Genomic DNA, 121,742 nt, shown 5'->3' on the forward strand with positions numbered 1-121,742 from the left:
CTCTACTTTCATTTTTCATTGTTCAGCCTACCACACTACATGCTTAGTTTCTGAAGTGATAAAAAAAAAAAGCTTGTTAATTCATTTTTAATTCAAACATTGCAAGTAAATGTTAAGGGGAGCAGTTTCTGTAATCCCATGCAGTTAGGTTTCATGCAGGAATGTGATAATTATAGTGAGTCAAGTTAAACTACATTGTGTCAGCAGCTACAAGTGCAATATGAAGTAAAAAGTCAATATTAACAAAGAAATGATATAATTAAACTATGACGTAAAAAGACTATCGGGAAAAATTAAGCTTTGCTGCATTATAAAATGTAGACCTTGACAGTCTTGTGTCAAAAACACAAGGTTGAGAAAGTAACTGAGATAAAATTAACAGATGGATCAATGAAATTACATAAATTGTTTATGGGGGGGTAACAACTATTTCAGAGGCCTAATGTTAAACACATTTTAAGACTTTGTCATCTTGAAAAATGCAGTAAAATAATGCATTGTTTTAAGGCATGAAAAATGACCACATTTAAATGCCTTTCATATATGTTGCATGTGTCCATTGTTGAAGATACTGGGAGCTGTAAACACAAATATTTTCCTCCAGCACCGTTTCACTAAAAGGCTTTTTTTCAGTTAGAGATAAATATGATAGCATCTTGGCTTTTTACAGTTACTAAAATCTTTAAAACTAATACTTGACAGAAGCTAAATCTGATACATGTGGTTATTTTAAAACGAGTCAAACTGATTCTACTTGTAGAAGATAGAGTAGAATTATCATATGCACCTTAATAAATCTACCCAAAATATCAACTCCTACCACCAAATACACACTTGTGGACATATCCATACATATACCTACACTTCTAACATTTCACCAAGTACTAGAGATTATTGTTGTGATGAAATCCTTTTTATGATGGTGCAACTTTTTTAAACATAGATATTATTTCTAAAAGTACAACATAGACACATTCACAGTCTATGCAGATTCATATTCAGTTTATTCAGACAGGTTTACACTTCTGGTCAGAGGATTATTGAATTTCTGGAGTCCAAGGAAAATGATCATACCTGGTAAAAACAGATGGATTTAGTGGACAGGTCAGAGGTGAGGGAGCTGCGGTGCATGTACTCTTAATACTCTGTATATTTGATCCTCTCACTCACTTTGAATATGCTAAAGATTATTCAAGCATATTTTACTGAGATTTGTACAAAACAGCAGAATGCACTTAACGTCCTGATCTGATACCATTTACAGTCTGGGTGACATACGGATTAAAATATCTCCTAACAGTCACACAAGTAGAATGCAGCAAATATGATCATAAAGTGTAAGAAATACAAAAGAAAGGACAACCCATTTGTCATTGTTTATCATTCAACCACATAACCGAGACGAGACCATTTCCCTTTGACAAACCAACGCTGATAAAACACACTGATCACCACAGTGAGGTTAAGTCCCTGTGCAGACTCCTGCAGAGATGTTTAGAGCAGGGGAGGTCAGAGGTCGTGCCTTTTAGACAGAGGTGCCCTCTGTGGGCGCTGATGTCTTATTGTCATCAGGCTTCATGGCAGGGAACAGCAGCACCTCCTGTAAGAAATAAAAAATAAAAATACACTACTGTCAGTGGAGGCTATTTTCTTTTTTTTCTTCTGAAACTATACATGTTTTATTTTCATGTTATATCGCACCTGTAATATTTCAGTCCACACCTGAAGTTCTGAGACGAACCATAACCTGTTACTTTTCTTTCTCCTGAATACTGAACATTCAACTTTAACTATTTCACTTAAAGCTGTTGTTTTGTCATTTGTAACTTCTAAGTATTTTCAAAGGTAAACCTCAGACCTGCTTGCATCCATGGCAGTAATAATCATGCAGCATTTTCTAGCAGAAGGGGCATAGATCTAGGAGCCATTTTCAACTAATGCTTGTGTTTGCACCTCCGACACCATGTGGTGCATTTGTGTTTTGCTTTACCAATGAAGTGTAGAAGTAAAACTAAAGCAGGTACAGGTGCTAAAGGCTGCTGCATATAAGAAACTTTTATGATGTCGATTTGCCACTGTATAGTATGCTGCTTTTGTGTATGTGAAGGTTAATTTGTTCTGTTTTCACATGTATTTTGTTTGATGGACACTGACAATCTGTATTGGTGAGATAAAATAAATGAAGGGATAAATAAGCTTTAAAAAAAAAAAAAAAACAACTCAAAAATTATGTTATCGATAACGCTGAAATGTTTTGTTGCCATGATTGCATTAATAACATAGATTTGATCATAAGATGCCTATACGTTTGTGATTTATCAGACTTGTAGCTCTGCAATATGTCTTGCTTGTCTCCTCAGGATTATATTAAAGGCCATGGGATATTATGAAAAAGCTCTTACAATGATCAAGAATGTAAATTTTAACACAAATTCACTTCTTTATAGATTTACAAAGCGAGTCGAGACGGTTTGTCATAAAAAAAAAAAAAAAAAAAAAGTATGAAAATTTGGGAAACAATGGGTAAAATAGTCGCTACAGGGTGCAACTGAAATAGTGTAAATTGACAGAAATAATGGAACTATGACGTTTCTGCAGGTTTCACCCAGCTGTTTTCATACAGATAAATGGAGATGATTAGCATGATAATGGAAAATAATTGTCATTCACTCAAGTACTTGTAATGAGGTGGTTGTGTAATAGCTGTGAGAGGCCTATTGGCATTGTGATCTCAGTGATGGCTTTACCTTGATGTTATTGGAATCTGTGAGGAACATGGTGAGACGATCAATGCCCATCCCCCATCCAGCTGTTGGTGGGAGTCCATATTCGAGTGCGTTGCAGAAGGTCTCATCAACGAACATGGCTTCATCATCACCCTCGGCTTTGGCCTGAAAGAAGTTCAATTACATATATCAACTCACATCATCATCCAAAAAAAGGGTCAGAATACACCAGAGGACAGGTCAGTAGTCAAGTTAAATCACTTCAGTCTTTCATACAAACCTTGGCTTGTTGTTCGAAAAGCTCCCTCTGTCTAATCGGATCGTTCAACTCAGTGTATGCATTGCAGATTTCCTTCTTCATCACAAAGAGCTCAAAACGCTCTGTGAGTCCTTTCTGTGATCGGTGCCTGAAACACATGAGTTCTGTGTCAGGATGAACCTGGGTATCACATTGGAAATCATTATTTTAAGCCTGAAAACTGTTCTCACCATTTTGCCAGAGGGCTCATGATTTGAGGATGGTCACAGATGTAGGTGGGGTTGATACAGGTGACCTCGAGGAAATCTCCAACCAGCTGAGAGAAAAAATAACCAAGTTATGACCTTAGATTAAATAACTACAACCATTTAAACATGAAGGTGAAGGTGATCAAAAGAAAACCTTGTCAAGGAGTCGGGCTGTGGTTCTGGGTGGAGGACATTCAACTCCTTTTTGGGTACAAAGATCATCAAAGAATTTCCGTGTCTCTGAAGATAAAATAAAGAAAAAGAAAAGGTCAGAGTTAAATTTCCATTACATGATCAAATCTAAACTGCTTTGGTAAGAAGGTGCATTATTTTTACTTTGAAAAGGGAAACGGTGAGGTTTTAGGAAGTATAATCATGCAGATTCAGTTAGGATTCTCACCATCAGAGTCGTAGGAGTCAGTTGGAGGGAATTTAACCCCCATGATCTTCTCCAGGTCATGGGTCATGCTCACTCTCCTGAAGGGTGGAGTGAAGTCGATCTCGTAGGCTTGTCCTTCAGGACCATCAGGATGATATGTGACTTTGTATCCTCCGGTGATGTGCTTCACCATTCCTGAAACCATATAAACGCTGAGTTAAAATAAAAGGATCTAAAATTCCATCATACATTTTTCACTGAGAACACACTGAAAAAAATAGAGCTGTGACGAACTTATGTTTTGAATAAATATATTATTAGAAGAACTGCTATGGTCTCTTAAAGCAATAAACCACTTTGAACAGACAGGCTTCAACCACAAGAAAATGTCCTCCAAGGTCTTTTACCATCTGAACAGGCTGTATCACACAAAACAGTCATGAAGTGTTTTTACAGATTGGGAACAAAGCAGAGTGTAAATCTGTCCAAGACTGAAGCACAATTTAAGACTTGAGATTATCTGACTGATTGCTACAGGTCTAGGATGGTTCTCTGATAAAAGGTTTAGAAAGACACTTAAGACTGAGAAACACTCCGAAAACCCTGAATATGAGCTGTTCAAAACACTACGGCTGGTTTCAGGTGTTTTATCCTGTGTCCTGATACTGTTCAGCTCTGCTGTCGATCTCACATCAACCACATCAGAGCCACCTGGTGGTGGGACTCACCTGTCTGAATCAGACCAAGTACTAGAAGTCTCACTTCACAAGTCAAATGTCACTTTCCAACCGTTCAGTTGCTTTTAATATTAGAGCATCACTGGTAAGACATCAAATGACTGCTTATTCTAAAAGTTGTTGTGGAACAACTTATATTTTATATATATATATATATATATATATATATATATATATATATGTAAAAAACAAATATTATGTGCACAAAATATGACTGATACGCCAGTGGACATTAAAAAAAGCTTGGTGATGTATCAAGAAAAAAAAGAATAATTTAGTAAATCACATTTGGTGGAACTGATAAACTTAGCAACACCAAATTACTGTGAGCCTTAACTTTCTGAAACAGTTCTTTTCACAGAGAACGTTTATTGAGAATATGAACTTGGAGTAAAGGTTCCTCATACAGAGGATTGATGAGTCTTTAATTTAATACCATAAATATACCTATAGCCTGATGTAATGAATGATTACCAGCAAAACCTCTGTTACTTTTTCACCACAGAATGTGGCCACATCCTTTACAGCCCAGACATTAACATGGCATTCATTTGAGCCAGTTCATATCTCACGGATACTGAAACCGGTTCATCCACCGTACCCACATACACATTTTCTTTGTCCAATCTTCACACTTCACAGACTGTTGCACTCTGAGCCTGTCTGACCTTCCTGAAAACAATCCTCACTTAGTCTTTATTTCAGAATCCCACTGACAGCTCTATGCCTAACATTGTGTCAGAAGTAGGATCCTTGTCTGATTGGATCTGGGGCCAGTGATGGACGGTGACTGATTGTCCAGATCATCCCAGCCTCTACCTAACTGGACCTTGGAAATGAAGACTGACCAGTGTGGCCCCTGACTATCACCACTGGGATCCAAACAGAATTGGACCATGTCATGTCAAACAGCAAGAAATCAAATAAACTGCCTTAAATTCAATAAAAATAAAACAAATAAAAAAAAAAAAAATTGGAATTTTGTTTCCCTATTGTCTGTTTTGGTCACCAAATTAGTCAATCAGGATTGAGTGAAAACAGCGTGAGGGGAACACACTTAGTTTAAGATGTGGGCGTACCTGGTACTTTTTAATGCTATTTACTTTAATGGGGTTGGAGTGGAAACGACCTGGATTGACGGCGCCAAATTGTGTCTGAAATGACACTGTACATCAGAATACATGGGACACAAAACGAATAAATCAAATCTGGGTGAAACATACTTCTCCAAATATTTTTTGGCTTTTTTTCCTTTTTTTTTTTTAATAAAAAGAAAGTATTAATGATAAGTAAGCTATAAAAGACCTTAATGATTTGAGGAGGTACATTTAGCATGAGAAAACTGATGTACTTACAAGAGAAGAAAGAAGCAAAAGAAAATGTTAAATTATCTAACATACATTTCTAAAAAAAATTATAAAATAAAAGACAATATGTTGATGTTTTGGTAAACCACAAAAATCCAGTGACACCGACAGATGAGCTCACACAGAAGTCATACAGGAAGATACACTGTCATACAGATTCATGTCAACAGCTGAATGTATGGATGAAAGAGCCTTGCTTTCCTGAAAGAACTAAGCATAAGACCACTGAAAGTAGACGTAAGAAAACTAGAAGAGAGAAAAGGGGAAAAAAAGGGGAAAAGTAGGTTCAGAACAAATCGGAAGGCACTGAATTAATACATGTCTGTATCATTGATCAAGGAAAGAAGCAATTTAAGGTTTTGCTGGTAATTTTCCATTATGTTATTAATAAGCCATTCTTATGAAAAACAGCAGCAGTCATGTTCCTCAAGGTGACAGAAGTGGATAGTTTGGGTAAAATATCTGACGCCAACCTTGGTCTGGAGACTTTATATCTCTTAAGGACAGAGGGGAGAGTAGAGTGACTTCTGCTCCAACCCGATAAGAGTCCACAATATTAAAAGGCAAATGAGTCTGACAAAAGGTAGAGAGCGTTAATTTGGCAACTGGATGATAAACTATTACTGTCCCACAGGGGGTTGTGCTTTTGGTAATAGTGGTATAAATTATTGTAATTTGTGTTTTATCAAAGTCAGGGGATTTCTGTTCATAGTCTGTGCACTATGGCGGAGTGATAACCCCCCCCCCCCCCCCCCCCCCCCCAAAAAAAAAAAAAAAAAATCAATCTGGATTTTTCTCTGTGTCATGGACAATTCATGATTTTAATCAATTCTGTTCCATCCCTATGAACTCCAAGACAAAACATTTATAACTGTTATTTACTAAATGTATACGTGATATATATGCAATATTGACAATAAAAACAAAGAAACTATTAATGCAGTGTTAAAAAAAAATCAACCAAACAAAAAAACTGAAATAAAGCACTACTATAGCCAATTCACACTAAATGTATTACAGCAGGTGGTACTTTGGTATTTCTGTTAAACATTAAAGGTCTTCTCTAACCTTAAAAGGACAGAGAGATCTTGATTTTAATTGTACAAATTTTTCAAGATTTTCAGAAAGAAAAATGTGGCTGATGAAACTAATTTAATATACTGCTCTAGTTTGTGCAAAAAGTGTTTGTATGCAGTTCTGTCTGGATAAATGTGAAAAAAGTGAGTGGCTGAGATGGATGTGTACTTGAGTAAAGCACAGGAACATATTAACTTTGCAGGACGAACCTTTGAAAAGTTCTGAAGGGTGTTGTTTGGTCAAAGTAAACAGTTTCTTGGGACTCACTTTTAATTTTACTACTTTTCTAAGTGACCATGCAGTTTTAAAGTCATGATTTCATTGCAAACATTTTACTGAATGCACATACATTCATGAGAAGTTACCTGAGAGGAGTTTCTCTGTAATTTCCATCAAGTCGTGGTAATCTGCATATGCCATATAGAATTCACAGGTGGTGAACTCTGGATTATGAGTAAGGTCGATGCCTTCATTTCTAAACTGACGCCCAATCTCGTACACTCTGTCTATCCCACCGACCACAAGCATCTGTGCAAAAAAGCAAGATGTTGAAGTGAAATGTTCACAGGTCAGACTGCAAACTGACAACTATAACTCTTGAATGAAAATCACCTTGTGGTAGAGCTCAGGAGCGATCCTCATGTAGAGGTTCATGTCAAGCTCGTTGTGGTAAGTAACAAATGGACGGGCCACAGCTCCACCAGGAATGAGGTTCATCATCGGTGTCTCAATCTAAAGAAGCAATAAAATGCAAAATTTGTAGAGCTGTGCTTTTGTATATAATGTGTGGTCTACACAGATTTACAAACTGTAAATCTGTGTAGACCACACTTTTCCATAAGATGTATAATTAATCTCATCAGTTGTGTGACCTCATTAAAATAAAGACACCTATTCCTACCTCCAAAAATCCCAGCTGGTCCAAAAAGCTGCGCAGGTATGTGATAATTTTGGAGCGTGTTACAAACTTCTGCCTCACATAGTCATTGAGAATCAGATCCAAATAGCGCTGACGGAATCGTGTTTCCTTTGAAAGAAAGATTTCACAGTGGTTAAGAAAATAGAGTAAAAATCTGTCAAGAGATGTAGCACGTAGAAAGTCTGGTGATCATCAGTTTGGGTGATTGTGGCTAAGCTAACAGTGACAAAATCTATGTGGAACCTGGAGAAAAATGGGCCATTAGAAATAAGTTTGAGTTTTTTGATATGAAATAAAATTTTAATTTCACAATATGCATGTGTGGCTTTAAAGAAAAGAAATGAAAACAATAGCTACACAGCAATGGTTCATATCTGATAAGAGCACCAGTTAAGCTGGTATGTGTTGCATGATGTTGCATGATCCTGCAATTATGACCTATCATGGCAGGTAAAGCAGAAAACTGAATGACATTAATGCTACTATTTGTTATAGGTGTGTCACTAAGCCAGGGTACACTGTCAATCCCTTTTGAGCAGTAAATATGCTATCATGTATTGACAAAGAAAAGTACATAATAAACTGATGTAACAGTCCTGTAATTTACAAAATACACAGCTCTGTGTACTGTGTTTCCTTATACAGCTGAAGAACAAAATGACTTTTTACTTGATGCAGTTTTGCACTAGAGTCAAGGTCAAGTTTATTTATATAGCACATTTAAAACCATGCAAAGTGCCCAAAGTGCTGTACAAATCTGCAGATTCAAATGCAAGATATACTAAAACTACTAAAATAAGAATAAATACAAGCTATACTAAAACAGATAAAAATGGATACACAGTTATAGGATAAATAGCACTTTTTATTTTTGTTCCTTTTCTTTCATCAAGTAAACAGAAATGGTCATGTTTAAGTATGAAATTTTATTTTACTATTATGTGCTCTCATAAAACACACTACCTTAAACATAACTAAACTAAGACAACTTGTATTTTTGTTGAGAGAATACAAGTAATTTTGTATTATTTTTACACATTGTCTAGGAGAGAGAAAAGAGCAATTACACTTTCTATATTGTTATTCTTTAGATGTTACAGTTGATTTCTTTCTAAAAAGCACCCTGTTGGTTAATTTTGCTGCTAATTGATGGAGATGAAGTGGTTTCACTAAAGTGTGAGAAATGCAGACTACACCCCTGGCATTAATAAAAGTAAACAATGTGTAAGCATCCATGGTGTTACCTTGTCTTTCAGGCCAAAGTGAAGATGGGGCAACATGTGCAAACAAGGTGAGAGGAGGGTCATCTCAATGGGAATGATGCTCAACTCCCCTTTTTTTGTCTTCCCTGGGTTACCACGAACCCCGATAATGTCTCCACGACGCAGCTTGTTATTGATGGCGACAAAGGCCTCCTCAGATTTATAGTTTCTGCCATACAAAGATAAAAGTACAATTCCAAAAATTTCAAGTATCCACAAGGAGAAAGAGAATACTGTTCTAAATCACACAATCTGTCATGAGCTTATCATTTTTAATCCACCACGCAAAGTGAATGGTCTATTTTCTGATCCAGTCCAACTTTATTTTTACAACACTGAAAAAAACAACAGTTAGCCAAAGTGTTGTACACAAGCATGAAGGCAAATAAAACTCATAAAGGAGTTATAGACACATACAACCAAGTGTAAAAACTAAAGTAAAACAATAAAAGCCAACATCTCAAACTGAGCTAAAAGCCAAAGAGAAAAGAAAATGTTTTAAAGAAAGGATTTAAAAACAGGAAGTGAGTCAGACTGATTGATCTGCTCACCTGAGAGAGTGTAAAGGAGCATACGGCTGGAACAGGTCAGACAGATACTGTGGCTGAAACTATTTTGTCTATTATGGTCTGTCGTGTTTAGATGCAACATGAGATAAACTCACTTTGTCTCGTTGTACTACTATATAATCATGTCTGTGAACACATTTGCAAATAAATTTGCCCTGTCACCTGTTTATATTAACTTTTTTTTGCTCTTGTATTTACAGCAACTCCACAAAGTATAGAAATCAGTGACAACTCTAAAAGGAGTTTCCAGTTTGTACCTTGAATTTGCCATAACTTGCAGTTTGACACCTTCCCCTCGGAGGTCGTAGAAAAGCAGCTTAGCACCTGAAGCCCTTTTAGCATGGACACGACCTGCCAGAAAGACAAAAGTTAAAGAATGAGGTACAATCACAACATCCTGTTCAATGACAGGGTTTTCCAAGACAAACTGAGCATCGCCTAAACTAAAGTAAGACAAAATAAATGTGGAGAGATTAAAGTTGGCTAAACAACTGAATTATGGTGATTATTTAATAAATGTGAATGGTACAGACTTTGACAGATCTAAGAATGCTGTTGCTCCTGAGTGGACTTACTCTGTTGTTTATTATCTACTCTAGCCTTTCCGAATTTCTACACAGATATTTAAATTATAACTGTAAAGAATGACGTTACTATAAGGACCAGTGAAAATAATTCTTCCATAAAGTTAGGGAAAATGCTGGAAACTGTAACTTCTTCTAACCCCCTGAAATCCTGGGCTGAACTCAGTAAAGCATCAGGAACTTGTACACCATTCAATTTCCACAGCAAAAAGTACCGTCACTGTAGTAACACTATCATCTTCAATATGATGCAAAACATTGTTAAAACATCTGCATCTCCGCATGTGACTATGGTGTGGTACGATACATAAAAAATTATGCAGCGATAGTAATGATTCACTATAACCAATACGCAGTCTATACTGTTTTAACACCTGAGCTGATATGGAACCTCAATGATGGTACCACGTAATATCCACAACTTCTGCATGATATGGAAAAAAAAGGGCGAGTTGATCTGGTACCATGTAGTGGAAAAGGGCAAAGCCACCTATGCAAATCAGCACACATTAAAATATTCTTGGTACCTGTCACATTGAGAACAACATCTGATAGGTGGTCTCCTGGCTGTAGATGGTTGTATTTCTCAATGAACTCTGTGAGTGACAGGTCTACATGGTACTTGTGAGGGTACGGGTCCTCCGTTGTGCCCTTCAGCTCTTGGATAGCTTGGGTTCGGATCTTAAAGTATTGCTAAATGAAAGAGAAGTAGAACACCATAATTATACACCATCAAATGCTTTAATAAATACAGTATAGAGCAAAAACATATTCTTACATTTGGGTCAAGTGTCTCCTCATCAAGCCCACAGACATTCGCTGTTTCCTTGTCATTAGATTCCTTCTTTTGCTCAGCCATATCCTTAACTTTTGCTTCCTTCTCAGCTGCCTTCTTCTCAGCTTTCATTCGTCTCTTCAGCTCACTGACAAGAACAGAGAATCAGAGATGAAGATGAAGTCCAAAAGTCCAATTTTATGGTTAACTAATAACATATGCCATGAGGAGTGTCCATATAAAATTAACAACTGCATGCAATTATATGATTTCAAGTAACTCTATTCTGTCACAGATGTGTAACGACAAATAAAAAGTCTTTCTACTTATGGCAGTGAAGTACAACACTCAAACAGGGGGAGGGGAGACCACATGTGCACTGATGACAAAAGGTTGGTGGTTTTTCTCACTGTAATGGAAAAGCTACCAACCTTTTGCCACCTTTCCAACGGTTCCCGTAAATTTGAGCTGGGACTGCAACTGTACTCGGAGGGGCATATTTTAACCACTGCCCACTGACCCCAAAGGCCTGGCACAGCTGCTGCCTGGCTGCCCTGACCAGACACAGCATGCTGAGCTACCAGTCAGCAGAAAGACCTGAGAAAATAGATATACAAGCACAGTGTACAGCTGTCTTTGAGGCACACAACACTGTCAAGAGAAGAAAAAAGGAGCCTGCACTAAGACAGTAGGAACATTGTGTAAATTAGGGCTGCAACTAACAACAATTCTATTGTCCATTATGTCCTGACTAATGTGGTCTATAAAATGTCAACTAGTGTTTCCAAAAGCCCAAGATGATGTTGTCAAATGTCTTGTTTGGACCATAAGCCAAAGATACTCCTTTTAATGTCAGGAGTGCAGAAATCTGAAAATACTCAAATTGAAAAAGGTGTGAAACAGAAACTTCTGACTTTTTTTCTTGAGATCAATCATTTTATAATTATAATTATAATTGCTACTTGTCAAAATAGTTAAGTTAATCGTTGCAGCTCTAAACTACATGATGACAAAACAGTCAATGTACATTAAACACAAAAGTAAACCGAAGAAATGGTTTCAGTTTTAATTTTGACGAGCAGGCTAGTGTGTCAGAGTAAACATTAATGTGACATTGTTTCTTTATAATGTACCACTTTGAAAACAACATAAAACCACAAGAGAGAGAGAAAACCGAAACCAGGGAGCGTGGGCGAGAACATCTCACTTCAATAATAAATGCAACAAATCCGGAAATCATACGATTCACAAAAGCTCAACGAAACAGAAACTAACACCAACAATTAAAAAAACAAAATCAAATGACACAGAAACTTTGCAAAGGCTGATGGATCGTAGACCGAATGAACTTATAATATTCTTCACATAGCCAAAACAAACGTGATACACAGACAAAAGTTAATTCTCTGCAAAAATAAAATAGCACTGACTGACATATAATGTAAAACCGAGGGAAGGAAACCAAATGAGCGCTCTAACACTATGCAGAGGACATTTCTTAAAATGCTTCCTGGACCTTGTAGTTTAAAACATTTCTAAAATAAATGACGGAGACCGGCGACGACTGTGTCTAAAACTACAACTACCAAGATCACAACCGAACTGACTTTTGGGATATGTAGGCTTAAAATGTGCCTCCATATGGGTCCCTCGCTTCGGTCCCATCCTCTAACCTGATGTAACATTTAGCAACATCGCGTAGCCAAATAAAACCTCCCATATAGATTGCATACTTTAAACTGTGAGGAAAGCAACAACGCTTAAAGGCCAGGGATTGATAGGAATGCGGGTAACGATGTAAATAACCTCACTTTTTGCTGAGTTTCTCTCCGTCCACCGCTGTAACGTCAGCCATGTTGTCGCTGCTGCGTTCAGAAAGATCAATGTGATGCGCACGCACCGCAAAAACGCGAGAAGTTCATGGTGCATTAAAGGAACTATCGGAAATCCAAGTACCGGAAATACGCAAAGGAGTACGACGAAGTCAAAGAAATTGTTTATTAGTTATCATTGCAAATGGATTGAAACATTCAAAAGTTATGTTTTCTCAAGTCATTTATCTGTGTGTATTAGAATGGGTAAAATGTGGAAATCTTATATCCCTACGAGGATAATAAAGTGAGTTCACCTTCAACCTCTAGCATGTTTGTTGACATTATTTCTCCACTCCAGAGGCGTTCGAGTGCCTCCATCTGGCCCATTTTATGATCGGATAAAAGTGGGTGATGAAAAGATGTGATATACTTAAATTTCTTTCTAATCAAAGAAAACATTTCTTTATTTTAGTTTGAGTGCTTTTTTGTCAACATTTCATCTGAGAACTTACAATAGATCAGATTAAACTTCACACTTGTTGAATGTAGTTCAATCCTTTGTCTCTAATTTATACTTTATGTGTAATTTATTCTATTATTTCAGTTGCAGCAAGAGATATTGATATTTTTTCTCTGGACCCATATCTGTCTGTACTTTGTGTTTTCTTGTGTTTTCTTTTTTTTTGTAATCTGTCAAAAGAGTGTTTCCAGTACCTAGTGTAAAGAGTGTAAAGGCCTCCTAATTATTTCAATAAGTTGATATAAAGCCACATAATGCAAAAAATTACAGAGGTCCAGCTGTAGAAGAAGAGGGTGCAGATCCTGACTTTGGTTTTGTTTGATGAAAGAGCAGGACAAAATTACACCTGAAATTCTTCATCACTTCGTGCCTTCAGTCCCTAAATATCTTTTATATTGTAGAATGAAATGGCAATACTATAAAGTGGTCAGAGTCAAGACTTATAGTGTTTATGGAAAGCAACACATTTCATGAGATGAAACTTTAAGTAGAGTTCTGTTGTATTGTTTCTAGTGTAATACAGGTAAAAGATAATACACTCATGACATATATGTAATGTGACTCAGGGTTGTTTTTCAGGGTAAGCTGTACAATATATTTTTTATTGTTTTGTGGTTTTGCTACCACTAGAAGGCACAAAGAAATGTTGACGTAGTTGAAAAAACTGAAGCATAAGGTACCGGGTTCTAAGACGTTTTATATCAATGTGAATCCTCAACCCAATGTGTTTTTTTACAATAGGTTTTTCTGCATAAAATAATTAAACAAAAACTCAAAAATTTAAAGTATATATGTATGTTTAATATAGATAGCAGCAAGTGTACAGAGTTTAATTGCAAGAATGTAGCCAAATATAAAGACAGCTTCTTTTTCAACAGGTGATTATTTGACAGTTGTTCACATGGTTAGAAACTGGTTATTTCCAGGTTGTTTTACTCATGAGTGGTTCATTTATGTTGGGAGTTAAAAGTAAGAATATGAGACTCCGATTAGGAATTTTTTCTTCATATGTTGCAACATTGGGGAAACTGATATTGTTCTTAAATTACACAGCAAAACAAATGGGAATTTCGATGTACCGACTTCCTAGTAACTGAACCACTGCACCAGTAAATAAAGAGCCTGAATGTTCACACGAACCTCGACGTAATCACAATGAGCGGAAGATGAACACACACACAAAAAATGTAAATTGATGTTTGCTGAAAAGAGAAATTTGCACCATATAGACAAAAAGATTGAAAATTAAATTTGGCGGCACTTTGAAGCATCAGAAAATATTTTAACAAGCAACATAAATAATAGAAAGAACATCTATTTTGGTTTCTCCTTTGTGTTGAAAATGGGAGATGCTATATAGAAAAATATATATTCAAAAACTAACAGATCTACATTTACAGTATATTAGCTGCATAGCAGTTTCAGAAAAAATGTCTGCATCTACGTTACATAACATAAATGCAATGGATACTTCAGTACAAACAAGTCAGATGCATGAAAGAAATTGCACAACACATTCATCATCTACAACACATTTCTCTGGTCGCTGTTGTAGATCATCTGAAGCACACGTCGTTTTATGGCTTGCAATGTTCTAGTTATAGAGGGCTGTTATAAAATGGTAAAACACAAGTCAGTCTCTGTCAAGGCACATGTACGTTGTCTACTCTAACCGTCTGTCATTTACCTGTGATAGCAGTCTACATTTGTTAATATTAAATGAATGGTAGCAACGAAAGAAAACCATGTCTTGTTCTATTGGAAGAAACAGAAAAGCAGTAAAGTGCAGTGGATTCACTAAAGACAAAATTAGACACCTGATGTTGTAATTATGAGAAAAAAGTTATATCTAATTACCAATCACTGTTGTAAAAAAGTTGATTTCTTCTTGTAAAACAGAATAAAATCCAATAAAACGTGCTGTGTCTTATTTATCCAGTGTAGTGCGTAGTCACTGGGTCATATTACATGGAAAGTACAGGAAAAAAAACGTACATTTTCTATTTAAACAAGCACTACAATCTAATGCGAATAGATGTCTAACATAGAGATGGACTTTTTACAAACTATCACTATCAGATGGACTCGTCTTTGAGTCAATATCAGGGTAAAACTCACACAGTGAATCATCTAGAGTTCTGATGTTTGGTTTGATGTTCACTTCCGCATCAATTTATCGACTGAGTTATCTATTTAGGCATTCACTACTTTTAAAGGAGTTTCTAATAAAGTAAAATACAGTAACTTTCCAACAATCTGACATTGTTGAAATCAGGGATCAATGACCTGGTTTTTCCTGTCTGTGTCTATATCTGCCTTTAACAACCCACAATAAATTTTATCTGATATATCTAATCAAAAGGTTCGATTGCTATTACGCATTTTATTTATTTAACGATATTTTGGGGGAAAAAAAGAACAGAAGATTTTTTTTTTATGTTTTCATGTGACTCTAGATCATATATTATCACTACACTGGATGAATAAGAAAACGCCTCACATTATAGGATTTTTTTTTCTCTTTTACATTCACAAATTAATGTAAAAATAAGTGTGTAGTAAATAAGTAAATTCCATATGATGTGATGATAACTCTTAATTTTTCTTATAATTACAAAATCTTTTCTTTGAGATGCCTTATTTTTCCTTTTGGGAATGCAGTGCTTTTATAATGATCTGTAGCATCTGAAGAGGAACACAGTATAAGAACTTTTATGAACAGTCTCCCACGGTTAGTGGTGACAAATCAAGAATCAGAATGTTATTTCAGATCCATAGTTACAAATGAAGGAACTGTAATGCAAACAGGAATTACCTCCTCAGTTTGTATTAAAAATATATGAATCTGGGAGATATTTACAGCCATGCTGCGTCACATTCATTGTTATTTTTATGGTGAAAATACTGTAATTTATTGGCCTTCTTTTTCTTTTTTTTCTTTTTTTTTTTTTTTACTTTGACAGTTAAAAAGTGAAGTTTGGTCAATAAAAAAAAGGCATCAGGGCCGAATAGTCCAATTATATACACGCATAGAAAACATAATATCAAATCATTAACACTCCCCACAATCACAAGGAGCCACTGTGCACTGGAATGTTCACGCTATTCACATTGTACACTGCATTTTTTAACATCTCATTTTAAGGCATCGCCTCTATTTCCAGTATAATCAGGGCCAAATCACATTTCTGTCATGAATACAGTTAAAAAGATCTGAGTTTATGATTACAGGAGGGATAATATGCAACACACAAATAAATTAGATATGTTTCTCTTAAAAGAAGTACTACACCAATAAAAAAAAAAAAAGACATATGACATCTTTCTATCTCTTGTAAAACAAACAAAACAAATAAATCATAAATACTCAACACTGGAAATATTAGTTCTATTTTACAAGTTGAAGAAAGCCAGTCACAGATAGCTCTTTTCTCCTAAGTCAGGTTTCCTTCAGGAGTATGGTCCCTTTAAAAAACACTCTGCTCAAACTAAAGCGTGGGCGATGCGGACATACCGCAGCTCCACAAATCACATTAGTTTACACAGTCTCCATCATAAAATGACTGCTTCTTTTTTCAATGTGTATAAAATGTAACGGTGTGCAGAAGTATGTATTTCTAACAAACTGTACATAGAAAACAAGACAACAACTGAGGCATTAAACGGAGCTATTTTTGTCATCGTCAGAGACCAGCCCCTTGTTCATGCATACAGCGAAACAAAATGTGACAAAACAAAACAACAAACAGAAAAAGAAAAGTATGCCAGCAGGATTTTGCACCTAAAGAAACACGAGGCAAAAACAAAAAAAAAAAAAAAGCCTTGCCGTTTGCTGTAAGATATGTTATCCTTAACATAAAATGTCAAGTCAGAAACAGAGAAAATAAAAGGTCACGAGCCATAAAACTGGCCTGTCATCAGGACTCACACATAGCGAGATTTGAGTCAAATGTCCTGATGTGAACGCCACTGGCTAACTGCAGACGAAAGAGCAGAAAAACTGTAAAACCTGAACCTTTTGCATGTAAAATACACCCTATTACTGCCTGTTAATACCAACCTGGATGAGACGCAAAATGTAAAGATGTAGCCATGTAATTACTGCTTGTCGACATTCACTAAATCCATCACATTAATGAACAAAAATGCTGAAAAAGGCTCTTTAAATGGTCTAACAACACTATTCCAGTTCATGCGTGCCTGACGCACTACAATGCCATCAAAATGACACTTTAACACAATCATCTAAATAATAATAGTATATACTATATTACATCTACTCTCACTACTATAGGTGCATGAATTTAAATAAAGCTTTAAAGTGAAGTTAAATTATTTAAAGTATGTGTTCACAAATATCTTGATCCACATTTTTCTTTTGTAACCTCAAAAAGAAATTATTATATTACATTTTGGGGAGTAATAACAGTAATAGAAACTTTGGTAGTAAATGGCTACATAGAAAATTGAGACCACTAAATTTTTATTTTACCCAAAAGGCAAAAGGTGGGATTCAGTTCCCATCCAGTAGAAATATTTTACCAGTTTCTCTGTGCAACCACAGACTGAGAATGCATCGATGTCTTATCTGTGTATTCTGCTCCTCTCAGCTCCATCTTTCAATGTCAAATTCTTTATCATTTCACTGTAAACAACGAGGAAGAGAAAGCTGAGAAATACATCGCCCCTTCAGGACCTGCAATGAATAAAGTGGTCACAACAACACCATTGTAAAGTGCCCAATATATAAAGATATATGTGAAAAATTACATCTCAGCCAAATGTGTCTTATTTTAAATATATAGATTTATCTTTAACTCTCTTGGTAAAATAAGAATCTAAACATTCGGTTGCTAACTAAAGGATTTGGTTTGGAATGGAGACCAAATGTTAGCATGTAGACAAAGTGCTTTTTGTACACTGTGTGGAGGGCAAAGAATCTGATATGAAGCCACGATGCCTTTTCTGTGCTGACATCTGCTGGGGAAATGACAAATAACCTCATGTGTTACTGTACCATCAAGACCCACCGTAAAGTATCTCCTCAACACAAAACACCAACAATAAACCAGAGTTACACACAACATAGCTTCCTCTTGTGTTACATTAACAATATTGAAAACCAACACCACTTTGTGGGTTAACACACATATCTAAACCGATTTAATTCATATTACCAGACTAAAACTAGCTGCTATAATGAATCCCACAACTGTGACACTTAACGACAACACATCACATTAGTCAAAATCACATTCCTATTCACATCTGTCTTCTCGTTCTTCCTACCTTACGCACTCTAAAAACACTTTCCACACTGTTGTTTCACATGAAAATAACACGTCAACAGCTGCCACCTACAGTACAACATCCACGATGCCTTCGATCACACGCTCAAACTCAGCGAGTCAACACATTGCTACCATAATATGAACTCCTCTCCCTATATCATACAGTAAAAACACTACAGGAAATATAAGACAAAGCTTTAAAGAGAACATTATTCACGGAAACCACTCAACACTTTGGAGAACTCACTAGAAAAACAACATCAGGACCAAAAGATGCTATAGACAACGACACAAATAAACTAACGTACAACATGGCTGCTAACGCTACAGCCACTTCTCTCACAAATATCGATATAATTTTTCCTCATATTGTTCTCATCTGGACTCATTATGCACACATTTTAACAGGGATTCAGTTTCAGTCAGTCAATATGAGACACATTCAGTTTCCTTGGCTTTTTCCTGATCAGAATCCTGGCTCAATGTCTGATCACTAATTGGTCCAGTTTGTCCTTATAATACTTATTAATGAGTATCACCATGAGGAGAGACCTGCTCAACAAGGCCAGTATTACGTTAAGATCATTTTACTATGACTGTGCTGTCCTAAAAAGTCCTGAAGGAGACCACGATTATGTGTTAGCGGGACAACTACAGATTTAGAGACGTTTTAGCTTTTACGATGTAAGTCTAATGCACAAATGTTTATCTACATGTAATCGTCCAATGACTATTTGGTCTACTTAATACAGTTATTTAAAATATTATCAGTAAAAAAAGCATCAACACGTGTAAAGGTTAAAAAGACCGCGTTAAGTTGCTTCCAGACTCTTGTAAGCTGACGAGCAGGTCATCAATCTTCTCCATGTTCTGCGAGGCGGCCATGCTGTTCTGCACAGATCCAGTCTGTGACAGGGACTGGCTCAGCAGAGACTGGATACGTGCGTCACTCTCTCTTTGGTTCTGACCAGATTGGCTGATGGCAATGATCTGATCTGACAGCGTGTTTCCAGGAGTGTTCATCAGCTGGCCGCAGTCTGCAAGTACAAACGGAAAGACAGGTCAGTAAAAAATGTAAAACCTCTCAATGAAAGCATTATTTTACAATGTCAGAGCCATGATAATAGTACTGATGGGCCTCGTTAGATGAAGAGATTCTAATCTGAAGGTGTCAACATTTAAAAGCTCTGGCAGTGATCTCCTCTTACTGGATGGACATTATGACCGCAATCAGATCCATCATCAGAACAAAGATCAATTTTACTTTTGGTGTTATATATTTAGGAAATATACCAGGTGAGCTCAAGAAAGAGGAGAGATATTTATTGCTCACATTACTAGTTTGTAGTAAAAAAGCCATAATGAAAAAATGGCTGAATAAAGAACCTCCACCAATCATCAAATAAATAAAAAAAAAATCAGGAAATTCATAGAATGGAACAATTGACATTTTCTCTAAGATACACCGTCAAAAAAGGAGAAGAATATTGGAAAAACTGGATGTCATATTTCAACCTGGAGCAATGTTGATATTTTTGTTTTGGTTTATCTTAATTAAATTGTGCTTAGAAAGACTTCGCATTTATTCATTTATTTTTGGACTATCTATTTTTGTGTCCCATGTCATTTTCTGTTTATATATTGTTTGGTACTTCTGCAAGTTTAACTTTACATACCTCCTGATTCTTATGATTACCCTGTCTGTTTTTAAATGTTCTTTTTTTGTTTTTTTTGTTGTAATAATATAAAAATTAAAAAAAAGCTCTGGCAATGGTTCTGTAACTTGAAAAAACTCACTGTAACAGCCAAATTATTATACTAAAATTGTAGATGTTGAGCAGACATATAACATCCTTGTTAGAGACCTAAAAAAGTGAAACAAAATTTTTGGTTGTATAAGAAAATTGAAATTACAATGGACAAAAAGCTTACTTTTTAATGATGGAAATTAAGTGTAAACAATGGATCTATCAAAGTTTCATCAAAAACATATTCCTTAGATATATTTATGCAATATGAGTAAAATATCTTAATTACTTGTAAAATGAATGGCTTAATTAATTAATTAATTAATTAGTTTATTTTTTTACCCTCTACACTCTTATTTCATGATTTCATAACAATCTGAAAATGCCTGTTATGATCTCAAACATTTTATCTACAGACCAGCAAATAATGACCTGTTAAAATCAAAAATGAATAACTTGTTTTGTGAGTCAAGTGACAGTTGGAGAGGTTACAGCCGCTGGACATTACACTGAAGTAAATGTCATTTCTCCAGTTCTTTAAAGAATCTCTACCACTATTTTCTGAAAGCTAAACAACGTGTTCTGCTGTACCATAAGACAACTGTTATTGGCACTGACTGTCCTACGTATTAGGGGAACTTGGGTGATGCTGGATGACTAATACCACTGGTTTTCAGGGATGCACACAATGCTATTTAAGGATAGTTACCGTTCTGGATCCCAAAAAGGAACAGTCCAGGTTGTTGAGTTTGGTTGGGCTGGCTGATGGTCCCACTGACAGCGGTTTGAAACAGGGTCCCAGGCTGCTGAACAGGAGATGATGTGGTTGTCTGGAGGTTTGCAACACCATTCTGTGAAGCAAACAAGGCTGACTGTGCGAGCTCCTGAGCAGAAAGCCCCTCCTGCAGTGACGCCATGTTGGACTGAGGCATGAAGAGACCCACCGGTGGCTCCTGACGGCTATTTGAGCTGCTTCCAAGCTGCATCGGCTGCTGCTCCTGAAACAGGACTTGCTGACGAGGATCAGCGGGGTTCCCCAAGGCCATAGGTTCAGAGCGGTCCTGCTGGTTTACGGTCAGTGGAGGCATCTGGTTCTGGCTGCTGAACAGGAGGCTGGAGGCCTGGTCCTGGGTGGACAGGGGGTTGTTGCAGAACAGCAGGCCAGCCTGCTGTTGCTGCTGCTGCTGGTTCGGAGAAAGCGTGTTTGCAGATGGATGTGGAGAGATGTTGGGGAACAGGGAGGCCTGCTGAGCTGGTTGTGTGTGCGGCTGAGGCTGCGAGGGCTGCTGCTCCAGGGGGCTTCTCTGCTGGATGGGGGACAGCTGGGTCTGAGCCTGAAATACTGACTGTGGTTCTGGGGCAGGGGTTTGGAGAGCACTGAGGAATGCCAGCTGCTGCTGCTGTTGCTGCTGCTGTTGAGTCGTGCTGGTTGTAAGCTGAGAAGGCAGGGACGTTTGTGGGAGGAAAAGTCCAGGGGTCGAAGGTTGTTGCTCTGGAGATTGCAGGACTGTCATGGTGTTTTGAAAAAGAGCCGCCTGGACCTGCTCCTGTGTCCGAGATGCTTTTTGAAACAGAGCCCCCTGTGGGTCCTGTGTTTCAGCCATGGAGGTGGGATTGTGGAACATGGGTGGTGACGGGTGAGAGGGTGTCTGCTGCAGGAAGTTGGTCTGAATAGAGAGCAGATCACCGGCCTGAAACAGAGCTACCTGTTGCTGCTGTTGCTGCTGCTGCTGTGGGGTCTGCTGGAAAAGAGACCCTTGATTTGGCACAACGCCAGGAGATGAGCCCTGCTGTTCTGCACTCTTTCCTTGGGGGGTGTCCTGAAACATGCCACACTGCATCTGGATCTGTGACTGAAACAGTTGCTGCTGCAGATTCTCCAAAACCTGCTGCTGCTGCTGTTGTTGCTGCTGCTGTTGAAGTTGTTGCTGAATTTGTTGCTGCTGTTGTTGTTGAATTTGCTGTTTTTGGATCTGCTGTTGATGCTGCATGTGCTGTTGCTGCTGTTTGGCCATGGAGTTGTCAGGCTGAAGTGGTAAATTACAAAACCCTTTGGCTTTCAGCTGTCTGACTGCCTCCTCCAACTGGGCCACTTCATCCGGGGGAAACATCTGGGGAGCAGGTTCTCCACAGATTCTGCCCACAGCTCCAGACCCGCTGCCAGGCCTCTCCTGCCCAAGGCCTTCTCTGGGCTCCAGGAGAAACTGCTGTGAACTCTGCTGGAGCAGAGAGTCTGTCGACACAGAGAAGGAACTGGGGGAAGCAATGTCTTGCTTTTGGATGGTGCTTAGGGGCTCTGTGTTGGTAAAAACAGAAGCCTGGCCTTTGTCAGGGTCACCTGCAGGCTGAGGGAGGCTGCTGGAGAAGGGTCTGTTCTTATTTAGATGGCCTGTGGTCATGTCTGGGCTCTGCTGTTGTGAACACAGGTCACCAGTCTGCTGTCAATACAAACCAGAAGATAAAAGATTACTCCTCTTACAGATAAAGAACAAATAAATAAAAAGATATCTACTGATTACTTCCATAACTTGTCTTCTATGTATGTATGTATGTAAATCTAGTTATAGTCTTTAAGAATGCCACATGGGTTGATGGATCACCTTAAATACTCCCGAGTTTTGAAGGTTGCTTGTGACCTCCATTGGAGTGACTTCTTCTGTCTTTACTAAAGGCAATATCGAGGGCATCAAGGCACTGTCTAAAGCTGCAGAGGCAAACAAATATTTGATGATTTTTTTCTGTTGTTTCTGATGTTTAAATAACAGTCATATCCTTTACCTACAAACCCCCCAAAAATAACAGAACTAGTGGATGCAAAGTGTATAAATAATAACAGAAAGTCATGGACAAACCATTGATTTGTTCATCAAAAGAACAAGACTTCCCTGGAGAGGGCATCTCTTTCTTCACAGAAACATCTGTTTTTGCTGTAAGATAAAATGTGAATCAGTATGAGTCCATAAAGTGAGAAGATCTGAGTAAATGTACACAGATAATAACCACAACAACCATCCTAACATTGTTATTATGGTCACATTTTTGTTAAAGTTCTGTGCAAAGGTACCCACATGGCCTTTCAAGAAACAATAAAGAATGATAAATAATAGGCCTAAATCAGGATTTTTAAGTCGAGTAAAGAGAACGTGTGGGTTGATGTAAACACTTGCTGAGAGCGTACAGAACAGCAGGGAGTGGTGTTGAGTAAATATGGAGCAAATAAACATATTAATACTCACACCGGTGACGGTAACAGTAAAGAAGATAACACCATTATCTGAAATAAGACCTGACCGCATTTTAAGACCATATTTAAATGACTCTTAGAAGACAAGGATGAAAAGAAACTGTACTGAATTTCCAATGAACACACCTGGATCTGGAGTGTAAGTGAATGGCTGCACATCATGTGATCTACCAGCGTTCGTCACCACGTAAATCCCTACACAAACTGCAGAGCTGATGGCCTGGTTCTGGTATGGAGGAACCTTGACTATCAAGTGGTTCTTGGAGATAATGATAGAAAACATACAGATAATGTTATTAAATACTACACAACATACAGGAAGTACACACAGTATGTACAAAAAGAAGAAAAACACAACAAAGACTATAAATGGCTAGTTATGAAAGATAATCAAACTTAAAAGATAAACAATATATTTTCTGTTTCAGTCAGAGACACTGAAGGTAAACATATCTGTGTGTTTACATTACTAACCCATAAGATATCTAAAACCATATACACAACACTTCTCTAATGGCTGCGCATTCATCCATTTCTGACCATTTTGTTTACAAGACCAAAGGTTTTAATGGCCTGTTGAGACACACTCCCAGAGCCTCAAAGACGGTGTGTAATTAGGTCAGAACACAATGAGACTACTCAAACCTTTGAACCAGCAGCCATTTAAGATGATTACATCTCATGCCCCATACAAATCTATCTAATCAGCAAATTAGTGATTGGCATGAATCACTTTTAGACCAAAATAACACAAGCACAATCATGATTTACCTGGTGAAACAGCTCCATGTCGATTTCAGCCTCTGCTTTCCATGATGTTTCATCTGAAGAACAGACACCAACATTTACTATCGACAGAAAATGCACCTGTAATGTCCTTTACAAGGAAATGTAAAAGGTCTGATCACTTACCAGAAACATTCTCTTGAAATATGACTTTAGTGTCTTTAAGGAAGTTTTTGCCAATGATGAAAACCTCTTCTCCACCTCGAACTGAACAACTGTGTAGTGACTTCTTCAGGATTTCAGGCACTCCTGCAGGTTGGGCTGTAAGAGTTTACAAAAGCACTCATGAGGAAAAATATTAAGATTCATCAACAACCAGTAAAAGAAGACAGTTTTAGAAGTGAGGTTTTATATGAGTTTAATATTATTATGACTATGGTTATTATTAACTATGTATAAGTACACAAACAGGTAAGGTCCTTGCATTGGATAATTACTGCAGTGCTTAAGGTATTTCATCTGCATCAAGTTACTGAACCTTAAAGGTCATATGGTCTGATGAGTCCAGATTGATCCTGTTCCAGAGTGACGGGTGTATCAGGGTGAGAAGAAAGGCAGAAGAAGTGATTACCCATCATGCCGAGTGCCTACAGTACAAGCCTGTGGGGGCAGTGTTATGATCTGGGATTGATTCAATTGGTCAGCTTTAGGTTTAGCAATGCTATGTGTCCATATAATGAAGAAATGTTGTCACACAGCATGAACTTACTGACACAATGCCATGATGACTGTGTGCCATGATCAAACCCGCATGAGTGGCTGCGGGTTCCAGGGAGTTGCAGCAGTTCTCTCTTGTGATTTCCTTTCTTTTGTATTTTTTAGTATTTATCTGTACTTTTCTAGTTCTTTCTTCATTCTCACTAAATCCCCTAGGAGTTGTGCACATAGGGGTACACGTGTTGATTTGTGGATTTTTTTCTTTGATATTTTTCATTTTCACTCGTGTGGTTTTTCTACCTGTCTTTTCTCTCAGCGATTGCTTGTTGTTTGTTGCTGCTGTTAACTGTGAAATTTCCCATGGTGGGATGAATAAAGTCTTATCCTATGACAGACTGACAAAATATTAGACTATGGGACATCTTTTTGTCCAGGCAGGTTTTCACATATTTTCTAATACAGGGAATACAAGTACCACCTATCAGGGGAGGATTTTTTCTTTATTCACTGGAACAAAGCTCTGAACAGATTATAAAAGATGTATTACAAAACATATCATAGCAATCACGCCTATGATTTAACAACATATCTCTTCACACACACCATATTTCTTCATCTGACTCATATCAATAAGCAAAAACTAAGCAACAACAGAAATGGTTTCCTGCATTCTGAGAGAAGTGACAGATTAACATGATGTGTTTACTGAAATTCCTATTGGTCAAAGCTAATGTGGATACAATATGCTTTTCTATCGGTGCTAATAGTCTCCATCTGTAGATATATGCTTAAAAATGAGCACTTGTTAAAAAAAAAAATTTATAACCAGTGATTTTGCAGATTCCCTGGCTGTTCCTTGTAGACCCCCAGGGGTCTCCGGACTCCACTTTGAGAACCACTGTGGGTCACACAGACAGATTATTGTATATGTTAAATAATGCACCTAATGTTAAATGAACGGTGAGATGGAGGAAGGATACAGTTAACAGTTAACATACTGAATACAACTCACAGGCCCAAAAGGGCTTTAAAAAGCTCAAAATCCCCCCCACCCCCACCCCTCGCCATTTCACACCCCTTTCACGATTCTCCAACACACACATACAAACACATGCCAAGGGGGATTACTATTTTTTTTTTTTTTTTTGTGGAAAGATATTTCCCTGGATTGCATGCTGGCTCTGTGTAAACAATAGAGGTCCACACACCTCTATTGTTTCGTCCTTTCCTTCTCTTTCTCCCCTGTCTCTCTCAAAGCATTTCTTCCAAATCCACTTACAAAGAAACTTTCTTATGGCCCTAAGCGTCTTTCCTGTTTTTGAAACCAACCACACCCTCATAGTTTGCGTATACAACACTTGAATATAAAGGAATCTTTACACATTGTGTCCAAATGCCAACATCAAAAGACAAGAGTCTCGTGACCTCAGGCTATATTTAACTATGGAAATAAGACCTCTCCTGTTAAAAAGAAGAAAATAGCTCAGTGCACACTGGTAATTATTAACCTACTAGGTTACAGGTCATTTGACTGTTTTCATGCCTTCTGAAGTGTTCTTATGATTGGAATTGATTTAATGTAGGGAGAGAATAATGTGCAAATATCTTCACAAAGTATCCACAACTTGCAGTACATTTGAGACTCTACATCAGCATATTTAGACAAACTAGGTTCAATCATGAGGACAGTCACTTACTGCACAGGATTGGAGATGATGGAGCTTGTAATGTGAGTACTGATCCATCTGGACGGGGGATGTTGACTCGAAACACCAGCCGTGCACGTGTACTTTTCTTTTTTGATCCAGCCACACCAATGCGAGCCTCCACATCCGCATTACGAAGCTTCAAGATCCCAACACAATCCACACTGCACGAAAAGAAAGGGTTTATTGGGAGATGGAAAACTAATCAAAAATGGATTTTACTCATCTAGTAACTCTTTAGAATCATGTCTTGTTTAATAATAATGAGTGTCAATACAGTATTCAGCTGCTGATGAACACAGGCAAAAAAAGACTTTATAATCTAGCCCATTAAAGCCCTGTTGCATATTTTCAGTGTTAAAAAAACAACATACGCCAGTGTCATGTTGGTGCTTGGATCTAGGGACACTTCAATGACAATTGTCCCATCAATTTCCACCTCCTTGCAGGCTGTGGTGTTGCGTCCAGTCACCCTGCAGGCCTGATAAAACCCATGAGGCTTCACACGTCCAGTATCATTACCCACAAACACCTGCAGGACCACCGGCTCATTCACCCCCTCCAGCTGTGACAGAATTAAAAGACAAGGATCGAGACACAATAAATGGATTACAGTGACAGGAAGATTTGGTACAATATACAAATAGTCAAATTCAGTCATAGGCATAATCAGATGCCCTGCATTGAAAGGTTTGTCCAAAAATGTTTGATATCAATTGACATTTTTCACCATCATTAAGACTGAAAATATGTAATATAAATGAAGTATTCTCTGTTTTATCTGCTGGGCTCTATTTGTTGTATATTGTAAACCTAATGGCTTCACTCTTTCATTTCACACAAAAACCAAAGTTGTAGAATAGCTGATGACTGCTGTAAAACTTGTCTTAATATTACAAATACTGCTGGTTGGGTCTATTAAAGTCAGCTTTTGGTGGGTACAAACACTCACCTTTAGCAGTTGGATGTGAGAGAACTGTCAAATGTTCACACTAAACAAACATTGACAAATACTTCTTTTGAGCGGAGAGGAGATGGAATAGATATTAAAAAACTTCACCAGCCACAGATGAAGATTTCTTTGTCTCTTGTGTTTTCTTTTAATTGACTGTTACATAGTGCTTTACTCTACCTGTCCAGCAGATGCTCTCAGTGTGTTCTGCAAACTTTGTTTTGACATCTTCTCTTTAAACGTTCACGCCTCTTGTATCCTGCTCATTTACAGTATCTCGTCATTATCTCACACTTTCACTGTGGTTTTGTAATGTTGCTGCTCTATTATATTCTACATGTGGGAACACCTGCTGCTCCTGACAGTGTAAACAAAGGCTCATCCAATACTGCTCACCCTGATACGTTCCTGTCATGAACAAACTGATTAATGACTAAGTGACAGACAGAGGTTGCCTGTCATTTTTGTTATTTCAGGTGTCCTTATACCTTAGGTGTCATGATACTATAATGTCGTTACCACTTAAGACTGGGCAAACATATATGAGCTTGTCTGCAAATAATTAGAGGATTAGAGTTGGATAAGCAGATAATGAGCATTAACATACAAACAAATGTAACTGGACATCTCTATTTGGACAATCATTTCATTCCAGTTGGACACCCAAGATGAAATTATTTTGCTTCTTTTAGCTCTACTGCTTTTGAGTCCAGCTGTCACTATAAAGGATTATAGTTGTGTGGTGGAAAATTTACTTCTTTACCTTCTATACTGCTGTCATGGCCTGGTTCATCTTCTTTACTGCTGTTCATTATTCATGCCATATGTTCTTTGTGTGTGACATTTACAACTGCATGACACCCTGACCCAGGAAGGGAGTTCTTGACTTGATTTAAAACCAAAACACCTAAATGTCTGGATGTGTAGATAGATGATGGCGTTTATACAATAAACAATATAACTGTCACTTCCTTCATGACTAGTACATTAAAGATGGACACAACGACAGCTCCTAAGAAGTAAAGCCAGCATGTCTTGAAGTCCCCCTGGTGGTCGAATCCAGTACAGGTCATAAATCCCACCCCCTCCATAGCCTAAACGGAACTTCAGGAACATTAAAAATGTCAAGTACACATCTAATAAATGGCAATTCAGTCTTCTAAGGTACAATCGTTCAGACTCATTTGTGTTCAGCGTCATCTTTCTAATGAGTTTTTTTTATTGACGTCATAGAAATGTGTGATTAACAACCACAGTGACCTACTGGGGTCCAGAATCTGTCAAACACATCAAATCAGTCAGCAGGCGCCCAGTGGGATGAGGTGACAGGCTTTGGCTCCAAATTGTGTCAAACAAGCAACATACGACACCTTCAGTCTGTGGTACAAAGCTAACAATAGTTTGTCTATTTCGTTTTAGCCTTTCTGAACAAAAATTGCACACAGCCAATTTAACATTTATAGTAACATACAAATAACATAGACGACAGATATTAACAGAAGCTGAAGAATGTGACATAAGTCATCAAAACAGAGCAACTGAAATCAAAAACAGAGGAAAGAGATGGACATTTTAGGTAGATTACTCCAGGTGTTTTTATATAGGTGAATGGAGATCATCACAATCATGCAAAATATTTGTGGTTAGTTCCAATTACTGCAGAAAGGGGATTGCATATTAACCCATAAAACCCCAAACATCCACTGTCAACCAAAAGCATCTACTGATGTAAACTGCTGATCCGCTAATCCTATTAATCCATGTAAATAATTGGTGTAAAATACAGTTTGTCATCTTTACATGGTCATCAGATATGACCCATTTGGACGTTCAGAGGCTCCGTAGTGAACGTGGAAACACCGTCATCTTCTACAACGCTGATTCACCAGTAAAACCTATGGAGTTGGATCAATGACAGCTGATGGAGACGCTTGTTTTGTGTTCAGTTAATGATATATTTTACTGTAAAAGTCATTTTTCTTCATTTTTTTCTGTTTTGAAATAACCTTTGAATTTACTCTGAGCTTTTGTAAACATCTACATGATCAGTTTATTAAACACAGGGAAATAGATGATTTTACTGAAAAAAAAGCAAAATTCAGAGGATAATATATGTTGATAAATCACTTAGGAAAGGTTAAATAGAGAGAAAGATTCATATGGAAACTGACACAAAAGTCAAACTGGGTCTTTATGGGTTAAATGCAACACTCTTACTCATAAGGTTAAAAAAGTACAAGTAATTGCAGCAGACATGTGTTGAATTACAGAGCCATATCTCAGTCCTTAACTTAAGCTGTAATTTATTGAGCTGTTTTGGCCAAGAGCCTCATGTGGCTTCATTAGCTGGAGAAAAAAATTAATCCTGACTAAGTGCAGTGAATGTTTGAGGGGTCTAACAGGTACCTTCACAGTGGGGAAGCCCTGCTGAGTGCGGTCCTTCACCGACCCTCTGCTGCCTTCAGTCAGATAGCGAGCTCTGTGCTGAGTTTCGGGCTGGACCAGGATCTTCAGCTCCTTCCCCTCACTCTTCTGCGGGTACTGCGTTGAAAGAGTTCCCCCTTTCTGAAGAGGTATCTGAGGATCATCTTGAGAACTGTAACACAGACAGTTTAGACTGAGGGTTGACAAAGCAAATAATTCTCTCTACATTATTAATTCTTAGAGATGGGAAGCAAATAAGATGAGTTTTTATGTTTGTGTACTTTGCATTTCATTTGTTTTCTGTCAAATTTTTACTTTTGGTGCCCATCATTTAACACAAATACCTGTATTTTCAATTTCATAAGTTTCCAAAACAGACTAACTGCTGTTGTAATGCATTTGAGATGTGTTCTATACTATATACATATACATTTAAGAGCCTATCACTCTAAAAAACAAATTGTATCAGCGGTTCTACTTTTAAGTCTTTTCACACAACTATCGGTACTTCAACCTGAATAAGGAATGGATGTAAGTTTTGTTCCTATAAATGTTAAATAATTTACATACTCCCCAAAATTCTATTACTTAAAATATGAAAATACTCCAAATTTGATACCCATCATATGAACAGCATGTAATATTCCATCTTTATTTTATTTTATTTTTATCTTTTTTTTCTAAATGGAGAAATTTCCAATTGTCCCACTTCTATGGCACATTCTTTTGACATGTACAGACCACATTAAAAATTGGGAAGAATTGGGATTTATACCACAGTAACCAACATATGGCCTGTTGCCTGTTTGCAGTCAGTGCTGTATGTTGTACACAAACCCAATAACTGATAGTTCCCATGTATGGGCTAGAGATGTAAAAGAGAAGCCCACCGTTTTGGTCAGAGCAAGAAACACACCTATATTTTTATATTATAAAAGACTTGAACATCAACAGGTATTTGGTTATGAGCAAATATTATATCCTTTTTCTGCACAGTCAAACAAGTTTCCACCAAAGGACGAAATATTGAAAAGAAAAGCAAAATGGCACAAGCAGATCCACCCATTTTTCCAAATTAAGACATGATAATCGCATATTAGGGCATCTTTAATCAAAGCATATAAACAGGAATTATAAGGAATATTCATTCACATCAGTCATGTTAACTGCTTACTATGTTTTTTTCCCCAAGAATAACAGCACAGGCTAATGTTTTGTCTATGTACAGGGTGGGGAAGCAAAATTTACAATGAACATTTAGTTGTTTTTTCTCAGCAGGCACTACGTCAGTTGTTTTGAAACCAAACATATATTGATGTCATAATCATACCTAACACTATTATCCATACCTTTTCAGAAACTTTTGCCCATATGAGTAATCAGGAAAGCAAACGTCAAAGAGTGTGTGATTTGCTGAATGCACTCGTCACACCAAAGGAGATTTCAAAAATAGTTGGAGTGTCCATAAAGACTGTTTATAATGGAAAGAAGAGAATGACTATGAGCAAAACTATTACGAGAAAGTCTGGAAGATACTATTAAAGAAGAATGGGAGAAGTTGTCACCTGAATATATGAGGAACACTTGCACAAGTTTCAGGAAGCGTGTGAAGGCAGTTATTGAGAAAGAAGGAGGACACATAGAATAAAAACATTTTCTATTATGTCAATTTTCTTGTGGCAAATAAATTCTCATGACTTTCAATAAACTAATTGGTCATACACTGTCTTTCAATCCCTGCCTCAAAATATTGTAAATTTTGCTTCCCCACCCTGTAAACATAGTCAGTGGTGTATGCTGCTGCTGGTGCAAGATTGTATACAGCTCCTATTTACTAACATGATATAGTATATGTCCATATATACCTCTGCAGCCGAATCGGTCCAGTAGTTGCCATGGTGCACTGTGCAATGCTGAGTTAAGAGGCCCTCTGTCAACCAAGCATATTCTATCCCCGGCTCTTAAAGCGTTCAGAGTTATCTGTTTATTTAATCTGCTCTGCTTATCCTGGGTCTTTGAGAGAGGCTCTGTGATTCACTGTGGCTGACCATTGTTTGTACTTCAGTATCCTGCCCCTCCCTCTGCTCTGATCTAACCGCTCTGCATCAGTCAATGTGCGGTGGGAAATTAGGAGCCAGAGTAGTTTGTTGAGGATTTCCATCTGTTGTGCAATGTGTGATTTCCTAATAGTTATCCAGACAATTGAAATGAGTTTAGTGATACTACTTACTAAAGTACCTAAAGGTACATGTAGCAAGTGTATTAATATAAAGGGTGTAAAAGGAGCTATTTGTAATATTTTATAATATTCAAAAATGGCCTCAAATTATCTTCATTGCTTTAACTTTTTTCCAAAGATGTCAATATAGCACAGACATGAACTGTATCTGTAATCTGTAATACCACCTTAGTGAGTGGTGGGCCACTGTAACCTTGACCACAACAAATAGAAAGTAGCCTGTCAATACCAACCAGGCAAATTCTGACCTGTTTTCATGCATTTAGGAGGAGGGAGTGAACCGTAAACCCAACAGTTAAAACAACATCGACTGAAGCTTTTTATAAATGACCATTATCAGCACCACCTGCTGCTGTAAGAAAAAAAACACTGAGTCGAAGAAAAGATGTGATTGTATATAAAGATGCAAAATGAGAGTCAACAATACCACTGTTTTACCCTCAGTAAGAAAATGAAACTGTGAGGGGGTGATGCAGCCATTCTTATAAAGCTGGCGACTTAGTTACAATGTTTGTTCAGACCAGTTCTCTACCAAACTGTGGGAGTTCTAACCTTGGGCGAATAATTCAACACATATCTTTTGTGCAGCCACTGAAAACACAATCTTTATGGAATAACAAGACAAATGCAAGTGATTTTTCTGTGGGTGTATCTACAGTCTTTTTTAAGGTGGTTAGTCTATTTAGTTAGTTCTTTTAGTTAACATGACAAAAAAAATAACACCATAACCAAATCAGAGGTGAGCATTAAACACAGGCATATAATAAGAGGTGTTACAAATATATTTCAGGCTTTTCAGGCTTTTGTATGTTGTGATTAAAGCTAAATACAATCATTTTGACTTTCTGAAGGAAGAGAGTTCTTATTTTTGAGGTGCGGCTCAAAGAAGTTGACCTTCATATTGAAAAGCTTCTGTCTCAAAACAAAGAGTAGCAGTACAATATGATCTAGATGCTCCTCGTGTGTTACCTAAGAAACAACCATTGGTGGAAAATACTTGTGTATTTGACTCGACTGTCCTTCACCACTTCTCCAACAACTTCTCCTTTTGTCTGGTTTTAATTATTTTTCTTTGCAACCTTTATGCCACATGGTGTGCACAGAGTATACTTAAAGAGCCTCTTCTTTTGAGAGTGCATACTAGTATTTGTTGGTTAATACTTGCTGTATTTTCCTATTTTGTTTTTCTCACATGAAGATGTAGGCTACATGTTTGGTTCCTACATTTTTAAATCTTCTATAATAAAACACACTTGACAAAATAAACTTGAAAGTAACAAAATCTAAGTTACACAGACCTTCCTTTTGGTCCAGTTTTGTCGGGGCCGAGCTGTGAGAGGACAAAGTGTGGCCCTTTGGCGCTGTCTGCATCAAACACGTCCATGCTGGCTTCCTGTGCCGACACAGACTTCGGACCAGGCCTCTGGCGCGGGGTGCGTTTACGGGACTTTCGAGGCACCTCTGTGTTGTCGTTATAAGAGGCGGCGCTTAAGATGCTGAAGTTGGACAGAGAGTCATCCATCCAGATGCTGTTGCTATGCTCTGAGTCCAGCGACGCCTCATCCTGACAGGACATACGGCTATCGTCAAACAGGTCTTCAGGAGGTGGAGAGATGTTCAGCACCGTACGACGTTTAGACGGGGTCATCTGGTGATGTGGCTCCTGCGACGTGACCCCCCTTCCTCCTCCTCCTACCTCACCGCCAGCCCTGCAGTTACCACCACCACCGCTGCCATTGGCGTTACTGCCACCGCCCTCCGCTCCAACAGCATCGGGTCCGGTTCTGCTGCTCCTGCCGTCCTCAGGGTCCACATTGCCACTGTGAACCAGGTTCTGCTCACTGCCTGAAGAACTGGAATGCATGTTGGAACTGGAAGAGGTGGAAAAAGCACTGCGGGGGCCTTCCATGGTCATAGAGGAGGACATGGTATCTACAGTGCAAATAATCACACAGTTAATGAATGCATCTCAATCACTGTTGGCTAGCAGTCCCATTTAAGCAGCAAATTTTGTTCATGATTGTTTATTTCTCTGTTTTTTATTTATTTATTAGTCCAATTAAAAAGTCCCCCTTTTCACTGGAGCTTATATATGAGACAATTTTTGATACTGAATTTGTAAATATAAACAATAGAGATAAGGTTAAGTTTTTTACTTTGAGGTAAATCTTGTACGATGGCATATTAGAGCCCATTTAGATTACAAAATACAGGGAATGGAGTAGGAGTAAAGTCTTGTAAATTAATGACTTTCCTCCAATATTCAGGACTTTATAAGAATTTAATCTGTGACTTCAATCTTTGGAGTTTTTTCTCTGAATATTACCTCCTATCCTCCCATGTAACCTAAACTGGCTCTAATACACCATCTTAGATTTGTAATGGTGATGAATACTTAAAATTGCCATTTAAAAAAGTATATTAATAGTAGCATTTCGCTGATGTGTAATTGCCTGAAAAAACTGCCAAAATATTGAAATGAAGAGGGAAGTTCAATACAGTAACATGCTTAAGTTGATGGATGCCAAATATTGGAGCTTTTAAGTTTTTTTTTTTTTTTTTTTTTCAAGTTTAGATAATTTCGCTGGGACTGAACGTAGCCACAGAGACAAAATAAACAAGCTTCTGACCTATGAAGCAGAGAACTGCAGACCATTTTATATGCAGACACTCCCTGCTTCAGAGGGAACTTCCTGGAATAAAAATGAGACAGCGAATGAGCAATAAGAGCTGAACAGTAAAACTGTATTCAGATTTTTTTTAAAAAGAAGAAAAACAACAGTAATTTCTTTGTTTTTTTAATTAAAAAAAAAAAAAAAAAAAAGCTGTTGCTCCAGCATGCTGACGTGAACTGTAATGTCAAAAGCATGTAAGTAGTTAGACTGAACTGGATGGAAAGTGGGGAAAAATGTGGTTAAGCTGCAGATGGCAAAAGGAGTTAGGCTGCTGTTGACATTCTGGGTTGTTTGGTGACTCATTAGTTTGCAAAACACACAGTTGGATAGAAAGAGAGGCACAGAAAATAAATGGAGGCACTTTTTTCTTACTTTGAACAAGTGTAAAACACAAGGACATATATAATCACAGTCTCAACACATAAAATTGTTACTCAGTCATTGCTTTAGTGTATTTTATTGCAGAGAGGGTTTGGTTATTTGTATGTCTACCAGTGTGTGGGAGCTGGGTTAGAGTTAATTCATGCTCATTTGGGTTGAACAAAGCTAGGATTTGCAGAATTAAAAAAAAATGTTAAAGTAGGTCATGTTCCTTTCCCATCCATTGTAGCAATGCTGCAAATGAACAAAAAAACATTAAAAATCACTGTCCTGCTAACCACTGCAATTAAAAGTCAGGGTGAAGGCTTTAAAGATGTTGGACACAAAAAAAAAAAAAACACAGTTGTTACTTCAGATCTGAAGTTGAGTACCAAAATGTGGGGTTAGAGTCATTTTTCAGCTTGACAGGGTCCATCTATTTTGCTGTCTAATAGAATATAATTGATGCTTCAGTGGGTTTAACTGCTCTTCTATGGATGGTTTTCAACATGAAGATAAACTTAATGAAATATGAAGCAGCTTTATTTGAAAAAGAAAATACCGAGATCTTTAAGATTCTTAAATGATGCATATAACTTGAATGTCTTTGTTAAAAGTATATACGGTTTAATGTCAATATCAAAAAACAAAACAAAACAGACAGCCCTTTTGTTCATTTTAACAAAACACAAATGTTTCCAGTGAAAATAAACCCTCACTAATCATTATGCAATGTTTAATCCTAAATCAGCAGACCAAATTACTTTACAAATAACCCTTGGACATCTTTCCTCACCACAAGCAGCATGATCAAGATGTCATTAATTTCCTACAGAGCTAAATAAAACAGGCTAAGTTTATACATTAAAAGCTTTTAGACCACAAAAACCAGCCTGAGCTGAACATCTGATAGTAATTAGCTATCATATATATATATATATATATATATATATATATATATATATATATATATATATATATATATATATATATATATATATATATCCCAACCTCTGTGCTTCTGTGCTAATGCAATGGAGAAGAATAAACAGAGGACTGAATTCACATACTCAGGTCTTCACTGTTATCTATAACATTAAAAATAAAACCGATGAAACAATTTTTTTGTGGCGAATGTAACAAAATATTGGATTAGTCAGATATATGGATCTATTAATTAATCTTAAACTGTCACTATTTCCACACTAATATGGTTTTGTTGTAACATTCACTATATGTTTACACCTAACATCCAAACTACTGATTTTTTGGGACTCTTGGGGACATAAGTGGCCCTATTTTAGTTCAGAAGCTGTGCCATAATGTGAATGGACAAAAAGAGAAACTTTTGGAAATGATGATGTACGCGCCTGCGTTTGCTGCCCCCTGATTGGTCACACCCCTGTCACATGATCCTTTCAGGAAGTAAAAGAGACATTAGTTCCAACTTTCAGCTAATTAACTAAGATATCATGTTATAGACGTATCTCTTGTTGTCACCTATACTAACAGCTCAAGTTGCACAGTTAAATTCTGCAGTTTATCAGGGTACTACTGACTACATTCAGTGCAGGTGAGCTCTTGTTTAAGGAAACTGTGACGATCCCGCGTCCAGCAGGTTTTCCCCCAGTTATATGATATGCAGGTTAGAATGGATGGAGATTAATTCTGAACCTGTGTTGAAATGGAGACGCAGATGGAAATTGTTCTCATTATAAAATGTGAAATGTATTATTGTGGCTATAGCCTGAATCTGTGTGTGCACAGTAAAGATGTGTGAATGCTTCTTAACCTGCCGTACGAGCACTACATGACCTAATGATTCAAAACTTTGTTGCTGGTGCTAAGATTACAACACAGTTGTTATTGTAGGCGCCTTGCCTGAAGTCAGTAAAATCAGCTACATTATTCACATGTAAAAGCAGGCACAGATAGCGGGCTAGTTCAGACTGAACTTAAATGACATGACTTTTTTGTACAGAGATGTGAGGATCGCACAGCAGGAGACTGGCTGTCTGACTGGTTTTCTTTCTGCAGGTGTGCATTCGCCTGCAGCTACACGCCGTTACATAGGGTTGTGTTTGTCCTCACAGAGGGGAAGTAAGGAGAAGATGAGCAGGATCCTACCTGACGTTAGAGGAGCTGAAGGGGGAGACCCTGCCTCTCCGCCGCTCTTTTGACTCATGGCTTCTGGGTTCTGCCGAGCGGGGGAAGGAAACTGCAGCTCTCTGGGAAGAAGATCATACACTGACTCTGGAAAGAACAGGAGGGGAGGGGACAAACAAGAGGAATATGATTATGATGACATACGACTGGGATATTGACGATTTATTTGAGACAATGAATCATACAATGCTTAAAGACTTTCATTGGGGTTCATATAGATCATTGATTCTCCAAGGACAGGTTTGCAGCCCACAGACGGCTCATAGAAGACTTTGTTTGGATTGATTTCCAATATTTTGTACAATCTTCAACAAGAAACAGCAGGAGTTTTACTAATGAGAGAAAATGAAAACAATGTGATCCCATGTTAAATGTATTTATTTTCTCTCACAAACTGTCAAACATCTGTTTTCAGTAACACGTGCATCAAACAAAGCTGTGATACAAACTACGGCTTCAAAACGGCAGGTTTACCTGTTCAAGGTACTAATAAGGTGATGCAGAAATGGTAGTTAATAATCCAGAATGTTCATTTATATACTCCTCTCATAATTTATAGATAAGCCTTGTTGGGAACTGGCTTGCAGTCATTCATTTTGAGTGGATTCCAAGAAAAAAGTCTGGGAAGCACTTTCAAATCACAACGGTCGTTCAACTGCAAGGCGATATCTATGACCTGGTTGACAAGGCATCTGATGACAAATATACACAAACAGAGCTATGACTATGTGAACAATGAATGATAATTACAGCCTCAGTTCCGAAGCCAAATGGGTTTCGACTTCTAAAGTATTCCTGAGTATGAACTCCTACCATCTGGTAGGCGATACAGAGTCCCCAAATGTAAACTGAACCGCTTTAAAAACTCATTCGTGCCCATCTCAGTCAGGGTTTTGAATAATGTTTCATGAAGAAGTAGCCGGATTGCTCAATAATGTCATGGTGTTATCTCTTATCTTTTACCTTATCTTATCTGCTGTATTTTATTCTTTGTCATTGTTACTTATTGCTAGCATGTTTCTTTAAACTATCTATGAGTCTTGTGCAATATGGGTATGTGCAATATGTGTGGGTTATGTGATTGCATCTTTGTTCTAGTCTTTGTTCTTCTGTCATTAAATGGCAGCTTCACCTGTGCAGCTATTAAAACCCAAGACAAATTTCCCTAAGGGGACAATAAAGTGTATCGTATCGTATCATACTGTATTGCATCGCGTCACATCGTATTGTATCATATGTCAAACTTTGTATTTCGTCTCTAAGAAGGTGACAGTTTTTTTTACAGATACAGAAGACAAATTATTGTCAACATTTGTTTAGTTTGGAAAACGAGTATGAAAGCCAAGAGACACTGATAAAGTGACACAAAGAAGCTATTCATGATTATGTGACACTTTTGTTCTGCAAAAAACCCTCACCAAAACTGGAAGGCTCGAAACTTTCTGCAACATCATGGTCTTCTGACTTGTGATGCTATTTACACCATCTTTGTTTATCCAGGCCTGATGTTAAGTCATACACGAAGGTGGGAACTCACATGGATGCTCCATCTTTTCTGTATCAGTGGCTTCAGTATCAGTCTCACTATCAGCCTTATTCCTCAATTCAGAGAACTATGCAAAAGAACCACAGAAGTAAACATGAAGCCACTGAAAGTCAGCGTTTCCTTTCCAAAGTGATGCTTGTGCAGTGGATGAGCAAATGAGCAGAAGATGATGAAAGTAAGGATGAAGACAGAGACAATTGAGAGAGTTATGTAAAAGTTGTATGGATTCCAGTTCGACTGTAGAGACTGGTTGCATTTCAAAGAAAAAAAAACCCAGAAATGTCTCTGATTCAGGACTACACATCAGAATTTAAAATATCAGATTTCATGCAATTTGTGCTGTTTGCACTGTCCAAAAAACAATCTGACATGCATATCAGCAGAAAAAAAAACAAACAAAAAAAACAAAAAACGCAGATCTGGGACACTTTCAATGTTTATCTGTGTTAATACTGTACAGTTTATTAAAATTGAGTTGGTAAATCTTGTCTTTTAACAGACCTATAGAAGGACAAAACCTCATGGAATGAAGTGCAAAATGAGGCATTTAGTAAAGTTTAAGTAAAAGCTGTGGTAGTAAATAGCAAACTTTATTAAAAACAGGTAAGTCGGCTCGCACAAAGCCTTTCTCTCTCTTCTCTTTGCCCCTTCCTGAATGAGAGCCGGGGGGGGTGGGGGGCTTGGGTCAACAGCATGACAACACATTTACTAGAAGCCTGATTCATCATCCAAATATTATGGTATGAACTTAGAGCGGCCATTACAGTCGCCTGACTCTCTTCTCTGCCAACTGCCAGCTTTAATTACTTGCAGCTGAGTCCCAGGGTTTGGTGTGTATATCAGATACTTAACCCTCCCATTGTTACCACTCACTGTGTACAATAGACAAACCTGGGATGTACTGAAACCAGCCCATGCCTCTTCATTCCCAAAGCCCTCCAGTCTCTTACAGCTCGGTTTAAAAGAGCAGGGAATGTTGGTTCCCAGAAAGGGAGCTTAAATCTGGACTCAGCAAACTCATACGGCTCATAGTGAACCACACATACACACAGGACTCTAGTGTGGTTTTGTTGGTTATTTACTAAGTTCTCCAAACAAAATCACAGACACACATACATGCATATGCACTCATGTGCACACACCCCCTCCATCTCAACAAAAACACTTTCTCCGAATGTGCATCTACACTTAAACTCTTCTTGAGGCTAACTCGCCGACTGCACATGTAGCAACATGTGCTCTGAGTGAGCACTGCTTCCAGTAAACAGATTGCCAACCGCACAGACAGAAAATATGTACTCTTCTCTCAGAGCAGTGGTCTCGAATCACTGGCTGGCCTGTTCAAACTGTTTCCATAGACATTAAAGAGTGAAAAGTCTTATTTCACTGCCTATTTGTTTCCTTTTTTCGCAGACAGGGAGTAATTCTTCACTTAAGCATGACAAAACACTGTCTGTTTCACACAGGAAAAGGTTTAAAACAATAAAAACCGTCAACATTGTTCGCTGGGAAGTGAACCGTACTGACTCATGTACCACGTGATGTTTTGATCTTAACTTAAGGCTGCACTCATGTTGTGCAGACCACTGACCACTGCGGAAAAAGTCATTTTCTGTCCTTCTGTGATCGTAATAATAACAGATTTAAACCAACCCAAACATTCACACTCACAGATACTCTGTCCATGTGGCTAGCTTTGATCAGGTCTGTGTTTTCTCTTACCACATGAGCGAAAAACTAAACAGTAGCCATCTTCATGAAGTGTCTCTACACTTTCAAAGATTCCAGTCAGCTTCAGGGTAACCAGGAAAATAAGCAACAAACACATAAAATCCAACATCCACATTAACTCTACTGCATAAAGTTAGATATTTCTAGAGCCATCTGTTACACATCTTTGTTTTTCATATCTGTACCATACCTTGTGCTGTGTTTATATGGTAAGTAGTGCAGGCTAAAGGTGAAAAAAGAAGCACTCACCATGTGAATGGCAGGACTTACACTCCCATTCATTTCCCTCACATTCCTGCTGCTTGCTCTTACTAGCCTTGGCACCTGGGGCGTGGCACTGGTTTTTGGCTGAGTGACTGATTTAACTCCCCTTCTGTCCCCCTTCTCCACTCCACCTACCTCTCTCCCTTGGCCCGTTTTGTTTACTGTGCTCGCAGACCCTTTTTCTGCAGGCCTACTTCAACTTGCTCAACAGGTTAGTGGTATTGTCATGTGGAATCCTGTCAAGCAGAAATGAAGTAACAGAATAACCTACTTATGCTAAAAAAAATGCAGGTTTGAGAATACATGAGGTTGATTCAGCAGAAGTAAAAAAAAAAAAAAAAAAAAAGTGATCAGGAATGTAAAATTAGCACAGACTGAGAACATTTAGAGTTTATTTAAAACAGACTACAAAAAAAACACAGTGCAAAGGGGCTGGCACCTGCAGCAAAGCATGTACAACAACCCTGAAATGTTTACAGCCAAGCTTACATGAAGGCTGCCAAGGACTCCATAGCAACACAGATCAGGGGACAAGACTTGGAAGCGTTTGCATCTCCCATGAGATAATGTTGAGAAAATGAAAAAAAAAAAAAAAAAAAAAAGCATACTACCTTCAACTGTAATCAAGTAAAGAACTAGCAGGATATTACACGATTGACGACATTACAATCTTACAACACAAATCCATGACTCACCTACAGTGTGCAGTTTTTTATTGAGTAAAAGCAGCGTGTAAAGGCAGAGGTTAAATACACAGAATGTCCTTTACAATATGAATAAACAGGAATAAACTTGTGCATAAGTAATCCAAGTATTAATGAAGTGAACGAGTATTAATCACAGTCTAGCCACAAATGATCTGACACTCACAGGATATCAGCAGATTTGTGAATCCATTCACATCTAAGTGGTTTTTATTAGTTTATTATCAGGCAGCTCAGAGGGAACAAAGAAGTAAGAAAGAGAGAGTCTGAACCAGCTGCAGTCAAACATGGAGTTGGGATTTATGACGGCGCAGTTTACTCATATGAAGATTTAAGGGCACCAAATATTTAGCTGCATTACAGGACACTTAAAATAACATCAATATCAGGACAAGTAGGAAATAGGAATTTAATCACTTTAAAATAATTATTATAACTTATATTTGATTTCAGAAATGTCTGACTTAAAGGTCCAGCATGTAACTGGGAGGAACTAACTGCATAAATAGAATATAATAATCATAATTATGTAATCATGTGAGGCTTGTTTTGTTTTCATTACATTGGAATGAGCTGTTTATACAAAAGGAGCTGATTGCCTTCAACAAAGCGCATATGTGGGTATCATCACGTATCTACAGTAGCTCAGAGCAGACTTCCTCTTCTTATTTCTGTTTTACAGCAGGTGGCATCCAATATTACTGTCACATACTATGTTTACGTTAATATTTTTTATCATTATTATTATTATCGTTATTATTATTATTATTTGATCATTTGTTTTAAAGCCTAGAAGAGGCAAAACAGACACCGACTCTAATGAGCACCTTCCATGTTTTTTGCAGCCATCGTTGGTGACGATGGAGTGTTAAACATCACACACAATCCAAAACATCAGAACAAATACAGCATTTTGTATGGTGTTATGAGGACAATGTGCCAAAAAATACTGTCATACTTGACTTTGCCAGTAGAGACACCAACAGTATGAATTTACAAAGAGGACTAACTTGTTCAAGAGGAATGATGGGATATCAGCATTTATCATTTGGAAGTGGAATTCTTCTATTGGAGACTTTATGTGTTCAAACAGACTATATTCACAAAAGTCAAAAACACACTTAATAAAAAGCCTGTAGATACAGAAAAAGCTGTGTCCATTAACTCATTTACAGGCAAACTGATGAGATGTTCATTAATGCATGATCTGTCAGCATCGCAGTGTTGAAGACACAAATCTGAAGTCTGAAAACTCCCATGTTTCCTCCCAGTCGACCTCAGAATGATTCACAGGACCAGGAGGACATACAGTGTATATGTGTATGTGTTACAGGATACCTTTACTAAACCAAGAGTCTATTTAGTCATTTCAGATGAGTTTCAGATTAGCTAATTATGTGACTAAAAAAAGAACTGACGGTGATTTGAGCCAAATTAAGCTTAAACTCTTTGTCATGGACAGATTTTTATTTTGATTATAAAAACCTGTTGTCATAAATGTATGAGTCTGAAATCAGATGATCTGCGTCACCATAAAGAACATGCGAGTTTAATGCAGGTCAACATCAATGGCGGCAGGAGGATTTTGATTAATAAGGATGGGATCATTTTTACAGATTGTATCTATATACATTATCTATATTTTTACATACTGAGATTGAATATTTGACAAGTGTATTTATTTTTTATACTGTGTACAAAAGTCATGAAATAAAACTTCATTCAAGTGCACTGTTATTTTGCATGTGTCCTGGAATGACAATAAAGTGATCTATCTATAGAGCATCTATGCTTTGATCTGCAGACAAACCTAAAAAGTCAAATAAACTAATACACTGTTGAACATAAAGTTGGAGTAAAATATTTCTATATCTTCTCATGAAATGATTGTGACAATGTGATTTATTGTTGATGGATAAAGTGTAACTGGGACTAAGTATGTAATCATTGTACTTGGTCAAAGGTGATTACTGATGTGTATAAATAGGAATAAAGAGGGATGTGTCTAAAAACAAAATTATTACATCTTTATGGGAAATAGTGCACTATAACATTATCATAAACCCCCTGTTTGCTTACAGTTTATGAGATGGTTCTATTTGTGTTTTTTCATCTTTTGTATCAGATAGATTTTATTTGGAACATAAGAAATTATCAATTAAACAGGACACTCCAATATATGGAAATAAATCAACCAAAGAAGAAAGACAAATGTCACATAAATTTAACTATTTCTGAGGCTCTTTAACGATATTTTATGTCTGAAAAGGAGTAGGAAGAAGCCAAAGTTATATCCTCGTACCCCAATTTTACATGACTTGGCTAATCAGTTAATGTATACAATCCATAACAAACAGAATACAGAATACTGAGTTTAGGTGGACCGAATAAGGCAGGGGTGTCGAACTCATTTTAGTTCAGGGGTCACATACAGCCCAATATGATCTGAAGTGGGCCGGACCAGTAAAATAATCACCTATAAATAATGCCAACTCTGAAGTTTTCTCTATGTTTTTGGTGAAAAATGTAAAATTACATCATGAAAACTATCCTTTAATAAATTGTGAATAACATGAACAACCATGAGAAACTGAAATTTCTTAAGAAAAAAAGGGCAATTTAAAAAATTAGACTATGTCGCAGCTTCTCATTTACACATGCACATGACAACTAACAGGTGAGTGAATTTACAAATACACAAAACATTTAGTAACAGGCAGAATATTGGTAAAATTACACTTATTTCTCTTAAGACATTTCAGGTTGTTCATATTTGTTTAGGTTATTCACATTGTTATTAAAAGATAGTTAGTAAATGTAAAGACTTTTATCTAATTTTGATTTTTTACACTAAAACAAAGACAAACTAAACCAAATTTGTCTGTATGTGGGCCCTGAATGAAAACGATTTTAACATCCTTGATTGTTAATATCTTCAGTGTAATTTTCATATTTCACTAACTTATCCTGCAGGCTGGATTGGAGCCTTTGGCGGGTCAGTTTTGACCCACAGGACGCATGTTTGACACCTGTGGAATAAGGTAAAATGAATGACAATACAGGCCTAATAAAAAAAAACAAACAATTATCACTTCTTATGTTTGAAAACTTTTATATCCACTACATTAAGACAATTTAAAATAGGACCAAGGATCCTGTAATCCAACGGCATATTAAAGACATTAATTGACATTCGTTAGGCCTTTCAAGGTCACTCAAGGTCAAAGGTCATGGCACCAAATGCCAACAGTAATCCTATCAATATCTATCAATGCCTTCAATTGTTTTGAAGTTACAGCACTTTGAAATTGTTCCCGATATAAACCAATGAAGGTTTTTCAAATTTCGAAAATTTATAAAACATTCAAAAATCAATATTTCTCAATTCGTTAAACAAACTTTGTAGACGTTGCTCCCAGGGAATGTCTACTATGAATTTCAATTGATTCTGACAAACGGTTTTGTAGAAGATGTTTCAAGAAATCTGGACACAGATGACCTTGAGTTTGACCTTTCAGTGTCAGTCAAGGTCAAAGGTCATGACACCAAATGAGAGCCCAAAGGTGACTTTCTCTCTATTGCCAATTGTAATTATATGAATATCTTCAACTGTTTTGAAGTTATAGCACTTTGAAATTTGTTCCATTATAAACCAATGAGGATTTGTAAAATATTTAAAATTCATAAAAAAATCAAAAATCGATGTTTCCTAATTCTTTGAACAACCTCGATAGATCTTCCCCCAGAGATATTCCACAACAAATATCAAGTCATTCTCATCAATGGTTTCTGAGAAGAAGATTCTTGAAAAATTGTTTATGGACAGACAGAAGGACGGACGATGGACGACAACTGATACCAACAGTCTATCGGAACCTTTGGGCCATTAGACTAAAAAGTATTTTTCTCTGGCAACACCTGCATCAAAACGTATTATAAATCTGTTAGTTATTACACGGTAGAATGTGACAGCGATGAGGGCATAGTAACAGACAAAAGTTTCATTTTGACTGCCGGGCCTGTCACAAAAAATGCTGAATGATTACGTCAGATGTGATGACTCAAATGTGTTGAGAGAAAAAAAAAAAAAAAGGCAGACTGTGGTTACAACTCAGCCGTCATTGCTGGAGACATTGTCCTTGCATTTAACTCGTTGCTGTGTTCCGGAAGTATGATGACACCTTCATTGTGCTACTAAACAAGAATTACCACAGAAGAACAACGGTGGGGAAATAAGAAACATTTTGTGGCAATAGAATCATTACCAGGCAGCTTAACATCACACAAATGCCTCTGATCGTTTAACAATAACACACATGAGCTTAAACCTTTATGAATTAACTTCCTTTACTTACATGTCATTTTGGTGCCTCACATTTAGGAAAATAAAGTGATTAAAAAAAAGATATTAGATTTACGGTAAGCCAGTAGTTCTAGTCTTAATCCCTTTCTAATAGGCTTAATATGCAAACAATGCTGCTGTGGCCTGTAATAACCTCAGCAGCGTATTACAAAAAGCTCAGTGCCCAGGTTCACAAAGGACACAACAAAGCACATAACACTGCATAAAACATCATTCATCCTCCTTGACCTACATTTTCAACAGATTAAAGTTATGTGGAGGGTCAGTTTACATTGGAGCTGGCCCAAGACTATCAACAAAGACAATTTTTAAGAAAGACCAAAGTATTACAGCCTATGATTAATGTGTTAAGAATAAATGAGCCATTACATTGGATGAAAAGCAGTTTTTCCACATACATTTACATCTTTCGTGCTTTGAAATCTGTGCATGAAACATCAATGGGATAAGTTATTTGGCTGCAGCTTCTTAAGGCCTATGTACACTGACAAAAAGGGAGGGGTTTTTACTTTTGCCACCAAAGCAACCTTTTTTTTTTTTTCTGTCTCCCTGTGGTGCATGGACAGCTCTGGTGTTGAACTGGTGAGTTTAGATGTTATGTTATTTCTAATTTTTTTGTAAAAGTGAAATTGAGCCAGGTCTCAGATCAAGCTAACAGCAGTCATCTGTGTATCACCAGGCTCAGAGTTTGTGGCATGTCGCTCTTTCAGTCCAACTAATCCTAAAGTGACCAGGAACGACCTCCAGGCCTCAGTTTTTCGCTTTCAACAAACACCCACCACTATCCTGACTTTACAAAACAGCCCACCGAGCCTGCTATCAGCACCCTACTACAAGTCACTTGGCAAAACAAACCAGGATGTTAGTGTTTCGAATACACTCAAACACACAGTTAATGTCTGTGATGCTTATTTGTGCAACAATGTACCAGTTATGTCAAAGTTTATGCAAATTGCACAACTGTTGTTCATTTACCAACAGGGCTGAAAAAAAATCTCATGTTGATGTTTTTGTCTGCAATCCAGGATCTCACAAGAGCACACATCAGTAAAACATGCAACACAACTCCTGCAAGAGAACTAAATGAACACTTTCAGCGCTGGCAGAGGGGTGGGCAGCGTATCAGGGCTTGTTCTCTGTTCGATGAAGTAAGCGACTAAGTTACCTAATTTTTTTAAACTGCCAGCATGAGACTTACTTTGGCATTTTGCTTTGCTCGCCCTCCGTTATTGTTCTGTTTCTCACAGACACACATGGAGTTTAAATGGGTCAAGTCACAGAGGAGAGAACTGCATCATGGGTTGGATGTAACATTAATGTCAGAGTATATTTACAACATCAGTGTCTGTCAGCATTAAAAGTTCGTCCGCTTTAACCTGCAATTTGTGTAACATGTTGCGTTAATGTTGTAAAATCATGACAACTGCAAAAGACTGTCTGAGTTTGTTACTGCAGAAATAAACACAGACTGATGATGAGATTTTGAAAAACATCAGCACATTTCAACCAAAATTACCTGGATAAAAAAAAAACAAAAAACTTCCCCTAAATAAAGTTCGTAGTACAGGGGGTTGGACTGTCAGGTTCCTCTGAATACTTGGGGGCGGGGCTATTTGCTAAAGAACACTGATTGGTGGAACACACTTGCAGCATTCCACACTTACAGGGGTTGGACAAAGTAATGGAAACACCTTAAAAAATCAACAAAATATAATTTAATATGGTGTAGGTCCGCCTTTTGCGGCAATTACAGCCTCAATTCTCCAAGGTATTGATTCATACAACTTGTGAATTGTTTCCAAAGGAATTTTAAGCCATTCTTCAGTTAGAATACCCTCCAACTCTTTTAGAGACGATGGCGGTGGAAATCGACGTCTTACTTGAATCTCTAAAACTGACCATAAATGCTCAATAATGTTGAGGTCTGGGGACTGTGCCGGCCATACGAGATGTTTAACTTCATTAGAATGTTCCTCATGCCATTCTTTAACAATTCTAGCTGTATGGATTGGGGCATTATCATCTCGAGGGGAAGGTGTTTCCATTATTTTGTCCAACCCCTGTACGTTCCCCCATTCTAGCCAGTGCATATCTGCAAACTTGTTTATTCCATTTCTTCAAGCTTCACTTCATTTGAGTTTTGATCGTTTGCAAAATGGAGCAAAAAAAAGAGACGCTACAAGAATTGGACAGATGATGAGGTCTATTTGCTGAATATGCTCTTCTGTGTGTTAAAAGTTACTCATTTGAATGTATTCGCTCTCTCCTACAAGTGCATTCTGATCATCTGTGTCCATCCAAACAAAAGAGCCTGGACCTCGTCAAATGTATTTGCTGAATACACTCAAAAGAATTTCAGTGAGACTTTGAGTCGGTAACTCAATACGATGAGCCTGATTTGAATACAATTCCTGGAACTTTGTGGTGCTGTAGAAATGCAAATCACACAGATTACCAGGAATTCTTTACCCAGGTCAATAAATTCCTAGTGATAAAACTTCTTGGGAATGTTGATGGAAATGCACTGCACTGGTCTAAATAGACTCTTTTACTGACTTACTCACAGATACTGGTTGGTAAATTGTTTATAATCGGCTATATGCCTGTCATGCAACTTCTCTTTGACCTGTGTAGGTTTGGTTTTGGTTTATAGCTTATATTTTTACCCACTTGTGTAAAATGAGTGATATATCATATATTGCCATTCAGATAAAGTACTGAGATAAGTTTTTTTCATCCATGTCCTTTAGCTGTGTGCTGTCACAAACACCACAAAGTGACTTAAATACATATCAAACTCCTGGAACAATTGTCCCTTTCACTCATTTACAACATTGTTTTTGTACCTAATTAAATGCACCAAAACCTTTTACAAAACTGCCTTTTTGTAAATATCAATGGTAATCTGCCCAAACTGACATTAACCTCAATGACAATTGAAAGTCAGGGCAATCATTATTAGTGCGATAAATGTTTTATATTCGCTTCGAGTATGAAAAATGTGAATGATCTACAAGTTACTGCAAGAAAAAGAGGCAAGCCAAACTACTGAATAAAATTTGCTTTAGGCACCATAATTTAAGTAAATATCCTGCTTATAAGCTTACGAAGGACATAACCATGAATACACTGACAAAAATGTAGTCAAATCTGTGTGAATGTCGCTCCGCCACACACATACCTTTAGTTCAATGCAACAGACACATGAGCTTATCAAAGAGAGTGACTATAGAAAGCAGAGGAATTCAAAGTATTTACAGAGGACTCACACACAGAAGCACTCACATGCACGCTCACCAAAAAGTGTCATGTTTACACACACGTACTGGAATGTACTCAGCCTCAACACTTCAGTGAAGTCAGGCTGATCTGATGATCACTGCCTGGATTCATCTCAGTCAGAAGGGGAGGTCACTCACACACACACACACACACACACACACACACACACACACACACACACACACACACACACAAACACTGATTAATATAAAGTTGACTTTTGTGTGTTAACACAGGCATTTCTGTCCTCTTCACAGGAAAAGTGCACTGAGGCAACAGGAAAAGCCTGTAACATCGCAGCATGCACAACCACAGACTGAGTGACAATCTGACATCAACACATTGTCATCTAACCACATTACGCCTGAATCTGGGAAGGAGAAGCTGCAAAATAATTAAGAAAAAATGCTGATCATCATGGATTGCATCTGAAATCACTGACAAATCACCATATTGTGGGTTTGATAATTCTGCAGTACTGTCTGAACTATTATGTAATATAGTGGACTGAGAATATCCTGCAGTGTATCATGAAAAAGAGATGACAACTTTTTGCAAACGATCCCACAATGCAAAGGATTACATTTTAGAGACATCAAGAACCTCATACAAGGCGTGAATGCAACCAGACGCTGTCCATCTGCTCCGCTAAAGCTGTGTTTTTATTTTTTTACTTAGCAAAATAAGACTTCATCTGTCCCAAGTGAAAAACAGAAATATATCTTTTAAAATGCAAACAATCAAAATCCTCACCCAGGCATTTAAAAACCCTCTTAAAACACATTCAAAAACAGCCAAACAGTTAAAAACAAATACAAAAATGAATAACACAGTGCAGTCTCTTTTGTACGATGTTATGCTAGTTTTTCTAGTTTAAGTGCATATGAGAGTTTGATTTGGAGTTTGTTTTTGGTTACACTAACATAGCAAGTTATTAGCTACTTTAATTTATTATTTTATTCATATCTGTATGACTTTACTCATTGAGAGAGTTTTCACAGGTTTGGTTAATTCCATTGCACGGCCTTGAGGACAGTTCATGCAGTTCATACTATGAGAATATGACAAATAAAAATGTTGAATCCTGACGTTTTATTGTTGTGCAATTCCACAGCTGTCAGTTAGGATGTTGTGTACAAAGTAGTGAATGAGTTTAAAGAGCTTGTGGTATCTCTGTGGTTTCATTTTAGAAACACAGCACACTGAGATCTTATGGAAGCTGTTGACGCTTTAGATAAGAAAGTGGGAAGACATAAAATCTCACATTAGGTCAACATTTAATAGTAAGTTGTTAGATTTATTATGAATTTGCTGGAGTGAAATACTGTAGGACTTAATGTCTTCACTTTGTTAAAAAAAAAAAAAAAAAAAGAATTAATGTTTTTAATTTAATTTCAAAATAAGCACAACTTGAAACAAAAGGGGGAAAAAAAAACGGAAGATGAGCAATTCCATCTCCAACAAAACACTAACCAGGTCCCTTAGAGACTACCACTAAGATCAATATATAACCAACATGGTTATACATGGCGTGGTAGATCAGTTTAGTGCAGAGGTTCCCAGACTTTTACAGGTTGACACCCAAAAACTCAGCATCATGTCACAAACTGCCATAAAGTCGACAATCTCACTCCATTGTGGAAATAAAGTTGAATTAAATGCACTTTGCTGGACGGATCGTAAGAAAACATAAACAATGGGCGGTTATTACATACCCTGCAAGAACAGAGAACATGTGGCATGAACGTGTGGTGTCCAACAAATTTTCTGTGATTGGCCAGAAATTAGCAGTGGGCGTGGTTTATGCAGAAACACAGAGGACTCTTCTGGAATTCTGCATTTGAGTTACACTTTGTTCTTGTTTTTGAAAACAAATTTCTCTGTTGTTGCAGAGTATGTACAGGCAGGAACCCTCATCGCTGAATCAGTAACACGTGAAAGTGCTGAAACGCCAGCATACACAAACACTTAACTGATTTTCTTTTCAGCTGCCAAAACAGTGCAACTGAAAATCTCTTGTCATCTAGATATTGTTTTGTCATTTTGCTTTTCTTCTTTTTTTTTTTTTTTTTACATCATTGTTCTCTAATTGTAGTTGTTTGTTATACACTTCTGATCTTATGTCATTTACAATGTTTTTCTCTTATTGCCTCTATGACTGAGACCTCTCCTCGTAGCTTTAGAGAAGTCAGCATTTATAAATCCAACCAGGGGCATCTTCTCTTTACCCCTTAAAGACCCAGTGCTACTTTTGTGTCAGTTCCCAAATTAATTTTTCACTCTATTTCACCTTTCTTAAATGATTTATCACCATTTACTATATGATCCTTTGTGTTTTGCATTTTTTCCAGCGAAAATCATATATTTTCCTATATTTTATTTAATGATCATAAAGATGTTCATAAAAACTCAGATTAAAGTTAAGGGTTATATCAGAAAGAGAAAAAAACTGAAGAAAAATTGACTTTTTTTTAGCAAATATATCAATAACTGAACATAAACCAAGTGTGTCCATCCACTGTCACTGATCAAACTCTTTTACTGGTTTTACTGGTGAATCGATGCTATAAAAGAGAACAGTGTTTCCACGTTCCCTACGGAGCCTCTGAACGTCCAAATGTGTCATATCTGATGACCATGAAAAAACAAGCTGTATTTTACACCAATTATTTACATGTGTTGATGAGATTAATGGATCAACAGGTAGGCTATTAAACATTTTAGATCAGAAGATGGTTTTGGTGGATGTTTGGGTCTTTATGGGTTAAATTAGGAAAATGAATTCACATACCACATTATTGTTTTTTATTTTTCTTTCATAGCTCTGGGAAGAAGTAGGTTGACAGATCCAAAAAAGTCATCAAGAATAAGAACAACAGATAAAGCTGCAGTTTTTTTTTTTTTTTTTTTTAAGTTACATTACATTACTACTCAACATACACCTCTGCAGGAATATCTCAACATCATAAACACCACAACTGCAATAAACAGCGCTTTCATCTTTTTCTGCAGCTGTGTTTTCATCATCTCCATATATCCTTAGGCTAAATTTTCCTCCAAAACACAGCTCAGACAAAGGCTCGCTTCTCAGTGACAAAAGTTAACATACTGAGTAAAACAGGATTCATATCAGATAAACACTGAGCAAACAGACTTTGGAAGAGAAAAAACCTGTACCCATGTTTACGTTCAGGCATGTCAAGGCGTGACAAGACAGCGGGAAAGAGGCTCTGTCATCTCAGCTCATGACGTCTTATTTCACTCATAAAAATGTCTCAGAGATGAACTCTTGAACATTTTGGAGTAACAAGACTAAACATGACAACTGTGAGTTCTGTACATTCGGATACAATGTGATTAGTTACATAATAGAAAAACTTTAAATAGCGACAATAATGCAAAGTTAATTCACCAACAGATTGAAAATAAATAAAAACAGAATTAATACTGACAGTAAATAGTGACTTAACCATGACTGAGCAAGATAAAAAGAAAAACTGACAAAGAAATTAACATGTAGATGTAGGTAAAACGGAACCAGTTCACCTTGACATGTCTTGACTTGTCTTCAGGCAAAAAAAAAAAATCCCCTGCTGTAGAGGGTGGTGACCACGGTGACCTTCAGTTGGAGATTAAACAGATCCGGAAACTTAACTCAAGGTTAAAGGTCTATAAACTAGTTGAATTGACTCATAGAAACAACGTTTAAACATGACAAAAGTGAACTAAACTGAGCCAGATCTACAGTTTTATCATGTGAAAACAAATCAGCCTTTCAGTCAAATCTCAAGTTATTTTTAAAGTAAAGTATTTATTGCAAAATATTTGGATTTGATAAGTTTCATTATCATCCAGTTACAGTAAAGAGGCATGTAGGTCTATTTTCAGATTATTTCTGTATTTCCTTAAGACTTATTGTCTATAATATCCATATAGGCTAATACCTTGAATCTACATATTCCAGTAAATACACTTAATAAATGTCTGTTACACTTATTTCATGAAACTCCAATAATTTGTGATGAAACTCAGACAAATATAAGATTCCTGTTACTATTTCCAACTCTTTCTGCAACATTTATTTATGAAAATGACTAAATAAAGTATCAATGATTTCTACAAAACATCCTAATAAATATGTTTGTTGGCCTGTTTGAGAGTTTCACGTTAACACATGCTCCACTTTTTTTAAATTAAAACCATGTCAGTAATGGTTATCAGGTTACAAACCAGCCAAAGACAGACGGCTGTGCCATGAGTTTTAAAGTAAGGGTGGTACTTCTGCTTTTGTTCACAGATAACAATCTGTCCTTTTTTGTCCTGGCCTCGACACTAACTGGCACGTCGTGATGCCGCTCAGTGTCCAAACCCTCTAGAGTCACCTTAGTGAAGACATTTAGAGGGGAACCAACAATGGCAGGATGCAGGAGGAAATCCATACAGTGTGACGATGCGCTGCCAATCTGCCAAGGAAGCAGCAGATGACTCAGAAAAAGAAATGAAAACACAGGATATTACCACAACCAGGCAAAATGAGGAACATACTGCTTGACTCCTTTAAGTGGAAGGTATTCTGAAGGTCCTGGAATACCTTTACAATATTATGAATTTGGAAAATCTCAAACATCCACTGCAGGGGGTAAAACCGGGGGCTAAAAATCACATAGTAAATGGACAAATAGAACCTGTCATAGAGGTTCTGACCTGCAAAAAACAACTGGATGTAGTCCATGTATTGTTGTGTGGATAATTGTTTTAAGGCCTTTAATTTGCCTTTTGCCCGTCATCATCCATCTCACAGCTATGCTAGGACAATACGTGAGCTAATGCTGCTGTTAACTTACTGAAATGGTAAAACAGTAACTTCCATGGAGCATATGAATAACAAAAATGTTTTAATGGTCTGTTGGTGTAACTTATTAACCATAACTATAGTAGTTATAGTTAATAATGAACAAAAGCTGTGACAGTCTGATTCTGTAGACAAAAAAAGATCCTTCATTTGGCCCAAAAATCTTATTAATGGAGTAAGAGTTTACAAAAGGTCACCAGTATATTTATTAGAGAGTAAATGCCTCCACACCAAGAATGAAAATTATAATAATGGTGTCATGATAATCGCATTTTGCAAATTCGAGCTTTAGGACGATACAAAGAGAACACCGAGTGCAAACTTTAATCGGACATATTTCTTATCTTTAATCCAGAATGCTAACACTGTAGAAAAGGCAAAAACAGGTTATATATCCACTCTCCCTTGCACAAAAATAAAATAATTTTTTTTACAAAAATAATCACAAAATGTCAACAGGACCACAGAATATCCACCAAGTCCAGAAAAAAGGTCTGGAAAGACTGATTCAGAAAGGCCAAAATGATTCACAACAGGGTCTGCAGACTGATGCTCTTCTCTACAGCCACCGCACTTTATGTCTTGTTAATTTTACTGCACAACACTGACTGTATTCTAATTCTTACTTGTCCTATTCTAACATTTTCCTCTTGGTTTTGGCCTCTTCTCCACATGTAAACACAGCATTTTTAAACAACGCTTTCTAAAATGAAGACTCTGGTTGGTGTGAATCTGTGTGGAAGACAAAGAGACTGGAAAACGGTGTTATATCCCCAATATATGCACATGCATATACCTGAACATGTACCTGAGACATTAAATATAGGCCATAGAAGTGTTGAAGTCACTATACTACCTGCAGTAGATTCAAATCAGCACGAATAATAATGCACAATATTGAAAATGGACATGTAGCGGTGTTGTTGACACCCTCAGGAGGACTGAGCAGTTACAGAAAATGAGTGAATGAATAAAGAATACATCTAAACAAACCAAACTAACACTTTAAAGTCAACTTAGAGATACATTTGCTCAGCCTCATGATAGAATAAAGCCTCTGTGTCTACTGTGTTCAATATTAAACTGGTCAACAACAAATTTATTGTTTAAGTTTTTGAGCTGATTAAGGATAATTCTGGTGTGCTGAATCCAAAAATCACATTAATTTTGCTCAATCAGGTCAACTTTCTGAACTATGCTACATATTGGCTTTTTAACATTTTTGCTTACATTTATGGGCATTTTCACATCATATGATACAAAATTCTTTCATATTTCTTGCAATAAACGAGTTCTGAAGATTTTACCTTTGCCAATTTATGATTAATGGTTTTTTTTTAATATTACAGGTGAATGAAATGGCTTCGACTAGAAGATCTTGCAAAAATAAGCCTGACATATCCTGCTACATCTGCAGTGAATACACCATTGTACCTAACAGGAATCAAGTCACAAGTTTCATAAAGTGTGCTTACCAATCTTATTTTGGTATTAATTATTATATTTTGTGAGAAGATCAAATTTTTCAAACTCAAATTAGCAAAAAAGACCTGACCTGATTGAGAAAAACAGATGTCATTTTTGGATTTAGCGGTGCAAAATGGTCCTAATTCAGTTGAAAAAAACCTAGACAACTTGCAAAAAACATTTTTTTGTAACCCAGTGTTATCTGAAGTCTCCACTGTCCACAATTTAAAGTCCAACAGAAACATTTTTTTTTTTTTTGCCATGGTTTGTACACATATGTATCTATTGTACTGTATTGTGGGGGACATTTATGTGGACAGGGCACTCATTCTAAAGTGACTAAAAGTTAAAAGCTAAAAGTTATTCAACAATGTCATTCTTTTCAGTCAGTCATGGTGCTATGGACTCTTAAAAAAAATTATAGAATAGTTATTATTGGTGTAGACATGGAAAAAACTGAGAGCATGTAAGTACGTGTGTGGGAGACAGCAACTAGAGGCCATCAGTGATAACTCACTAAATATTAATATTATTCCAAATTAGTCTAAATTAAGGGTAATAATAATAATAATAATAATAATAATAATAATAATAATAACAACAACAACTTGGACTTACATAGTGCCTTTCATGATACCAAAGGTCGCTTAACAAAGGAAATAGTAGGGGGAAAAGGGGAGTGGGGGTTAGGGGTCAAAGCAGACTCTAGTCTCTGAACCTAACACGTGTAGGTCTAAACCTGATGAACCATCTCCGTATGTTCAAAGAAACAGAAATGGTTGTTAAATGTCACGAGTTCTGTTCCGTCTAGTACCATATATCAAATATGTCACTGCAACTGCAAAAACCACTTTAGTGTTGTCAGAATTGAACAGACAAAACAGCAGGATGATACGTGAACAAGTTATCATCAAATCAGGCCTTTAAAAGCATTTAAACATCAATGACCAGATGCAGTGCATTTGTTAAATTTGAGTGTTGGATTGAAGTTGCAAAAAAAAAAAAAAAAAAAAAAAAAAAAAAGAAGAATATTCCACATTATTATCATCTAAGAGTAGATGACGTGAAGTACAGGATCCAAAATGACCGAATTTAATCAACAACTCGCTGGCACAGTTTCCACAAAAACTGAATATGATATGGTTCACAACAGGGAACTCATTGTACGCGTGTAGTATTAGATTACATCAGTGAGCTGCGTTTTGGTTTCTGGTATTTCAGTGTGTACATGTACTGTAAAATAAACATCTGCTTTGTGAGATATTTGTCCAGCTAATCAGGTGGTCCATAACAAACTCACTAATATTTGCTGTTTGATGGAGTCAAAGGAGATTGTTTTATCATTATTCAAACATGTTTTAACAGCAAATCAGTTTCTTTTAGATTTCATTGACCAGACTTACAGTGTATGGTCGTTGTACAAGTGTGTACTTTAGGCACGTAGGCAGGAAAGGCTCAGGTATCTGCTCATGATTTAGCATCTACATTTATTTCCTTCTTTGAAAGCGTTACGGCTCAACAGGTTAAAATGAGAGGACCGCCTCATTCTTGGTTTGTGCCAGGAGGTAGTCACAGACGTTATGAGCTGCCGACACCTAAACTGGCCCTTCTCTGCCAATGGAAATACTCCTGCCAGCCAAGATTCACCTCGCTTAATGTTTAATGTCTCTGGTCAGCTGCATCTCCCTCTGGACAGAGATGTTAGATCTCACAGGTGCATTGTGCTTCTCACAGATAGGTGTGAGAAATCTTTATACCAGCAGATCAGAAGCGCGAAGGAAAGGTTTTAAGCATCACAGCGGCTTCCTGTCCACTACTGGATGAAACACAGTCATGTCCTACACTGAACCATGGGCCTGTTCAGACCTGGTTTAACACTAGACGGTTCTGGAGCCAAGTGTGAACACAGTTAAGATCTGCTGAGATCCAAACACTACATTTAAAGGTGGTCTAGGATGCATGTGTCCTCATTTTAGAGGTTTGAAGGATGGCCTGCTCAGCTGACGGACGACCTCTGTGTACGGAGTCATATTGAAGTGAAAGGTTGCGTTAACATTTAAAAAAAAAAAAAAAACAAAAAAACCCCAGACATTTATTACCACTCCATCATTTATATAGTGCTGCCTGAACACAAAAGTAAGACCAGCCTTTTCTCCAGGTGAGGTCATAAAATAAAAATAGTTTCCATGGCCTGCTTTAATTTCATGAACATGTTTTAAGCACTGAAGCACACAACATGCAAATGAACTAATAAAAATAAATGAGATGTTCAAAGCTGTCCTAGTTTTGAAATCTGAAACAATTCATGCCATAACAGGTGAGAAGAAAACTCACAGTTCTTACGCCAGCGGATTTTTGATCTGCTGAGTGAATTCAGTTATTTTTCCTACTCTACTATAGAAGTTTTTATTTGAATAGGGATGATACAGTTTAATATAGTCTCAGTCCAATGAGAGTTTATAGATAATTTTCAACTCTTGCCCCTAGTTGGGCTTTCACATGAACAAAATATTCAAGACAGTTACATTTAAATGTTAATATTGCACCATACAACACAATAAAATACATATACACTATCACCACAACAAGCCTTTCAATGACAAACATACTAAAACTACATTACACACCGCACCAAAATATACAGCACAGAACCAGCACTACATATCATCCACCATAACACTCTACAAATCATATTTAATCTCATCAAGAAACATGACCAGGTACAGCTTTGTTTTTCTTTTAGCCACCACTTTAATTACTAACTTTCATTGGTCATTCACTTTTCTGATTATTTCTTCATTTGGGGTTACGGTTGCAACTAATGGTTATGTTTCACTGTTTATTTTACAATAACTCAGTTAATTTGGTCTAGTAAATATCATCAAGATGCCTTCAAATGTCTTGTTTTGTCCACAACCCAAACATTTTTAGTGTGAACGGACACTAAAAACATCAACATTTCAGAGAAAAGAATTTAACAGTTTGGACTTTTTGTTCTGAACTGCTCAGACTGGTTAGAGATTATCAAAATATTAATATTATTAATGTAACAGTCATTAACTGATTACTTGATACCAGAAATGGTCACTGCAGGTGTGTTTATACATTTGCAAAGAAGTATCAAAAGGTTAGAATGTAAACACAGTTGGTGAAATGAATGTTTGCTTTTATAGGATTTAGCCAATTAGATAAGCTTTTTATTTGCATACATAATAGTGAAGGGATGATCAGATCATATTAAAAAAAAGCATGTTATTGCAGGTTTGAACATGGCTTATGACCCAATTCTTCTGCCTAAGACACTTCAATAGAGCCACTGAAGTTCCAAGTAGTGCCTGAAAGATACATGCTATAATACTGCATTTACAAAGTCTTTGTGCTTTGTCCAAGTGATACCCTTCACCCAGAAAAACTTCCATTCAACACATGATAATGTGTTTGTAGCCGCTTCAGGGTAAGTACAGATCTGCTTGCATTTCATAAACTTAATTAACCTGCTAACCTAAAATAGGCAGAGGAGACAAAGGTCAGCTCCAACTCATAAAACAGCAGTCTGCAGTCTTTTGGTTATATATTTTATGTATTTGCGTCTTCCATGAGCACAGGCATCTTTGTCAACAGCTTTGTAATGTAACCTTACGTTCACCTTAAATGAGCTAAAAGCAACAAAGATGATATTACATAGGACCAGATTCAGGTTATATGATCCCAAAAGTGAAATCATTCACACATTGATTTGCTGCAGCCAAAACAAAGTCACAAGTGTGCAGTAAATACCAGAGGAGGTGCTATTTTGACCTGGACCTGATCAGTGCTTTTTTACTGAGGTTTGGTTAGTGTTAATGATTAATCACAGAGATTTAAGAGAAGGTAAAGAAGTAAACTCACCCCATTCCTCAAGGCTTGAATAATTTAATCACTCATCAATCTTCCATGAATTTTTTTTGGATACACCTCATGAGTTTATTACTGTGTAACTCTCACTCTGTATAAATGTCAATGCAGAATTTACACTTAAGTCATTCATTAATACTAAAAATTAATCAGAATCGTTGACTTAAACATTCAGTATACCGCTATGACTATGACCTTTAAAAAACATTTAGTTTAACATTATTCCAATGTGATCTGTGATCACATCAGGACATTAACCACATAAAATAAACTCTTTGCACATTATTTGGTGAAAGGAGGCAGGGATAGCACACACAAAAAAGGTGCTATAACAAGGACCTCCAAACTACACCACAGACTCATTTAACAAGTTACCTTGATATAAAATAAAGCAGATCTCTGAGTGTTTTCATTTGCGGTCAAAATCTGCATGTGCTAAGTCTGACTTTATAGATGGGTGAGTGTATTATGTTGGCAAGTTGTTAATTCAGCTCATTTTTAACATATTTTGTCTTATGTTTGTTTCTTGTCCTTTGTTTACTGGTGAAAGTGGGGTTTTCTAACCATACAACAGCACTACTTGACCTGAATCAGGACCACATACTTTTGGACTTCATGCGGGTGGCCATAGCTCAGGAGGTAGAGCGGGTTGTCCAATAACTGAAGAGATGGTGGTTCAATTCCCACTCTTGCCTCCAGTGTATGAATGTCTATGAGTGGTTGGAAGGGCTGTTTGGTGCAAACTGTGACCACCAGATCACTTAGAGAGTCTAAATAAAATGGATGAGATTGGAATGAGTCCACGAAAAAAAAAAAAAAAAAAAACCTGACTTAATAGTACTCTTAGATAGAAGTCCAGTCTAAGTCTATGGTATCCCAGACTTTTTGGAGCCATTGTCAGCTGTATGTATCATAACTTCACCACACATCTGCATTGGCTTCATTTGGGTGCTAAGGTCCTTGCCTGTTGGTTTGAGACCCTACAGGAAGGGAGGTACTCATACAAACATCTACACTGACAGTATCTGACTGAGGTTACATGTTTTGGATTCCACATCCGTATTTTATATCAGGTTGACAGGCTGAGCATGCCAGCGTATTTCAAAAAAGCCCTGTCATAACACATAGTCACCATCATGGCATGTGAAAGCACATTTACATCACAATATGATTTAAGCGTGAATGTATTTTGAGCAGTACAGGGTTGCATTGTAATGCATTTCCTTCTCTTGTCGTTCCTGCAATAACAACGATGTTCGTAAAACCGGTTTCAGTTTTAAAATCTCCCAAAGACACTGTAAAAATGTCCTGAATGGCTACAAAGCACAGAGTACCTCATAAAACTTAGCCTTGATCGAAAACGAGTGAGTCATGAGTCAATTAACTATGTCAATACTCAAAAGTCTAAAACAATATATTCCTAAGGTCAACGTCCATCTACTGATTATTATGACTATATTTTAGAAAAGACCCAATGGAGTCCGTCCTGAACTCCTCAAATGCTTGGTTTTCTGATGTTTTCCGTCCACAGTATTTTGTCTTTTATCATCAGATATCAACGGGCTTTCAAGGCAATCAAGTATTTTTAAGCGCATGCCGCCAAGTTTGCTTAACACAGCAGAGTCAATATTAATAGAGTGCTATTTAAGCTGAGGTTTACACACAGAGCAGCCACAGGGTTAATGATTGACCCAGCTTTGGTGGGTGTCAATATGAAAAAAAAAAAAGAGGGAGAAAAACACTGTCGAGGTGTGCGGTTTTACGACTGCAAACCGAAGTTTCATACGACTTATGGGAAAGCCATCACATGCTTTACCTCTGATGTGGAAGGAGACAACATTTTATGACTATTTGACTTGTGACATGTTCTTATCCTGTGTGGCATTGTTACAATAAGCTATTTTTCACTGGTATTCCCTGAGCAACTTACCTGCTAAAAATACGTATTCTTCGTCCAAAACACCTTCCTGCAAACAGCCTGCAAATCCTCTTTCACATCCTTTACAGAGAATTCCAGCAGCTAAATGGTGAATAGGAGAGAAAGCAAAGCTAAACACAACTAATGTTAAAATTTACTTTATTTTACCTGCTACATACAGTTGCGCCACAGCTCAACACAATGCTGTCAAACTTATTATTTGCTTAAGGAACTAAAAGTAAAACTGAACACTAATCCAAATAATACAGAGTAAAAAAAAGATTCATTGTAAACAAAAAAACAGATTCATAGCTTACTTTTCATTTTTAATTATGTGCTTGCTGTGTGACACATTTCTTCTTTTTTTCATTTGCTTTCCTGTTTTTACGCAATACTACTGTACAACTGGGTTTGGAACCATTACTTTGTTGTTAAGACAAAGGATCAATTAACTGTTTTTTATTAATTCTGGCCCTAAACAGATCAAAAAAGGGAAAACTGGGCTTGTTTGTGCAGCTATTTTGCTTTCAGTAATGTGAGACAAAAAATATACTGCAATAAATTCTGTCATGAGTCTGCAAATACCACTGTGTTTAGTCATTTCAGACAGAATCAAAAGCCTGATCTCATCATGACAGACATTAATTAATCAATCACTTTAATCTGTCAGTGCAAATAGTGGCAAAGCTCCACTGTAAAATATTACAGCCAAACAGAGTTACATCTATAGCTATATAGCTACAAATTACTGATCATTCTGGAGACTGTCTTTCCATGTATTTTCAACTCACACACACAAACTTTAACTAAAATTTTAAAATTTGCACACAAATCTATCACAACTATGTAGTGACTTTCACTTTACATTTTTACTCAGTGCACTACTTCGCCCTTTGTGTCACTGAATCCAAAATCTCACCAGACACACACACACAACCTTTAAATTGCAGCCTTTTGTGATTATATACTTGCACAGGCTGATATTGTAATTGCAGCTTGTTTAATTGTGCAGCTCCAGTTACAACTTCATTCTTTTTATACATGTAGTGCAGAAAATTCCTTGCTATATGACATGTGAACAAAACCAAGTTAAAATTTAAGGCAAGTTGAATGCATTTAGTACTAGGAAATATAGCAAATGAATATATTTAACTGAGGTTTTGCTTTCTAAAAAAGTGTGAACAAAGCCTAAATTGCAAAATTGAGATTAGTCCTCTAAAGACCTTTTTTGCTCAACAAATACTCAAAATATTTGCTGCTTGGAACATATTAATAATCAGTGTGTTTCAACAGGCATGTATGGGAAATAGTTTTAGTGAGGACAGAGTATTCTTCAATGATGTTTTGTCTACAGTTCATGTGGCCAGAAAATAATTAATTAAAACCTTAAATTACAAATACAAATAAGGCATATCATGAATATGAAATGTTGTTGCATGACACCAAGTGCTTATGCAAACAAGAGATAAGTGTCTGGGAAAGTTGGTGAAGCTCATCTGACACTTGAATTATGTTGCTTTACTTTAGTCAAACAGCATCAAGGACGAGGTTGTCAAACAGTTTAGTTCAGGGGCCACACACAGACTTATGTGAACTCAAGTGGAATGGACAAGTAATATATTAGCATAATAACGTATAAATGATGACAACTCCAAACTTTTTTCTTTGTTTGAGCGTGAAAAAAGTAAAAATACATGAAAAAAAAGTTTACATTTCCAAACTATCCTTTCACAGATCATGTGAATAACCTGTACAAATATAAACAACCTGAAATAAGTGCAATTTTAACATAATGCCTGTTACTTAATGTTTTGTGTCTTTAACTGTGCTCTGTAAGTTCGAATGCACATTTGTAAATAATAAACTGAGTCATAATATTGTTAAAATTGCCCTTGTACTTTTTTGCACTACAACAAGAAAAACCTGTAGTTATTATTTACAGGATAGGCTATTATTTTACTGATCCGACCCACTTGTGATCATATTAGCCTTTATGTGGCCTCTGAACTAAAATGAGGTTGACACCCTTGATCAAGGAAAAACCTCTAAGTACGTCTTCCACCACTGTTAACTTTTCTAAGTATAGGCTTACAACTCATATTAGGGTTGGCGGTTCAAATCCCGCTCTATCCTAGTCAGTCCATTGTGTCCTTGGGCAAGACACTTCACCCTCCTTGCCTCCAGTGCCACTCACACTGGTGTATGAATGCATATGAATGTTTGGTGGTGGTCGGAGGGGCTGTAGGTGCAAATTGGCAGCCACGCTTCTGTCAGTCTGCCCCAGGGCAGCTGTGGCTACAGATGTAGTTTACCACCACCAGAGGGGGAATGTGAGAGCGAATGAATAATGGATCAATAATGTAAAGCGCTTTGGGTGTCTAGAAAAGCGCTATATAAAATCCAATCCATTATTATTATTATTATTATTATTATTATTATTATTATTAATATTATTGTTAGTTCAGGGGCCACATACAGCCCAATATGATCTCAAGTGGGCTGACCCAACAAAACATCAGCATAATAACACATAAGTAATGTCAGCTCCAAACTGTTCTATATGTTTTAGAGTAAAAAAAAGTAAAATTACATGATGGAAATGTTTACATCTACAAGCTATCCTTTAAAAATGTGAATAATGAGAACAACCATGAACAGTCTTGACATTTCTTAGGCAAAATAAATACAATTTTAATATTATTTTGCCTCAGCTTGTTTACATACGTGTAACAGGGTCAATTATTTAACAGCAATGTGGGTATGTATATTATATTGTGTATTGTTATAATTACACAAAATCTTTTCATTTTATTTTAATTTCTTTTGGTTGGTACCTGATATTGTGGGCCTCTGGGTCAGTGTTGTGGAACTTTTGGTTTTGGTCTGTTCCCCAGTGAACAATCTATAGTGTGACACTGCGCACTATAACTGGAGTTTTCGTGCCTTTGCCTCTTCCCTTTTGTTCCAGATTTCTGTGGAAGAGGTAGGCAGCTGTACAGTTGGTGAAAATTTTTTTGGTTTAACCTCTGTTAATTTAATTTTTTTTTTACATGAACCGGCTAGTTTAGGCTGTATCAGGCACTTATAATGTACTTAAACACATTTCTGTGTCATTTTGGTTTATGTAGGAGGTTGTTTAATGGGGGATACTGACTGGAGGTTTTTATGTTTTCTGTCACTTTTGTCAGGTATGCTGTATTTTGTTTTAATGATTTAATGTATGCCCTTTTGTTCCAGATTTCTGTGGAAGAGGAGGTTATTTAACGGGGGATACTGACCGGAGGTTTTTATGTTTTCTGTCACTTTTGTCAGAACAATAAACGGAGACTACCTCCAAAGACATATGTGCGGGTCTCGTCATTAACCCTTTCATGCACGAATTATGAGAACCTTAATCAAGATTTTTTTCCTGAGTGTTTATATTTCCTCTTTAGGCATGAAAAAACAATGTGATTGAATTTTTTTTTTGTTATGAACCTATTTTTCATGGAGTTACAAAAATGTCCACTCAGCTGGACATCATGCGTTTAATTTTTGAAGCAAAGAAACATGCATTTGCTGTCATACTGTGTGAAAACTATGAAATAAATGTTCTTTAATGTTGCTAATCTGATGTTTTCTCACATTTTAACATACTATAATAGCAGTTATTACTCACTCAAATAATATGCAAAAAACAACAAAACACAACAACTTAAAAAAAACAACAAACTGTTAATTACAGTCTAATAACAACTAACTATTGATTTACACTCAAATATGTTTCTGCGGATCAGGTTTATCAAGAACAGGAATGTTACAGTAACGTGTATTATAGGATGGTGCATAAGTATCCACTGTGTTGGTTGATATGCAAGTAAAACAACAAAATCCATGAATATACAAGAGAACAGCTGTAGAATAACTGTCCACTGTAGTGACCACTGTGCATGAAAGGGTTAAAAAAAAAAAAGAACACAATGCAGAGCCCGACACCACCGGTTACATATGTACATTATAACTTACAGATCACAGGCTCATCAACCAGACAGACTCAGTGACACCTTTGACTGTCAAAGTCCTCTGTGTAAGCTTCATCCCTCGGCCTGGATTCGACCCCTTTGGTGGCCTGCTTTTAGCCCACAGGTTGTACAGTATGTTTGACGCCCCTGACTCACACTAATGCACATTTCTCCAGACTGCTTTCACACCTGATCTGCTGTGGGGGCTCAGTTCATTTGTTTTACCTGCAGGGGGGTCAGGGTCCTATACTGAACATGACACTGCAGGGCCAGATTAACACTTCATTGTATCCTGGGCAACAATATTCAAGGGCCCCATCATCACAACCCCAGGATCCCTATAATCTGGCAAAAATACAGAATAAATTCCAGGAATATATGTAAATATACCCCATACTTCAATATCTAACTATCATCAAATGCATTTTGATGTACAAATGTGTAAATGCTCGTAGAACTACAAGTGCACCACTATAGCTTCTTGTCAAGGCCACTCACTTGCATATGATGATATGAAAACAAAACACATTAGCATCAGTATAATCTAAAATTGATCCACTACATTAGAAAGAGAGGGAAGTGTCCTCCATTTTCACAAAAAATAAATAAGAAACCATTTCCAAAGTATCCAGTATTTATTTAAGAACACTTTTTGCAGACAGTTTCGTTTATAAGCAAAAGAAAACCAGATATTTTCGTTATGCCCGAGCTACCCAGGGCCCTTCAGAGGTCGCGGGCCCCTGGGCAATTGCCCAGTTGCCCATATGGTTAATCCGGGCTTGTGACACTGACATGATTCTGTTGGGTTTCTGTAAATTGGCTTAAAATTTGATTTGATCTATCTTCCCTTTATGTGAAGCACTTTGTAACATGTTGTTTTAAAAAGTGCTATATATAAATAAATAAAACAAAGCTTTACTTACTTCCACAGGTTACACAGTTTATGTTGGTGGGCCCACTAGCGCCCCTCACAGGGGAGGTGGGGGGAGGTGAGGGGAGAGGGGAGGACTCAACTGACAGTGTATTTCAATAAGCCATAGAGGACAAGACAGCAGCGCTTTTCATCTGCCTGGGTACAAGTAAACTGGTCTGACCGGTGCGTGTGCAGAGGGAGGGGGTTAAAAACTACTTCACCTTGACAGGAAGGCGAAAGAAGGCGCACAATTAAAAGGTGAAGGACATCAGAGGTATGTTTGTACACAGGATCAAACATTAACACCAAACTCTTGTGACAGGAGCCAGTTTATAGATGAATGACAACGAGTGAACGCACCCACGGACACAGCAGCACAGGGAGGTGGGCGACTTTCAACACACTCCAAAACTGAAAACAACAGGGGAAAAGTCACTCAAAGCGTCATTAAAGCAGCTTCTTGTGCTTCTTACCTTTGGAGAACGAGGATTTGGGAGAATTCAGGTCGAGGTCCCCGCTGAAAAGGGAGATAAAGTCAGAGGGCATCGCACTCCCTCGGACGGAGGAAACGGGACACCCACGGTCACACGCAGCGCGACGCCGCTCACAGACACTTGTATTCTCTGATTTCTATCTCAAAACACCCAAAGTTTGTCTGGAGAAAGCTGCTCTTACTGACTTGACCGCGTCGTTCCAGCTCTGTCTCAGTTTCTGCTGGAACTCCCCCTGCGCTCCGCCTTCAACGCATGCTTGTTGTTGTTGGCCGACAGACACGCCCCCCGATGACGCAATACGCAATACGTAAAAAAATAAATAAATGAAAAAGTCTATCTATCTTGACCCTTAGTCTCTTTTTTGGGCCCATCTTGCAAATTAGATTTCTTCCGACTTAACCAACACCATTGGAATTGTAGATAATAACGTAAATCCACATTTTGACCACACAAATTCTAAAATATAATTTACAATTAATCTTTTCATTTTATCAGGGAAATTTTATATTCATGAAGCTACATGAAGCTCCAATTTTTTAACATTTTCATGTGTGAATCCAAAACTGATTTCAATTCATTATCCCATAAACTCAAAAAAGGAACAAGATCCATTAGTATGTACCAAGAATTCTTTAAAATGGAATTAGTACACCCTGTGATGAAGAACCCTGGAACACACCCCCTTTCAATAATTGTGCTCTTTTATTATATTTTGTATAATGTCTGATTGTATTGAAGATTGTAAGTTCATTAAAATATCTATCTATCTATCTATCTATCTATCTATCTATCTATCTATCTATCTATCTATCTATCTATCTATCTATCTATCTATCTATCTATCTATCTATCTACTTTTATTAAATTTAGGGGGAATTATTTTGTGAGCACCCATTATATTATTATTTTTTTATTTAGGAAATAGTGGTTTTAAAGAAGATCCATCAATACTAAAGCTTGGTTTCAATTTCATTGATCCATTGCTCCTTTACTTGACAAAGGCCAAACCCTCACTGACTTTCATACGTCTAGTTAAATTATCAAATTATCAAAAATATTTACATTTACATGTACAACCTTTTTTGTTGACATATGGCCTTTAAACGCTAAATGTGCACATATGTAGAGATATTTACTCCTAAAAATGCGGTTCATACAGTCTCTTATTATTATAAGTATTTAAACTGAAATAACAACTGAAGAGCTAAGAAAAAGGCAAGTGAGGACACTTTCCATACATATCAAGCACACTCTAATGTTTATGCTTCACAGGTACCCAGATCATATTGCATATTACTAAGTATTTTGACTATATACTTCCAGTTAAAAGATATCTTGTTTAATCTGATAACATCCTTAAATGCTAGCAACGGGCCAAAACAGTCTTTTATCTGTTTTGTTTTATAAAAGCAGTTCTGTGCAATAATTACTGAGATAAAAAGTCAATTCCATTTAAATGACAATGTTTCTACTGATCAGTAGAAGCCAACTATAACTGCATTAAGTCTAAACTTGATCATCTTTACTTCCTTACCTGTGCCAAACATAATATTGTACCATACATCACAGTGACATGCCGCTGTTGACTAAACAGCTAAAACTGAGAAAACATTTTTTTGAAAAGATATGACACACACCATTTTGTTTAACAGCAGAATTAAATAGTTTTTATTGTTCATGCTCATGTGGTCAGATAATGTTGACCTTTCCCTCTGATACTTAAAACATTATGCTACAGAAGACAGGCTTTATGTGCAAGTTTTTTTTTTTTCCCCCACAGAAATACAGCTTTATTTGCTGAACAGCACATCAAATAGTGTCTTGATTACATTCATCAGATCCTACTGTCTTAGTGATGCAGCTTGACACGAATAACATTGCCAGAAATATATAGATTTAAAAGCTCTATTGTTTAGTCACAAAGCAAAAACACAATATGTAACCACTGAAGCAAAGCACACTGTACTGTAGGTCTTATAATAATAAACTTTATATTGTTTGATGCATTACCCCGGATTAACATTCCCCAGTGAAATCATTGAGAGCCTGTTCTTGGAGGCAGATGAACCCATCACCCCGTCGCTGCCTTGTTTCTTACATTTGACGCCAAATAAACTGCACAGTTTCATCAGCATCAGGTCCACAATCTCCTCTTCTTCTGATGGCTGTTGAAGAGTCAGTTATGTGATTCAGTCAAAAATAAAGAAGTCAGCTGATAGATGATGGTCATTTCTTATAAAGCATGTAAACTCTGTAGATTTGTAAGATATGTTTTCTGACAGAAATGACTGTAAGAGTGAATATCACACATGGCAAATATAAAATATGGAAAATGACATGAAAAGCGGACTGGTCTGTGGAGAAAAGGAATCATAATGGTCCGAGCTCTGTGGCTGATATTGAAAACTGATTTACATTTTGTAGTGAAGTTTATGTTCACTTGATTGTGTTTTTATTTTGTAGGAAGATATGATGGTTTAATGCTCTTCACATTGTATTAATATGATGGAAGATTGAGTTCACAAATAGCTGGTAGAAATCTTCTTTATAGGTCAACTGTTTACTTTTATACTTTGACTACATTCCAGAGTCTATACTTTTTCACTTTTACTATAGTAAAGAAATTCAATCAGTACTTTTACTTTAACCAGTCTTTATTTAAGTCCTTATAATTAATAATGTGTGGGTGTTTCAGACTAAGCTTGAAGAGCTTACCTGATGATGTATCTGCTCCTGACTGAATGCCACCAGGATGACGGAGATGAAGAGGTTCAACACAACAAATGTCATGAACACGATGCAGGAGCCGATGAGGAAAGCACCGAGAACTGGGTTGTAATTCAGAACCTGAGGGATCGGCAAACAGCTGAGCAACCATCATCTGGTGTAATGTGCCATGATACAAAGATAATAATCTCCCTCTAACCTCTTCATAGTTGAAAATGCCAAGCTGCAGGCTGACCATGGTCTGAGCAGCATCCAGCAGAGTTCGGTATGAGTACAGCTTCCATCCATACATCAGGTTAGACTGCAAAAAAAAAAAAAAAAGAAAACATGAGAAAGGTCCTTTTTGTTAACATGTAATACTTACTTTAAAAAAAAATAATTGAGGAGAAATGCAGCGGGTGTGGCAAGTTGTTGATGTTAAGTGTGGGAAACTTCTCACAGCAATGGAGTAAGCCAGGAACATGATGGTCATGACCACCAGGAAGCCTGAAATATCAGTCCAGGCTCGCTGCAGCGTGGCTGTGATCATGTGCAGCTTGGGGTTCAGTCTCAGCAGGTGCCACAGTTTGACTGTAGCCAGAAGCACCAGGAAGGCAATTAGATACCCCAGCACTGCATCAGCATGCGCTGTCTCATGGAAACTGGCATATCTGGACACAGAGTACACACACCTCTCTTTCAACAAACTATTGAAACAGTTTACTTGCACAACACAGTGTTTCCACTTACAGAGAGTGAATAATACACAACTTTCTCCTTAGGAATATCTGTCAAATAAAGATCTAAAATGTGAGAAAAACATTCAAAAACACTCAACGTGAAACAATGAGATGCACATGAAACTGAGAAACTGCAAGAAAAAAATAAATAAAACAACAATAGAAAAATGTCAGCCTAATTCAAATGTGTTATAATTTCCATGCATATGTATTCAGTTTGAGAATTAGAAGTCGACCAATGGTAGATATTTAAATGCCACTGCAATACAGACACTGTACAGCAGAAAAAGCCAATATGAAAAAATCATAAAAACCAATGAAAACACAAGTGTTTGTTGTAACTGTGAAATATGCTAATGACTACATTTTCTGTAGTCATCAGAAATATGTGTAGAAATATGTAGAAAACATCCAGTTTGCCTAATTTAGTCTAAACAAAAAACGCTTTGGTGCAGAAAAAGAGAAATAAAAAAACCTTAACTCATAGGCCTTTGTTAGTCTATGTCTTCTTGAATGGACAGAGTTTTTCCTATTGCTTACTGGTCTTTGTTGTTCTGGTAGTACTCCATGTCCCGTTTCCCCAGTAAAGTCCTCTTGATGAACACGGACAAGGCGCTCCAGCTGAGGATGATGATGGCCAGTTCAAGCAGGTTCCACTTACTCTTAAAATAAGCCCATTTCTGCTGCTTCATCAGCTTCCCCTGACATGACAGGACTCTGTTTGAGCAGGTGCATTATTATTTGTAGTTAAATTAAATAAAATTAGTTATATACCTGAACAAACATATAATAGATGATGAACAGGAAGTAGATGGCTTCAGAGGCCATGACAAAGATGTGAAGGCCGCCGGTCGACTGGTAAAGACGCACACTTTGAAGCTCACTGCGAAACTGGAAGGCTCCTGTATCACATACAGAGTTAAATATATTTCAGTTGTTAATGTTAGATTTATTTTTTGTGTCTCATTGTTGAAAATACAGTCCTTACCGATGGCTGTGGTCTCCAGCATGAGGGTGACAATGCAGAAGAGGTTGACGTTAGCATTGTACACAGTGAACTCAACAAAGATGGCCTGAGTGTACACATCAAACCAGGTGCTGTCATACAGGTACTGAAGAGTCCTGCAGAGACAAAAACATGTGATACGTATTCAATAAATATTCAAGTAGTAAAATGCAGTGAGGGAGGAATGTCATTGTGTTTCTTGAGAGGCCATTTTGCTTAATTATCTGTTTATGTTGTATCTTGTTTGTGTTGATTTGGCTGCCGCTTTGGTCAGGTCTCATTTGCAAAAGTGATTTCTGATTTCAAAAGGACTTCCTGGTTAAATAAAGGTAAATACATAAATATGCTTATACTTAAAAGCACATTTTGATAATTATTTACTCAAGCAAAAACAACACTATGAATTAGAGAAAACTGTTTAAAAAGGTAAAGCAAAAAAAATGACAGGTTGATAAAATCTAAATGGACATGATTCATATATTTAAGAATCAGTGTGAATTTGACATTACAATAATTATACACTAAATTCAGATATAATGTATTTCTTCTTTAAGACTGGAGCTAACACAAAAACATTGCATGTCATCATTAAAAATGGCCTTCTCCACTTCCAATAAAATATTTATAATCATTAAATATGTAAATACTGCTCAATTCTCAGTTTTTATCTGCTGGATTGTAGGTGTTGCTGCTTCCATTTAAGTCCTTGTTGAGTCTTTTTGCAGTGATGGCTTACATTTTCCATATCATACATGAGATGAGGGTGGCAGATCATCCTTTAACTTCAGATTTTTCATGTGATTAGAGAAACTTTCAAAGTGTCAGACATCATCCTTCACAGTGAAAGTCAAGCATTACACTGAAGAAACACAGGGGAACTTTAAGTTTATATTACTGGTTCCTTGCTGCATTAAAATGCTACTCTACCTGCTGGAGTTTTGTAAATCTGGCCCCAGATCCACAACAAAGCCTCCTCCTCTGTAGAGCACCACACTGCCCCAGATGGGTGAGGTCCTCAGTTTATGCTGGGACTGATAAGTCCATGGACTGTCCAGGTTCTGTGAGGTGTTATCTGCCACTGAGACACTCCAGTTGGGACCATAGGAGCCCATATCCTCCAGTTCCCATGAGTATGGAGCATGACAGTCCTGCGCAGACTGCTTCATGGAGTGAGCAATGTGGCAGGAGTTTTTCTGGACTCTGACTTGGCGAAGACGAGCGTTACCCACCAGCTTTGAGTTTCCATCTGTGATGAATCCTGCAACACATAATAACTAAAATGTCACAATCAATCACAACAACAATATGAGATGTGATAGAGGGTGATGTGAAGCAAAACATGAGGGCTGATGGTTTCACCAGCAATGCTGATGAAAATCAGTGTGACTTGTCACAATGTGGTAGGATTCATGATTACAGACAAGAAAATGGATTTAAGTTTTATTCACATTACCGGCATTAATTATGTAAGTTCATTAAATTAATGTAAGTACACAAAATAAAGTCAAAGGGAATACGATGCCATTCAAAGAATCCATTATATTGAATACAATAGCAAATTTGTCTGAATTTGAACATTATTGACAACATTTCATATAACACATGCAGTCGCAGAAAAAACAAGAAAAGCACTCAGAGAGCGCAGACCTCTGCCAAGACAGGTCTGCCCCCCCACCCCCCACCCAATCACCACCAAAATTTAATCATTTCTTCTTTGTGCCAGTATCAACATTTCCTGAAAATTTCATGAAAATCCATCCATAACTTTTTGAGTTATCCTGCTAACAAACAAACACACAAACAAACACACAAACATACAAACACACAAAGCAAAGCGATCACAATACCTCCTACTGGAGGTAATTATTAGATCACCCTTGTTTTCTTCAACTTCTTGTTCATTTTAATGCCTGGTACAACTAAATGTACATTTGTTTGGACAAATATAATGATAACAACAAAAATAGCTCATAAGAGTTTAATTTAAGAACTGATATCTAGCCATTTTCCATGGTTTTCTTAATAATAACCAAAATTACTTCAGTTCTTCCATCAATATCTATGGCATTGTACTGCCAAAAACAGTGCTTTTAGGCATTCCATGTTTTCTTTTCTGTCTGTTTTAGTCACATGATACACACAGGAGTTAGTACTTAATTGCATAGCCATTGTTTTTAATGACTTTTGATGGTCTAATAATTTTTTCCGCAACTGTATAATTATAGGCAGATATATTTATATAGGGCTTGTCATTTTTAGGTATTTCAATATTTAAATGTTACATATTGTACCTTTAACAAAAACCTATATCACACCAATGTTTTCATGTGAAAGAATTGAAATGGGATAAAATAAGTTAACATTATCACAATGGCTAAGTATTTTTTTCCATTGGTTCTATTCTGTGGTAAGTTTAGATTTAGTTAGTAGCTGGTTCAGATAATATTGGAGAAAATAAGGCTAAAAGACCATATAAACACAATAAACTGTACAATACTATGAGCTCCAATGAGACAACTAAAAACACTGGTTACACTGACTGATTTTAGCCAACCTTAACATTCAAAAACTAAACCTGTACTTTGTCCCATACAGACAGACACAATGTGCATAGCAGCCATGACATTTGTAACTATTTAATTTCACAACATGCTTACCTGGGTACTCTCCGAACAGGTTGCTCAACAGTGTTGCGTTTGCCCAGTTAAACACATCTTGAATGCTCATCGTATCTGAGATTCCTTTGCTGAAGCTTTGACGAATGTGTTGGGTCAGGAAGTAAGCATTGGGGTCTCGCTGACCATACGCCACCAGGAGTAACATCCACATAAACCCCATGTAGGCTGCATGACAAGTATACAGTTGAAACTCACACCTTACAATAATCCATTGTTTTTCATACTGTTCTGTGTTACTCTTATCTCCTACCAAGAATCTCCCTGATGAGGATGAATACTTTCTGCTCTTTAATCATGTTGTTCCTCATCTTCTCTATGTCAGAGGGAGGCGGAGGGTGATAAAAACTGCATGTGCTGTCTCTTCTTGCAATGCGCACAGCATCAGGGTCATCTAAGAATGGACATTAGTATGTTTAGTTTAGCTTTTATGCAATAGGTTTTAAGAATAGTGGGGAAATGTTACAGGGATACCTTGATTCATGAGACTTTCATCTATCTGAGGCTCTCCGTACTCCTCTTGGTCAACTTTTTTCAGCACAAGAGCAAAAAAAGCTGCAAAACCAAGAACCTGTAACAGACTTTTAGACCTTAACATCAGGTAGAACAGCACATACATTTTGGGCATATGTTAGAAATGTATATTTAATGCTGAGAAGTACAACATATAACAAGCTTTGATTGACTTACATAGACTTATAAATAAAATTTGAATAAGAAGTATCAACAAAATGTAGATGACAGATGAAAAGTAAAAGCAGCCATCGAACACTAAAATGTCCCTGTCCTTGATTTATTCTGATTTAGGATGTTTTCTGATTTATAATCCTACTGCAATAGTATGTGTGTTTTATACTTTTATACATAACAAGACAACTAAGGGTGTCACCTTGGGCTTTTGGGAAACTTTTTTTTTTTTAACAACTTTCTAACATGTTATAAATCAAACAGCTTTACAAAAGAATAAGGGAAACAAGAAAACCATGTACAAACAAGAAAATTAATTAGCACGATCAAAATAAATGATAAAACTCTATTGTCACTTAATGCCAATCAAAAGACTCCTACTTAAATCTGGATTATGTCTTTAGTTGATACATAAAACCATTCCTCTATTAATCATTATAGGATAGTATCTATTCACCTCCTTATACACTCATACATTATAATGTGTCTCACCTTAAGAGGTTGGGTAATAAACAGACTCTCGAAAAAGGAGACAACCATGGAGATCAGCCAGCTGATAGAGCGGTCCTTCCCATAAGTCAGTCCATACATCATGGTGAAGTATCCGGACACACCGCTGGTTGCGATCACCAGGATCCATCCGACAAACACAAACCACCAAGGCAGCCCTTTTTGGCTGCTCTTCTTGGTCGAATCCCCATTGATGCTCTCTTCAGGACTAGGGCTCTGGTCGAACTGGTCTCCTTCCAGACTGGATGAGGGCAGGTGATACTCCAGAAGAGACTTCATGCCTTGCACTTGCTGCACAGCTCGACTGAAGTTGTCTGGGCTTGGAAAACGAGAAGGTCCCAGCAGACCCAGCTCCTTCTCAACATGGCGCAGCTGCCGGTACAGGTAACGGCTGTTGGTGCTTTTCTTCTTCTCAGGGCTCCCCCACATACTGGTTTCTACCGACACAAAACAATTATATTATAAGAGGATACAGATTATTAGTTAAAAATGTATAATGTAATAATAATGTTTAATGGTGTTAATGTAACTTATTGCATCCGATAACTTATGGTTATCTTTCTTACAAACTTTTAAACAAGGTTAAGTACTAAAAATACAAATTTAGACCAACATTATCATGTGTGAGAATTTCTTTTTTTTACATTGTTACATTTGCTCATTTGAATTATATTGTGTGTTTCTGTATGTACATATAGAACAACATTGTTGTTGATAAAGTTGTAATAATTTTGTTTTCAGACCCAATGTTCTTTTTATTCCTATTTCTACATATCTGTAATCACTGTTGACCAGGTGTAATGATTACATACTGAGTCCCAGTTACATTATATCAAGAATAAATCACATTGCCAAAATCCTTTCACAAGAAGAGGTAAAAACATTTTATTCCAACTTCATGGGCAACAGTATACATATTGTGTGTCATATTAGAATGTTTTATAAACTCGACATCCAGGTTGTACCTTGCCTTTGTGGTTTGGAAAGTGAAGGAATGAATGAATTCTGTCTAATAAAAAACTTCATATAAAAGAGAAATTGAGTTAGATATTCTAAACTAATACAAGTACCTGTTCCATGCAGTCTAGTTTATGTTCAATCAAAGTTGTAGATCAAAATAATTTAGACCACGATGCCAAACTTTACCAAAAGTAGCTTCATTCACAAAGACAGTTGACTTAACACTTCCATAAACTGGAAATGTTGATAGTGAATTAAGAATTCTGCTTATTCAGTCCTGCTGAAAGGGATTGTCTGGAAAATATAAAATAATATATCTCCAGGTGTTTATATTTAACTCCTGATAACATGATCACACAAAAACCTCTGCACTGATTATTTTTTGTCCAATATATGAGGACCACATGATGTAAAAGTGCCCTATTATGGAGCAGTCTACCTTGCAGGTTGACTGAACCCAAAGTGAGGATCATGGAGCGCTCTCGTTTGGATGTGTCTGTGTAGAAGTCTCCAGTCAGTCGGTTCTGCTGTCGGATGATGTCCTCTACTAAAGACAGCAGAGTATTGATGTCAGCCTCCTGCCCAGGCCTCAGCTCCAGATGAGGAAGAGGACTCTTCATGGCCTTTGACAGTGACTGGGCTATTCTCTTTATGTCCTTTAAAGAGGAAAACATGGAGTGATTCAGACATGCAGAGGACATATCGGACATATTATCCCTCCAGTGAACCTCTGCCTACCTTGATCACAGTGTCTGCTGTGATGTCCTTCAGCTCCTTCTGCGGAGAAGACGTCTGTGAGGGAGAGACTCGAACTGTCTTTCCCTGCTTGGACGTGTCTGCTTTGGTGGCCTTTTCTCGAGGACGAGTGTTTCTGAAGATACTCACAATAAGGAGATTTATGGGAAACATGATGATTGAACTTTGAATTCCAATCATAACCTGCTGCCAGGTGAACTCAATGTGACCTGTAAAACACAACAGATATTTGAAAGTAAGTATAAATGTACAAATACTTCTCCATGTGACCTGAGTTAGTATGGATTTGACATTGTTTATGAGTTTGTCATTTTACTTTTAGTTTGTAGTTTTAATTGTATTTTATTTTGTTTTGTGATACTTCAGTTTTATTTGGTATTAATGCTTTAGACTTTTTTTTTTTTGTTTTAGATATTTTTAGTTTATAAATAAAATCAAATATATGACATTAAATATGATTTTCAAACCTACTGTATCTTGAAGATTTCATACTGTGCAAATATTGTGCTTTTTTTAAAAAAAAAAAAAAAAGTGAAAATGAAGCTCATTTCATCTCCAATTCTGTTTTATTTTACTTCAGGCTGCATTACTTATTTTAGTTTTTATTTATTCCTATGATTCTAGAAAACTTGTTTTGACTTTTTTGACTCTTCTAGATAATATTTTGTTTTTATTGATAGATTTACTTAATTGTATGACATTTTGCACACAAATTCACATTTTACTATTTTTATAATACTTTGAATAATGATTATTCACATACATACCCAGGTCCATGGTCTGCTCAGAGGGGTCTGTGGGGATCCCCCAAAACATGATGCTTGTGAGCATGGTGCACAGCAGCAGTGAAAAACAACAAGACACTCGCTGTACACGAGTGAAAGTGCTGCAAGGAGGTCGGCTGATGACAGAAAACCAGATGTGGCCATCACGAAAATCTTTGGCTGTCTTCATGAAGAACAGGTTACTAGAAAGCACAGAACATGAACAGAGCAATTAATAATTTATGAATGATACGGTCACACATTTAATGTCTTGGAACATTCAATAAATTAATGGCCAATTTTACCTGAATCTCTTCAAATCCATCTCTGTAGCTACTGGGAACACCTTGTCAAGAGTGCACTCTCCTACATCTACAGCCAACCAGGAGTTGCACAGAAAGTGCCATTTCTGACCACTCTCCAGATCCTGCACCACCACTTTGTTCACATACCTACAAATAAAATGAACAGTAGACTAAGAGTACAGTACAGATATTAATTGGGTCTGGCCTTCTGACTCTTACCAGGCAGGGTGGGGTCCTGAGTTGTCGTGCCACAGTCTGATGCTCTGCAGTTCCCCAAGAGAAAAATGAGTGGTCAGCAGGAACATGTCCACTCCTCCTCTCTCAAACACTGGTTTCTCATTATCTGTCAGGTGGTGGGGTTCACTTTCTCCCTCTGTACCCAGCAGAGTAATTGTCACCTACAACACAACAAGAAGGTGATGGACAGAGACCCCATGACGCATATATTACGCAGTTGAAAAATCACATTAGTCCCTCTCAGTCTTAACGAACATTACTGACCTGAGAGGAGGTTGATGCACCATGACGATGCCCTGTACTGATATTTAGCATATAGCGATACTCTGCCAAGGGGTCATTGTCTTCGAGCACTGTTATCTTGACCTTCAAGACAATGTCGATAAAGTCAGTCCTTGAAACTGTTTAAATGCATAAACTGAATCATAACACTGGTCAACAACAAATTTATTGTTTAAGTTTTTTGAACTGATTTAGGATAATTTTGGTGTGCTGAATCCAAAAATCACATTAATTCCGCTCAATCAGGTCAACTTTCTGAACTATGCCACATATTGGCTTTTTAACATTTTTGCTTACATTTATGGGCATTTTCACATCATATGATACAAAATTCTTTCATATTTCTTGCAATAAACGAGTTCTGAAGATTTTACTTTTGCCAATTTATGATTAATGTTTTTTTTAATATTACAGGTGAATGAAATGGCTTCGACTAGAAGATCAAAAATAAGCCTGACGTATTCTGCTACATCTGCGGTGAATACACCATTGTACCTAACAGGAATCAAGTGATCAAATGATTTTTTTTCTCTTAAAACCTATTTTGGGTGAGAACTATATAAAAAAAAATCAACTGATAAAGTCACAAAAATGTAATCGATTTTGTGAGAAGATCAAATTTTTCAAAATCAAGTTAGCAAAAAAACCTGACCTGATTGAGAAAAACAGATGTCATTTTTGGATTTAGCGGTGCAAAATGGTCCTAATTCAGTTGAAAAAACCTAGACAACTTGCAAAAAACATTTTTTTGTAACCCAGTGTAATAAATTAAAGCTATTTAACAATTGATCCAACATGAGATTAACCAATGAATTGATTTAAAGATGGACTGTGTGATAGTTCCTCTTTCAGAGACATATTTACATAAATTAAAGTAATGTCAAGTAAAATAATATAATACAAAGTGAACTTCCCCTGGTGGAAATTTTTCTTCTTTTTGTTGCATCTCATTTAAAGGGATGTTATATTGTCATTTAGGCCAGAGGTGTCAAATTAAATCATGAAAATATTTTTATTTTCAAAAAAATGTGAATAACCTGAAAAACTTCAAACTTCTCAAGAAAAATAAGTGCAATTTCAACAGTACTATGTCTCAACCTATCATTTAGACATGTGTATTACAACTTACAGATCACAGTGGATCTTCAAAGGCATAAAACATTCAGTAACAGGCATCATATTGTTACAATTTTGAAGTTCAGTATTTGGAATTAAAGTGAATTTGACACACTTGACTTAATATCTTCACTGTATCCTGCAGGCCAGATTGGAACTTTTGACAGGCCTGATTTACATTATGCAACCGACCATAATAAACATTCATCAACAATAATATGAGATGAAGTTAAACTCAATCACAATCATTTAATCCATGACAATAAAATGTACATGACATGTAGAAAAGTGCTTGTGAGTGCATTTGTCATTGCTCTGCTAAATTTTACTTTTAACTCATGACAATATGCAACAAACTCATGTCAACTGTTTTAAAGTTTCATTCTAGTGAAGGTGTTGTGGTTTACCTTAGCTGAGTCCTGAATGTCCTTCCTTCGTGCCCACACCACCACAAGGAGATAAGCGGCAAAGATGGCCCCCACGAAACAAACCACCACAGGGTTGTTTGTGAAAGTGGCAAAAAGCTCTGCAGTGCGTGACACATCCACCAAGTTCGGCATCACAAAGAAAGAGCTTCCAAAGAAAGTTAAGTGGTTACAGAGGCACTGGGTGACTGAATGAGTGGTGAGGGGTCCAACCTGCCGGAAAAAGATGAAGACACAGACAGTTAAGGGTTCGATCAAGCAAAAGTGAACATCAGCACGAAAAGTAAATTTGCACACATCAGTTATCAAGTGGGCTCATTTTTTAGCTAAAGAACTCTATTTTATGGAACTTAGAAAATAGAACTTATTGATTGTATTTTTTACACCGTAGCCATAGTTCAAATTTGACGTTAAAAATTATATCTAAAAAATGTGAAAATTTATTCAGTCTTTTAATTATATAAATGATTGTTAAATTTCAAGTATTAGAGTTTCATTATTTTGTGAATATTATTGATATTTATGATTTTGAACATTCGTGAGTTGCTTAAAAGGCCCTGTCCACATGTTATCACAAAAACACCAATTTTTAATTTTCAAGTTACTTATAATTCAGATATTTGAGTTAAACTGTCAGAAAGTAATGATGTTTTGATACATTTTGGGTGGTGCATACAATGGTAAAGAGTCATCCACGTGTTACTATGGTAGCCTGTCCACGTGTTACCACATTCTCATGTCAATAAAACAGAGACTTTTCAGTATTTTACTCCAAAATTTATTTTCAGCATAGTTGAACATAATATCTAAAAGGTTTTGTCCTACTTGATATCAATTTCTGTCGAGAACAGCATGTTTTGAATGTTTGCGTAAAGCTTAAAAAACTGATGTCAGTTTTAAGTCCACGTGTTATCGAGCAGTAATTTGACATTTTTTATCTCTCCAAATTTTGTTAAACATAATGTTAAAGTGCCTATATACCTACTCAAATATGTATAATACATGCATATAAGCTACTCTGATTACATGACAGACTGTTGAACATGAAATGTGTCCATGTGTTGCCGTTTGATCGGACGCTTAAATGTTAAAGACAGGCTGATGCAAACGCACTGTTGACTCTCCACTCACCCGGCAGCCATCTTCACTCCAAGAAGACTCAGTTTCATTCCAGTACTTGCACTGGGCAGCGATGGTGATAACACTGACTGTGGCATTGATGGATTTAACACCTGATTCTACAATGGGCTTCAAAACTAGGTAGTGCACTCCGACGTCTCCTGTCCTGTCTTTGGGTCCCAGCACCCAGGTATACCTCTCCTCTGTGGAAAAAGTGATGAGGGTAATTGTCATGGTAACACTCATAAAAAAAAAACCTTTATTTATCTTGTTTATGTGATTTGTTACCATAGTTTTCTTCAACCTCCATATTCATTTAAACTGATAATCTGTGTTTTGCATTCTTGCATCTTAGTCTTACCTACTAAATAATTTAATCTTTTTTAGCTGTTGTGATGGCTTTTTTTGTTATTTGACTGTAATTATTATTATACTCCTGTTCAACCCTGGTGAAGTAAGGACTTAGAACTATCATAGATGAATATATACATATATATAAGTATATTCAGTGTTATTTACAAGGACTTCAGATTAATGATACCCTCTCTTGAATTCTCCAAAGGGACCTGAGTCTTGGCAACATAATTCTCATCATCTGGATAGCCTTTGTATCCCAAGAATAGCTTGAAGGAAATGTCTTCAGAGGGCTCCATTTTCAGCACCAGTGTTACATCAGGCGAGGGGACGTCAATTATTAATGTGCTGAAATTGGCCAAGTCTAGAACGGTGCTGTTCTCCTGCCCAACGTCAAGCCTCGGGAGGAGAATCTAAAAACACCAGAAAACATATTATTGTGGACAATGTGCTGGTTTTTATCCATTATAAAATACTTAAAAATATTTCAAAGGCAGATGTCACCTCGATCTCCTCAGGCAAGTTCTCTACAGGAATGATTGTGCCATCTACTCTGGTTAGAGAGACAGACCCAACAGTTCCTGTGATGTTTGCCTCTTTCCATGAATAAGGATTCTTCTCAAAACTCATCATCTGTAAAAAGGGAGGCAGAGAATCACATCAAGACACTGCATTATGTTTGGCTTCTCATTTACTGCCTTAAGTCAAACAATAACAGTAAGATGGCCTTGTCCTAGTCTACACTAAACATAGACTATATTACATATTTTATGATCTTTCACTGGTGAAATAATTTCCAGTTAACCAAATGGGGATTGACATAAAAAGGAAACCATGTCATATACTATCCAGATTATTACAGAGAAATGTAAGAGGCAAGGTATATTTATTATGTGTTAATGTATTTATTTCTTTGCAGTAGTTTATCAAATATGCATTGGCAGTTCAATTCAATTAAATATCCTACTGAACAGTGTTATGCTAAGAGGACTTTTACATTCACTGTAAACCTCCGTGTTTTCCATTAGCCTGCATTTATCTATATTAACACAACGTAGACTGTATACAGTACAAACATCTTTATATACAGTTGATGTGGACACACTCACTCTCACATCCACTGGCTCCTCTGGAGAGACGATATGAGCAGGAAGTACAGGGAAGTTAAATCTGGAGGAGCTGTTTTTCTGGACGTTTATATCCTGCATCTGCATTGTTCCTGGTGTTACTCTGCCAAAAGACAAAATTCTATTTCTGTAATTTCAACAAACCCTGAGGTATTGCTAGCTCATGTTCTAGTCAGTGTAATTTCATACCTGTTGACATAAACACTGATCTGACCGGAATCAATGATGGCAGGCTCTCCATTCATCTTTTTATTATTCAGCAAAGCACTTTGAACGTTGTTTATTCCAGTTAGAAGAAACTCTGAGACTTTTTTCTGGAGGATAATATAATATGATGTTAAGTAAAGATCAAATAACTTCAGTGAAATAGAGGTGGTTTTGTCCTTACATTTGCTGAAACGTTCAATATATTACTCGCTGCTTCAACTATTGGTGCCGCTGCTTGCACAACTTCTCCACCATCCCCACCATTCTGATTAATGCTGATAACGCTGAGGGAGGAGCTAAGGTCTACCAACAGTGAACCTGCCTCTTCCTGCAGAGGAAACACAGCAACAGAAAAAATTATAGTTTATTATCTGTATCCAATTTCTGAAACCACTTAAAAATGTTACTCACAACAAACATTCAGGCTGATGAAATGCTATCAATCATATGATTCAATTTGCAAATATTTTTTCACTTATGATGTTAATGTGCATTGATGAGGAAAAAATGCTTTTTAAATTGACTCCAGGCCTTTGCAGATAGTTCTTGGTGCTGCCTGTTTTGCATTTCTTACAAATTTTCTAAATTGAGTTTCCCGGTTTAAACAGATCTACTGTACTCTACCTGAGCAGAAGGAGTGAGTTCGTCTGAGTATTGGGTGAGTCCAGCCACAGCTCTGGCTGTCACTTGCACTTCCTGAGTTGTGTTACTGGGGGACTCCAACAGAACTGTGGTCATTTTGGATAACATTTTCTCTCTTAGCTACAAGAAAAGGAGGCATTAATTAACATTAATGGACTCTTCCACAAAATGAACATAATAAAGTTGTAACTATTAATTATTCAGTTCATTAAGCAAAAGTATCAGCAAAAATGTAAAATACTCAAAAGCAAAGCAAAGGTCATAAATGAAAAATCCTTTTTAAATGTTCATTAGTATTACAGCAAAACAGTTATTTATAATTTTGATGGAAGGGGGTTTGGTCCCTCTTAGAAATACTTGATTATATTTGTGGATAATCATTATATTCTTTTTATTACTAATCAGTGTTGGAACTGCTGGAGGTAGAACTAGTCCAGGTTATTTCATATCAAGTTTTATTTACAAGGACACCAGATTAAATCTGACGGGCCATTGTAATGGAGAGGAAAGAAGAAAAACAAACATCTGATAAAAATCTGTTTTCAGTTTGTGGACTTTGATGTTTGTTTGATTAAACCATTATTGAGTTTAGAGGAAAACTCAGTCCTTTAATGTGACTACACTCTGCTTTTTGTTATACATTAGAAGAAAAAAAGAAAATCGTTAGTTTAATCTTTAACAATGCGATGCATTTTAAAAGCTTGCTATGTTATCTTGAGTGTAACACCTGAAATGTATCTGAAACCATCAGAAAGAATGTCGTGGGATAACAGTACACTATTTGAAACTGAGATCAGTAAAGTGGAAGGATAAAGTAGCATGAAATTGAATTACTCAAGTAAAATACAAGTACCACAATTTTGTAGTTGTCTGCAGTAAGTGAGTAAACTTTTTCATCACTGTGCCCAACTAATATATTCAGCCTCTGTCTCATTCTGTTACCTCTTTTCTTGCATCCTTCTGCTCGTCACCAGCTTCTGTGTTCAGCATATCCGACACTGATATAAATATTTGTCCTAGAGCTTCACCGGAGAGCAGACCCTGCTGCTCCAACTGAGTCACTGTATCCTGCACTGCAGACTGCAGAGCCTCCACAGAGCTACTGGAGTTACTTTTCCGCACCTTGAGAAGCAGGAGCAACTATTCAAAATCAAGCTTCACATCCTATTTATCTGTTTTTTGTAGCCTATTGTAGGAGGAAATATATGGGCAGATGACAAACCTGAGTGCTAATGGTGGTGGAGGCTTTCATCTGTTCATTTTTCACAGTCACCACAACAGACACTGTGTAGTTGTTGTTCTCATCTCCAAGAGGCAGGAAGACAGATTTCACTTCATTTGTATTACTACAGCGCAGATGTTTTCCTGAAAGACAGTGACAAATAAGAAATAGAGCCGCATCAATTTCACAATTATTTTTTTTGCGTACATTTTGCGTGGCCAAAATATTGACATTTACCAAAAAGACCCAGTTACAGAACTAGAACCTAGCCTAATATTTAACCCTGTAATGCCTGAACCATTAAATTGACAGAAAATTCCAGTTCTTTGAAACTGGAGCCTTTATTGGTCCTTCTGAACAACCCAAAGAAAAATTTTTCAAATATCAATTTCCATGTATGAGTTTAAATTTTTTATCATATTTGATACATTGGGTCTCAATGCTCAAATATTATTGTTTTTGAACAAACAAAAACATAATATAACACAAACATGTCTAACAAATTGGTAATTCCTTTTCAAAATTGGCAAAGTACTGCCTTCTTCCTCATTAATGACAATCAGGTAGTGTCACTGGAAATGGAAAGGCCTCTGGTGAACAAATTCCTCCCCCCTTGTGGATTATCCATGTATTGCATGTACCTAATTGTATACATCAGGTTTTTCAAGGAAAAAAAATCACACTGATCATGTAGAGGGCTTCAAAACTCATGTATCAAATATGATACGTTTGGAATTATAGGGTTAATACTGTCTATAGAGGTAACTACTCTAAAGCTTAAATCATTTATTTTTAACCAACAAACCTTCATTTGTCTTCTACTTCTCTAATGCCTTTTTCTATTCATACATATGTACACTGTAGGTCATAAAGTTGGAATAATATATTTGTACCCCTTCTCAAGAAATGATAGTGACAATGTGATTTATTCTTGATAAAGTGTAACTGGGATACAGTATGTAATCACTCTACCTGGTCAAATGTGATTACTGATGTGTAGAAATAGGAATAAGAAGAGGAATGTGTCTGAAAAACTATTCAAACTTTATGGGAAACAGTGTATATTGTACTTGGATTCAAATACATTCTCACCTGTGTCTGTTTTAAAGCAGTAAAGACAGCCTGTTGAGCAGAACGAACTCGCTTTGCAGGTAATGTTAAATGCATCGAGCACTGTTCCCGATGATGGAGAGATGCTACATGAGGGGCTGCCGGGATCTGTAGGGGAGTCAGTCGTCACCACTGAGTTTGGAGGTGGTTCAGTTGGTTCAGGACCTGGGATTGGAAGCGTGTACTTGGCAAAACCTGGCTCCATCTTACCTGTAAAATAGAGAGCCATACATTTCATGAATGGATTTCAAAAATAAAATGTTAACTTGAAACACCCTTGATGTAGCTCTGATATTTAAAGGGCACAATCCATATAGTCCTTTGACAAATGTGTCTGTGTATAAAATGACAAGCTCACCATAAGCAACCACTGTGATTTTGTGCATTGTATCCCTTGAGAGTTGGAGATACTGGTTTTGAACAGTATATTCAGTGTTTCCTTCCTGCTTCTCAATAGGAGGCCGTCTTCCCGCGTTAGAGTAACATTTTTCAAGTTTACCCTGGAAAAATATCATTGGTCAATAACCTATAAGATTTTCTAGTAGTCACTGAAGGTATTATGTCATTTTAAAGTGTAGTTTCATACTCACAGTCAATGGTCTGAGGTCTTCCATATACCAAACTATGTCTGGACAAGTTGCACCACAGCTCAGCTTTAGTTTTACGTAGCTGTTCACATTTATGGCAGTGCAATTCTCACATCTGAAAAACAAGAACAAAAACTACCATACATATTCAAATAAAAACCAGGCTTTTCAGTCTGCTTAAATTCAATTCTTAAAAAAATTATTAAAACTGACACTTTGGATCTAACCTTATTTGATATATAGATCTCAATGAGTTTATACTGACACATCTATCAACACCGATCAACAAAGCGCAAGATGAATATTTTTTTAATTTGAAATGTTAATACCTGATGTTGATATCTGTGAATTCCTGTGGCGTAACAGTGATGCACTTCGAAACAGAAGCAAGGTTGACCCACTTCCTGAACCAAGCTGTCCTCTTCACACTTAGAGTGTATTTGTAAATCTCAAATGGATCAGGCAGGCAATCTTTTTCAATAACGTGAGTTTCATCATGTGTTTTGTTTCTGCATTTGCAGTTTCCCTCTGTAACAAAGACAATATATCAGTATATAGCATTAAAACAAAATAGATACATTGTGAATCAACCTTTACTGGGTTTTGTTATCGAGTTACAGTAAAAAAGGCAACAAGAACACCTTACAATACAGTTCAATGTGTAAGTATGTTTGGGATGTCTGCCGATGTGCAAGTACATCCTCAGTAAAATGTGTTATAAGCAAGAGTATAGTAGTAGGCACCCGAAAGCTGATACTGACTCTGTAGATGTATTTATCACTGTGACACATGAGTAGATATGTAAAATACTGTCCAAACAACCAGAATATAAACACTGTTTATTCTAAACCTCTCAGAAGAGAGAGAGATGAAAGAGGCTGGACATAGAGGGTCAATCATACCTGCCGATAGAATCGTTATCTTAAACACTGGGTAAGTTTATAAGGCAGTCAGAGTATGACTTCAAACTGAATCATTTCATTTAACTTAATATTATTATGCACATTCTGTCACAATTTTCTGCTATCAACACATGATCTATAAACTGTGCAAAGAGTTCTCCCCCATAATTACAAACCTCAGCTTGTTTTTTGCATTTAAAAGCTCACTGATTGAAATGGGTATTTGTGCTTACTACATTTCCATTCAAATGCGATTCCTTTGCTTGGTAATAATTCAGTTTCAGCTATCCTCAGTGTCACATTCTGAGTGTAGTCGACCAAGGTGCCTGGGATAGCAGTGATTTCTACATCGTAGGAGTTCTTGTCTGTTAGGTTTCCTGTCTGCAGAAGAACAAAAGAAAGCAAGAAAGAAAAAACAAAAGAAAATTGCATGAATTGTTGTTACTATTAATTTTTAATAGAAAATCTTATAGTGTTAAACATATGCCCCTGTTTTTTTTTTTTTCATCTATTCGTTGTAATTTTCCATGAACACAAAGTGAACTCTTGCGCCATGATTAACTATTATTTGGGAAATTTTGCCTAAATTTCAACAATAGTGTATTTTACCACTTGCTGTTCTTGAGTTTCTTAAAGACACACAGCCTTTTGTACAGGCCACACATAATACAGGGTGGGGAAGCAAAATTTTCAATGAACATTTAGTTGTTTTTTCTCAGCAGGCACTACGTCAATTGTTTTGAAACCAAACATATATTGATGTCATAATCATACCTAACACTATTATCCATACCTTTTCAGAAACTTTTGCCCATATGAGTAATCAGGAAAGCAAACGTCAAAGAGTGTGTGATTTGCTGAATGCACTCGTCACACCAAAGGAGATTTCAAAAATAGTTGGAGTGTCCATAAAGACTGTTTATAATGTAAAGAAGAGAATGACTATGAGCAAAACTATTATGAGAAAGTCTGGAAGATACTATTAAAGAAGAATGGGAGAAGTTGTCACCCGAATATTTGAGGAACACTTGTGCAAGTTTCAGGAAGCGTGTGAAGGCAGTTATTGAGAAAGAAGGAGGACACATAGAATAAAAACATTTTCTATTATGTCAGTTTTCTTTTGGCAAATAAATTCTCATGACTTTCAATAAACTAATTGATCATACACTGTCTTTCAATCCCTGCCTCAAAATATTGTAAATTTTGCTTCCCCACCCTGTAGTTTAATGAACCGCCTTGACCTTGATTACAGAAAGCATTCAGAATGACGTCCTTCATGCCATGCAATGCTTATACAATGCTTCAATTTTTTTTTTCCATCCTTGGTCATTTCTGGCCAAAATCTTGTATCAATGATAGGAGAGTCAGACCACTATAAAAAGTCTTCTATTGCACATCCCAACGATTCTCAGTGGGGTTCAGATCTGGACTCTGTGGCGGTCAATTTATGTGTAAAAATAGTGCCTCATGCTCCCTGAACCACTCTTCCACAGTTTGATCCTGATGAATCCTGGCACTGTTCAATCTTTATGCTCTCTATCATCGCTCTATATAATGATAGTTGTTTAAGAAAAGAGAGGCAATTCAGTTAGGGTTACAGAACCTGTCACAGCTGAAACATATTAATCACTGCTGTAATAAACCAGTGGAAGGTTTTCATCTATTTGCTTAGTTAAATCCAGATGGGGGCTGTTTTTTTTGGCCAGGCTATGTATCTAATCATGATACAACTCTATTTTCGGATGAAGTATATTCTTTGAAGATGTACTGAATGAACCATAATGATGAATGAACACTGTGGTAAATGGTCTTGCAGTGTATTTTTGTAATTTCATACATCTTATAATACCAGCATTTCTTATTTATAACAAGATTTGGGCTGGAAACAAGCATTCTCTCTTCTCTTCTTCTACATACGTACTGCGTTTTCGTGTCGATCTGAATAATTCTGGCAAGCAAGAAGTATGTTGTCCAAGTCCACATCTACATCAAACGCTGAGATTGCATTCATAGCCTGCACGTTCACTTTCAGAGATCCTTTAACAAAAGAGTTAATATTTAAGAGCTCTGACACATATATTATTTACTAACCATTTTAATTTAATTAGAGCACGACTTAATTATTACCTTCCAGTGGGGAGGAGAATGTGAAGGATTGTTGGCTGCCATTGAGCATGTTTCTGTGCTCAGAGATTGTGTCCTTGTCTCCAGTCAAAGAGAAGAGGAGCTGCACTGGGGCTCCTTGCTCTAATGAAACACTGATGGTAAGATCAGTGGAGTCTGGACATTCCCCCTCCTCTGCGGCCACTGAGGCCTGTAGACCCTCCATGGGCTCCAGCAGACACAGTTCCAGATTGGCAGACACTGTGTGGGGTGTGATCTTATTTGATGCAGATAGAGTCAGGTTGTGGCAGCCTCGACCAAGCTTCTCCACTGCAGCAGAGCTCAGTGTGATGTTGTGAGGCATGTTCCCTCTGTCTACTGATGAGTTTACCATAGAATGGCCTCCATGTTGAATTATGTAGGTCACATTTGTACCTATTCACAGTAAAAAGTCATATCATTGCAAGACATGACTTCTGAATTCAACAGAAATTGACATTTTTCTTCACCATGATTCACCTTTCTCTACTAAAACTTGGATCTGGACCAGACTTCCATACACAGCGTTGCATTTACTGCCACCTGTTGAAATGTTCTGGCTATAGCACTTGCTGGCACCAAACTCTCCCAAAGGCTCCTGGATGGTTATTGATTTCTGGGCTGTAACATGCCAGTCATTTGTAGTGCACTCCACTTCAACCATGAAAACTCCAGCATGGTTAAACTTGTGTATTACAGTGCTCTCCATTCTGTAAGACAGGAAAAAGTGTATACCACAAGTCAAAGTTTTATCAATCAATCAATCAATCAATCAATCAGTTCATATAGATAAGTGCAGTTCAGAGTGCCTCAGTGCTTTACTGATAAACTGATAAAAATACACAACCAAAAATTACATAAAATATAACATACAAATCTGAACAAAATAATGAAAAACATAAAACTAAAACCATTCATTCATTCATTTTCTGAAGCCACTTTATCCTCACTAGGGTCATGGGGGTTGCTGGGGCCTATCCCAGCTACTTATGGGCAAAAGCAGGGTACCATGTTGCCAGTTCATCACAGAGCTGACATCTAGAGACAAACAGTCACTCTCACATTCACACCTATGGGCAATTTAGTGCATGTCTTTGGATGGTGGGAGGAAGCCAGAGTGTTGGAATCAAACCCAGGACCTTCTTGCCGTGAGGCATGAGTGCTATCCACTGCACCACAGTGTTGCCCAACTACCAATCACAACTAAAACCAGTGAAAGAATAAAATCACTGGTAAAATAATTAAATCCATAGGAATAAAAACGTAAAATAAAGTCAATCAATAAAATTAGGTCAGTAACATGTATAAACACAATCTAATGCAGAGGTTAAGATAAACAGTATATAATACAATGTATCACCCACTCTTCTGGACTGTATGGATCAATTGTGTGTCCATCTCCAGCGTTCACTGTGCATGTGAGGTTTCCCTGGAATGGATGAAGGAGCCACTTTACAGTGATGGTGACATTATCGAAGACGGCGGCCAGTTTGCTCATGAATAAGTGGAGTCCTGAGGGGAGGTAATGCCTCACATGAGCAGCAGTTATTACTTTTCACTAGATCCAATTTTAATTGTTAACATTGCGCTTGTTGAAATGAACATCTGATATTTAGACCTGTGAAATTTTTTGACTGCATTATTTTGCTAGCAGTTGATTAGTAATTGCTTTGGTAAATTACAAAAAGAATTTAATTAATTAGCAGGTAATTTAGGTAAGATAACAGAAACATAAATGAACAGTTGTGTAGTATTAACATTCTGTGTACTGTTGTACTAAGTCATCACAAACTTTGTGAATATCTAGATTTCAATTAATTATTCACAAGGAAAAATACTGCATTAACAACAGCCAGTATAGTCCAGTGTTTCACACCTAAACTGATGAGAACCAGTATCAACAATCAGATAAATCTTTGTGAAACATAAACTGTGCATCCGACCATGTTTGCAGCGGTACTCCACAGACAGATAACTTCCCAGTGCAGGGCATGGTTCACCAAATGAGCTCACATCCACTGGAGCCTGGCAGGCCTGCAGTCCATGGCAATGAGCTGGAAGAGCACAAAAAAGGTGTGACTGATTCAGAGTTATTTAAATGATTTTAACTGACTTAAGCCTTAGAATATTTTATCAGTTTTAAAATTATTAACATTTTGGGTTTTATATCCCATTAAATTCATTAAAAATAAGCTCCATTGCTCTTCAAACAGAGATTTTTACAACAAGGGTGAAACTGCTCTTAAAAGGAAGGCATTAACAACAGCAATGAATGGCAACTATTTGCTTAATAATGACATGAATTCATCCACCATAACTAATGCCAAACTAATACAAATGTGAAAGAGCTTCTACTCCAAAGCTCAACTAATCAGAAAGTCAAAAAAGATTTCCTTTAAGTCTTTTATGGCTGTGTTGTCCTTTTGTCTGGAGTCACAAGGAAAGACATATTTGTGTTTGACACAAAGCCTAAAACAAAGATTGCTCTACATTTCAGCTGCTGTTGTTTATATTAAACACAAATATGATTCAGTCAGATCTGGTATATTTGTCCATCTCTATATTCCTGTTACACCCTCCACTATTGTAACAAATCATAAACTAAGGCAGTTTGTCAATTATTTCCGCATTTCTCATTTTCATTTAACAGCCACAATCATCATGAATTCATAAATGTTAGACTATCCAGATTTCATCAATTATATCTAACTATTTGTTTATGTGCTGTATTTTCTATGAAAAGATGCTCCAAACAAATCATCCCTTGTGAGACTAATGAAGTTGTTCGTATTGAATCAAAGTTTATTCATTTCATTATACCTGTTACAGAATCTACAACATCAATCCAGGTGCACTCCTCTTGGGAATTTGTTGGTGAGTCTGTGAGTTTGGATCTACAGTAGTGAATTGTTTTCCGGCCAAAGAAGCTATCGTCTATCTCTATGATTTGACCCGACTGGCATTGCAGTGTGGCATTTTGGCCATCACAGGCAATAGATCTCCCAGAATCTGAGAAAAAACAACAACATAATTATTACATAACAGAAGCAAACACAAAACAGAGCAGAATATGTGGATTTATTAAGGAGTACATACCAAACTGACAGATGAAATTATGTTCTTGGCTACAGTTCTCCGTGGCTTCCCACTGGAAGCCTGAATGTCTCAGGATGAACCCACAGGCTGCCTCGGTATCAGGAGTTTTCACCCAGTTACTGTAGCTGATATCTGAGCCATCCAACCACGCAAGGGAACCTGAGAACCACCCCGAAGATTTACTGATTTATTTAAAAACTGTGTTAATTTAGGTCATACAGTGAAACGACTGAGATGTTTCTGCTACAGTGTTTTTATCTATATTATAAAAGCCAAGTGGCCTCTGTGTGCTTATGTGCGTGTATGTGTGACTGGGGATTCACACAAAATCCGGAAAGAGTTGACTGCTGCACGTCGGCATCCTTATTTATTTTTGGTCAAGGAACAGACTAGCAAAAACAGCAAGCTGACAGGAGCAATATTTTGGGAGAAGTTAGTAATTCTGGAATACAACAGCCTTACAATCATGTTGCTATACCCAGATTGCTTTGGTGGTGACAGCTGGACAAACGCAGTACAGCATGCACGAATACACAACAGCATAAAAACTACCACATCTAGAACCTGTGGATCCCCGCAGGTCAGCGCACTAGTTTCAGTATATTTCACTTCATTGTCAGTCATATATTTTGCTTAAGCACTTGTACTTCACCTAAGTATTTCCATTTTATGTTGCTTTATATCTAAATTCTACTACATCTGAGAAGTAAATATACATTGCAAATTTGAAAATGCAAATTTAACACTCTGAGTTGAAATTGACACCGAGCCAGGGTTTATATGGGAACCACCGGTTAAGTGTTAAATTAACACTTTTGATAGTGTTAAAATGATTGACACTATGACAGTGTTCAGACAAACTCTTTAAGTGTAAAATATTAACACCACAATAGACGAAAAGAACACTAGATTAGTATTCAAAGTTCATTAATTAGTGACACCAACAGAGTTAACTATTCAACACTGCACCAGTATTCAAGTAACATTCTGTGGTGTTAAATGTAAATTTAACTAGTGTTTACTATACTACTCATAAGGTGTACATTGTCCACTGGGATTAACACTATTAGAGTTAAAAATGTACAATCTGTTAGTGTTAAGTCTAACCATCCACCACACATGTACAATAATCACTCCAAAAAGTACTGCAATAAAAAAAATAATAAATAAATATTTTTCTTTAACAGGGGGCTTCACATAAAATTTGACAAGACGCACAACACTCCTAAAACCCTGTAAAACCACCTTTTACAATACTGCCCAAAACATGAGGTAGCTTGGAAGTGCAGTAGACAATCCATGAATTTGTTTGAGGTGCCTGAACAAAAAGGAAACAGCTCAACATTGTCTCTGTTTTAGCCAGTTACTGTCACGACTGAGTGAAAGACTGAACTCATACACACGGTGCTGAAGAGAGAAAATGGGTTTATTAACATAAAACAATACATGAGAACGAGACAAAATCTGGGTTTGAAAACATCAGAGTCCACGGGAAGACAGGATCAGGACAGTGAGAGTCCAGGTTATGACTCTGAAGTGAAATGGGATGAACATCTATGGAGGTGTGAAGCAGTGACAGCAGCAGCAATGATCTGGCACTGTACCAGAGCAGAGGAGCCGCTTCTATGGGCTCCTCATGGAGATCTGCTCCAGAGCAGAGGAGCCGCTTCTATGGGCTCCTCATGCAGATCTGCTCCAGAGCAGAGGAGGTGCCTCTATGGGCTCCTAATGGAGATCTGCTCCAGGTGTGACAGGTGCCAGCAGGTGAAGTTGATAATGAGTCTGAGGGAGGGCTCTGTGGCAACGCAGGAGTGCACCATGACACTCACTATTTGTTCAATAGCTTCGCTCTCAACTCTTGTATGAATTGTATGAATTACCTAAGACTACAATGCAAGAAGCCGCCGAGCTAAAATTAGCATGTTCGACGTTCTAAGTTTGCAGCAAGAGCTAATTTTAGCAGCTGGTTAACAAGTTGGTCCGAGCAGAAATATACACATTATGATACTGACAGAGCTGATAGAAAAGTTACTTCCAGCCTAATAAATAACCTTGTTTCAGAAGTAAAATGGTACTTATATGACGCCTCATATGATGTCCATGAGCACACTGGTCTTCTCTGTTGCTCTGTCCAGAAATCAACACCCATTATGGTGTTCAATCATGCTCCTCAACACCTGGTAAATGTATCCCCAAAAATGACACCATCAAACATTATATTAACTCTGAATGGTGTTAAGTACAAGTAACACTGGAAAATCAACACTGGCAGATTTGCTGTGTACTTGTTGCACCACTAAATTTGTCTGACAGCTTTAATTTCAGTTTACAGCTTCTCATCCCCTAACTGTTCATTTAAACAATATATCTCCATGTCATGACTGAATATTTATGATGAGTTTGTGAAGAGTTGACTTTTAATAGATATGTGGTTCTCACAGGACAGTGAATAAACACATAATGTTACAGAATACGATGCATTGCAATAGAATAAACTACAGACAGTTTATAAAGCAGTAAGAATAAGCTCAACCTAACATTTCTACGGCACTAAAATGCAATATACACAATATTGCAGCAGTAATATTGACCCAAAATATCACATTTAATAGTAAAACACTGGCAGGGACCCCTTTACTGCACGACTACTTTGACAATTTATAGTTAAATTACATTTTGCTGATAATACATACCAACACATACAACATCTAAGATACACTAAATAAGTTCTAGAGTCAAAGACAGAGTGTCTTCACAATTTGGTATTATATAAAGGCTCTGAATACTTCTTCCACCACTGTTAAAACAACAAAGCAATTAAGGCAGTGCCTGACAGGGTGAGTGAATGATTAGTAGTCATTCCCTGAAAGAAGTCATCTGTAAATCACACCTTTTGACAGCTGCAGGTCTTTTGAAAAGCCCACATGAATGAGAAACCTTACTTGTGTCTACTGTTTGAGGGAGATATCTCAATGGACTGGTTTTACACTTTACGTGATTCTACAATAGGTGTGCCAGCTGCCTGGTGAGATAATACATGCATCAGTGCTTTTACTACTTCTCACTTTAGGTACATTATCACCAACTGGATTTTCACATTTCTTGCTTAGGTTAACATGCAACAAAATACTATTGGTGACAAATGTGTATATACAGCTGTCAGATTGTGTTGATTTGCTGTTATAGACATATTATAGATACACAGCTTCAAATCACACACGCCTTCTTACCGTCAGTGTCCAGTGTGAGGTTTGGAGCAGCAGGTGCAAGCCCCAGCCACCAGTCCTTCTCTGGCTGCAGGTGCTTCTGAAGAAACTGCTGCGTTTCATCGTTCAGGATGAAAGCAAGGTGTCCTCCGCCTTGCTCACACCAGCCTTGGGCACTGAGGAAGGATCGCTGCAGGCCAACAAACTCATAGCAAGAGTCATCGAAGCTCTCCTGGTACTCTGGGCAGGAGAGATCATCTGTAATGTCCTCAGCATAGAATGAGCAGCTGAGGAATAGGATAATCAAAGTCAGTGTAGAGATGCTGCCGCTGTCCATCTCTGTGAGCGCACTGATCACACTGAGGCTCAGATCACGACTTTAAAGGACATTGACATCAGCAGCAGGACAGGCACTAATCAGCTCTTTAAGGCCTGTTCTAATATGAGGATGGATGTCCAGCTTTGTGTTGCACCCATAATTCTGGTGCATAAACAAAGCCCAGGCTTGTAGTGAAAAGGCACCAGAGCCCACTGTCAACAACAACTGCCTCCACTAATGTCAGGCTGCACAACCTGCACAGAGAGATAAGCCTCTCTTTCAGGCTCTATTCCATGAAAATGTCAATCAGGAAACTAAATGTAAAGTTAACAGGTGGTGAAACAGCTGTCCCGTTCCTTTGAATATTAATTTGTTTCATTGAAATATATTTCGATATTGGTATTTCAATCTGTTGTATCTGATGTTAGCAAGAATGGGAATTCTGAATGGCATGTTATAATGTGTGTAATGTAATCTAAGATTTAACTAGAATAACAACACTTGAATTTTGTGGAAGTGATATAGACCATTTTGTCTTTGAATATAAACATCTACTCACTAAGACTTTTGACTTTATTGTGGTACATCTGCTGGATGTCATGTTGATTAAATATATATCTTGGAATCTTTTTGTTATGGAAGTGCTGTATTCATAAATGAAATATTAAATAAATTGCATATTAGAAGAATAAATCAAAGACATTTGTCAAATCTCAAATATATGTTAAATAGAAATGCCCTCTGTCTAAATTTCCCTTTTTTTTTTGTTGATATTTTATCGTAACACATATTTCTTGGAGGATCGATATACGTCACAATGATTTGTACTGTTCCTATTATGTGCCTGACAGACAGGTTTGCCACGGCAGGAAATAATGACTGCTTGAGTTTAAGTACAGGCTTCTTTCGAAGCAGATATTTTGACTCATACCGTTCATGTGCCAAAAGCCTGTCAAAATGTATGAAAAAGGTGTATGTCAGCTCACAGACAAAAGTAAATGGACCAGTAATAAAGTGAATTAATGTTCATTAGTTCCACCTGTGCTTTTATGCCAAAACATCTTTAAATATCTGTTCTAAAAAAAAAAAAAGATCTGGTAACATTTATTTTTCTGTGTTCTTGAGAGGATTATGTTGTGTATAAGACTGGGTTTTGGTGTCTGCAGGATGATGTTAATTTTTGCAGAGCTTCTAAAGTGCAAAAAAAAAAAAAAAAAAAAAAATCCATAAAACCTTGTTCCTGGGTAAAACATTTGGGTTACTCTGTTATATTTAGAATGGCTTCTTTCATAGGCTATTTTCAAACTGTATATTTCATCTTACATTATTATATTACCAGCTAGTTTGGAAATACTGAAGTTTAAAGCTCAAATATTTAATACGACTGAAACAACAGGGAAGATTATGGTAACACTCACATCCCTCACCCCCAAGACATTTTTGGCAGTCCATTATTTGTCTGACCAGAGGGATTTTGTTTGACCCTTTTCATGTACTGAACTCTCAATATGTGCTCCTGAGCACTGAAAAGAAGTGCAGGTTTCCTCGACATTAAGTGCAAGCACTACAAATGTGTGTGTGTCCCTCCGTCAGTTAAACTTATCAACAGACAAAAAACAAGGGAGGCTCTAAGATAACCACATGTTCTGCAAACTGCTTGAGTGTCTGAAAGTGTATAAAGGAAGAGGTGTGTTACTTGAACTTCATGTCAGGCTCAAATTTGCAAATCTCTGCCAATTTAATCCAATTTTGATATGTTTTAGCAGGTCTCCATCATGCTATCAGATTTCCCTTATTATTAATAATTGATCATTCAAATTATTTAGGCTTTAATATTTAAGGAATGTGAAACAAATGCATGATTAAAAATGCCTAGGTGTGTTATAAGAGAATAAAACAGTAGGTGAATGACCTCATAAAAAATTATAAAACAACATCCAGGATACACCCTGAATATGGAAATAATACTAATATTCAAATTTTATAGAACAGAAGCTGCTCTCCTAAAAGTCCAAATTCCAGGTACAGAGAGGCAAATGAATCAGTGTGGCCAATTAATCGATTACAAGCAGAAGTTGGCCATGACTGATGGTTAATAATAGGTATCTCAAGGGAAACTGCTGACTTTGAGGGAAAATAATGGTTAACGAAATAAAAATTGGATGAAGAACCTCCTACGTTGTTGCAATTATTTTAATGATCAGCTCCAGCTGTCTTGATTAATTCTTTAAATTTGATGTTCAGTGCGAGAAATGTACTTATTAATTGAATGATTTTATTTTGTACCAGCTAAAGATCAGAATTTTGCACTCTACAGAAAGCATCTTTGTGGCTGCTTCTTATAACTTGTAACATGTAAAAAAGCCTTCTGTTTAATATCAGTAATGAACAGCTATGTGACTTTTAACTGCAGTGGGCTGATGTATTTTTGCCCTCACAATTACAGGTCATAGTTATAAAACACTGAATTCAGTTTTATATCTGCAGATCAAGATGTAGAAAAAAGTTTCGCCATTCTTTAATAAACTACAAAAAAAACCTGGCCCCCCTCATATTCAGTGTCAGGTTCATACCTTCAGAGAAATTTATAGTTAAAAGACACTTTTCCTTCATACAGATTTAATTGTTCCTGCTGTCATATGAGCATTTCAGACTAATGAAGAGATGGTGATGATGATGATGATGATGATCAAAGCAAAGATCATTTAATAGTTTGGAAGATAATAATAATAATAAAAAAAATACAATAATAACTTTAACAATAATATACCTATATTTTTTGGGTGAAGATGTTGCTGTTTCTAAGTGGAAGCTGGTGGAGAAGTGAGAGAGTCGCTGTCAAGAAATATAAAAAGTTAAGTAACTGAATATTAGATTTAGATGGATATAAAATTGGCTGGATTTGAGACACAAAAGTCAATTTAAGTTTTAAAGTAATCTCGCAAAATTTCTAAAAACAAACAAACAAACAAACAAACAAACAAACAAACAAACAAAAAACTGTGTCCCTGAAGGAAAACGTTGTCGTACTTGCCCGGATGTTCGACGTCATATTTCCGCGCCTCGCCCTATCTGAGGACATGACTTGCTGAGCGACCTGCGTAGTTTATTCAAGCTTCGCAATTAAACTGTTTATGCGATGTTGGTCTGTAAAGGGAGCTTGACAAACACAATGTTGTCTGCTCTTAGGGTTCTTCGCTGTAACCAAGTAAATTAACCTACAGAAACAGCTTTAACTCTTTGCGTTCACATAATAATGTTGCTAACTGACAGCAGTTTGCTAACCTGGCACTTGGTCTCACTTGTCCTCATCAATCCTGTTTTTGTGCTTCTTAGGTCGTATTTTCGGCCCAGGTGCAGAGATGTCTGTCCACACAAACAGAGGGAGAAATCCGCATCGTCAAAATCCTGAAGGAGAAGTTTCCATTAGCCTCGTCGCTGAAAGTTGTGGATATATCAGGTAAATATGGATCTGTCGGCTGACTGGCTACATGATGATTCGAGTCGAAGCATTTCTGATATTGAATCTAAATGTGGTTTGTATTTTATATTCATCATTCAGGATTAGCTCTTACTATTTGTCTGAGATGCTTTAGCTTTGAGTCGCATATCTAGGCTTATAACCATACAATGTCTACATCTGAATGCTATTCATAGTGACAAGTGGTGGAAGAATTATTCGGATCCTTTACTTAGGTATATGTTCTAATCCTGAAAATACTCAACCACAAGTATTTACTATCAACTAAATGTATTAGTAGAAGTCATTCAGTAAAATTGTGCATGTTTTACTATTATACAATTATGTGACATTTTTAGAATCGTATTACTGCTTAATTACTGTGTGTTCAAGGTTGAGCTCATTTGAATTACTGTACTTACTTTCTATATGATCATCACGTTTGTAGAATCAGTGTCACATAAGGTTCAGCTTTGTGACAATGCATTTTCCAACAAATCCAAGGTGTTTTTAAAGACTTGATATCATTTTAGAAGAAGAATATGAAACTCAACCTTGAAAGTAACTTTTCATCCTGAAGTTTACTACAGACTCAAAAGCAACACATTTCATTGGGAGGAAAAAGTACACTAGTAAGTAACTAAAGCAGATGTAGTTGAGTAAGAAAGTACATTATTTTTCTCTTGAGTACTGCAGTGCAAAGATTCCTAAAATGCTGTAGTAAAGTGTAAGTACCTGATATTAAATACTATTTTGAGTTCCCTTAGTGAGAGAAGTGTGTTAAGTCTCGAGATATACTGTGAGCCAGGGGTCACCAATCCTGGTCCTCAAGGGCCAGTATCCTGCACATTTTACACATTTCCCTCTTCCAACACACCTGAGTCAAATGTTAAGCCTATCATCAAGCTCTGCAGAAGTCTGATAACGACCATCAGGTGTGCTGGAAGAGGGAAACATCTAAAACATGCAGGATACCGGCCCTCGAGGACCAGGATTGGTGACCCCTGCTGTAAGCTAAGCTCACTTAAAAATAACTAGACTTGAGTTTACAAATTTACCCCTTCTCATTTATTTTGACTTACTAAAAGTGTGCCACTATACTACCTGTACTTAGTGTAATACAAATACCTCATACACAGCTTGTACTTGGCTACAGTGACACTGATGTTCATGTGATTGTGTGTTTAGGTGGTTGTGGAGCAATGTATGAGATTCATATAGAGTCCAGTGAATTCAAAGGAAAAAGAACTGTACAGCAACATCAGTTAGTCAATCAGGTAACAACAAAATCAATGCAAAGTGCTTGTGAAACCTCAAGTGTACATGTGACTGTTTTTGCACAAATTAAATGTTATAGTTAATTAACTGCAGTGTTTTTCCCTCCACAGGCACTCAAGGAAGAGATTCAAGGAATGCATGGACTGCGGATATTCACTGATTTTCCTAAAGATTAGAGGATGACACTAGTGGGTGACACAGCTATGTACAAATTATATATTTTAAATGTAAAGCTTTAATGAATTTCATTAAATTTCTTAATGTGCCAGTGGTAGAATTACAGAATGAAACTATCTTCCACTGCTGTACACTAACAAATATAAAATGTGAGGAGGCTTTTGACACAAGAGCATGAAGAAGCCACTGAAAGCTGCAGTACGCACAAAATACTTTATGAAATGACCTGTTGTGTAGGATTCTTCTCTTTTTAAAGTCTTCTCAGGGCTGGTGATTATGCTGATGTAATGTCAAATAATACTTTGGCTGTAAGTCGGAAGCAGAGAAAAATAACAGTTTGTGGAGCAGTGTAAACATTGTTAAAAATGTTTGTGTTTGTTTATTAAAAGTTGCTTCATTTTAAATAAATCTCCAGATATTTGGTCCACAATGACTTGTTTTGCCTCTCATTAATGCAAGCTACAGTTGCTTTAACTCTTACACTTTGTATTTGTACTTTACTAAGACACTGAGGCCCTGGGCTTGTACTTTGTATTTCTATTAAACTCCATTGGCGTCATGCAGTACCTACCTTGTTGCTCAGTTAAAAGTTGGTGCATTCCATTTTTACCAATCAGTTGGTATATTTGTCAACATTACAGTTTTCAGTACATTTCTTGAAATAGCTTGTACTAACTTGATGGATTACCTAGTTGAAAATCCCTAGGTTATGTCTTACAGGCAATGGTAGTAAACATGTCATCATCTAGTTTTCAAGGAAGACACTATCCTTATGTACCTTTTAAATATACAATAACAGTGAACCACAGGTATTTGCAGATGTTAATTATTGCTAAGGTTCCATAACTGACTTAAAATTAGATTACATTTTACTGCACATGTTTTTTTGGCATATATCAACGTTGACAGGATAAAGTTCCATTGAATTGTTGGTGCACAAGAGACAAGAGGATGTGGAGGAAGAGTTTTTAACAATATCATGTCTGAGTTGAGATAAAAGTACCAAAATAGTTGACGAAAACTTAAAATTATGTAGACTTTAGACTAGAATTCCGAGGCTGAAGTTGGCATCCGATTCACAGCTTCCGATTGGAATTTCCTGGTCCATCTTAAAAGTAGCATAACGCCTTTAGATGGCGTTGTTCAGTCATTATCAAGCTAATTCATGAACCGAATCCACATATGGATACTTTAAAACACAGTTTCTGATTTGTGAAACCTTTATTCTATTTGAGAAAACACAAAAAAATTTCGATTTCAGTGGGGTTTTTTTTTTTTTTTTACCCTCCACACCATATTAGACCAGGTCTATAGAATAAAGGTTTCACAAATCAGAAAATGTGTTTTCATGAGTGTTTGGAGTCTCCGTGTTAATCTAGTCCAGATTTGACAGGTCTAAGTATAGTGGTTTGTGATCTGGACCTGGTCTAATGTGGTCTGGATTGAAAAAAACAAATGATAAAAAAATTCAATTGTTCTTTTTGGCATTTTCACAAATAGAATAAAGGTTTCACAAATCAGAATCTGCGTTTTAAAGAGTCTCTGGAGTCTCCATGTTAATCTAGTCCAGATTTGACAGGTCTAAGTACACTGATTTTCAATATGGACCTGGTCTAATATGACGTGGATTCAGTTCATGAATTATCTTAAAAATGACTGAACAACGCCATCTACAGGCGTTATGCCACTTTTAAGGTGGACCAGGATATTCTGATCGGAAGCTGTGAATCGGATGCCAATTTAAGCATCGTTTTGTGGTGGACAATGAAGGAGACGCTAGCAAGATTAGCTAGGTTAGCTAACCTACACTTTGAAAGCTGCTTACCAAAACTGTCCGTACAGTACAATATAATACGGTACAAATAGTTTTCACCATTTTCAATTAAAATGCTAATAAATAATTGAATACTAATGACTATTATGATCGGTGGTACACAGATTACATATTTATTAGGCTAACAGTTCCTCTCAGGTGTAGATAATTATCCTGAATATACCAGTAACGAGATGTTGTCAGTTACACTGAGCTAAACTAGTTAACACCTGTTGGGTTGACATTTTTCATAGCCTACAGACATTTGTGTCTTTGGTTTAAACTAGGGATGCACCGATACCACTTTTTTCCAGACCGAGTAAGAGTACTTACTTTTGAGTACTTGCCGATACCGAGTACCGATACGAGTACTTGATAATCCCATTCCAGTTCTTAGTTCCTTTTGTAAATGTGCTTTATTGTCATTGTCATTAGTCTGACTGGAAAAAAGTGCTGCTACTGACGTTTAATGTGTTGGCATGAGCGTTTCTCAATTAATCCACCAGGGGGCGCCGCTCTTAATTAACCATACTGGACAAATACCACGAAGAAGAGGAAAGTTTTTAGAGAAGAAGAAGAAGAAGAAGAAGAAGAAGAAGAAGAAGAAGAAGAAGAAGAAGAAAGTCAGTAATAACAAACATGGAGACGACAGAGGTAACACTTATGTGATACTAATATTGCAGCGTTTTCACTGGTGAGGTTTAAAGGCTTAGCTTCAGCAGGTAGAGAAAAGAGAAATGAGTGATAAGTTTCGTTTTCACTTCTGTTGGTGGTGGTCCGCACGGCTCCGTACTCCCGCTGGTATTCTCATTCTGTGTACCCATCCGCGAGAACCTGGTAAACGGATGGAATGTACGCAGAGGACGGACAGAAGGCTGCGTCCCTATCTGTCTGTCTTTAACGTTACTTGCAGTCAGCGTTACTTTTATCACCGCCATTTATTTTGAAAAATCTCCACACTCTTCACACTCCACACACATTATTCCTCCACCGCGTACCTGCTGCACTGAACTGTGAATGTCACACAGCCCTAAGTGGTATCGGTGCATTTGTATCGGATATCTTTTACGAGTACGAATACACACCCTGAGTATCGGAGCCGATACTCGTATCGGTATCGGTAGATCCCTAGTTTAAGCTTTAGTGGTTTACCTGTACTTTACCGCGACAGGAAGGAAACAAAAACACGGATGTAACTACACAAGACCAACACAACGATTTTGTTTACTTTATAGCATTTTAATTTAATGCGACTGTGTTTTTTCTAGAACATGATAAGGTCCCGGCAGTAATAAACTCGACCCAATATTTTTTGTCTTATTTGTTAAGTTGAATAATGACTCTTAATATTTTGTCAGATTTTTGACCAGGTCTGTTGATAGTTCGCTTTTAAATTGATAGAAATAACGGCTACTACGGTGCCGTTTTGCAATAGCCTACATTCTCAGGGGTACCTGAACGCACCACACTTGTTGAAGGATTTCCGCTGCATTGTCGCTGATGCTTTTGGCTGCAAATTTGATAAAGTTTTGTGCACACTTAGCCAGCAGATGGTGCACTTGATATTTTAGTCCGCAACAAGCAAAGATTCGTGGTACATTAACATTTAGAACATTAATATCCCGCTGCATGAAAGAATTAATCAGTATCGTCACGTAAAGATGTGAATATTGTGTATTTTTTGCATTGGTGAATGAAGTTACAGACGAGGTGTGAGCCTGTTGTGTGGTTGAAGCCTGCATCCTGACAGCCCTTCCACATTCCCAGTGTTCAGGCTGCACAGCACATCAGAGTGAACCCCGAAGAGGAGCGGAGAGGCAGATCTGCTTTTCTCCGACATGGCTAAAGAAGGAGCCGATATGACAGAGGAAACCGAGTACATGATAGATAAACATGTGGCGAAAGAAACTGAGAACATGGAGTCATCCGGAGATGCCAAAGAAATGAGAGCGGTGATATTGGCAGGTTTTGGGGGTCTTAACAAACTCAGGGTGACCAAGAAGGCAATGCCCGAGCCTCAGGATGGAGAAGTGAAGATCCGAGTCAAAGCATGGTAATTATAAGAATAGAACTTCATGTACAGCAGATTCATGTGTTCTCTGTTCTGCATTCACTCCATTTGGTTTATTTCTGATTTCTATAAATGCTGTATGACTCACCTTGTTTGGAAAATATTTCTGTCCTGAAGCCACAGGTCTTTGCTAGTGCTGATGGTCGAAGCAGGTTTTTCACCAAATTAACAGCTGTCAGTGTTTTCAGGCAGATGAAGTCCTTTAAAATCACATTTCCATGACTGTCTGCATTGTTTACAGGGTATTGATGATTACCCAAAAGCTGGTGCTAAGTGGAGGCAAAGTCACAGTTGGATTAAAATGCTTCTCTATTTGTTCAGTGAAGAATGTCTGTAGAATGTGACCATGTGTGTGATGATGAGTAGACTGGGAGTCCCTGCTGATAACAGTGAAACATATAGTTTTGGGAAATCCTTGTACTCCCAACAGCCTTCACTAAATGTGTACAGTTGATTTAGTAGCTGTCAGTGATCAGAGACAGCCTGTGCTGCTGCATAATTTACAACCAAATATTGAATGGAAGGAATTTAATCAATTGTAAAGTTGTAAATATTTGTTTTTGCAGTGGATTGAATTTCCTGGACCTAATGGTACGTCAAGGGACTATCGATTGTCCACCAAAGCCCCCTCTTGTGCCTGGATTTGAATGCTCTGGAATAGTAGAGACAGTGGGCGAAAACACAAAGGGATTTGAGGTTAGTGACAAATAGTAAATTCAGTGAATTATGAATGAAGTCATATGTAGTACCCTCATGAGCCATTGTATGTGGTTAAAGACTATATTAAAAGTAGAGACTGATAAGCTACGGGTTAATTCTGCTTTACTGACAAATGAACAGGGTTTTCCCTACCATTAAGATGCAAGCATTTAAGTGTTTTTGCACAAGCTCAGACACAAAATACTGTGCTGAGATTTCCCTCTCACTCTGGAGTGGAAAGGTACCATATTAGTCTGCACAGACAGTGTCTTTTTTACTAGACTTAAGGTTGTTTTTTTAAGTGCTGAAGTGGATTTCAGCAGATGAAATGGCAGAAATAGCATGAAATTAGGTCTAGTCTACATCTGGTTATCTTGCAATATAGTGGCAATACCAATACCAGTACTTTCACCTTAGTACAGGCATCTACAGTGTACAATATTTTTCAACAATACAAATTTGAGCAAAAACAACTTTATTTTATACATTATGGTGCAAATATTTTGTTTTGTTTTTTTTAATTTTTTTTTTTATTTTGATACACTCAAAACAGCTTTACAACATAAAAATAAACCCCTGTCCCATAAACTGAAGTTATCTGCTAACTTAATTATTAATACAGTTGTATAAATCCATTTGTGCATGTTGCAATAACATTTATAAGCATGGCAATTTACAATCAAACATTACCAAACCATAGCAGCCATTTTTGATACTTGATCTATCCATGCAATAAAAGTATTGAGGTTTGGTGTCCAGACCTAGGTCCACTCACAATATTAATATTTAGTCATGTAACAGAAAATGGCATCAAAGCATGATTATTACATATTAACACCTTTCTTTCAGATAGGTGACAGAGTCATTGCTTTTGTGAATTACAATGCCTGGGCGGAAGTTGTCTGCACATCAGTGGACTTTGTCTACAAGATGCCAGATGAAATGACTTTTGCTGAGGCTGCAGCATTCTCCCTCAACTTTGTGGCTGCCTATATGATGCTCTTTGAGGTTGCTAATTTGCGAGAGGGGATGTCAGTGCTGGTTCACTCAGCAGGAGGTGGTGTAGTAAGTCCATTTCTTGTTTGACCACATTTGAACTAAAAAGCATGTTTACTAGATGTATTTAAATGTCATTGCTTCATACCTACTAGGTGAATACTGTGCCATTATCCAATAAGTGCTGTTCATGTCGTTATCATTGTAGATATTTGCTACACTATAGATTATTTTGTTATCAAAAGTGTAGCGTTGAATCCATTTGTAAAAACCTGAAGATATTTGCTTTGAATATCATTTTATATTTTGATTTACTGTAAATCCCCAAATCTTATTTTCTGTTTACCTGTGTTTATTGTCATATGTTATTCTATATTTCAGTCACTGATGAACTGTTCACACTCTGCCTTATTTTCAGGGTCAGGCTGTCGCTCAGCTGTGCTCCACTGTACCCAAAGTGACAGTGTTTGGGATTGCATCATGTTTCAAACATGCAGCCATTAGAGACTCTGTGACTCATCTCTTTGACAGAAATGCTGATTACATACAAGAAGTCAAAAAGTAAGCAAATTTCTCTGTACCTCAACATAACTATTCATTGAATTATTGATTTTAAGCTGAAAAATGATTTCCTAATGATTTAGTGTGTAAACACTGGAAATATAACTGAATCTAAAGGGATCGTCATCAGACAGGTTGGCTCTAACAGGTGATTCATGTGAACTAACATGATAACGTGGACCTAGCTGAGCATCGAGGGCTTTGTGAGGATGCAGATGTTACCTTTTACCTTATTTGGTCCTGTGTGGCCGTGGTCCCCATGGCAACTCGCAGCTCATCTCTGAGAGCAGCAGCATTGTGTAGGGCGGAGGTCTGCAAGACTGTGTGGAGCAACTGAGCCAATTAGGGCTGAGCACTGATACCCCACACATGCCATTCACAACACAGCACGCTGTTAGCTAGGTTACATTGCAAAAAGCATGTTGTAACAAACACTGCACGAGCTGTGATGTAGGACTCACGCTGCGTTTATCAAGGCTTGTTTAGATATGTTTTTGAGGATCTGGCTATGGTACTATGCTAATTTAGAGACCTTCACCACATTACCTGCTCTGCTCTAGTTTAATTTGTGGATATACTGTGTGGTCATTTAATAACCTGTGAGGTTAGACCATACATATATTTTGGGAAATATGCTGTATGACTATATTCCTTGAGTGATTTCATGCTTCTGTTAACATATCAACAGTGGTAGTGGATTATTGGGCCTTTCATCTCTCTGGCCCACACATTCCTCTTAGGATCAAGAGCAAAGTACAATTAAATTAGCCTTTTTAGAAAAGGCAAAACCATGGGAATCACAAGACTGCCAAGCAGTTTAGCCAAGTAGGTGTCCTGAGTTACAACACAAAGCAGAAAGCAAGGAATTATGGTCCTGTTGATAATTACATGCCTTTATGTTTGTATATACACTATGTCCCCACCCATGGAGTGCCATTAAGGCAAAGCTCAATCTGTGTTGAACAGCAACATAAACTGTATAAAATATATAAAAAGCAGTGTGTGCATTTCCAAACATTTTATAAGAAAACTCTAGGCAGACTTAAAGGCAAAAATGTGGGTTGTATACTGCAGCTTTAGAGAAATACTCTAGAGAGCCAAAGCTCATATCTTATGAATCTATGACTGGATAAAACCTGAAACTGCTCCAGAGTGTGAATCACAATCTTTTGTCTTTTGTGGACTCATTTTATACTGCATATATAGACACTGTATGTATATCCTCTATGTGTATAGCATGCTGATGGCTCGTTTGTAAAGATTTTCCATGAGGGATGGCATGCTGCAAATAAAAACAGTTAACATTTTATAGTATGCTTTATTAAGCTTGGTTGACTCAAAGAAAAGTTATGTTCCTAATTGCTTGCAACTACAGTTCACCATACCTGCAGCTAAAAAAAATATGATGCATGAAAACAATTGTTGGTTGACACTAATGTTGGAGTGCCGACCAACAATCATTTTCATGCATAAAATTTTATTATTTTGGATAACAACAATTTTTATCTAATTGTTCATTACGTAGCTTGAAATGTTAATTCCCATTTGTCAACAGTGATGACATTGTATTATCTGTTATTTTTGTTTAACAGATCACTATGAGTAACTGACTGCTGCAGTAAAATAAAATCAGTGCAAAATCAACCAGATAATTTTATTTTATTTTTTTCACAGTATTATATTATAATATTAATGCAAATTCATCCTTCTGACTGGATTGAACCTTTCCTCTTCTCTCTGTGTTTCAGGATCTCTCCAGAGGGTGTAGACATTGTGTTAGACTGTTTGTGTGGAGAAAACACAGGGAAAGGCCTGAGTCTGCTAAAACCTTTGGGAACTTACATCCTTTATGGTGGGAATCATACTTATGCTATTACCGTTTGCTTTTTAGAGCTGAAACCAGTGAAGTTTTATTGCATTAGTTAAATTCTGTGCAAAGAACACATGCATTCACTAACATCTGATGGAAACTAGACTGGGTGTGAAATAGTAAGACTTACTTGAATATAAGCTCCACTGTCTGCACATTTAACGCGTTGTCCTTCAAAGCTACCGTTCTTTATCTGATCTCTGTTAATTGCTTCAGTTCTTGTCTGCCCTCATGAATTAAGTATTGCCATTAGAGTAAGATTAATTCATTAGTTCTAGTTGCACTGAAGATGTATGAAAGCATGCTTGTGCAGATCTAAGGGTCTAAAGGTGCCAACTATTCGTACCTCAGCCTTCATGCATCCTGACTGCCCATTAATGGCCGTTCACTTCCGCCTAGCTATTTGCCAGCTTACAACAATCCTTTTATTTTTGTTTTTTCAGGCGCGTCAAACATGGTAACTGGAGAAACAAAGAGTTTCTTCAGCTTTGCAAAATCTGTGAGTCAGTCTGTTATCAACATTAGAAGGAAACAGCACCTTGTTACAACAAAATTGTGACAAATCAAATGAGCACGCACATGATTCATCCAGGATAAATGTGTTTTCTTTTATATTTTCCAGTGGTGGCAGGTGGAGAAAGTGAACCCTATTAAACTCTATGAAGAGAACAAAGTCATAGCAGGATTCTCGCTTCTCAACCTCCTCTTCAAGCAAGGGAAGTGCAGTCTTGTGAAATCAGTGATGGAAAAACTGTTGTGTCTCTATAACCAAAAGAAGATTAAGCCAGTAGTGGACTCCCTATGGGCTCTGGAGGAGGTAAGATCCTCAGGTGCAGTGATAAAAATAATTCAATCACAGCAGTACCATAAAATGACATGCTATGGATGCAGGTGAAGATGTCCTTCAACATCTTGCCATACACATAATCTGTTATTTGTCACTGCTGTTTTCTGTGTCAGCTGTTATTGGACATCCTTCCACAGATGGTGGGTAGGTTGGATCTTACTGCCACAATTATTTCACACCCACACATGGGCCTGAAAGGCCATACATCAATCATGGATTCTACACCGTCTCATGCAGTGGTTATTATTCTTTTAAGAATTCTTGATTTATATTCACATTAATCATGATGTTGGCCTTCATTCAGTTTATTAGTTATTGTAAGAAATAAGTGTAAGAAAAGTGTTCTTCAGTGCTAGTTTAACCAATGTAGAGCATTACTACATTACTCTACATCATGTAGAATCAGTGTTGACTGATAAATTTAATGGCTGACAATAGCTGTGTTTCTATAAAATGTCACGTGAATTTGAAGAGAACTTGTGAAATGTTACAAAAATGTAAATAGTATGCATTTCCATATAATAGTTAGGAGTAAATAATCAAGGCTGTGTTGGTTTGTCAGCAAGTGGTGCTGTAGGCTCTGGAATTTCCCCTTGTGGGACTAATAAAGGCATATCTTATCTTATCTTATCTTATCTTATCTTATCTTATCTTATCTTATCTTATCTTATCTTATCTTACACATAAACTAAATAATAGAAGAAGCAGGGTGTTCTATTGTGGTTTTCTATCTAAAATTATGTTTCTCTGTATGAGCTGAGGAAGTATTTAGTTTCTTCATCAGTTCACATAACCTATTGCACTACCCGACATATTATGACACTTTATAGGAAAATGACGAGCAGCTATGTCTTACACATAGAAGCTTTCCTCTTGACAGAAAAAACCCTTTTAAAGCAGATCATTATACCTTAATGGAGAAGCCATATCAGCATCAATCTCACTCTTAGTTAAACCCTTCTTCTGCAGGTACTTTATAGGGTTTTGTATTGAACTGTATAACAGTTACCCAAGTTCAGTTCCATCCATTAGCCTTGAACTACAATCTTACACAGACATAAAGAACTGAATTAGTTTTCCAAAGGGCTGAATGTAATGAAAGGTAAGTTTCAGTGAACTGGCATTCAGCTTTAATGTTCAACCTTGTGTATTACCTGTTAGTTCATTATATGTTACCATGAATTACCAGTGTATCAGCAGTGTCCTTTTTCCTATAATGTGAATTTTAGACCTCAAAATGTCCCAGAAGAGATTACACAGGTGTCAAAAAAAAAAGATGAATTCAGTGCTTGATCAAACCTCAAGATAATGTTAAACATATGAACCTTATAAAGGCATTAGAACTGCTTGGGAAGTCAGAAAAATATGAAGTCATCACCCAATATTACTCTGTTTTGCCATCAGGGATTTACTAAAGCTTGGTTCCAGTGTGACTAGATGAGAACGAGATCTTAAATTTCATTCATAAACAGTCTAAAATTAAACTTGTATCTGTAGAAATTCGAGAGTCTGATTTGAAATAAGAATGTTATGTAAGGAATGTATTTCACATCCCAAAAGAAAAAGTGAGGCAGTACAGATAATACTATTTTCCACTAATTATAACTGCAAATGTTAAAACTACTGCATCTTCATGTTTAAATTTCTCATGGGAAACTTCCCCAGCTCTGCTGTCATTACACATTGGCAGGATGCTCGGTCCATTCAGTAGAACCACTGCCCATGAACAAACTCATTAAAGAGGAGGATGGCGTGGGATGTAGTATCAGGGCCACTGCCTGCCTCATTTGTTTATCAGCCTGGAAAAGAACTCACAGTGCCTTTTACATGTTGACCGTTACAGCCTTTTGCCTGAAGTGAAGAGTTGGAGAATGTGTGAAAATATCTGAGATTCTGTGAACCCTAGCTGGCTTAATGAAGACAATATTTCTTCATGTAAAAGTATTCTTCAGTTACTATTGACCATTGAAAGTACCAGGGAAGCCCCATTACCAGTGGATGTTAACCCGTCTCTTTGTAAACCTGCTGCATCATAGCACAGTGCAGCAGTAGTTTGTGACCTATTTTTGCACTTGGCTTGATTTCATTATTTCTTGTAATAAATGAGTGCTTGTGACACAAAGGCCTCTAGACAAAGAGGCTCATTCTGTGTCTCTTCATGGATTGTAATGAAAAATACGGCACCCTGTGTGAACTTCTTAACCCACAATATTAGAATGAAGTCACACAAGCTTTAATGAGTGCGATTAATCTTTGGTGTTCTCTCTTTTCCTGTGAGCTACTTAAATAGGGAGATTGTTATCTAAGGTAGAGAAGAAAATATTGTAGGCAAACATAAAGTTACTTTGGCACAAAAAGGAGTGGTTTAGCCACAGGTGATCCCTTTTGAAACAAAATATAGATGTAATTTTAAAACTCTTTTTAATAAATGGAGCCCATTTACCCAGTTTTACCAAATGTTTTGGCTTTGCATATATTTTGCCATTATGTGATGTTGGTGTTTTGAAATCCTGCACATCACTGACAAATGGAGGATTCACATATGTAAGGTTTAAGGTTTATCTGTAAAAAATAAATAAATAAATAAATATACACACACAGACACACACACACATATATATATATATATATATATATGTATGTATGTATATAAATGACCATACTCCTGTGTGACAGAAATGGAAGAAGTAAATTAAAGTACTTGTACCACTGTGAAATATAAGGAAAGGTTTTGCATTAAATTATGAATTATGTAGTTTAATTCACAAGTGTAAATAAACAGTCAAAACAGTTATTCTGTGGGATAAATAAAGAACCCTGTCACTGTTTTACCATGACATGATTTTTTAAAATTAACTAGTGAATATAATACTTATATTAAAAAAAGTATGAATTTAAGAATTTGTTGCATTAATGTCTACACTGAATTTAACTGTAACAGATGTTCATGTTCATCTAATTTCAACTTCTTCAACAGAATTGCCTTTATTCGCCACATATCTTTAAATGAATACAAGGAATTTTCCTCCATTTTTTAAAAACTATGCTCTCACTGTACAACATAGTAAACAAGCACTAAAAACACAACTAAAGCAGAGTTTATATAAGTAGAAAACTTTTGTACAAAAAAGTGTAGAAACATTTAAGTTAAGTAGTGCAATTAAAAAATGTGCACTGGAAAAAGATGAGCAGTCAACAGGTTGAGGTTGTATATGAGGTATATGAATTATTGTTATATTGCAGGTTTAATGGTTCATCAGTGTGATGGCTTGGGAGAAGAAACTGTTCTGTTCTGTTGTTCTTTACATATTGTGTTGTTCTACAAAGACATACCACATTCCATATTATATCAGGTTTTTGTAGCATCGCTGTCCTGTGAGAACTATATATCACTATAAAAGTCAACCGAGTCTGTTTCACCTTTGTGACAATGCATTTTACAGTGACTGCTGAGGGATTTGAAAGAGTTTATTAAGCTTAAGATGGAGCAGAATTTTATACCCATGTGGTTTGCACTGGACAACAAAGAGATGAGAAACTAATCTGAAAGTCAGCAGTCAGACTGCAGATGAATAAAAATGTGGATCAGAGTTGTTTCTAACATTAAAAAGTTGGCATTGTCTAGAAGAGCTTAACACTATAAATCAAAGGTGAAATGTGTAACTTACAGTAATTTATCACAGAACATTTACAGTTTGTACAGCAAGTCTAAGTACATTCATATTCACAGACAAGAAAATGCAAGGACATAAATAGAGCTTCAGATGAGGAATTCATTATGTTATAGTTATGCATTTTAAAGAAACTGGTTATCAAATCATTATCTCCATGAGTCACTATAAAATTCTATGAAGACATGCAGTACCCCAGAGAGTTGCAGAAATGTAATTTTTTGCATATTAGAGTCCACTTTATTTTGCCAGTCTAAAGCCAGTTCCAATCTCCTATGTAAAAAGCACGGCTGATTAATCACATTAAATCAAAAGTAAAATGAGGCAGTGCAGTTTTTACTGAGTGCAAACTTGCTGAATCATTACCACATGCAGTGAAGTGTTCAGTGACATGTGAACCACTGTCCAAGACAATGACTTTAAATCTTACAATTCATAACGTAGAGAGGACTGTTGAGCTTTGGTCCTGTCTGAACAGATCAGGAAACACAAGGTGAACTGTCTTTTCAGTTGCAGTAACCCTGTCTGAGTTATTTGATTTATCTATTAATATAAACTATCCTTTACTGATACTATTAACCAAAATTAAATAGATCTGATGTATTGTATTGGTATGTACAGTAGCTGGTGTTGTTCCTGGTCTGCTTGTTGAAAGAAACTGAAATGCTTTGGTTTGTTTTCAGGTAAAAGAGGCCATGCAGAGAATTCATGACAGAGGAAATATAGGAAAACTCATTCTGGATGTTGAGAAATCCCCTACTCCTTTGGTAAGAAGAACACACAACATTATGCACATGAACTGACTACACACTGTGTTGTAATAATAGTATAGTAGAGTATAATAACCTAGTAGAGTTAACTATTTTCACTTTTCTGCTTTTCATATATTATATATTTTAGTAGATGAAAGTAGGACTGTTGAATTTATTTGATCAATCAAATGCATAATCAAATGAAAACTGGTTTGGAAAAAGCATATTAAAGTACATTATGGCATGAGTGATGGAAAGTATAGTAAATCAGCACCAGGAGTGGAGGAAATCAATGATGGTGATGGCAGTAAATTGGCCGGTTTGGGGAAGTGCAAACAAATTAATGAAGCTCCTGCCTGATCATATTTAATTCATCTATGTAGATGCTTTTCAGAGACACTGCAAATATTATTTCAATTGCCTTAATTATTCTTAATGGTTCTGTTATTTTCTTTTTTTATTGAATTGTCTTCTGCTTTTATTGCCAAGTTTCTTGTCATACTTCCTATCACCACTATTTCCTCAGGAATTTTTATATATCAGTTGCTTTCTTTTTCTTTATTTGCATGGTTCTTGTTTCACTCCTTTAAGATGTTTTCCTGTTTTCTCTGCATTTTCTGTAGTTTCAATGCCTTTGTTGTGTTGTTTTGATGGCTAATTTAACACCTGCACAAGGGACAACAGTTGAAAACAAGTGCATTAACATTTGGCTAATGTATTGCACTAATGCATCGTCACTTCTGGGATTAAAATAAAGATTAAATCCAGATGCCTCCTCTCCATTCCTGGCCTAAAAGTGTAACTTCAGCCATGCTCTGAGTTGAAATCCACCCACTGCAGTGATTTGAAAAGGGCTAAAAAGTTGGCAAGAGGCTGAGAGGGGAGGTGTTAATACAAGAGTAGTTTAGGAACACCCACAGGAACAGAGAATCACCTCTGCAGAACCACAAAAGAGTCTGGAAGGGTTAGTTTGGGTTTTCACCAACTGAAAAAAGGCCTACATGCAGAAATGTATATCAGCTTATGTGTTTGTTCACTGCCTTACTTTACTGTCAATATTATATTCTAAATTCTTGAAGCCCCCAGGTGCTCTTCAAACCACCAGACCCAATCTCTCCTCGAAGAACTGTTTCCACAATTGATTTGTTTGTTTATGTTTCGATATAGCAAATCCAACCTGATCAACAAGCTAATAAATCAAAACAGGGTTTCTGCAAGGTAAATTTTCCCCATTTGAGGGCAGGTGAACTGCACATCCTTTGATTAGATGGTGTTTTTTATACAAAATCAATGATGTAGACATGACTGCACATCATTTACACTAACACTTACAATTTACACATCACACCTAGAGCTATAGGACTTCTCATTCCTGTTCATCTGAAATACTATCATGATTAAAATGTTCATTTTAGTAGTTGTTAATGAAAACCAGGTGCAAAGTCAACTACCGAGTGAGAGTCAAAGAAACCAGACAGTTACTTGTGGTTTAAATGATTATCTAGGGTCAGAATGTGACAAATATTTCACAACTCTAGAGGTAGAACATTGAAAACAGTAATAATATTAAAAATGTATACATAAACAAACCATATAAGTAAGTAAAATTAGGTAAAGACAGTTTTAATCATTTTTTAAGTATTTTGGAGGACAATTACATGAAAATGTACAGTAATGTGCAAATGTCATTGGCCATATTTATCTGTTTTTTTTACAGGATTGTAAAAATAACAAATAACATCTATGGGGTTGTAAAAAGAACAAAGCTAAATATGTTGTAGAAACATTTATTTCTAAGTCTTTATCTTTCAGATACAACCAGAAAATATGGGGAATATCTACACAGGATCAAAAAGCCAAAAAAAAGAGAATGAAATAGTTTCTACAGGCTAAAAAGTCAGTATTTAGTGTGAGCTCTTCCCAAGATAAAGAGTTCGTCAAACATTAAGAACCATCTGATATGAATTAAATGAAACCTTAATGCAGTGACTCTTACATTGTCTTAAGAGTTAAAGACATTTAAGGGAGGACACACTAAATACTTACCACTTTTGTTTGTAGAGACTGTATTTCCATGAAGCTTATGTTTTCAGTGTAGTGAATATTTCCTGTATGTCCTGGTTGTATGTTAACTCAAAAGTCATTATAAGTTTGCTACAACAACAAGCCTAACCCTGACCCAAGACTTTTACACAGTACTGTATATAAAACTGATCTTAAAGGCAAAACAAAAATGTTCAATGCAATGATATTTATCTCAACATACAAACATATTATGACATTTGTCAGTATCATTTTGTAGTCCAGCCCTCTATTACAACTGAAAAACCTGAATTCAATGTGTCCCAATACTTTTGTCCACTTTGTGAATTTTCAACCATAAGATTTTTATAAATATAAATGCTAATACTTAGCCTAAGTGTTTCATTACAATAGTCATATAATTCAGTTTTTGCAGCCCAAAAATGACATTTTACTGATCATCATCTCCTCACTAATTGGGTGGCTGACTTGTTGTGTGGTATTTGTTGTGCATCTGCAGTTGCATTTTGATGCCAGCTGCCCACAGGTCCAGTTAAGGGTTATAAAAGGAGCAGTGAGTAGGACTCCTCTTGTTTTACTGCAGCTGTTTCCATGGTGATTCAAACTTTGAGAAACTTTAAGAAGTATTGACACCCTCATATTAAAGACACACACTCTGTTTAAAGCTGCCCATTAGCACAGGACACACTCACAGACTAAATGTGTCACTGTGTACTCTTTTAGTCCCTAGGCACCTCAGTATACAGTTAATGATGGCTGAATTATAATTTCACCTCTAGATGGCTAGCGACAGCACAGAGACGAGTGAAGCTGGGGAGGAGGAAGAGGAAACCGAGGGAGACAATGACAGCAAGGAGCGAATGCCTTTCATCCATTAGAGACAGAAAACCCCAATACACAGAGACCGGAGAGGCTGCACAGATTCAACACAGTGGACCACAAACACAACACACAAGCTCAAATGTACAAGTGTATGTATGTGTGTATGCATGTATGCATGTATGTGTGTGTGTGTACAGTACGTATTTGTGTCTCTTCTCTGTTTTCTATTGTTTTGTGGTTGATAGTTCAGGTAAAATGCATAAAATGAAGAAGGATGATACTTGTTCAGTGAAGCAACAAGTAAAAGTGCCATTTAAAAAGTAGTATTAACATATTATTTACTCTATTTGAAGTAACATAGTGCTGTCCAGTAATAGAAATAGGTCTGTGTCCATTTTACCTTTAATTGCATTTGCCAGCTGCTCAATTTGTATTAGATGAATCTGTGTATTGAATTAGAGATGGACTGAATTAGCTTTTATGTCGGCTGACTTGCTAGTTTAAAAATAGCCCGCCATAAAAAGAGCTTTAACAAGGCTAAATGTCATATAGTGCTATCTAGATGTTGTACAACATGCATAGGTAAAACAGTAAAATGTTAAATTTATCCCTGTGTAAAATGAAAGCAGATTTAAAGGATAAAAACTGCCCTGAATGTTTTCAGTCCATCAGTTGAACACTTTGTAATGTTACAGTAGTGACATAAAAGACGTGAACAGTATAAAATGTGTATAGATATTTGCATGATGTTTATTCTTAGGTGAAAACCTGAATATTATGGGATCACCAGTGCCTTTGAGCTGCAAACACAGTGTTTGGATACTTGAAAATGTGTTCCTCATTTAACTTTCACCTAAAATGAACAACAAAAAGTACTTTTTAAATAGGATTTAAACAGTCACTCATATAGTTTAATGGACTATTTCTTAGTGATCGCTAATAAGATACAGAGGAGAAAATAACCAATAATGGGCTCTATGCACAGCCCCACTACTTCCTGAACTTCAGGTGGATCCTTTATTTCCTGTCTTTCATTATTGGACACACTGATTAATCCAGGTGTGTCTGATACTTCTTGTTGTGACTACTGATTAATTAGACACACCTGGATTAATCAGTGTGTCCAGTAATGAAAGACAGGAAATAAAGGACCCACCTGAAGTTCAGGAAGTAGTGGGGTTGTCCATAGAGCCCATTGGATATGTGGTAAAAAATGTTCATCTTTGTATAATACAAAGCACATTCTTTTTCATTTACAGCACACATTTTTCTTCATATTTATAAAACCTGAGTAATAGCCTAATTACCACTAATCCATTAGTCTTTCAGTGCTTACGGACCTGAATCACTTCCCTCATGGTGAACAACTTCAAAGATGACTCCATCACAAGCAGTCCGTTTGTTTACAGACCAAACTGAAACATCACTCTGGCCTTTTCGGAAACGTTGTCGTGAAGTGCATTGTGGGAATGGGAATTCCATACAGCCGCAGTAGCCACAAACACAGCCAACAAGCAATGAAACTGTGTCCGCTACCGGATCAGAAGGAATCACTGTAAGTCAGTTGTCACCTTATAATACAGGGTGTGTGAATGTGAAAAACAATACTTAGACATCAGTTTCATGGCATTTTCAGAATATGTCATGGTGTTGGTTTATAATACATGCTTCACAAGCATACAGGGTATGGCCAGGTCCTCACCACTCACTCGCCCCATACAGTACATGTATGATAAGCCTACACAGGGAAGTGATTCTGGTGCTTAAGCACAGAGAGACTAATGGATTAGTGATCATTAGGCTATCACTCAGGTTTTACAAATTTGAAGAAAAATTTGTGGTGAAAGTCATTTAAGAAACATTTATTGTGAGTTTTCACTGTAGCTGTTATCAGTAAAAACTACTAGTAAATACTAGTGTTGCAGTATTTGAAGATCAGCTTTGACTTTTTGAAGGCCTTGACCTCATCTCAGAACTCTCTGAAGACTTGATTTTTCTTCAACCCTGGTCAAGTTCACAACTCCAGGGATTTGACCAATGATGTTAAAACTCGTGTAATGCATCCTGTTGCAAATGCAGCCAGTGTCTTAAATGCAAATGCGAAATTACTCAAACAGTTGCAGATCAAATCAGCCTATAATATACAAAGCTTTTTTTTTTTAGAAAAATTAACTAGTGTGGCCATATTACTCCAAATTATAGTGCAGTTATATTTAAGTGTGTTATTAATAGTCAATCTGAAATTGACCTGTAGACAAAGAGGACCAAAAAATAAAATTTTGTGTTAATGGTGGTTTAATAATTGATTCATAAACACAAATCAAGACACTTTCAAGTTATAAAATGGCTGTAATAATCAACAACCACTACTGTCACAAACCAATTCATAGTCATTGAGTCTCCATGTCTCAGCTGATGTCATTGCAGGTGATAAAAACATGTCCCTGAGATGTGCTCAGCGGATGTGGCAATCCAGAATAGGAGTTGTAACATGTGGCTGGCACTGAGAGTTTGGTCTCTGGTGGTGACAGTCCTCTGTAATGTTTATTTAGCCTTGATATAGCGCTGTGATGAGCTCCAGAGAGTCTAGCTCCAGCTGTCTGTGTACATCCTGCGAGCAGCATACCCATGGCCTCTCCACGTCAGTTTGCACACGTGTGGCATGATGACTACTGATGATGGGTATGTTTTTTTAATGTGGGTTTTTATAGCCACTGGTCACAGTGTAACTCACAAACAACATTAACAATATATGTATTAATACTGGCTTTGAAGACATTACTGGATTTTGTACAAGATGAGTACACATTGATTTATTGCCAACAATAGGCCATTTAACCCATAAAGACCCAGCGCTACTTTTATGTCACTTCTCAAATGAATTTAACCTTTCTTGAGTGATTTTTTTTATATCGTATTATATTATTATATTATTCTCCATATTTCATGTTTTGTCAATGAAAATCTGGTATTTTCTTATGTTTAATTTACAGATAAAGTAGATTTTCATAAAAGCTCCGATTAAAGTTGATTACCAAAATATCAGAAAAATATTAAGGAAACGTGACTTTTTTAACAAAATCTATCATTATCAATATAAGATGAGGTGAGGTGAGATAAGATAAGCCTTTATTAGTCCCACAAGGGGAAATTCCAGCTACAGTTTTGATCAGTAGATGGCTTTGGTTGCCAGTGGCCGTTTGGGTCTTTATGGGTTAAGCATGACACATTGTGGAAGATGACCCAGTGAAAACAACAAATAGTATCTATTAGATATTTTTGAAGATTTACACAAAAATTTACTGTTTCAAAGTTATGTGTCTTAGATTAGATTAGATTAGATTAGATTAGATCAGATTAGATTGCTTCCACTATGGAGAAACTCACTGGTCAAGACAGCAACAGAATAAAGTGTAAAAAAAAATGTGCATGCATAAAAATAGTAAAAAAGACAAACAAACATGAAAATAATTATAATAGTGGTAAGTAATAAAATGTTGAGCCTATATATAACAGCAGTACTTGGCCTTGTTTTTTGCTGAACTGTTCAAAGTCTTGTCGACCCACTCTGGTCTTGGTCTTGATGTGGTCTCAGTTTAAGAAGTCATGACTACAGCACTAGTAACTACCAGTAAATTAAAGACCAGATCTGAAAGCACTCATGGATGATAACCAGCCTGTCTGTGCTGTTTGTAGCCTGCTGTTTCAATGTGATGCTGTGGGGAAACTACAACTTTTTTAACGTAATGAGGTAGATATATTTTCTCACTAATTGCATATATTGATCCATTTCTGAAAGATTTCCCTAACACCAGGATAGAACATGAATTTTAATCAGATTAATGTCCAAATATATGTCCAAAATGATGCTGAAAGTACAGAAAATCTGACAGACAACAACATTTTGGCATCACATCCACTAACTGCAGAGTTTTTGCTTTGTTTGTCTGGTCAAAGTTGTTCACTGGTGCCTCACAACAAAAGTGCCATAAGACTCCAAGCTACATTATTTTTTAATAGAGGCTGCTAGATAAAGATGGGGGTGATTTAAGTTTGACTAACATGCCATTCAAATCTCCTGGTTATTAAGGAACTGCTTTAAAAACAGTTCACAAAGAATAAATATTTGCCATATATAATTCTTATGATGGACCTGTTTTAGTTTTTAACTTGTCGAAGTAGCCATTGCCTTAATTTATTCATGTAAAAACAAATCTCGTATTTTATTTTGGCCTTTTCCCATTTGCTGTATTTTATATTCAACAGTTATATGAATTATTTATTGTGTCACTTCAACAGTTACTGAATGAGTACACACCGAGATGTTTTTAGAAACTTGAAAAACTATTAAACAGGTCAATTATTTGTAATTTTGCCATATTAAGGAAAAAAAAATAGAGCTGATTTTACAGGAGCTAACACTGCTCACATCTAAACTGAATGATAGTGTTAATGGCTGTATTAAAGTGATAAAATACATTATTTAAGAAGTTATTTTCAGAAGTTCATGATCTTGGGGTTCCATCTCTTTTAGTGAGTTTAATACTGTGTGTAAGAGACCGACTGC

General features: G+C 36.9%; 5 protein-coding genes across 12 annotated transcripts; 2 read left to right on the forward strand and 3 right to left on the reverse strand.

Annotated features, from left to right (window-relative positions):
* Positions 1 to 985: 985 nt before the first annotated feature.
* kars1 (lysyl-tRNA synthetase 1) lies at positions 986 to 12,838 on the reverse strand. 2 transcript variants are annotated; one of them, XM_030128035.1, is made up of 15 exons: positions 12,714 to 12,779; positions 11,334 to 11,499; positions 10,906 to 11,050; positions 10,655 to 10,820; positions 9,801 to 9,894; positions 8,957 to 9,143; positions 7,695 to 7,820; positions 7,406 to 7,525; positions 7,159 to 7,321; positions 3,634 to 3,807; positions 3,388 to 3,473; positions 3,216 to 3,301; positions 3,007 to 3,133; positions 2,748 to 2,891; positions 986 to 1,600 (listed from the first exon to the last, which is right to left on the reverse strand). In XM_030128035.1, exons 2-15 carry the CDS (start codon positions 11,471 to 11,473, stop codon positions 1,526 to 1,528), a joined length of 1,833 nt encoding a protein of 610 aa, XP_029983895.1. In that variant the 5' UTR covers positions 11,474 to 11,499; positions 12,714 to 12,779; the 3' UTR covers positions 986 to 1,525. The 2 variants fall into 2 exon arrangements, with proteins under 2 accessions (XP_029983895.1, XP_029983903.1); XM_030128043.1 differs by lacking the exon at positions 11,334 to 11,499 and having other exon boundaries at positions 12,714 to 12,838.
* A 1,180-nt stretch (positions 12,839 to 14,018) lies between these two features.
* Positions 14,019 to 67,151, reverse strand: nfat5b (nuclear factor of activated T cells 5b). 7 transcript variants are annotated; one of them, XM_030123683.1, is made up of 13 exons: positions 66,893 to 67,151; positions 37,446 to 37,571; positions 33,582 to 34,215; positions 30,027 to 30,216; positions 27,043 to 27,233; positions 26,660 to 26,832; positions 24,432 to 24,566; positions 24,291 to 24,343; positions 23,646 to 23,778; positions 23,161 to 23,202; positions 22,876 to 22,979; positions 20,985 to 22,710; positions 14,019 to 19,564 (listed from the first exon to the last, which is right to left on the reverse strand). In XM_030123683.1, the coding sequence occupies exons 1-13, from the start codon at positions 66,963 to 66,965 to the stop codon at positions 19,326 to 19,328; spliced, it is 3,819 nt and encodes a 1,272-aa protein (XP_029979543.1). In that variant the 5' UTR covers positions 66,966 to 67,151; the 3' UTR covers positions 14,019 to 19,325. The 7 variants fall into 7 exon arrangements, with proteins under 7 accessions (XP_029979543.1, XP_029979539.1, XP_029979530.1 ...); XM_030123679.1 differs by having other exon boundaries at positions 20,985 to 22,713; XM_030123670.1 differs by having other exon boundaries at positions 23,128 to 23,202.
* A 1,497-nt stretch (positions 67,152 to 68,648) lies between these two features.
* On the reverse strand, positions 68,649 to 96,133 carry LOC115411486 (polycystic kidney disease protein 1-like 2). The gene is made up of 41 exons (XM_030123649.1): positions 95,821 to 96,133; positions 92,591 to 92,749; positions 92,315 to 92,503; positions 91,438 to 91,548; positions 90,859 to 91,006; positions 89,975 to 90,204; positions 89,480 to 89,890; positions 89,274 to 89,389; positions 87,586 to 87,733; positions 86,780 to 86,978; positions 86,454 to 86,565; positions 86,222 to 86,363; positions 85,846 to 86,073; positions 84,754 to 84,896; positions 84,474 to 84,653; positions 83,514 to 83,651; positions 83,071 to 83,217; positions 82,872 to 82,996; positions 82,665 to 82,785; positions 82,060 to 82,188; positions 81,743 to 81,968; positions 81,214 to 81,404; positions 80,065 to 80,295; positions 78,524 to 78,625; positions 78,242 to 78,420; positions 78,023 to 78,169; positions 77,721 to 77,920; positions 76,936 to 77,162; positions 76,637 to 76,853; positions 75,220 to 75,674; positions 74,515 to 74,611; positions 74,294 to 74,434; positions 74,023 to 74,208; positions 72,293 to 72,623; positions 71,348 to 71,481; positions 71,134 to 71,261; positions 70,900 to 71,060; positions 70,080 to 70,290; positions 69,840 to 69,941; positions 69,629 to 69,760; positions 68,649 to 69,078 (listed from the first exon to the last, which is right to left on the reverse strand). Exons 1-41 carry the CDS (start codon positions 96,131 to 96,133, stop codon positions 68,920 to 68,922), a joined length of 7,446 nt encoding a protein of 2,481 aa, XP_029979509.1. The 3' UTR covers positions 68,649 to 68,919.
* Positions 96,134 to 99,169: 3,036 nt separating this feature from the next.
* On the forward strand, positions 99,170 to 101,463 carry bola3 (bolA family member 3). Its single transcript, XM_030131026.1, has 4 exons — positions 99,170 to 99,323; positions 99,452 to 99,575; positions 100,764 to 100,852; positions 100,964 to 101,463. The coding sequence occupies exons 1-4, from the start codon at positions 99,255 to 99,257 to the stop codon at positions 101,027 to 101,029; spliced, it is 348 nt and encodes a 115-aa protein (XP_029986886.1). The 5' UTR covers positions 99,170 to 99,254; the 3' UTR covers positions 101,030 to 101,463.
* A 2,959-nt stretch (positions 101,464 to 104,422) lies between these two features.
* vat1l (vesicle amine transport 1-like) lies at positions 104,423 to 117,888 on the forward strand. The gene is made up of 9 exons (XM_030127102.1): positions 104,423 to 104,896; positions 105,481 to 105,610; positions 106,463 to 106,678; positions 107,028 to 107,170; positions 108,919 to 109,022; positions 109,484 to 109,539; positions 109,663 to 109,857; positions 114,242 to 114,325; positions 117,133 to 117,888. The coding sequence occupies exons 1-9, from the start codon at positions 104,682 to 104,684 to the stop codon at positions 117,229 to 117,231; spliced, it is 1,242 nt and encodes a 413-aa protein (XP_029982962.1). The 5' UTR covers positions 104,423 to 104,681; the 3' UTR covers positions 117,232 to 117,888.
* The last annotated feature ends 3,854 nt before the right edge of the window (positions 117,889 to 121,742 follow it).

Source organism: Sphaeramia orbicularis, chromosome 3 (assembly GCF_902148855.1).
Source record: "Sphaeramia orbicularis chromosome 3, fSphaOr1.1, whole genome shotgun sequence".
NCBI lineage: Eukaryota > Metazoa > Chordata > Actinopteri > Kurtiformes > Apogonidae > Sphaeramia > Sphaeramia orbicularis.

Excerpts from the sequence above, each read along its gene's own strand:
- kars1 (XM_030128035.1), bottom strand. The coding sequence starts at position 11,473 with ATGCTGTGTCTGGTCAGGGCAGCCAGGCAGCAGCTGTGCCAGGCCTTT. Across the intron at positions 9,144-9,800 it reads CAAGTTATGGCAAATTCAAG|AAACTATAAATCTGAGGAGG; the intron begins GTACAAACTGGA and ends TTTGTATGGCAG. Across the intron at positions 3,808-7,158 it reads TACAGAGAAACTCCTCTCAG|GAATGGTGAAGCACATCACC; the intron begins GTAACTTCTCAT and ends ATATGGTTTCAG.
- nfat5b (XM_030123662.1), bottom strand. The coding sequence starts at position 66,965 with ATGCCCTCTGACTTTATCTCCCTTTTCAGCGGGGACCTCGACCTGAAT. Across the intron at positions 34,216-37,445 it reads TTCAGCTCCTCTAACGTCAG|ATACCATGTCCTCCTCTATG; the intron begins GTAGGATCCTGC and ends TTTGCACTGTAG. Across the intron at positions 30,217-33,581 it reads AAAACTGGACCAAAAGGAAG|TTCTCAAGATGATCCTCAGA; the intron begins GTCTGTGTAACT and ends TCTGTGTTACAG.
- LOC115411486 (XM_030123649.1), bottom strand. The coding sequence starts at position 96,133 with ATGGACAGCGGCAGCATCTCTACACTGACTTTGATTATCCTATTCCTC. Across the intron at positions 91,549-92,314 it reads TGTTGTAGATTCTGTAACAG|CTCATTGCCATGGACTGCAG; the intron begins GTATAATGAAAT and ends GTGCTCTTCCAG. Across the intron at positions 80,296-81,213 it reads GGAGTGAAGATGGCTGCCGG|GTTGGACCCCTCACCACTCA; the intron begins GTGAGTGGAGAG and ends TTTTTCCGGCAG.
- bola3 (XM_030131026.1), top strand. The coding sequence starts at position 99,255 with ATGTTGGTCTGTAAAGGGAGCTTGACAAACACAATGTTGTCTGCTCTT. Across the intron at positions 99,324-99,451 it reads GGGTTCTTCGCTGTAACCAA|GTCGTATTTTCGGCCCAGGT; the intron begins GTAAATTAACCT and ends TGTGCTTCTTAG. Across the intron at positions 100,853-100,963 it reads AACATCAGTTAGTCAATCAG|GCACTCAAGGAAGAGATTCA; the intron begins GTAACAACAAAA and ends TTCCCTCCACAG.
- vat1l (XM_030127102.1), top strand. The coding sequence starts at position 104,682 with ATGGCTAAAGAAGGAGCCGATATGACAGAGGAAACCGAGTACATGATA. Across the intron at positions 106,679-107,027 it reads ACTCAGCAGGAGGTGGTGTA|GGTCAGGCTGTCGCTCAGCT; the intron begins GTAAGTCCATTT and ends CCTTATTTTCAG. Across the intron at positions 114,326-117,132 it reads AGAAATCCCCTACTCCTTTG|ATGGCTAGCGACAGCACAGA; the intron begins GTAAGAAGAACA and ends TTTCACCTCTAG.